Raw genomic sequence first — 144179 nt, forward strand, 5'->3', positions numbered from 1 at the left:
TCAGAGTTATATTAAATAATCTCCTGGTTCTTTACATTTATATATTGTATTTATATTTTTGCTTTATAATGGCTTTAATGATGGATGGATATACTTTTGAGCTTTGAAAAACATTGATCCCAGTCAAAGTAATCCATATATAACACAGTGGGTTCATAAATGTCTTCCAAAGCGAAACAATACGTTTGTGAGAAAAACTATTCATATTTATAGCTTTTTGTGATAGAGACAAGACATTTACAAAGTTAAAAAGACAATTAAATATGCCGGCACGTGTTTTTATCGCATTGGATGTTATGTATCTCATGACTAGTCGTAATATGAATTGTGATGAAACACAGTAGAGACACATGAGAAACAATGCGATTGAGTTGTTGTAGTCTGTTTACATTGCATATGCATCGTAACTCGCTTAACGCTTAAAATATAAAGCCTTTCTCACAAGCCTATCATTTCGCATCAGAAGACCCACTAGGCTATATATGGATCACCCCAACGATGGACGGATGCACCCCTGGAACTTCAAAACATTGATGCCCAGTCAATGCCATTATTAAGCATTGAAGAATCAGGACCAGTGGCGGACAATGACTTATCCTCCGAGGGCGCACAATGCAATGTGAAGCTTGGCCCAACATGTATGTAGCCCGTCAAGTGTGTGGTTCGTCATTTTCAAAATATGTGTTAGGCGTATCGCATAAACGCATGTGAATCACGTGTCATGCCAAAATAAGTGCCCGCTGCACACACGCCTGAAGGGTCCACGATAAAAGATACCTGCATCATCTCATGCGTAATCAGAGTTTACTGTTAAAGGAATGTGTTGCGTGTATTTTGTGAATGTGACAATTTGTGAATGTGTGAATGTAACTCTTTTATCATAAACGGCTTTGACGCGTGTGCAGCAGGCACTTCTTTTGACAAGACAAGTGATGCACATGGTTTACATGACGCAACAAACACATATTTTGTGAACACGAGCAACACACATGACACTCTGAACACTTATTTTGAATTTGCACCCCTCAGAAGAGCAGTCACGAGCCGCCACTGGCCAGGACAGTATTTAATATAACTCTAATTGTGTTTGGCTAAAGAAATAAAAACAAACATCTTGGATGACATGGGGTTGAGTAAATAATCCTTCAAAGCTAAAAGTTTATGTAAAAATTATAATTGTATCATTTACTCACCTTCATGTTGTTATAAACTTGCCAAAAATTCTTTAATCTGATAAATGATGTCAATCATACAGTTGATTGTACCCATTGACTTCCATAATAGGATTTTTTTTATTGAAGTAAATGAGCAGCTGTGTACTTAACATCATTTATCAAAATATCTTGTTTTGTGTATACCCCAATAAAGAAACTCGTGCTGGTTAATAACATAAACAGGGCCTGTGTGATCCCTAAAGCACAATGAAAGACATGTAAAGCTATCTTACCTTGAAATAAAATTTGACACGGACTACTGAAAATCTAATGAATGAAAAGACAAAAAATAATATATTACGCACAAATGTTCAGAACAACATTGCAGTATAGTGCTTAGTATAATGTGTTTTAAATAAGTAAATTCAACTTACATTATTTGTATAGTATATATATCAGTACAGTGACATGCACAAGTTTGGGCACCCCTGGTAAAAAAATTCTGTTAATGTAAACATTTAAGTGAGGGGAAGATATAATGATCTCCAAAAGGCATAAAGTTAAACATGAAACGCACATGATTACCACTGTATGTAGTCCAGTGCTGGCATCGTCTGAAGTCCTTGCAAGGGCCGATGTCATCTTTCCATTTGTGTTAGGTCATCTGACAGAGGCACGATCCAGACTGCAGCTCACATAATTGCTAGTAGAAATGGAAAAGCAAATTGAGAAAATTTGCATGACTGCTGTTCATAGCTTTTTAGGTTATTTATAACCTGAGGCAAAGGTTAGTGAATGCAATTATGTGTATGCTAGACTTAGAGCTGTTGCGTTTGGTCGATAGACTCGGTGGTGTCAATTTCATTGTCGATAATTAGTCAACATAAATATTGTGTCATCATGACAAAAATATAGCCTTTTCCCCTTTGACATGGCAGATTTAAATGCAGATTAACATTCACAATGAGAAATATCTGCAAACTGGACTGGAGAAGAAATCAGGGGGCTCGTCACTATCAGCTATGAACATTCACCAGCATAACAAAACAGCGTGTAATGCAGTGCTTCCCAATCCTGGTCCTCAAGCACCCCCTCCCAAAAACTTATTTAAAACACCTGACTCAAGTTATCAGCCTCCTTCCTAAATGTTAAACATGTCTCCCTAACAAGCTGATGAGTTAAATGAGGAGACATCTGAAACTTTTTGGGAGGGGGTGCTCGAGGACCAGGATTGGGAAGCACTAGTGTAACGCACTCCTTTATAATCTTATCATAAACAAAAAAATACACGTGTGGTTTCTCGAGAGAGAAATCACGAATAAGCAAACTACAGATGCTACAAAAAACCTACCAAGTGCAAGACTTTAAATATGTCATGTCTTTATGGCATGTGTGTGAAAGCACACACAAATTCAAAAAACTATTGGCAGCATGAATTAACCAAAATCAAATAATCCCAAACAACTCCCGGATGTGTACTCTGTATTTTTTCCGTAATATGTGTGTGAAAAGGGCTACAGACATTAACCATTCATTGAAAGCAAATTGTCCATTGAACCTTAAATGTCCTTGTCAGTATCGGGAAAGCGGTCCTGAAACAAATATCCTCGTCGTAAGAGATGTACGGCGTACTGTCTCGACTAAACATATGGAGTCCTTCTTTAGGATCTCTGACTGCCGCACTCTGATGTTGTTCACCTGGCGTGTAACACCACAACCCAAATTGTCTTCATTATCCCAGGCACCTGCACAGAAACATTGAGAACACAAGCTCCAGGGAAGCTTTGAGTGTGCGTCTTACCTACACCTGATGTAGCGTGTACATGCCGGGCGATGGAGGCCCCGGTGATCCCAACATAGCATCCGGTCTCATGAAAGGGGAGAAGCAGTTATAAGTGGAAATCTCAAAAGCCTGAGGCAATGTGGGGGGAGAAGTGCTGGCTCGTGTCTTCACTGTCGGTTTGCTGGCATTGGAGAGAATCTCATCTGGATAGATCGCATCCTAGATGTCCTTTCTCCGATAAAACTAATATAAGTATGCTGAGTAACAACCACATTTCTCAGCTCTACACAGGGTTGACATTGGATGCTTTATTATTATAAAATGCATTCATGTGCACTTTACCAATACTGTACATAGTCAACAGCTTCCAGCTATACACTTGGGATCAGCTCCTGATGCCTCTCATAATGCTGTGTTATAATTTATTGCAGGGTGATCTTGCTGAAAGGATATTTTTATAAACCTTTACAATGTGACCAGATGTTACCTGTTGTGAATAATTATTTTATAAACCTTTACAATCTCACCAGTTGTTACATGTTGTGCATAGTTATTTTATAATCCTTTACAATGTCACCAGATGTTACCTGTTGTGAATAGTTATTTTTATAAACCTTTACAATGTCACCAGATGTTACCTGTTGTGAATAGTTAGTTTTATAAACCTTTACAATGTCACCAGATGTTACCTGTTGTGAAAAGTTATTTTTTTATAAACCTTTACAATGTTACCTGTTGTGAATAGTATTTTTATAAACCTTTACAATATCACCAGATGTTATCTGTTAGCCATTTCTTATAAAACCATGTGAGCTCTGTAGATTCCTCTTAAAACTTAAAAAGAATTAAGTCTTTGCAAGTTTGCAAATTAATTTCATCTTGGTTTAATACATATTAAACTGTCTGAGGTGAACATTTACTTAAAAAAAAAGTCGCAAGATGGCGACTGTGTAACACTCATGTGGCGGAGCTCTGCTTTAATCTTATAGTTAACCTAAGACTGAACATGTAAAAGGGCATAAAACATTAACATCAACGCATTTATTGATCTGAGCAAGTTTTTCTAACTTTTCAATGATTGCAATGGAAGAAGATAAGAATACCACAGCTGCCATGCACTCTTACGCGAGGAAATCGCTGGATTCTGCGCTCAAAGGAAATTATGTGCCGAATACCTCAGGATTTAAGATTCCCTTACCCGAAACTCCTAAACCGCCTTCTAAAAAATCTAAAATGGGTGACAGAACGGCGTCGGATACCCAGATGGTTTCTAACTTGCACCTGATGGAAGTTTTGGAGAGAGTTGAAAAAATGCAGCTGGAGTTTTTGAATTGTATGGTGTCCATCGAGACTACCGTGAAGGAAAACACAGACTCGTTAAACAGTGTGACAGAAGCGATTGAGTTTATGAACAACCAAGTAGAAAAGTGACAACCAAGGTGAGCTCATTACAAAACAAAGTGGAATCGCTCGAAAAAGAGAACTGTGTGCTACGTGACAGATGCGAGGAAATGTACGCGTATAAACGGAGATGGAATCTGCAAGTGGCCGGCATTCAGGAGCAGAGAGGAGATGATGTCCGGAAAATCCTAATCGACCTGTTCAGCATAGTTTCACCAGAGATCAGCTGACCAGCTCTCATACGCGGTTGACATAGCACATAGACTGGGTCCACGCTCTGAAGGTTCTCGCTCAAACCGTCGCATTATCGTTCAATTTCTCTCACGCCTAGGGTTGCCACCTGTCCCGGTTTTACCGGGATTGTCCTTCTTTTTAATAACCTGTCCCGGGAAATTTATCAACTCTCCCGGGACCCTGAATGTCCCGGTTTTCGAAACGCTATGTGAATATGAAATTTAGCGCGCGCACGGCAGAGAGGGAGACCTTGCGTCTGTGTGTGTGTTTGCCTCATTTAGCGCATGTAAGACAGAGAGCATCCTGATTGGGCTGTGTCAGGACATAAACCAATCAATTGTCAGTGTGGGCGGGCTTTTATCTCTTCTCTCGAACCGAATTAATCAGTGTATCTAGAAACAGGACCGCCATGGCAGAGGGAGAGTGCCCCAAAAGCGAAAATATAAGACACATTTTACACCAGACTACACGAAAGTGTATCCCTTTCTTAAAAGAGTTAAAATCTTGCATGGTGTAGAGTTTGTAACAGTGACTTCAGCTTTTCCCATGGTGGGTTAAATGATTGTAAAATACATGTTGAGGTGAGTTCAACAAGTTTAATTTCATGTGCATATTTGCTAGTTGCTATTTAGACCTGTTTAAAGTTGCAATGGAATATAAATAAAAACAGTTTACATAAATAGTATTAGCAGCTTTAATAAATTGTAAAAATGATTTACATATTTTAACATAATGAACAAATAATTGGGTAAAACTTTACAATAGGGTTCATTAGTTAACACATGAACTAATAATAAACTGCACTTATAGCATAAAGCAATTTTTTTATCTTTGTTAATGTTAATAATACATTTATTTAAATCTTGTTAACATTAGTTAATGCACTTTGAACTAACATGAATAAACCATTAACAGTATTTTTATTTACTAACATTAGCAAAGATTAACAAATACAGTAACAAATGTACTGCTCACGGTTAGTTCATGTTAGTTAATACATTAAAGAATGTTAACAAATAAGAATTGAAAAAAAAGAGAATTGTAAAGTTTTGCCAATAATTGCATAGGCCTATAGAAATATTATGCTATTGGGGGGGGGGGCTTGTGAGCAAACCAATTGGCCGGGTCATATATGTCCAGGTTTTTTATCAGACATGGGTGGCAACCCTACTCACGCCACGTCCGAGACAAAATCTGGAGGGATGCCAGAACCGCGGCCGTTCTCAAAGAGAGAAAAATCAAAATCTTTGAAGACTTAACTCAAAGTACCAAAGACGCTAGGAACAAACTCTGGCCTCTCGTTGAACGTGCAAGGAAAGACGGGAAAAGAGCAGGATTTAGAGGTCCCTTCGCTTATATTGATGGCAAAAGGATTTCTGCAAAAGACCAATTAGACTGAACGTTGTTATTGCATCCTCACAGAAGGCTTATTAAAACTTACGACTTCGGTTACACTCACGGGTAGGCACGATTTGCCTTTGTCTTTATTTCTTTTCCAGAAAATAGGTTTTGTGCTGTTTGCACCCACTCATAGTGTGGTTTTGTTTTTCTTGCGGAATCTTGAACGCTTTTTTACATGCTTAATTTTTAATACAAGCAGTTATTTGATTTTGGGACTTATGGCTTTGACAGTGATCATAAATGTGGAATATTCACACGTGGAGCATCCTTTTACTGTCATAGAGACTGTTTGTTTCTTATGCAATAAGACATTAAAACCATTGACTAAAATATGAATATAAAGAAAGGACAAACATAAGAAACAAAGGAAATCTAAAACGAATAATAATTCATGCCCTTGTTATATTGTTCTATATTATGCAGCAGAGTCAGGCATTTTGGCACAGTTTCATTCTCATATAGTGTTCTAAGTATTTCTATTATCCTGTTCTATATCTAGTTCTTCAGGTTTTATATACACTTGTTTATTTTTTTATGTCTTTGTCTTTATTTTCTTTTAATGCCGGGGGTTAAAAAACAATGTTAAAAGGAAGGCTTTATTTTTGTTTTCTAAAAGGCACAAAGCTGATTTCTGTTTCTTCCAAGAAAGTCATTCCACTTCTGAAGTCACCAGGTTTTGGAGATCACAATGGGGCAATGAAATATGGCTATCACATGGGTCAGAACATTCTGCTGGAGTAGGGATTTTTAAGTATAACTTTAATGGTAATATTTTAGAAACTAGTACTGATCCCTCAGGGCACTTCCTGCTAATGGTACTTGCTATCAACCAATTCACTTTAGTTATTATCAACATTTATGGTTACAACTCTGTTGCAGAAAACAGTACTTCCCTTAACACATTAGATCAAAAACTTTCATATGTTTTAAGTAAATATCCTACTGCCCTCCTAATTTTAGGTGGTGACTTTAATATAGCAATAAATAACATGTTAGATAGGCACCCTCCAAGGAAATCAAACTCTTCAAACTCCAATCTTATAGCTTTTATGGACAAATTTGACTTAACTGACATCTGGAGAGAAAAGTATCCAAACTTAACACAGTACACCTGGTGTAACAAAGACTTTTCGAGGCAATCCAGAATTGATTATTGGCTAATTTCTAAAACATTATGCAAAAATGATATATCTGTTAATATTTTAAACAGTCCTTTATCTGACCATAAAGCTATCAGTATTCGTATTGATTTATCTCAAAAGGGTACAATTAATACTTCTAAAGCATTACTTTGGAAATTAAACTGCTCCCTTCTTAAATATGAAGAAGTTAAAAAACAAATTAGAAAATGTATCCAAACTTACTGGGAAAAGGCTGAATCACAAAAAGCTTATGGACGTAATTGGGAGCTTTTTAAGTTTGAATTAGGAAAATTTCTAAGAACATTTGGAAGCAATTTAGCAAAACAAAGCAGACTAAAGGAAGATGAAATTTTTTCACAACTGTCTTCTTTATCACTTAAGGAACCGTTGACAGATAACCAAAAACTTGAATATTCTAATTTGCAAAGTAAGTTATATGACCTATATAAAGCTAAAGGAGCCTATGTTAGAACCAGCAAGAAATGGCTCGAAGAAGGAGAGCAGAATTCAGCCTATTTTTTCAGACTAGAAAGATCCAACGTGGTGAATTCCTCTATTGATTGTCTTTGCATAAATGATAAAACTATTGATAATCCGAAAGAAATAGCATCCTATTGCTCCAATTTTTATAATAATTTATACACCTCAAGATATTGCGAAATCTCGGCCGAAGAAGCTTGTGATAATAACTTAACCCAATCAGATATTCTACAGGCTATTAAAGGCCTAAAAAATAATAAGAGCCCTGGATGTGATGGCTTAACATCCAAATTATACAAGATGTTTGCTGATGACTTATCTCCCTTTCTGCTAAAAGTATTTATGGAAAGTATTGAACAGGAGGAACATCCCCCAAGCATGACACAAGGTATCATCACCTTGATACCCAAACCCAACAAAGATAAAGAATGTCTAGACAATTGGAGACCAATTACCTTCCTAAATAACGACTATAAAATTTTAGCTTTAACTTTAGCCAAAAGAATTAAAGATGTTCTTAACTCTATTGTTGATGAATCGCAATCGGGCTTTATGGAAAACCGTCACATCACAAATAACGTAAGGCTAGTCCTAGATCTTTTAGATTATGAGGATCTCAGCCCAAATAACAGTTACATGCTCTTCTTGGACTTCTACAAAGCCTTCAATTCGCTTGAGCACAATTTCACGTTTCAAGCTCTTACCAAACTTGGTTTTGGAGATTCATTTTGCAGAGCTATTAGGACTTTATACAAAAATAACAATAGTGTGATTAAATTAAAATCTGGAACATCGCCTAGATTTAAATTGTCTCGTGGAGTCAGACAGGGCTGTCCCATATCTCCATATTTATTTTTAATTGCTTCTCAATTTTTAGCTTTACATATTACCAGCAGTAATTTAGAAGGGATTACGATTGACAATACACACATTATTATCAGCCAACTCGCTGATGACACTACCTTATTTTTGAATGATGCCTCTCAAGTTCCTTTAGCTTTAAAATGTATTGATTCTTTCTCTAGAGCTTCGGGTCTCTACCTAAATATTAACAAATGTGAATTAATGTCAATTAAAGGTTGTAATGTTCCCTCTATATGCAACATTCCTATAAAGAACAAAGTTAATTATTTAGGAATTGTAATCAGTAAAGACCAAAAAGAAAGATATAAACTAAACTTTGATCCCCTGATAACAAAAACTCAAAGAAAACTCAACTCTTGGCTACAGAGAGATTTGTCAATAAGAGGAAGAATTTTGCTCTCTAAAGCTGAAGGTCTATCTAGACTTATTTATGCAGTTCTTTCCTTAGAGGTTGATAAAGTAACGTTAAAAAAGGTTGATAGCATAATAAACAACTTTGTTTGGAAAAATAAAACCCACTTTATCAGAAAATCAGTACTGATGAATTCAATTAAACAGGGTGGTTTGGATTTTTTAGATTTCACTACTCTAAACAACACATTTAAGATTAATTGGATTAAACATTTCCTAAAAACCCATCTTCTCTCTGGAATACAATCCCTAACTTTATTTTCTCTAAACTTGGTGGCCTGGATTTTCTTCTACTTTGTAATTATGATGTCACAAAAATTCCCATCAAACTCTCTAATTTTCATAAGCAGATGCTCTTGTCCTGGGCTCTAATATGCAAACATAACTTTTCTCCACACAAATATTACTTATGGAACAATAAGAATATTCTCTACAAGAACAAATCACTTTTCTTTGACAACTGGTTCAAAAACAATCTTGTATTAGTTGGACAACTTTTCAACTCGCATGGCAGACTCTATAACTACTTTGATTTTTTACAGAAATACAAAATTAATATAACAGCTAATGAATATGCTATTGTTTCTAATGCTATTCCCTCTGGTGTATTTTTGTTAATGCAAGGATCTTCATTTCCATGGCCATGTACTTATTGTTTTGATTTAACTGACACAACAATTGGAGGTATATGCTTCTCAGTAGAGCAGCAAAAAAAGAATTATAAAGTAAGAGCTCTCTTTCAGAAAGAATTAACTACAATTCCTTATGTAATACCCTTTTGGAATAATGTTGTGGAAGATATACCATGGGAGAAAGTATGGTCTTTGCCTCACAAGTATCTGCTTACCAATAAAGTAAAAGAAGTAACATTTAAATTAGTTCACAAATGTTACCCGTCTAAATCCTTTCTTAGAAGATATAAGCCAGACATTGAAGTTTCCTGCTGTTTTTGTCACTCGTCCAAAGAAGATGTTATACATTTCTTTTGGCAATGTACATATACTGAGAAATTCTGGACAGAAGTCTTATTGTTTATTCAATCTTCTTTCATTAGTGATTTCTCCTTTTGTCTTAAAGATGTCTTTTTTGGATTATTTGATTGCTTGAAAGAAAATACAGGCAAATTTTATATAATTAATTTATGTTTCCTACTAGCCAAATTCTCCTCGACGCTCACGCTGTACATGATGCGCCGCTGCTCGCCGCCAGCTCTCATTGAAAATGAATGACTTCCAGCCACTTTGACGCTCTCGCCGGTGGCGGTCTGAATGCACAGTAATAGGTGTGTTCGACTTCATGTGGTGCTGCGCAGACCGATCGGCGGCTGACTTGAAGCAGTGCATTCTGGTTAGTACTTTTGTCCGACTTCAGCTCACGCTGCAGGCACGTGACTGTGTCATATGGTTTTTAAGTACCGCGAGAGTGATTCGAGATCAGCCGCCTGAGTTAGACAGCGCAGTTCGCGAAGAGGAGCTGCACGGGCTGTAATGACGACACAGCTGTTTCACCATTGGTCGGATTCACCACATGACAACAATCACGTGTTTCGTGCTTATTTTCACACCCTCAGTTCCACAAATGCTCACAAATCTGTATTTTTATAACAGTTAAAGCTCTTTTCATGTAGTCGCAATGTTATATTGTGTCATCTTCATCAAAATAAAATGGAAATACAAATGAAAAAACGTAGACCCCACTTCATTGGTATTTAAATAATTTATGCTTATTTTTAACTTTATTCTTGTAAAAACAGATGATGTCAGCCTCTTCAGTTCCACTCATGCTCATACACGGACATTCAAAACAGTATAATTCACTTTTTATATAGTTTACATCTTACAAATCATGTTTATTGCGATAAAGCAAGCAAACGGCACGTGATCAGCCATGCCTGACGTTAATGCCGCAAACTATGGGAGCCACAGCGCGTCCGACTTCACGTCTCCGTTTTCAGCTCCTCCTCACCTGCACGCTGCTAATCTCGCCGATCGGTTACATCCAGCCGCAGCCGATGTCGAACACACCTATTAGGCTTGTTTGAGATGAGCTAATTCTGGGCAGAATCGATCACCGGTGATATTTTTTATGAATTCATGTAAATTTTTGTATTGGTGTTGAATTATTTGTACTGTGAGCTGTTTATATTTCACACAACAGAAACAAATTTGTATAACCACTAGACTAAGATTTATTCATCCCAACATTTACTAAGTAACCTTTTCCAGTAACGAACAGTTCACCTTCGTTGATTCTCCTTATAAACATCTTTATGTAAATGCATTTATTGGTATTTAAGTTGCACTATTTAATCCGCGATAAAATCCGTGAACGTGATCTCTGCCTCTGCTGACGTTTGTAGTCGACCGGACGGCGAGATTGGTGAAGTGTCTGACTTAAAGGATTTCTTCATCCAATTGAATTTTGAATATATTTTTAAATTGTGTCACCTATGTAGTAGAACTGTGAAGTTATTTTAGAAATTGGTGCCTTCTAGGCCGAGAAAAGTCAGAAAATGTGGTTTTTGGCTCATGTGGATGAAAAACACCAAGTCCCAGAATGCATTGCTTCGCTGCTCTACCAGGCCACTCCCTAGTCACGCCTACCGGTTCGAGACGGCAGGAGGGAGGGATATTCAACTCGGCTAAATACAACTTTTACAGACACGTCTGCAACGATTTAGTTGATATATTATTATAAATTCTACCTTTTCCACATTGAAATGATGATACGTTGCGTTGTAACGGGATGTTCAACCAAAGTTCAACCAAAACCGGGAAAGGATAAGCAGTAAGTTTTCATAATTTGCCGCGGTGTAAACAATGGCTGCGGGCTATCAACCACGCAAAGTTCAGAGAAGACAACGATGCGGTAAAATTGAAAAACCTGAGGGTTTGCAGTCTCCATTTCAAGCTGGAAGATATCGAACCCAATGTACTCGGAATGAAGCGAAACACGCTAAAGGACACTGCAATTCCGTCCATATGTACCTTCACAGACACGACGAACAGCCGGAGCCATCTGGTATCAAACGCATTCGTCTACGTTAGAGGTAAGACTTTTGCTAATACTCGTTTCTGATCACACAGTAGCCTTTACATAGTGATACAGTTGTAAGCAGTAAAGTTAGATAGACAATGACATATAAGTTGTCTGTTCTCAACATAAAACAACTGTTAGCTACCGAGCTACTTCTAGAGTTTTACTTTACCACGCAAGCCTGTTGCTGTAAAGTTATTCGAGATAACTGCAGATACATTTGCGAGATGTACATTATTAATTAAATAATATTTATGCTTGCTACACGTACCATATTCTTATTCAGACTTTATTGATAAGGTGGTGTTGATAAATTCAAAAATTACATGCAAAGTCAAACATTCAGCTGTTATTTTGGTAAAAGTAATGCAAAAGTATTGTTCTGCATTTACTCACAGGTTTCCGGAAGAAGATGCAGAAGAAGGGGAAAAAAAGAACAATGAAATCCTCCTTGCATGGACCAGAACAGTGTTGGTTTGTAATGTGGGAGACTTTACATTGGTCTGCAAGGTTCAAAGTTACTAATTGTATTATCTTTCATAGGTCTGTCATAAATCATATGTGGTTTTCCTGTGCAACCAGTAAGGGGGAAGTCGAGGTAAGACATTTGATTCTAATTAGTTTCTTTTTTTAGGAAAAAAGATTTTTCTAGACTTATTGATAATAATCATATTTTCATGCAGGTACTGAAATGCCGGTGGAAGTCCATTCTACACCATATATTGAACATAATATTATTTTACTACTCTTATAATGTTAGTTCCGGCACTACAATGGTACCACACTGCCCATAGCTGTACATATCTTATCTATATGGTTCTTGCTGAATATGAATATTTATTGTGTTTTTCTTATAATATATTCTGTTTATACACTACATCAATATTATTTATACTACTATTAGGTTACTGCTACTAACTCATCCAGAAGGCCATTGACAAGACTCAATCCAAACATTGTGTTCAAAGTGCCAACGTCCTCAATTGCCCTGCCACAGCCTGCGCTGCCACCCAACATTGCACCAGTGCCTAAACCATCAAAGGAGGCTGCCACGACTTCTTTCAAAAGTCGCTTCTGAGACTGACACTTTCTAATAATAATAATAATCATCATCTCTTCCCTGAGTCCTATTGCTGTGTCTAATCAGATTCTGCCACCACTCTTTATATTTTTATTATTATATACTGTGTATATTTATACACTGTGTTTTTATATATATTTTTTGCTTTGTTTTTATTTTGTGCAGGACATTTTTAGATGTAAAATATGTCAATGTTTATTTTAATGTGTTCTTTTCACTGGTGACACAATATTTTTCCTTTGTGAATAATAAAAAATAAATTTCTTCATCTAACCCTGTCTTTTGTACACCAAATTTATACATTATAGACTTGTAGAGGCGCAATAATTACTGTTGCTGTGATTTAGCTGTCATTACTTACTTTACAAAATCATTTGGGTTAAAAATAAAGCCAAATATTATGTTTGTTACACAATTTAGACTTAAACTTTTAAAAAAATGCAAGAATGCTTTCCTCAAATTGCAGTCACTCTAATGTAGCAGCAATAAGGACTATAACACGAACCACAATCAATGTGAGTTTTAACTTTTTATTAAAAAACATAAACAATTCACACTTATAGCTCATCCAGAGCTTCATCCGTTTATTTATAGCCGCTATAATGTCCGTGAGGAGCTGGATATCTAGGTCTGATGTCCTGGACAACGAACACAGGCAGGTAAAAACAAGTCGATGTCCTTTCCCCAATCTTTCGCCTTGCAAAACTCATTCCAAGAAATGACGATAGGATGTAAGTCGATTGTCTAAAAACAGCAAGCACGACGTTAGCAATGCAAGCTATTTTCACATACAATAGGCTAACATAGGTGTAAATATAACAACCATAGCTCAGCTGACGGACGTGAAAAACAAAATACTCACTTTATACCCATGCCTCCGTTTCTCCTTGCAGGGTTCAAGAAGAAAATGCCATCACTGAAATTCGCGACAGCAATATGATTCTCTTTCGGTGTCTATAGGCGCACAGCGAGAGCGCTCACACCACCAGACCGGCACCACCTCGGCTACAGCAGCCGCGGTAGCAGCCTCTTGTTCCTCAATCATCCGTAACTGTTCCTCGTTGTATTGCGGCTCGTACAGGTACCACGACCATCAGATTCGAGCAACAGCGAGGCGCACAGCGAGAGCACGTAAAACCACCAGACCGGCCCCACCTCGGCTACAGCAGCCGCGGTGGCAGCCTCTTGTTCCTCGATCATCCGTTCTGCTCCTCGTTGTATTGCGGCTCGTACAGGTAACCACGACCATCAGATTCGAGCAACAGGTCATCCTGAGCAACAAAATCCCCTTCTGCCATCCGTTTTCAAAACTACACTCTGCCGTCGTGGTTTGTTTTTCTCTGCTTTCTCCACAAAGCAAGATCCAGGCTAGCTTAGCTTAGAGAAGATTAAAGATGGCTGACTCTTGTTTTGATTTGGGCTTTTCCGAATAGACTCGCAGTCCAACCCCTATGGGTGGGGAGAAAACATGCGGAAGTAGCTTCTAATACTGGCTGTAGTCTTTGCCTCTGGCCAAAATCTCCTCCGATGACGCAAAAATCGTCATTTTGCGTCATCGGAGGACTTTTTTGCACAACTAGAATACAGATATCTCTCCTCTCACAGGGACATGAGGTAGGGAAACACGGTCATTCAGAAATACTGCCAGGTTTCTACTGATACAAAGCTGAATGCTAAATTGGTGAAGTATTCCTTTAAAAGCTCTTTTTTCTAGGGATGCTCCGATCAGGATTTTTGCAGCCGATACCAATCACCGATTTGTAATCTTCGTGATCGGCCGATACCGATTCCGATACCGATTTTTTTAAAGCTGATATGCAAGCTCTTTGATGACTGTAACTGTTACAATCTTTCTAAATAAAATAATACCACGGATGTTGCCTTTGTTATATTACTTGCAGTAATTAGGTATATTATTGTTTTAATAGAGACTCAAATAAATAAGCACAACAAATATTTATTCTGCAAAGAGAAATTTAATATGGCTTTAAAAAGGCTTATGTCTCCTAAAAGTACTGAAAATAAAACACTTCACAGACTTTACTGTATTAATTAAATATACACGCATTCGTATGAAGTATAAAAATTCTTTAGTCAAGAGCAGAGTAATTTTATTGAGAGATGAATTAGGTTACTGCAGCTTTAAGACGTGAGAGAGAGATCGCTCTGTTCACGTGCACTGATGACAGGCTGCTGTGTGTGTGGGCGGCGGCTGAACGCAGACAAGCAGCTGTGAGGAAAATAAAAGTTTAAACGCTTAAAACTTTAAGACGCATGCAAATAAGAAACTTTTGGCATGAGGATGCAATTGTCCGTGATAGATATGTGTTGTATACGCTGTTTGATGGGGATGTGAAACGCCTCGCGCTGTTTACCGGAGCGCGTCCTCATAGAATATACGCATATCTCTGTAAAGGCAAAGAGAGACATCCAAATCTGCACGCTGCACATGAGCAACAGGTTGTAAAAATGCTCGCGCTACGTAAAAAATGTCTTTAATTGCAGCCGCATTCAGGATCCTTTTGATGACAAAAGTAAACAGAAAGATCGGTTTATGAGATCGGCAGATTTAGCGAGCACCGATCGAGTCATTTAATGCCATTATCCGCCGATACCGATCGGCGGCCGATCGATCGGAGCATCCCTACTTTTTTCACTCCTCCCCTCACTGCAGCCGTCTGTTCTCGTCTGAATTTCAGGCAAGGCAAGCTTCATCTCAAACAAGCCTATTGGCTGCACCGGCTAAGCTAGCCGGCTACTCTCGAAACGCTCTCGCGGTATTTAAAACTATATGACACAGTCACGTGCCTGCATCAGCGCCAGCTGAAGTCGGACAAAAATACTAACCGGAATGCACTGCTTCAAGTCAGCCGCCGATCGGTCTGCGCAGCGCCGCATGAAGTCGAACACACCTATCGCCTCAGTGATGTGAGGTGTGGCAGGCTTCACGGGATCCGCGGGTTGCCGCATGGCCGGTGCGCGGAAATATCTGTTTGTTTTTGAATCATGCATGGTAATGTTATGTCATACGCCGGTCTGTGTAGCTCAACACGACGTCAAACACGCATCTCCAGACCCAGTCTTTACTACTACAGGCACTTGTAACGCTAACCAGGGGCCTATTGCACAAAACTAGTATAAGGGATCAAGCCGGGATATCTTGGTGATCCTGGCTCAATTGATCCGTGATCCGGTTGCACTAAAGCTGGATAGGGGGCAGGAGGATATGTTATGGTATAAATTACCATGGTGATCTATTCTGTGGAGCTAGCCTGCTCCAGACCAGGCTAAATTCCAGGATCTATTTAATCTCATCCCTTATGTCAGCAGTCACCACAAATGGAAACCAATAATTATTTCACTGCCCAATATACATTGTTATCACATATAACTAGACCCACTGTCATTTTTTAAATGTTTGTGATCATTAATTTCAATAATTTTGAATAATTTTTATTTTGATGATGTTGCTATCATTAAATAATTTACAGTTTCCAATAGACTATAAGGCTATATAAAATGATAGAACATTAGGGCCACAGAGGAAAAAAAACAGACAGAGAATGAAGTCGTAATATTGTAACTTCTTGTTTTAGAGGAGGAGAGTTGTTACAATAACAGTTTTGTGGAATTGTACTTCAGTATGGTTTCAGAAACAAGGACATACTTCATCTTTTGGCACATCAGCATCAAATTGTTATAAGTATCAGGACTGTAAAAACAATACGCATCTTTACACAGAAAGAACCAGCCTCAAATGTATGACTTTCTCCTTTCCTCTGTGTGGCCCTTATACTCTGTCGTATAAAATACATATTCCATATAATTATAAAAGCACAAAGTGTAACATTATGTTTCTTTATTGAATAAGGACAAAACAAAGCAGGTAAACCATCAGCTCCTTTCGAAACTGAAGTCACACAGTGACTCTACAAGATGGAAAGCACAGAATAAAATCATATTATACAACCAAAGGATAAATACAAGTTCAAAGGTCTGTATATAACACACCCTGCATGTCTGCACACTGAAATAAATGCAGGACAAATCCATACACATTAACTGAACAGACAATTTCAGACAACTGAAAACAAGACAATTAATGGATGCAGTAGCCTCCCTGCAAGCTTGTATTACAAACAGTATACACACAGTATATATAGCACAAACATCAAAAGAGGCCAAATCAATAAAAAAAACAAAATTAAAGTACACATACTAACTAAAATAATTCAACACATATTGGTCCCTCCGACCACTGTTGTCATCAGGGAAGATTTCCGGATTGTCCCAGTCCATGGCTGGCGGCACTCCGGGGGCCCTCTCCTTCCTCAGGCAGGCAACATTGTGGAGGACAGCACAAGCCACAGTAATGTCACATGCCCTCACAGGGCTGACCCTTAATTTGTGAAGGCAGTGAGAGCGTGCCTTCAGGAGGCCAAAAGTCATTTCAACTCTGGCCCTGGTCCTGGCATGGGCATAGTTGTAGGCCTGCTGTGCTTCCTGGGGGTCTGTGAAAGGTGTCATGAAAGAAGGCTGGCAGCCATACCCCGTCTCCCAGCAACACACCAGAAAATTCACCTGTCAACACAAAATCTCATCATTACTACCTCATAAACACAGTGATATTCTTGACACAGCCATTATGTAAAAAGTTGTTATTAACAGGGGTTGTGTGGCTCACCTTATGATAGGAGCTGATAGATTTCAGAGGTCCCAAAGATTCTGGAGTAATGGACTGAGCCAGACCATTTTGCCAGTGTTCAATGGAAAAGATCAAAAAGTTATGTTCACCTGAACATTAATGCTGTGAAAAGATTTCATATTTACAAAATCTGCCTCATGTGCACCTGAGGGGGCTTTTATCCTTATGTGTGTGTGCAGTCCAGTGCACCAATGACACTGGGTCCTGTAAAAGAAATGAGATTTTGTGATGGCTCCAAATGATGACTCCTCACCATTGTAGACTGAATAGTACTTTCACAAGTTTGACATGATAACTTATACCTTCTGGAATCCAGAGAGATGGTCTCCTCATCGCCGTTATGTGCTGATAAAATGGGGCCTTGACCCTATCACATTTAATCGGATTCATATTGAAGCTAGTAGACAAGACCTGCCAGGCCTACAGTATGCCTTTGATGGAGAACTCACTGGATCAGCATCGTCTGGTGCTCGTGCTGGTGCACTGTAAAAAATTTCTGTAGAAATTACAGACTTATTGGGTGTTACTGGCAACTAGCTGCCAGTAACTTACTGTAGATTTTACATTTATGTTATTTACTGGCAACAGTTTGTTCAAAGTTAAATGAAAAGGAAACATTTTCAGTCTTTATCTTCTACAGTAAGTTACTGGCAACCAGCTGCATAATTACAGCAAATTTTTTACAGTGTGGCTTTAACAGTAACACAGTGCTGCCAGACACTGCAAGGCAATAGGCAAACCAAAGTCAGACAGTCCAAATAGATTCAATATGAATGTGATTGTGTCCCATGTAGAGATGAAAGAACATACCTTGTATGAAGCGGGTGGCATCTTGGGAGGGACCTATGCTTGTCTCTTTTCCCCCAGGGATCCCCTCCAACAGGCCTGCCTTTATTAGGCTCCAAAGCTGGCCTTTGCTGGGGTGAGGTCAGCTTTTGGTGACCCGCCACCCGTGCCTTGTCTCTGGGTATTCTTTACCACTTGGGTCCTTTGAAAGGCGCTTTATAAATTAAATTGATTATTATTAATAGCTCATCTATTTATTCAATTTTATTTATAAAGCGCTTTTCACAATTGTTTCATTGTTTCAAAGTAGCTTTACATTAATAAAAGCAGAAAAAAAAGAAAAAAAAAACGGTGGACAACATAAGAAGCAGAGTACATAATGAGCGTAGTAATAATGTAAGGCTTTCATAATAATTTATTGAAGCCTTATCCAGTGTGATGGAGTTACTTTACACAATTTCACTAATATTTGCAGTCCATTTCAATAAAAAAAATATTGTTTCATAATCAGAGTACAATTGCGTTTTTGGAGATGTGAATTAAATATTTTAATTGTAATTGTGATGTTTCAGCGGAACGGTGAGTGTGTAATTGTGCACTACTTACGCATTCAGGTGGTCTGCAATGCTTTCCGACGCCTTTTCTCTTTGTTTTATCACTGTGGCGGTGTTGCCATTCTTCTTAATTATGTCTTTTACCTCCTCGTATGGATTTGTGCCTCTGACGGGAAAAAGAACGCCGCTCTAGTTGCCATGGTGAATCGGTGAATCTGTGATCGGTGGCGGGTCTATTTGAGTGATCCGTGAGTGCCAGTAGCGGAGTGGCCATCGGGAGAGTCGGGACATTTCCCGGTGGGTCGGTAGTGTTTTGAGGCTGCGAGGGCCGGTCTGATAATAGTTATACATTGCAAGTTAACCCCGTCTGGTGGCCTGATGTGCGGCCGCTTCCCTCTGGTCAAACTGTGCAGCCTCTTTGCTCAACACAGTAGGCTATATAAAAGTGCTCAACCTGTTCGGCAGGGGGATTATTGAACGGCCCCTCTCCAAATTGCATAGCCTGTCGGCCTTTGATGTGAAAAGCCGCGTCGCCGAATACCTGTTTATTGCAGTACATATGCGGTCGGATTGATCCATCAAGCGGAGACTATTTGATAGAAAGTGTGGATTAAGGATGTTTAAAATCTCTAGCCTGGTGGTCAGTACTTGAATGGATAAAATCGGCACATTTGCAAAGGTTTATCTCCATATGGCTATATATCATAAATAAAATTTAGAAGGGTAACTTTGCAGTATCACATTTTATATTTCCTTCTATTAGATTTCTATTAGATTTCCATATTAATAGACGAGAGTATTCAACTTGAATATATAAATATCCTCACAACATTATTATTTCTTAAAACTTTGACAAAAATTATTTTCAAATGAACTGTATTCTTACAGTTATTCAAAGATGCACAAATTATTCCAGATATGATTTTAATATTAGACGAGATTATATAACGGCAATAAACGTCTCATATCCACATATAAATTAACATTACAGCATAATGAAATTAATAAAAAGACAAGGAAGCAGGATTGGCATGTAAATTGCAATATTATTAGTGGGAAAAAAGCAATATTACTGAAATAAACTCTGAGGTAATGCGCCAAACACGTTAAAATAAATAAGCAATAACCGTGGAAAAACATTATTAGGCTTTCTCTCAAAACTTTATATGACAAAAATGATATTTAAAGGAAATATTCTTACAGTTATTCAAAGATGCACAAATTATTCCATATTACTCACGTTGATGAGCACATTCATCTCTGGTCTCGCTCTGTTATGTAATAGCTGATTGAGGTGCGCATCTCCGTCTTTCAACCAGGTATCATTTTGTATAGTTACTCATTTAGGAAAATTAGCCATGATTTAATGATTTTATTATTATTATGAAAAAGTTTTTTTGGGGGGCAAATTGATTACGATTTGTATTAGCCTAACCTAGTTTTACTACAAATAGGCTACGAAAAAAATTTTTTACCACGGAGGGCCGGTGGTATACGACATTTCCCGGTAGATTTTTTGGTCCCACTCCGCCCTTGGTGAGTGCGCACCTATCCAGGATTGGTTTCACCTGGCTTAATTAATCCGTGTCTGCTCATTCTGGCTTGGTCTTGTGCAACCAATTAAGCCTGGACACACTTGTTTTGGCTTCATTGAGCTCAGCTCAGTCATTTATCCTGGATGTCTTAATTCTACTTTTGTGCAACAGGCCCCAGACACCCATATGCCGCCATAACCACAATAAATAAATAAATAAACCCACATGATCATCGTTTTCGTGATCGATCATCGATGCCACGTTCGAGTACTCGAGCAATCCAGTACTCGTGCCCATCCCTAGACCAGACATTTAAAAAGTTTTAAAAAAGGAAAAAAAGAAAATTAAATAAATAAACTCTGTCATCATTTTAAGGACAGTCTATATTTATTAAATATATATCATTATGGGATTATTGGGTCAAATTAAATGATTAAGGGGTCTGCAAAAGCAAGGGACAAGCATTTCCACCTTTTTTGTAGAATGACCCATATATAGGTGTATAGAATAAAAAAAATCAAACAAAAATGTGGAAATTAACAGTAGCTATACATTTGTATACAGAATACAAACATGCAAATATTTTATGACTTGCTTTTTTAAGTTAATTTTTTCTGTTGCAAAGTAGAAGGATACAGTGGGTCTATTTGTACAGTACCACAGTACCTATGCCAAATATTTCATCATCTACTGTGTTTAAAGCAGTAATTCTCAAAGTGTGGTCCGTGGACCACTAGTGGTCCGCCAAACCCCCCCCCAGTGGTCCGCCAAAAGATGACCTAAACTAGGCAAGTGTCACTTATTTTTGTCAAATTGTCACTTATTTAAGTAGATTTTTAATGCACTTGCAAAACTGTGATATCAGTTCTTGCCATTCTGTTTTAATAACGTAAAAATGGATCGGTGGCTAAACCAAAGAGGAGTCAAAAGAAGGATCAAGCGTCAACTGAAATCCACAGATCTATTAGTTTAGTAATGTACTAGTTTTTGTTTCATGTGTAAAATCCCTGTAATTTCAGTGATTTTGGACATTAAGGGGAAATTTTTTTTCAGCATTTTATTGTTACCATAGTTACAAGACTTCTTATACCCACCACCTCAGTTTTAAACTAAGGGCTCTTTGGAATGACATTAAGTGGGACCTAGGCTGTTATGGGGGTGGTTTCCCGGACAGGGATTATCTTAATCCAGGACTAGGCCTTAGTTTAATTAGGAAATATAACTAGTTTTAACAAACATGCCTTACTAAAAACATTACCTGTATGCATTTTGAGGCAAAACAAAGGGCCCTGATGTATTTTAAGATATGTCAGTGCAAGTTGTTTTCAGTTTGGACAGCTCTTAAAAATGTTTTAGTCTAGGACTAGTCTAACCCCTGTCCGGGAAACCGCCCCATAGTGTTTAATTGCAGTTTTTTCATATGTGCAGTTGTTGTTCATATTAAGCTGTAACTCATTTCACATTTACATGTTCTAATGAAATAAAATTCATATAGTAATTTCTGAGCATACTAGCATTGCATTCCCTATTTTGTTGTTTTTTGGGGGCGTGTTAGAGTGAGATTCTGTTAGGTGGTCCTCAGAAAGAAATTGGAAGATAAAGTGGTCCTTGGGCTGAAAAAGTTTGAGAAACACTGGTTTAAAGGGACAGTAAGTAGGATTTCCCCCATCTAGTGGTGAAATTGTATTTTGCATTCAAACGAATGGTGCTCTCTAGCGCCTCGCTTTTCCAAATGCGTGATGCAACTACGGTAGCCATTATGTACTCACTGATCTCCTTGTCTGTTTCCGCTGGTTCACGTGTTCTGAACGAAAATGCGTTGTGGAAACGTGCTGCGGTAGGCTAATGCTTTTTGTCCCTCTCTGCTATTATAGTTTCATAATATGGCAAAATGACAACGAAGCCTTCTTGGACTTTCAATGTAAATCTTGGACCCGTTTAATATAAATAAAGAGAAGAAATTCTAAGCTTACAAAGAAAAGTCAGATCATTGGCAGAGGTCATTTGACACCAATGAGTACATATTTATGAATAAAGACATTCATTTTGACTAATAAAATACTTCACATTGTCCCTTTAATAGTTAAAATAATTAGAGAAGCATGATGTGGTGATGGTCCTTAAACTTTTTTAAATTAAATTCCTTTAATTAAATCCCTCCACCAGTACTGCATGTAAATTTTATTTTAACCTCCTAAGACTCAAGCTTGTTTTTTTTCAGATTTCTTTCAGCTATTTGGCTAGTAAGAATCAGTAAGTATAATAACCAAATATTTTTTTTGAACATGAAGCCACAGGTTCCAGTTACACAAAATGAATTATTATGGTGCAAACAACAAAAAAATGTCTTAGGAGGTTAATATAAAAACACCTGGAAAATAATCAAACTATCAGGTTAAAATAGGATGGAAAAACAAATTTCCCACATTCAAGCAAATAGAATAATTTAGTCTTATTTCATTACATTCTTAAGAAAAATGGTAGTCAAGTATTATCCATATACATTTTTATGATACAATGAGACTAGTGTCATTTAATTAATGCAGAAAAGAACGTCTCAATGTCCATTAGTTTTAGGGTACATGCCCCATATGTGCATCTTCTCTTTTCTCTTCATCAACTGAATGATCTTCTGGGTCCCTCATTTGATTGCCTGCTCTGTAAGTGGGAAAAAACATCCATGATCTCTACATCTAGGCTACTAAAAAATAAATATTAGAAGACAAAAACAACAATACCCTAACAGACTATCGTACCAGCTCACAGATCATGGGTTCAATCCCAATGATCGCACATATACTTTAAAAATGGTGTGATGTTTTTAACCTCAGTGTTGGCTAAATATTGGATAGAACACATTGATAGGTTTAAAATTACCCAATGCTGGATTGTTTCAACCCCACGACTGGGTTATTATAACCCATGGTTGGGTAACAACCACCCAGCATTGGGTAAATTTTAACCCATCTTGGTGTTCAGTCTAGTTTTTACCCAATTCTGGGTTGAAAAAACAGCATTTTTTAGAGTGTACACTCTAAAAATGGCTGGGTTATTTTTTAACCCCAAATGCTGGGTTGAGTCTGTTGGGTTGTTTTGCTGGGTTATTTTTTTACATTTTAAACACTTTTTGGGTAGTTTCAGTTTTCTAGGTGTTGGGTTAAAACTGCTGGGTTATTATGTTGGGTTGTTTGAAGAGGCTCATGTGCTTCGCGCCTTTGATGTTTGAATGTGTCGTCGTGAAAGGACAGAGTCACTGGAAGCGGTTGTTTCAAGGTAAGTTTATATGTTTTTGTGAACATTTCATGAATATAAACAAGATTATAACATTTTGCGAGACAGCAACGTGTTAATTTATAGAGACTAAGACGACGGGTGTAATTTGGAGGAATGACGACTGTTACCTCAGATCGCCATTTACACAAATTGACTCGAATAATCGTTCTAAGATGTTTGATATGTATAATAAAATTAATAAAATAGATGTTACAAAATCCCCATCACACGGTTGATTACGTTCACTCATGACAATTTCTGTAAGCCTTTAACAAAGCGAGTCAAAACCAGTACCGAGTCGACCTCCGCAACCCCACTTCGGCTTCTTGTGTCACACACGCGCAGTTTTCCCTTACCCAGCTTAACAAGCGATAGCGACGCTGTTAAATTAAATTTAACGACAAACGAGTTGCTTTCTTGTCATTCAATATGTAAAGACAGACCGCGAGACGCGAGCACATGTTAACCGGCGGCGGAGGATCACGGAGCCGGCGTCTCTGTCACTGAGGCAGGGTCAGGACAAGCAGCAAATTTACTTCACCGTCGGTACGGCAGGTAATGCGTCGATAAATTAAAACGAAACAGCGTTTCCAAGAACCGGTGTCTTATATGTATTATTGTTCCTCTCTTTTAAAATGAAACAATAATTTAAGTGTTTGTACATGAACTTGAAAACATAAACGTATTTGTTACCAAGACGGAGGCTGCGTGGAAGTGACTATCAGTCAACAAACATGTATATACAGTGGGGCAAAAAAGTATCTAGTCAGCCACCAACTGTTCAAGCTCTCACACCCAAAAAGATGAGAGAGGCCTGCAACTTCCGTCAAAGGCACACGTCAACCACGAGAGACAAAATGAGAAAAAAAAAATCCAGAAAATCACACTGTCTGATTTTTTAAGAATTTATTTGTAAATTATGGTGAAAAATAAGCATTTGGTCAATAACAAAAGTTTATGTCAATACTTTGTTATATACCCTTTGTTGGCAATGACAGAGATCAAACGTTTTCTGTAAGTCTCCACAAGGTTTTTACATATTGTTGCTGGTAGTTTGGCCCATTCCTCCATGCAGATCTCCTCTAGAGCAGTGATGTTTTGGGGCTGTCGCTGGGCAACACGGAATTTCAACTCCCTCCAAAGATTTTCTATGGGGTTGAGATCTGGAGACTGGCTAGGCCACTCCAGGACCTTGAAATTATTCTTACGAAACCACTCCTTCTTTGCCCGGGCGGTATGTTTGGGATCACTGCCATACTGAAAGATCCAGCCACATTTCATCTTCAATGCCCTTGCTGACGAAAGGAGGTTTTGAGTCAAAATCTCACGATACATGGCCCCATTCATTCTTTCCTTAACTCGGATCAGTTGTCCTGGTCCCTTTGCAAAAAAACAGACCCAAAGCATGAGGTTTCCACCCCCATGCTTCACAGTAGGTATGGTGTTCTTTGAATGCAACTCAGCATCTTTCTCCTCCAAACACAAGAAGTTGAGTTTCTACCTAAAAGTTATGTTTTGGTTTCATCTGACCATATGACATTCTCCCACTCTTCTTCTGGATCATCCAAATGCTCTCTAGCAAACTTCAGACGGGTCCGAACATGTACTGGCTTAAGCAGGTGGACACATCTGGCACTGCAGGAATTGAGTCCCTGGCTGCGTAGTGTGTTACTGATGGTAGCCTTTGTTACTTTGGTCCCAGCTCTCTGCAGGTTATTCACTAGGTCCCCCCATGTGGTTCTGGGATTTTTGCACACCATTCTGGTGATAATTTTTACCCTACGGGATGAGATCTTGCGTGGAGCCCCAGATCGAGGGACATTATCAGTGTTCTTGTATGTCTTTCATTTTCTAATAATTGCTCTCACAGTTGATTTCTTCACACCAAGCTGCTTACCTATTGCAGATTCAGTCTTCCCAGCCTGGTGCAGGTCTACAATTTTGTTTCTGGTGTCCTTTGACAGCTCTTTGGTCTTGGCCATAGTTGAGTTTGCATTCTGACTGTTTTAGGTTGTGGACAGGTGTCTTTTATACTGCTAACAAGTTCAAACAGGTGCCATTAATACAGGTAACAAGTGGAGGACAGAGGATCCTCTTAAAGAAGAAGTTACAGGTCTGTTAGAGAAAGAAATCTTGCTTTTTGGTTATTGACCAAATACTTATTTTCCACCATAAATTGCAAATAAATTCTTAAAAAATCAGACAATGTGATTCTCTGGATTTTTTTCCTCATTTTGTCTCTCATAGTTGAAGTGTACCTATGATGAAAATTACAGGCCTCTCCCATCTCTCCAAGTGGGAGAACTTGCACAATTGGCGGCTGACCAAATACTTTTTTGCCCCACTGTATGTTATATGAATTTAGATGTGTTATTGAGTCGTATTTAGTTACTATTTTATATTAATTTAATAATATTTTTGGTTTGTCTCCTGTGATTTCAAATTTATATTGACCAACCCTCTGATCTGTGGCTGATACTGTATCAGAGATGTTATGTTTTTAGCAGAGATTAGATGTGATGTTGTTTTCCAATTCTTTTTTTAGAGTGTGCAGAGTTTTTACGTCCATCCATTGATGAGGCTAGCAAGACCTTCATACAACTTCAGCCAGTAAGTATAACATTTAATAATTCCTATTTAAAATATATTGAGAATGTCTTAATTATCTGCTACATTTTAGTTCTGCAGTACTTTATTCTGTATAGTCAGATCATCCTATTTGTCAGTCTGTGTGGTTTGTAGCCTTTGTTGTTGGCACATCAGTTAAAGGAGTGTAACACCAAAGTCTTATGCAAACCGACAACAGGCCATTGCATTTTTGGAAAAAAATCTCACACGTGGTGGTAATGCGGCCAGGGATGCAAAAGAAAGCCATATAATTTTTATAAAATGTATAATTCACTTGGCACACATGGTTTTCTGAATACTTAAATCTGATAATTAAGTTCAGACCACTAAAAGTTTTTTCCTCTTTTGTAGATTGCAACAAATGTGGTGGAATTTCTTCTCTGGACAGAATCCTCGAAACCCTTTCCTTTCGTCCTGGCCATGGGAAACATGCAGCAGATCTCTCAATCTTTTTTCTCAATCAGTCTCTCTGAATACGGAAGTGACTTAAACTGCAATTCGGCCAAGATGGCGATGGTACGCACCGCCTACTTTAAGCTTCAAAAATGCTCTTCACAAACCAATGGGTGACGTCACAGACACTACTTGCATATTTTTTACAGTCTCTGGTTTAAAGGCATTTTAAGTGCTTGAAAATAAATACCCCAGGCAATGTGCTTCTATGGGAATTCCTGTAGTCTGTCATTTTTCAAATGGATAAATCCTCTCCTGTTCGTTTCCTTTGTACATCTTTGTTCGCGACGAGTAACTTTAATAAATGAAGTATTTTTAGTCAAATACATTCCATTCTGTGAAACTTAAAACATTTGTTCTGTAAAAAACTTTACACATCTATGAATGATTTTACTTTTAATTTAACAATTACATTGTTTCTTTTCTTACACTGCTGTAGTTTTGTTTATGTACATTTCAGTATTTCATATACTGTAAAATTACAAATTCTGTCTTAAATTCAAACAAATTGATTCAACCCGTTACATTGTTACTTCAATGTGCATAATTTATGATATTTAATAAATATATTTATACTTGAGTCAGTAAGCAGTACTTTAAATGATTTTGCAACTTACAACTGTAAAAATGTAAGAGTTTGTAGTTATTTTGCAGTCAAATAAACATTTATTTGCTGTTAAAAATGGTCTTGATTTACAATAAAGCACATGATAAAAATAACCCGGCAAGAACAACCCAAAACCCAGAATATTAATCCCATAAATGGTTAAAATGACTACATGTTGGGTTTTCTCAACAACCCAACCTGCTGGGTTAAAATGTGTTACCCAACGTGTTGGGTTACTTTAACCCAGCATGTGTTCTGTCCAATATTTACCCAGCGCTGGGTTGCCAATTGGGTTGTTTTTAACCCAACCATTTTTAGAGTGTACTGATAAAATGTATAAAATAAGTCACTCTGAATAAAATCATCTGCTGGATACATAAAATGCAAAATGTAACTGCAGTATAAATTACAATAGTGATCTTTAACAGTACCTGACAGTTACTAAAACAGTTACTAATATAGATGCCTTACCTCAGCCTCACTTCAGGGTCCTAAAATTAAAACAGAGCAAATATAGGTGAAATCATTCAACATTTATTAAAATATTAAAAACATTTATTTAATATTTTGAATGATTGTGTTTGACGAGTGTTGCATTTTTATATGCACATTATCAGCAACTATTTAAGATAGACTTCCTACTGACCAAAACGCCATAGTACACGCACAAGCTGCGCATGAAATACAGAATCGCAGCCTTGCGATTCACAGGTCTTTTTAATGGGACACGCGATTTATTGTTACAGCCCTAGTTTTTGCAAATCAAGGGAACAGATAAAATACAATCCCATTTTATTTGTATGCATTTTCTACACTTTAGTGAGGTGTCCGGATTTGTGTATAAATGCAAGACGTCACTTTATGCTGTTCAATTTGTGTAGTTTTGTGGGATATGGAAATGTGCAGATGTGAACGTGTATTGTTTCTAAGGTTTGCATGAATTGTAACTGCTTGCACAAGAGCCCATATGACGAATAAAAAACGAATTACCATTAATAGTGTTCAAATAGGCATCACTGTGACACTTACCGTTACATATTTTTTCTGAGTTGGAGCTAGAATTCCTGTACACTGAGCTTTCAGTTCGTTTTGGTGCACACAGCTTGCATCGCATTATGAAACTATTCTTTTTGACACATATAAAATAGACCTAACTTTTCCTCTCCAAAGTCCAATACTCTCTTAAAATTTCTTAGTCTCTCTAAAAAAATTTTCACTAGAAATGTACTTGAGTAAAAGTATATTTATTTTATATATAAGCACTTCGTTTCACACTGTACATGTCTGGCAACGCAATGTGAGGTCAACCCCGCAAAAGCAGGGCTAACTCTGTTTCAGAGCACTAAATGATAACCTCGCTTTAAAATTACAAGTGTGTGAAGCGTTCCTTAACCCAGGGTTAAAAGCAGGTTTAGAATGAAGATAACCTGGGATTACGAGCAGTGTGACAAAGTCTGTACTGTTTTTATTGACCTGAATAACTGGGTTAAATGTTTTGCTGCAACAAAGCAATAGAAACATAAACAATGAAAAGCAAGCTTCCCAACCACTGAGGACACAATTAGACACAACCCATCATGTATTTAGTTAAAAGAACTTATTTTTTCACATAAATAAAAGACATCGTGCATAGTACTCATTAAGTTAACTCAAACTACAGTAGAGCTGTAATGAAATATTTAATATGACATTACCAGTCGTCCAGGCTCTATGACAGCACCAAGGGAAGGTGGTGTTCTGGCAGTCAGCAGTGGGCCCAGAGATTTGGGGGCAACTCCATCTTGCTCTACTTTATCCAACATGACTAGCTGCTGAGTGATAGAATCCATTTCTTCTTGAAGTTTTTCAGTGTGGACACTGATCTCAGAAATACTTTCAGCAGCCTGGGCAGTAAGGAATGCCTCCTTCAGATCCACCAGGTGCAGGACTCGCCACTCCTCTAGTCGAACAAGCCTGTGCAGTTCATCAAACTGCTGATTCACATACTGCTCCAGTTCTTCTGTACTCATCTGAAACATTGACAGCTCACTCTTAGATTGGCTGGTAAAAGCAAACACCAGAATATATACCTAGAGAAAACTGTAGCAAGAAACTCTGAAAGGTGTATTAGTGGAGAAAATAACTTCGCAAGAAACCAGACGGCCAGTTTTCTTCTTAGATTTACATATTACAGTCATATACACTGTGTGCACAATTATTAGGCAAGTTGTATTTTTGAGGATTACTTTTGTTATTGTACAAGTACAGTGCTCTTGATCAATTCAGGACATTATATTTCCGTACTTTTGTTATCTATTTATTTATTTTTTGGTTATATTGCACTGTCCATGGAGCGGACCTGTTTACATTTCACTGCCGGTTGTATATTCTGTATATAACTGTGTATGTGACAAATAAATAAAACTCTTGAATCTTGAATCTCTTGAATTCAAAATGTTAACAAACCTGAACCCTCAAAGCGTTGTCTTGCATTCTTGAAAGATGCAGACTTTTTGCTTTACCACTGTTTGAAGAAAGTGTCTTCTACACTACAGACAGACAGGCACAAACAGGTATTATTAAAGATAAGCTAGTTGGACTATTTTGAGTTGAAAATGGAAATAAAAAGCAACTCTCAGGCCTACTGGCAATTTTTATAAGACTTTAATCAGTCATACAGGAAAAAGTTTGCATCTTTCCAGAAGACTTTTTTTATGCAAGACAATGCTCCATCACATGCATCAAAGTACTCCACTGCGTGGCTGGCCAGTAAAGGCCCAAAAGATGAAAAACTAATGACATGGCCCCCTTCTTCACCTCACTTAAACCCTATTGAGAACTTTTGGCCTCTTCAGTAAATTTACATTTTTAAAAATTGATTTTCACCAACTTTTGTAAATTAAAACAAAAAAAAGTTACTTTAAAAATTTCACAGATGGCCCCAAGATGCGTTTATGACACAAATCTAAAGACTGGTGACAAAGAATCAAACATTTAACAAATGTACTGGGTTTTCATCCATCTGATTTAATTCCTGGCTGAGAAGATGCGGGGGTTGTCACAGCATCACACAGTAGACAAAGGATATTTTTGGGGGTGCTTCTTTCGGTTCTTGTGTCGTTATACTAGTCTTAAACATTTAAACAAAGAACATGAACAAACGTTGCATATCTTTAACTCTTTATATTATGGGTTAATGAAAGGTTTGCAAATCCTATTTATCAAAAAAGCTAGAACAAAGATAACGTTATTATAATATAGATTTTTAAAATTTATTTTCACAAACATTTGTAAACAAAAGTTACTTTAAATTTCCAAAATAGATAGGTTTACTTCAAAATACCAAAAAAAGACAAACTTACCATGAACACAAGGTTTACTTCAAAATACCAAAAAAGACAAACTTACCATGAACACAAGGTTTACTTCAAAATACCAAAAAAGACAAACTTACCATGAACACAGGTCGTGTTCCGAAAGTTTTTCATTTATTTCTAGTTTTACTTATCACACACATTTTTGCAAACAAACCATGTTCATCAATAATCGTATACTTTAACAAAAACTATAGCTTTAGGTATTTGTTTTCATGTATTGATATGTAAATGTCAACTATTTCTTTTTATCTTAAGATAAATGCTCATCATTTAATTGATTTACTGCCTCAACTCAATTTATCCAGAATATTTCCATAGTAATGTTGTTAAGATCAAGTTGTTCATGGTTTTCTCACTGAGTGTGCCCCAATGATTAAGTGTTTCCTGTATGTTTGCTCTGATCTCATAAAACACCTATTTACATCCAAAACCTCTGACTTTTTTGTCTTAATGTCATCAATTTATTTATTACTTATCTATCATTTACTATTGTGTATGTAATATTATTTTTTATAAAATGGGCAGTTGTGGTTCTTCATTCTGATTGGTTGAAACGCGTTCTAAGCCATGATAAAATACACCGGTAACCTCACGGTTCAGACCACATTACATAATTATCACTGCGCCACTGTTGCTGCGTACTGGTTTATGAAAATAAACACCATAGTCTTTAATCATATTTTTAATTTGTCTACAATTGCACAATTAATGGCGATATCCAGATAAATGTCAATAAATATTGTTGAGTCTTCTCGTCGATAAAGAGAAAACGTTGTCTGAGGAGTTTATAACTCAAGTTCATACGTGCGCTATTATCCACTGGGTGGCGATCTTACCCAATTTAAACACTGACGCATTCACTCAACACTGAAAACAGCATGTTTTCATCAGGCTCTGAATCTGATCTTCACAAAAATTGAATTATCTTTAATTGAATTAAATTTGAGAGGTGATAAGAGAACAAATGAAGGTAGGATGAACCTTTTTTTGTTTGTTTTTGTTTGAAAGCGGATGGTCTGTTCTTTCATTTGATATTTTATGTTTATTTAAAGAAGATATTTTTTTTGCAAGGCATTAAACTAAAACTGGGTGGCAACTTAAAAAAAAACGCTGACGGGGAAAGAGTTCAGCATACGGACTACCGGCACATCCGGGAACTGGACTGTAAATTTCGTCTCCGCCCCTTTTCGGGGGATAAAAAAGCAGCGCTTCCATTGGCTTCCATTCAAAATAGCGGACACAGCCGGCAGGCGTAATTAACTTAAGAAATCACTCAGATTAAACATGTCGAGTATTTATCTGTCCATCCTGCCTGCCATAGAGCGCGAAAGGTACATTAACACATTTAATTTGGTCAATATAAAAACATGCCCCTTTCATTCTCACAGCGTCAAATTTTGTGTAACAACGCCATCCAGTGATTGCTGGAAATATCGCTAAGCCAGTTAGTGGAATGGCTGGACGGAAAAGTGCACTCATTACTCTAAATATAAAGACATAATAAATAAATACGAAGTAACTTTCAAATACAAAGTAAAATCATTCACTTGCTTCCCTGTTGACTCGATGAGGTACGAGTAAATGTCCGGGTAAGACCCCTCTGGCCAATAGGGAGCGTTGTTACACAAATTTGATGCTGGGAGAATGAAAGAGACATGTTTTTATATTGACCATATTAAATATGTTAATTTATCTTTCGCGCTCTATGGCCGGCAGGGTGGACAGATAATTACTCAACATGTTTAATCTGAGTGATTTCATAAGTTATTTACGCCTGCCGGCTGTGTACGAAGGTTGCTTTGTTCCGCTATTTTGAATGGAAGCCAATGGAACGTCTAGTGCGATGTCCCCCAAAAGTGGGCGTGAACCTGTTCAGAGACATTCTATGATGTTGCGCCGGTTGTGCGTATGCTTCCAAGCATATTTGATCATCACTTCAAGAGTTGCACAATATAAATATTAATGTATAAATTAGATGACTGGTGATATATAAAATAAACACCACAGTCTTAAATCATATTTTCATTGTGTCTTTTTGCGGCATCTCTGTTGGTTGGGAACTGTGCTCTGTTTCAGTCACACTTGATTCTGAGGAACTACTTTGTTTGGCGGAAGAGTAATATTCGTACTAATATAATTACAACTTATTTGTGTTTTATTTTATAAAATCCCACTAACGTTATGCATATGAAGAAACCGTTTTATAAACCCCTTGAAGCGTTGGGTTACCAGTGCATTTTATAACAGCTAAGGGGGTTTTAGGGGGGTCTCCGCTTCGCGTCGTGCCTAACAACGCCCCTTAGCTGTTATAAAATGCACTGGTAACCCACTGCTTCTTGGGGTTTATTGCTTTAGTTTACATCATTGTCAAAACGTATCACTGTACATGTGTGCAACTGTTAAAGGTATGCACCAGTTTACTTTGATTTAAACATTGTTTTGATTGGGGCTAGATTTTTATAGAAAGTTTCAGAAACTTCTCAAAGTACTAACATTTACACAAATCATGAAACATTTTACTTTTAAGCAAGCAAGAGTAAGTGCTGGTATAACAAGCCTTTTTTACTGTTGGAGCCAACATGTATATTATGTTAGTACAAGAATTATGTCATGTCTATATTGCGTATGCTCTAAATTATGTTGCTGTGTGTTCTAAATTGGTATAAAATCGATATTGCAGAGAAACTTCTCAAAATAGAACCACCTTTAATATAAGGATTTATATTCTTTCTTTAAATCAGTAATTGTACCAGTGTTCCTGACACACAGTTCTAATCATACCATGATCCTAAAAGTTTATAAACAAAAAAAAAAAAAACGTTTTGAAGACCTCACATCATAGTGATTTTATCTAACAGGAAAACTTTTAAAATATGCACAAATGAGTTCAAATAGTAAAAACGGTACTAAGACATCCTAATAATGTTTAAATAGTACATTGTATAAACTGAAACTCTGTCATATGAAAGTTAATTTCAGAAACTAAAAAAGGGCGTATAATGTTTGATGATTTTTCTCATGTAAAGCTGCTTTGCAACAATTAACACTTGTGAAAAGCGCTATATAAATAAAATTGAATTGACTTGAATTCCCTGTCATCTTTTGTGTTCATGTCAGAAAATTAATGATCTTAACAACACTTCTTAGCAAACAAATGTATTTAAGTTTACCTTGTTTAGATACACTTAGGTTTAGCGTGGTGTGTACATGAAGCCAAAACACTGTATAGAAATGTAAAGTTGGTATAGAAATGAACATTGGTACATTTTAATTTATAAAGTTATTTTAGCGAAACTTCCAAAATATTTATATAGGAAATTCTTATCACTTCAAAGATGCCACAATCTCAGGTCACATAACTGGTTACAGTTTAAAGTGCCGGCTATCAAATCAGAGGCTGGAAGGTTAAAGGAATATTCTACTCATTTTCAATATTAAAATATGTTATTACCTTAACTAAGAATTGTTGATACATCCCTCTATCATCTGTGTGCGTGCACGTAAGCGCTGGAGCGCGCTGCAACGCTTCGATAGCATTTAGCTTAGCCCCATTGATTCAATGGTACCATTTAGAGATAAAGTTAGAAGTGACCAAACACATCAACGTTTTTCCTATTTAAGACGAGTAGTTATACGAGCAAGTTTGGTGGTACAAAATAAAACGTAGCGCTTTTCTAAGCGGATTTAAAAGAGGAACTATATTGTATGGCGTAATAGCACTTTTGGGAGTACTTCGACTCGCCTGAAATGTCCGCTCCCCTTCTTACTCTCATAATGGGAGAGGGAGGGTGTTACTGCGCCAAGTCGAAGTACTCCCAAAAGTGCTATTACGCCATAAAATATAGTTCCTCTTTTAAATCCGCTTAGAAAAGCGCTACGTTTTATTTTGTACCACCAAACTTGCTCGTATAACTACTCGTCTTAAATAGGAAAAACGTTGATGTGTTTGGTCACTTCTAACTTTATCTCTAAATGGTACCATTGAATGAATGGGGCTAAGCTAAATGCTATCGAAGCGTCGCAGCGTGCTCCAGCACTTACATGCACGCACACAGATGATAGAGGGATGTATCAACAATTCTTAGTTAAGGTAATAACATATTTTAATACTGAAAATGAGTAGACTATTCCTTTAAGCCTGTTCTATTATGGCCCCTGGTCATGGAATGACGTGCAGACTAAACTTAAGCTGCAGTCCCTCATCTCTCTAGGTGACCTTAAACACAGAATAAAAGAATTGGTCATTGTTAAGTGTAGGTGTTTTGAAAATTGCACTTGTCTTGCACTTAAATTCTTCGTTTCTGTGAACAGTATTGAGCTATATAGGATATTAGGTATTACCTAAATGTTTATGCTGCTGTATTCTTCGTTGTATTTATTTATGATGTTGGTTTTGTTTGTGGTTTGTTATTTTGTTTAATCCTGCTATCTGACCCTGTCTTGACTAGGTCACACTTGTAAAAGAGGTTTCAACCTCAATGTGACTTTCCTAGTTAAACAAAGGTTTGTATAAAGTCTGACATTTTTGGAAACTGCTAACGTTAATGTCAAGATCATTCCTGTTTTATAAATAAATGAATGTATGTTAAAGATGGAATACATAGAATTCTCCACTAGATGGCGCCAAAACGGCAATAACAACAAACGACTTTGATTAATGACCCTCTGAAGCAGCGTGGAATTATGGCATTTGTAGTCTTTAACTCAACCGCTGATGGCCATTAATCAGACGCGAACAAAAAATCATGTTGACGGATAAGGTAATTAAGTCTTATAAATGTTGCCTTTGATGACATCGTTTTATTTCAATTTAAATGTTATATTTGATGTTTAAAACAAAATTGTTAGTCATAGATGTTACGGTATGAGTCCAAACAGCACAGAATTAAGTGTTCAAACTTACAATCTAAAATTATTTTTCACATAATGTATTGACAGTACAAATCTTATTGTGAAGTTATTAAGTAAAATTATGATAGACTGAACAGTACCAAACTCTACTCCATTAGTAAGTGTCTTATTGCTGTACAATACTTGATGTGCAATATATCGTCCATGGGAAGACGCACTGATTACAGTCTACACACCAATGTTGTGATCGATATAATAGTATACGATTTTTAAAGAGTTACGAATCAAAACAACTCACCCATCGCGTAAAACACAAGCAAGATCAGCATCTCTGTCTAGTTAAATGTTGTCGTGAAGCTCGCTCTATCCAGATAATGCAACACCCATATTAATCCTCATTCTTTTTCCCGTCTTGTTCCAAACTCTTCTTGGGTCGTTTGATTGGCCCGTACGCTTACGGGAGCTGTCTCTGCTGACAAAACCAGCGGCAGACGGTAAAGAGTAATCTTAGTCCATAAACAAGCGCGCAGCCCGACATTTGTACACGACACTGTTGTCATGTGCTTTTTACGTCAGTAAAGGCGGTAACAAAGGGTCACGTGGATATTAACGTCATTGACACTAGACTGCACTGCCCCGTATCAATGTTTTGAATGCCAATTTTCTCATGATTTACAAGTAGTTGAAAACATTAGAGATATTGATAGTAATCAGTTGGACAAGATATTTAACACTGGCCTAGTGGTTTTTGGATATTTTACTGCAAATATCTTACAAATTACACCTTTAAAATGTTTTTAAAATCATATTGACTAGCTAAGGCTAATGTAATGTTTATTAATTATTAATTATATATATAATACATAATATATATATATTATTTGTTTTATGTTTCTCTGCGAGTAATTGAAAATAAAGATAAAAATATAGCTCCAAGCAGCAATGGCGGGCCTTGGCACGTTTTTTTTACCGCTACCACTGCCTCCGAGAAAACGATACACGGTGGGCAAGGGCATCAAGTGGGTAAATATCAGAGGACTATTTTATGTTGTTACTGACCCATTTGGGGACTGTAGGTAAAAGAAACCCCACATTTTAGACCAACGGGGCCACTTAAGAGACACGCCTATGTCTGACCTTTTTGTGCACACTTAAATAAGCCTGAAATCAAAGTAAAGTTTGACGTGTTGCCATGGGAACAGCGTTTGAGATATCAAAAATCCTTTCGCAATTTATCATCTACAATGTCTCAGCATCATGTTCACCACGTCTGGAGTCAAGCACATCAATCTCGAAAACTCTATACCCCGGAGTCACAATAGGCACATCGATGCGATCGGAATCTTCAGACGAACAAACACCCCGCATGGCATCCCAATAAGACATTTTTTGGCTTAGATATTAGACACTTCCTGTTTCTCTAAATTCGCCATGACTTTGTCGCCTCGCCATGGCAGAACCGTTCAAGATATCAAAAATCCCTTCGCAATTTAGCAAGTCCAATGTCTTGACATCATGATCACCACGTTTGGTGTCAATCCCATGAATCCCTAGGAGGAGTATTTAAAAGTTCACAGCATGCACTTTTCAAACATCCAAAATGGCTGACTTCCTGTTGGGCGGAGCTAAAATGTTAGAGGGCGAAAGTTGTTCGGGTCGATGAGATCTATATGCGTACCAACTCTCGTACATGTGCGTACATATTTGCCCGATCTGTGCACCAATGTTTTTTTTTTGCATTACAGGGGCGCTACAGAGCCCCTGTGCCACGCCCGCGTTCCAGCCTTTGCCCGTTCGCAATGACTGATGACTCTAACGTCTGTGCTAAATTTCAAGAGTTTTCGAGCTCCTCGGTGCTCGGGCCCTAAATAATAATAAATTCGAGCAAAACCATTAGGGCTTTGCACTTTTCGGTGCAGGCCATCCTGGCCTGCTCCTCGGTGCTCGGGCCCTAAAAATAAATTCGAGCAAAACCAATAGGGCTTCGCACCTTTCGGTGCAGGCCATTCTGACCTGCTCCTCAGTGCTCGGGCCCTAAATATGAACAGCGACACACTTTGTCTGAACAAGATGTCCAAATGACCTAATGACTCTAATGGTAACATTACACACAAGCATTAAACAAGGACTTTCTAAGAGCTTAAACCAGAACTAGTGATGCACCGATGTGAAAATTTTGGCCGATGCCGATAACCGATATGACCCTTGTCTGTTATGGCCGATACCGATATTTGCCGATGCCGATATCTCTGTATAAAAAACACATTTTAATGATAATCAAATAAAGAGCTATTTTCCAAAACATTTTTTTTACTTTTGTAATTTATTCCCAGAAATGACTGATTGGGCACCTTTACCCATGTGCAAAATGTCATCAATTAGCTGATTGATATGTAAGCTTATTCTTTGTAAGCTTCGGGATGCTTATTTTTTAAGTGGGTGATCAAATTGGTTGTGTTGAACAATTTGTCCCGAACTCCCCCTCGTATCACCCGGCCCTCACTCTCATTGCATACAGCAGCAGGGGTGTCCAGACTTTTTTTGTGTGGTGATCTACTTTTAAGATGATAAAGCCGACAAGATCTACATGCTAAAAAAACACTTTAAATGCGTGGACTATACTGCATATATCTCTACATTAGATTTAGGGCTGTCACCATTACTTACAGAAGTTAAAAAAATCCTGGAGTTCATGTCGAGTACTGTATAAAATAGCGGAGATACGGTTTAGTAAAACAAACTAGAAAGAAAATGACAATAGTATCAGAAGCATATAAATCAGCACAATGCAGCTCTCTCTCTCTCTCTCTCTTCCTCCCTCGTTCCCTCGGGCGCGTACACACACCGGGCGCGTGCATCAGCTGCATGAAGGCAAGAATGCGATTGCATCCTGGTAAATTTCGGAAGTTTACATGACTAAGCTGCAGCGGGCAGGCATAAGATTTATAAAAAACACATTTGAGAAGAAGAGCACAGCAACTCAAAAAGACTTTGTTTCACAATTACTCTAAGACAGTAGTGTCCAGACTTTTAGCCGACAAGTTCTACATGCTAAAAACACTTTAAATGCGTGGACTACTTGTATATCTCTACATTGGATTTAGGGCTGTCCAGAGCATGTGAGTGAAGCAGAGCGGTGTGACGCTCCGCTAAATATTCCGCTCTACTGTTCAAGCGCTCCACTCAGTCACTCGCCGCCCAAGCAAGCGCTCCGTTAACTTTCCGCTCACGCTCGCAAATAAACCAATTCCCGCTCAGATCCCGCTCCGATATAATTTTTTTTAGTAAGCCTAATTGTTTTCTTGGATAATTGCATTTAATTAAAGTATTAGCTGATAAATCGCAGTTATGTACAGTTGTGTGTTGGCTATTATAGTTTAACTGATACGGAGCTCCGGATATAATTAAAATTAACAAATTGATTCCACGACATTCACATGTTTTACTAATTTTAAGTAATAATAAATGTAATAAGTAATTACGAAATATTATAATAATTCGTTCCCCTTATGAGAAAGATTAACAAACTATTCTGTTATATAAATATATTATTTGAAAAAACTAAAATAAATTTAAGAACAATTTCTTAACAAGAAGGTTTTTAAAGTGCAAATTTACAGTGCATCAGTAAATACAGAACACAGCTCTGTCTTAAAGAAATTAAAATTAGACAGTATTTATGAACCTGTAAATGTACAAAACGAATGCAATACAGAAGGCCATGAGTATTTATTTATGGCATTTTCAATAGTATATTGGTAGATAAATTAACGTGTATCTATATAGTATGAAAACGAATAAATCATTATTTTGGCTAAATTCATCTGGATATATCATTTTAGTCAGACTGATTTGTCATCATTTCAGAAGCTTAAATGCTATCTAAAACAACTTACATTTTATCCCGAGTGTTACTTGGTCAAAAATATTTAGAAATATAGCAGCGAGAGCAAATTATAGCACAAACATGTTTAGCTCACACGGACCGAATGAAAAGCCGTTAATTAAGCGAACTCTCTGTAAAATAGAGGACGTGCTGAATCAGTCGAGTCGGCAGATTATCATCAATGTTTATAATGTTCCACGCATGCTGTTGATGAAAAAAATAATATCTAAATGTCCAGGGAAGAGTCCAGTGTTCAGTCAGTGAATATTAAATGCGTTTTTGGCTGAAGCTTTCTCATCCACGGAGCGGAGAACTATAAAGGTTCTTATTTTAAGTGGTTTTAATGCTGGTAAGCAATCAGTTAGCCTATATTATGGCGCTTTGTATTTGTGTTGATCAGTTAGATTAAAGTAGCCTAATTTTAATCTTTAAAACTGCATCTAGATGCAGACGACACTACAGTTATTCTGTCTTAGTTTTATTTCTTTCATTTCTATGTAAGGCTGGCAACTTCATTAAAACAATATTTGAACTCCATAACTTATTGCTAGCCATTTTTACAGATTCTCGAACTAGCAAATTACCAAAGGGCATTCTGGGATGAGCGAGCGGTGCTGAGCGTATTGAGCGAGCAGAGCGGAAATTTCGGAAATGCGCTCTGCGCTCCGATGGAAATATTACCGCACCGCTTACATGCTCTGGTGGGCAGGCATAAGATTTATAAAAACACATTTGAGAAGAAAGGCACAGCAACTCAAGACTTACGTGTGTCACAATTACTCTTGGAGGCATTGAGCAGCATAAGGATACACAGTTAACTTATGTGCAATCTATCGGCATTGCCTTTGCGATCGCGATCGACGTATTGGACACCCCTGTCACACAGCATAGCGAAGATCTTCTTCAGACACTTTGAAGAACGACCAGGCAAACGACAGAACCTGCTTCAGCACATGTGTAACTTATGCGCTTGTGCAAAAACAAATATACTCGCCCCCACACTCACGTCTCCTACACACACGTCAAATACACAGGTATGATTATCGGCCTGTTCACATCGGCCCTATTTTGACATCGGACCGATGCCGATGTGTAAAAAAAATGACCATATCGGCCGATATTATATCGGCGGCCGATATATCGTGCACCACTAACCAGAACGTATTAAATAAATAGCATGGGTGTAAAGTAGGGATGGGCATTTTCCAGTAATTTACTATTCGAATATTTACGCTCATAAAGAATGAATATTTGAATATTCGTTTATTTAAATTATGTTAATTAAGACATGCGTCTTTTGTATTTTTCATTTTGTCATAATTTCACAAGAAGGCTCATAATTAGGAAATATCCACAACAAGCTAAACTTATATTCTGTATGAATGTATATATATACAGTGTTGGGGAAAGTTACTTTTAAAAGTAATGCATTACAATATTAAGTTACTCCCCAAAAAAGTAACTAATTGCATTACTTAGTTACTTTTCATGGAAAGTAATGCTTACATTACTTTTTAGTTACTTTTGCGTTACTTTTTCTTGGCTAAAGTTTGATCTCTTTCAGGCCTTGCAGGTGTTTTTATGACTGAAAAGTTCTGCATTCAGAAATTGCATATTTCATCACAAAAATGTTTAGCTCTGGCTTGCCATCTCAGTTTCTGACTCAAACTGTTTCCACACAGGCACAGAGAGTGCATACGTTTAGTTTAATTCAGTACATATTTTTGAATCAAATTAATTAAACTAAAAAAGTAACTTGAGTTACTTTTTTGAAAAAGTAACTCAAATATTAATGTGTACATTTAAAAAGTAATGCGTTACTTTACTCGTTACTTCAGAAAAGTAATATTATTACGTAACTCAAGTTACTTGTAATGCGTTACCCCCAACACTGTATATATATATATATATATATATATATATATATATATATATATATATATATATATATATATATATATATATATATATATATATATATATATAAGTTGAAAACATTGTAAAAAATATATATTTTTTTAAAATCCTTTTTAAAAAATATCCTACAGAAAAAAAGGCATTAAAACCCCATGCAGAGCATAGTCTGAGTCAAACCCTTAGTTTCAAGTCGGTCATTAGTATGAATTCATTACTGTTTGATCTTACATACATTATATTATACCAAATATTATATACTAACCTACTTTTAACGTAGGTTTGAAAGGAACCTTAACTTGTCAATCATCATTAATCATGGTAAACGTGAGTCTCCGTGCCTCTGTGCCCAGTCGCAATTTTTCTGGCATCTCTCCTCCTTCACTGCATTTTTCTTCTCTTCTCTTCTGTTACTTGGAATTGGGTCTCGAGCCCGACCAAGATTCGAGCTGCCTTCGGGAACAGCAAGCCAAGTTCGTTTAGGTTCCATTAATTAATAAGACTAAATGGGCAGGCAAACTAGTAAAAACAATGAAAGTAAAAAACAATAGAAAATATACTATAGCCTAAATAAAGCAATTATTAATTTTCCTAATGCATGGTTGTTATCTTTACTTCCCTTTAAAACGTACATTTTGAAAAGGAGGATTTTCAGCACGTTTGAACAGCAACTCAGCGACCCCAACCATCCGGTCCGCAAATTTTTTTTAAAAGCTGAAACCAGTCCGTGATGGAAAAAAAGGTTGGGACCCCTGATTTAAAGGAGTCACTCATCATCAGCCGACCCTGCCTAAACCATGTCCATGTATCTAAGTGGTAAATTAAGAAAAAGGAAAGTAAAGTAATAAGTAGTGAAGTTACTTTTCAAATGCAGTAACTAGTAAAGTAATCTCATTACAATTTAAAGAAGTAACTAGTAACTAATTACATTTTTTGAGTAACTACCCCAACACGGCTAACCCCAAATCTAAGCGAAGTTTGAGGACTTGACAAAGTAGGCCATCATCATTTAAACAGACACAAAGCACCAAATAAGAGCCCGGAGCAAACGAAAAAACACATCTACATTATCGCCATATGAAATATCTTCTCAGTTTAGTTTGACATGTATTTGTGAATTAAGAAAACCCTATTTATCCTACCTGCTTCGTTGAAAGCCCGTTCTTCTGACTAGATACAATAATGCCGGTGCTGCGGAGAAAACTCTTCCTCGTGATGATGGTTATCCGATAAAAACATCAGACGGATTAAACAGGATTGAATATCTGTATTTAACATTATTTTACAAATAACATATGTTGGCTCATTACATTATTGTTGACTGTCCAAAGTTACTAACGTTAGCTTAATTTAACAACATTTCATAAAGACGGAGCTTTGCTTTTAAACTGCCATGTACAGTTATCCGGTTCATTTTCGAAAGAGCACCGCATATAATAAATGTTCTCCGTTTCATTTCGTTCTCTGTGTCTGTCTCGTTATTAACAAAATAAAGTAGACTTTATAACAGAAAGCTTACAAATCTCTCCTGATGTTTTGATGCGGGCGGCGGAGAAGCATGTTTAATAACACGTGAGCCCTCACTGAGCCAGTGGCCAAATGCGGCGCTGCGCGGACAAACCCGGAGATAAAAGGAAAAACTTAAATTCGTCTGCAATCTGCATTGTTAAACAATCAGAAATACATACAAATTAATGTTCATGTATATCTTACATTTAAGTCTGTAAAAGACAGTATAGATGAAGTGAAAAAGCATTAAATAAGTCGTAACCCTTTGGTGGCACACTAAAAACAAACAAACATTCGAATAGCATTTTTTAAATTCGAATTATTATTGCTGATCGAAAATTCGAATATCCGTGCCCATCCCTAGTGTGAAGAGGTAAAGAGAAAATTTAAAGTTTATGATTTAAAAACAAAGTTTTAGAGGACTGCTTTGAAAAAGTAAATGTGGCCTGGAGAAGTTAGCAGGAATAGATTATGCTACTTCTTGTTAAATGTTTTTGTTTTGTTTGTAATTATTAACACTTATAGAAGAGCACAATTATCTCGCTTGACTAACACGTTGTCTTAAAGGCAGAGTGCACAATGTTTGAAAGCCAATGTTGATATTTGAAATCACCTAAACAAACAGGCCCCTACCCAAATAGAATCTGGACCTTCTTTTAAAAGACCCGCCCCACACATACGCAACCCGGCAAGGATGTCGGTTAGTAGACACGCTCCTTACTGCTGATTGGCTATAAGTGTGTTTTGGTAGTTGGCCCGTCTCCTTTTCCAAAGTGTTTTTCAAGCATTGTGCACTCCGCTTTAAGATCTTATCTAGAGCAATGGGGTGGAACAGGTGAAGCTGTAGTTCAGAAAAGATACACAAGGCTCTCATTGTGTTAAAAAAAAGTTTTTTTAATAAAATAAAAAATTTAAAACGTAAAACACACTAAATAAATATATTTTTAGATTTTTTAAGCTTTTAAAAGACATACCTATAGTCCCTATTATCGCTGAGGCTCCGTGCTCAAATACCATACAGATATGACATGACCTGTGTTCATGGTAAGTCTGTCTGTTTTGGAATTTGGAATTTTAAAGTAACTTTTTGTTTAAATTTACAAAAGTTGGTGAAAAACTATTTTTAAAAATCTACATTATAATAACGTTATATTTGTTTTACCATTTTTGATAAACAGGATTTGCAAACCTTTCATTACCCCATAATATAAAGAGATAATAAAAAAATGTCATACAAAACACATTATTGAAAATAACACCCGTTTGTTCATGTTCTTTGTTAAATGTTTAAGACTAGTATAACTATTAACGTAGGAATCAAAATATTTGCCCAAACACATCCTTCGTCTTCTGCATGCTGCTGTCAAACATCTAGGTATGGGGACTGAATAAACACAGTCATTAATATCATTCGGACCTTTGGATAGGTAGACGATATACACTAGCACCCCTGAAATCAGATGACTGGAAACCCCATACATTTGTTAAATGTTGAAAGAAGTATTGTCGGACCAGTGCATGTGGCATAGTGTTTCTGGTTAAAGTTGTTGGTATTTTGATAAAAAAATAAACTGATAAAAAATACAAAAATGTAGTTGGTGTTTTGATAAAAAAGAATCTATTTAATCTCGTAAAGAAATATAATGACTAATAGAAACAGTATAACTTCACCTCATATGGGCATTCTGCACAGTCGCATGAAAGTCTGTGCGTCCATGACAAAATAAAAGTTTCATTATCATCAAGTGTTATTTTCTAGTTGTTCACCTCGCTTTCCGAGTCGTTGATACACCGTTTGTTGTAATTATATCCAAGCAGCACACGAAGGGCACTTTTCCCGTTGTCACCTCAACTTAGACCTGTGGCGTACTTTTAGCAAAGATGCCTATATTATGAAGATTTAACCCTTCTATTAGAAAACCTGCAACAGTGTTTAGCATGTAGCGCCTCAGCCAGTCAATAATTATGATCAATGATATATTGTGCGGGTGTTCAGAGTGTAACGACAGTCATTTACAGTTTACATTTTAGTTTCTTGCCAGAATATAAGATTACATTTTAATGTTTATTAAAAACAGCTTCTGGCCTCCTTCCCTGTGTATAGCAGCGTTGCTATGCTAATCTTGTAGGCTTGCCTAAAGAGGGTTTTTGCTTTCAGTATCCTAACCGTATTTGCATTTTCTGTATCGGACCCTCTCAGATCCACTGCGGATGTCGTTGCGTAAGCAGTCAGCCTCGTCTCGCATGATGTTAAAAAGCCCAGGTGTGTGTTTGGCATCGAGCATCAATGTGATCATGGCTAGGTTCACTTCTACAGCTTGTTTTTTACCTGGTGTATGTGCTTTGCGCAGGCACTGTGCACACGTGCTTGCTTTTTCGAGCAATCGTTAAGTTTTATCGATTTAATTCTTATCGTCAATTAATCGAATATCGATTGTTAACATCCCTACCTCAAGCTGAGGCGAACTTGGGTTCTGCAGCACGACAATAATCCACAACACACCAAGGCATTTTATGTTCAAAAACCACCCAATGTGGCCGAACTACAACAATTCTGCAAATATAAATGGGCCAAAATTACTCCACAGAGCTATATAGACTCATTGCAAGGTATCACAAACGCTTTATTGTAGTTGTTGCTGCGAAGGGTGGCCCAACCATTTATTAGGTTTAGGGAGCAAGCATGTTTTCACACAGGGCCATGTGGGTTTGCATTTTGTTTTCTCTTCATAATACAAACCTTCATTTAAAAACAACATGTTGTGTTTACTTTTGTTATCTTTGATTAATATTAAAATTTGTTTCATGATCTGAAACATTAAAGTGTGACAAACATGCAAAAAAAAAAAAAAAATTAGGAAGGGGACAACACTTTTTTACACCACTGTAGATGTTACAGTTTTTTTCGATTGCTAAACGACAGTGGGCACAACTGGAACTACATGTGCAAAACTCTAACTACAGTCTGCAATACCAAGTGTCACCTGAGCTAAACTGTACATATCACCTGCAAAACTCACTTCAAGCAACACAACTCTAAACACATGACTCAAAACAGCTCAGTGCAGCCAAACACTAAACACAACCCTCACTGAGATAACACACACTGTCACTCACAACACACTGAGAGGAAAAACACTAACATCAAACACCAATACACAAAATACTAACTTTTTATCTTTACAGTTTCAACAATTTCAGTGACTTCATACAAAGTAATGTTTTCTTCAAAGAATTAATTATTTATTGATTGATTTATCACATGATTTATTGAAATTTTTAGAACAGAACAATTCTTTAAGGTAAATAAAAATTAGCAGTTTGCTTCAATAGTCTGTAGTCATTTATGGAATTACAGTAATGAGAAAAAAGGTAGAAACTAAAAGTACATATTATTCAAACAAATAAATAAGGGACTAATCCTGCCTCTCTCTAGCATCACTCTCTACCAAACATATTTATATAAAAAGTAATATTTTATATATATATATATATATATATATATATCTCTATATATCTCTCTCTATATATATATATATATATATATATATATATATATATATATATATATATATATATATATATATATATATATCTATCTATCTATCTATCTATCTATCTATCTATCTATCTATCTATCTATCTATCTATCTATCTATCTATCTATCTATCTATCTATCTATCTATCTATCTATCTATCTATCTATCTATATATATATATATATATATATATATATCTATATCTATATATATATATATATATATATATATATATATATATATATATATATATATATATATATATATATATATCTATATCTATATATCTATATATCTATATATCTATATATCTATATATCTATATATATATATATATATGAAATTGGAATTTTATTTATATGAAATTGCAATCAGCAGTGTTTGAAAGGCACAAGGCTGAAATCAATTCTGTTTTGAATATGTGGTTCACTGTTTTGACAGCAGTGTGTTAGCATTTGAACAAAGTGCTGTAAATCCACAGTGTTGTGCAGGTTGTGGTTAAAGCAACACCAAAGAGTTTTTTTTTACCTTAAAATAACGTTTCCAAAAAAGTTTCAGTGGTTCATCCACTCAAAACAGGATGAATGGCACTTTCACATTCGCTTTGCAGCCCTCTATCGGCCAAAACCGCACTAAAGAAGTTTCCAACCGTCGGGTAGTGGTCCTGTAGTTCGAGTGAAAACTACAAAAACTTGCTTTACGGCAGACCTACAATCCAATCAGAGCCAGCTATGCTGCAGTATTTACGACAGTGGTAATGAACAATTACGCTTCTAACCTGTAGGGGGAGCAAAGAGCCATAAGTCTTTAGTGTTGCTTTAAAGTCATGGGATAAGTGTGTAGAGTTTTGAAAACTGTGTTCAAGCAATGAAAAATGAACTAGAGTTTGGTCCACATGAACTGCTGCTGTGCAGACTGTAGTTAGAGTTTTGCACATGTGACTCCAGTTGTGCCCACTGTCGTTTAGCAAATCGAAAAAAAACTGTAATCTCTTAGGGCCCTATCATAAACCCGGCGCAATGCAGTGCAAAGCGCACAACAAGTGTTTATTGCTAGTTTCAGCACAGCGCAGTTATCATTTTCACATCAAGTGTCACGTTGTTTAAATAACAAATGCATTTGCGCCCATTTGTACGCCCATGGGCGCGCTGGTCTGAAAACGAGGTGTGTTCAGCAACATTTAATTACATGAACTATGATTATTGAAATGTATAAATTGTTACTCATATCTGGACAGGTCCATTTGACTTTAATTTTCTCAGCCATTACTTGAGTTTGTTCCAAAAGGTCAATACCTTCTTTGCTCTGAAAAACAAAAGATACACGTTTAGAAAGTGAGATTATGCACACAGCAACATATTTTCCTCTTATATTCTTCTCACAAATTAAAATGTAACTCACCAGTCAACTTGGTTTACAAAAGTTCTGTTCTAGCAGCTTAAACAAAATCTCTAAAATAAGATCCTTTAAAGGTCACGTTCTTCCTGATACCATTTTTTACACCCTAGTTAGTGTGCAATGTTGCTATAATAGCATAAATAATACCTGTAAAATGATAAAGCTCAAAGTTCACTGCCAGGCGATATATTTTCTTCAATAAAATTTCTCTTTAAAAGCCTACAACGAACGGCCGCTTTCGAACTACAGCCCTCTATTTCCTGCTTTAATGAAGTCAGTAAAACAGTTAGTTGACTAAACTCCGCCCACATGAATACGTCCGTCACCAGCTTTGGCTCAAACGGCTCTGCTAAGCTAAGCTGCTATTGAATCACAACACACTAAACAAACTACACAATCAGAAGTTGTTACTTATTTCTGAAGGAGGTACTTCACAAAACAAGGAAGACATCAGCCTGTTTTGAGGACAGTGAAAACAGCGCTATACAGATAAGTAAATTGTGTGAAAAATACCGTGTTTTTTTACACATGAAACATGAACACATGTTATATTGCCCACTATAAACACAATCAAAGCTACAAAATCACAGACAGAACGGGAGCTTTAATATTAATTATCATGTGGCGGACATTAGGGATGCTCCGATCAAGATTTTTGCAGGCCGATACCGATCACCGATTTGTTGTCTTCGTGATCGGCCAATACCAATGCCGATACCGATTTTTCAAGCTGATATGCAAGCTCTTTGATGACTGTAACTTTTAACATTTTTTCTAGATAAAGTAATACCACAGATGTTGCCTTTGTTATATTACTTGCAGTAATTAGGTATATTATTGTTTTAATGGAGAATCAAATAAATTAGCACAACAAATATTTCTTCTGCAAAGAGAAATTTAATATGCCTTTAAAAAGGCTTATGTCTGTAAAAACTAATGAAAAATATAGCTGTAGACAGCGATACGGGGCCAAGCAACAATGGTCCTGCAACACGCAACGAAGCTGAAAGGACATGCAATTGAAGAATGCAATGTAGCAGATATGTATGGGAACTATCAGCACACAGGACTCAAAGATGAGAATGAACATAATGAAAAAATAAAAATTTTGAAGTATAATATTTATTTGCAAGCTGAAAGAAGGACCGATTAGTCCAATGCTGACCTAGAAAACAATTGAACCACCAAAGCATCATACATGTTACACATGAGACTTAAACCAAAAGAGCACAAACGAAATAATACCTGTAAAAATAATAAAGTAAAATACAAATAATGAATTGAAGCTTTTGACTCTTAAGTAAGAGACATCAATTGCTGCCCTAGCCAGGATTTGAACCCATGATCTCCAGGTTTCATGCCTGTCACTCATCTGGTTGAGCTACAGGGGAGACCTACATACAGACAACTGCTTAAGCTAGATTGCTGTAGTGACAATGTGTATGTTCAAGTTTGGAGAGATCTTTCTCAAGAACAGAATAATTTTTTTAAATCCCATGTAGGTAGTCAAACCTGTTCGAACATTTGACTTTACATGACACAAATTTGTCAACCATTTTAATTGCTGCCCTACGCTGGATTTGAACCCGCAACCTCTGGATTTCATGGCCATCACGCATTTGGTTGAGCTACTGGGAAGGCATAGACTACCCCATCAAATATACTCTGTAGAAGTTTAGTTGATTAAATGGTTTAAAAGTTATTCCTGTTGACAAATGTATTACTTTTGAACAAAGATAAAATTCAAAATTCTGTTTGGTCATTTCTATGTGGCTCGGTCCAAAGATTATCTGAGCCAAATTGTGTAACAATTCAACAAACACTGCAAAAGTAGTAGCAAAAAAACTGAATACTGTACTTTTCAAAATGGCCGCTACTGCATTTTTGAACTGGTGATGATGCTTGGCCACCAAATTGCAAGCCGTGCAGAACATGGAAAACAGACTTGGTTGAGAATAATAGGTGAGAATAAACTCAAAACAAATATTAATAGAAAATGAAAAAAGAAAATGAATATCAGACAAAGTTTTCAGAAGTTATGGGCTGTTTTATATAGTTTATGAACCCTAGGTGGTGCTGTCTTCAGATTTCCCAGGTACCTTCAGGACATCATACCAATGCTTCCTACCGATTTTTGTGCCGATACATTATATAGAATAGTAGTTATCCCAATTTAAAACAAAATTCAAAATAGTGGACAGGCGGTTTGGTCATTTCCGGCATAATATATATCTACAGATTGGTCATGAGCCAAGGAATCCATAGACACCAAGATCATAATTTTCTATCAAACATTTCAATAGTTATGGGCAAAAATAGCCATTTTTCATATCTCATGACCCATAGGTGGCGCTGTCCTCAAATTTGGCATGGTACCCCTGTTCATGGTCCTTATGAAGGGTACCAAGTTTCATTTCAATTGATCAAAGAATGACCGAGATAATGACTCAGAACGAATTTTGGGTCGACATCGATAAATGTACGCATTTATTACTTTTGAACAAAGATAAATATCAAAATTCTGTTTGGTCATTTCTATGTGGCTCAGTCCAAAGATAATCTGAGCCAAATTGTGTAACAATTCAACAAACACTGCAAAAGTAGTAGCAAAAAAACTGAATACTGTACTTTTTAAAATGGCCGCTACTGCATTTTTGAACTGGTGATGATGCTTGGCCACCAAATTGCAAGCCGTGCAGAACATGGAAAACAGACTGGTTGAGAATAATAGGTGAGAATAAACTCAAAACAAATATTAATAGAAAAACATAACAAATGCATCAGACGGGATTCGAACCCTTAACCTCTGAGTTTTGATGCATGCGATTTAGTAGACTGAGCTACACTGGCAGTGTAGCTAGCCAAGCTTTTTTCAGAGCTGCAACCATTCAAATGGAGGAAGGAAGGTGCAGACATGACATTGCAGAGCAGAAATAACAAAATTACAATTTATATGAGAATCAGATAGTTTAAGTGAGAAGAGTTAAAGTTTAAGTCAAGAAAAACATGTTGTATAGGAATGCACAACATGTTATAATATTATAGTCATAATAATTTAATATGACAAAGAGACAATGTCACAGGGACAGTCAACTTTGGACAGGTATTTCTCGGGAATGGCAGAGAATATCAAAAATGTGTTTGGTCATTTCTGTGCGGATTGCTCCAAAGGTTATGTGAGCACAGCCTGGCATAAAATAGACTTAATTTGCAAAAGTAGTAGCGAAAAAACTACTTCACATATGCTATGAAGTAAGATATGAACAGAATGTTGAAAACTGACAAATGAGATATCGTTGCAATTGACATAAACCAGTGAATAAAAATTCACAAAGAAAATGAATATCAGACAAAGTTTTCAGAAGTTATGGGCTGTTTTATATAGTATATGAACCCTAGGTGGCGCTGTCTTCAGATTTCCCAGGTACCTTCAGGACATCATACCGATGCTTCCTACCGATTTTTGTGCTGATACATTATATAGAATAGTAGTTATCCCAATTTAAAACAAAATTCAAAATAGTGGACAGGCGGTTTGGTCATTTCCGGCATAATATATATCTACAGATTGGTCATGAGCCAAGGAATCCATAGACACCAAGATCATAATTTTCTATCAAACATTTCAATAGTTATGGGCAAAAATAGCCATTTTTCATATCTCATGACCCATAGGTGGCGCTGTCCTCAAATTTGGCATGGTACCCCAGTTCATGGTCCTTATGAAGGGTACCAAGTTTCATTTCAATTGATCAAAGAATGGCCGAGATAATGACTCAGAACGAATTTTGGGTCCACATCGATAAATGTACGCATTTATTACTTTTGAACAAAGATAAAAATCAAAATTCTGTTTGGTCATTTCTCTGCGGCTCGGTTCAAAGATTATCTGTGCCAAATTGCGTAACAATGCAATGAACGCTGCAAAAGTAGTAGCGAAAAAACGAAATACTGTACTTTTCAAAATGGCTGCTACTGTAATGGGTGGAGTCTTAATGTAAGGTGGTCATTGTAATGAGCGTGAGGAGAGGAATCAGATGTACTAGGTAGAGTTTTTGTTGATCAAATGATTCTACAGTTATAACCATTTGAATATTGAATTTTTGAAGTGTTGGTGGCGCTATAGAGTTAATGCTAGAGACCCCATAGTGGGTCACATGACTATTTAGGACCACCACTACAAGTGTGCCAAATTTGTTTCATTTTCCTATGTACGGTTCATAGGGCTGCCATAGACTCCCATTGGGGAAGAAGAAATATAATAATAATAATAATAATAATAATAATAAGAAAACCATCAAACGCAATAGTGGCCTGCCGCCCTGCGGGCTTGGCCCCTAATAAAACAGTTAACAGTCTTTACTGTATGAATTAAATATACACTCATTCGTATGAAGTACAACAGTTCTTTAGTGAAGAGCAGAGAGTGATTTTATTGAGAGATGAATTAGGTTACTGTAGCTTTAAGACTTGACAGAGATCGCTCTGTTCACGTGCACTGATGACAGGCTGCTGTGTGTGCGCGCGGCGGGTGTATGCAGACGAGAGCAGCTGTGAGGAAAATTAAAGTTTAAACGCTCAAAACTTTAAAACGCATGCAAATAATACACTTTTGACATGAGGATGCAATTGTCCGCGATAGATATGTGTTGTATACGCTGTTTGATGGGGATGTGAAGACGGATCGCGGCGTCGCGCTGTTAGGACCGGACCGCGTCCTCATAGAAAATACACATATCTCTGTAAAGGCAAAGAGAGAAATGCAAATCTGCACGTCGCTCATGAGACACGGGTTATAAAAATGCTCTCACTGCGTAAAACTGGTCTCTAACTGCAGCCGCATTGAGGAGCCATATGATGACAAAAGTAAACAGAAAGATCGGTTCACGCGATCGGCAAATTTAACGAGGACCGATCGAGTCATTTAATGCCGTTATCGGCCGATACCGATCTCTGGCCGATCGATCGGAGCATCCCTAGCGGACATATTCCAAGTAGGAAGGTATCAAGGCATGTCCGAATGCAATGTTGCCCGTCTCTTAGAATCTTGAGGGCAGAATAGATGTATTCTTCACTGCCTTCAATATCCCATAATTCTGTCTGTGGAGAAGGTAATTCATTTAGATCAAGCAGGAAAATTTTATTTTTCTAAATTGATAAAAAAGGTTTTATTTTAACTTTCAACAAAAACTTTTAATGACATTTCTAGTGAAAACTTTTCCTTATCGCCAGAGCACTCAGAAACCAGATTACAGTCAGAAACCAGTCTCTGCTTATTTAAAGAGACAGTAACCTCAATTTACCTACTTAAGTCTGTCTCATTAATGTTAATCAAACAACCCAAGACAAAGAGAAAATCACTTCTGTAGCTCTAAAAATAATAATATATTTAATTTATACAATAAAGACAGTGTTATAACTCATTTCATTCGATTTCTGTACCTAATGCTAATGTTAGCCCTTATTAATGTGCAACTTTGTTTTTTTTTATAAATTTCTTTATTTGATGATTTTTTTTAAATTTCTATATTTCGTTATTTTTTTCAATTTCTTTATTTGTTATTAGATTTTCCCCACCCCCTTTTCGCTGATCTTAAAAATAATCCAATCCGTGCCTCAAAAACTGTAATGTGATCCGAACCGTGAGTTTTGTGATCCGTCACACACCCCTAGTAAAGTTAGTACACAGCAGTGTTGTATAAAGTACTAGAAAGCAATACTTGAGTAAAAGTACAAGTATTGTACTAGAAAAAGACTTTGGTAGAAGTGAAAGTTGTCTTTTAAAATATTACTCAAGTAAAAGTCTTAAAGTATCTGATATATACTGTACTTAAGTATCAAAAGTAATTTTCTGATATTTAATGTACTTAAGAATTTGAAGTAAAAGTAGTAGAAGTTTTTTTTTAAAGCAAGCGGTTAGAAATTTGATTGTGAACTTTATTGTGGCTTTCTTATAGTAAAGCATATTCAGGGTTCCCATTATCTTCTTAATCTCAATCATCAAATAAAAATCTGTCTTTTCCAGGACTTTTCAGGCACAATTCTATTAAGTTCAAAGAGCAAACAGCATATTTTTAGAGCTGACATCAAATAAAAAAGCAGAAATTTCACTTTTGTATGAACTACAGGTAAAAATGAAAAATAAATAATAACTTATTTATTTCAAAACATCAGCATATTTTTGAAAAAAGTGGAGTATCCCTTTAAGTTAGCTGCTCTACTAAGAAAAAGAATGCCAACTCGTTGTGTGGCAATGAAAGCACTGTGACTTTGATCAACAATGCAAGCGTACATTCACAATGTACAACATTAGCACAACATTATCCTATAACCACTGAGTTTTGAGTTAATTAACATAAAAGGAAATCTCAAGTTTGACAAAACGTATGATGCTTTTGAAATATGAAAACAGTCCTTAACACTTTCTTTCTAACCTGCCACTGATTAATAGCAGTTTTAAAAAAAACAATATTTCTCAATCTAACATTAGCCTACCGGAGGGAATATTCGGCCGGCAGTTATGCTATAATGTTACCATAAACAGTTAAGCGTGTTTCAGTTGAGAGTTTTCTGTGAATTAAATAAATCCATGGGAAAATCAGCGGTGCAACGTTAACGTTTATTACACGTGCGCCTGGCCATCACATTAGACAGATAATTATCCAATCCGGCTTATGATAACTAATGTTTAATCACATTGACATTGTGGCTTTACTTAATAACTATTATTTTAAAGTACCTTGATGTGATTCTTCAGGTTGGACGGGGAGTTTTTAAATGACAAAATGTAAGTGATTTTCGGTAGGCATAAGAGGCACTTTATTCAGTAATCGGGAATCTTTATTTCCAATGTACAAAAACATTTCTTACAAATACGGCCACGGATGTAGAACGTTAGCTTTCTCACCCTGTTCATCGTCGGGGTGGTCGATTACGATAACGGGAGGTCCTCCAGTAGGTGCTTTCATTGCAGTTCCTCATCCTTTGGCAACACTACGCTAAAATAGAGTGTGCGTGAAATAGAGTGTGCGGAGCGTGCGTAAATCAATCTAGAAGCACTGATTCGCAAAAAACCTCCCTTATTGAGTGTGCGGAGCATGCGTAAATCAATCTAGAAGCACTGATTCGCCAAAACCTCCTTTTTTGAGGTCACACACATTTCTTGATTTTATTTTGTAGTAAAGAGTAACAAATATGCTTAGTGGAAATATATCTGAGTAAAAGTATACATTTTATCTAGAAAATGTAGTGGAGTAAAAGTGAAAGTTGACATAAATTTAAATAGCGAAGTAAAGTACAGATACATGAAATTTCTACTTAAGTACAGTAACGAAGTATTATTTTTACTTTGTTACATTACAACACTGGTACACAGTGATAGCCATAAATGCATTTGTACTAATAATTGGCATAATCATTTATTTCGGTGTTTCGGTTTTTCGGCCTTGGTTTCCTCTTTTTCGGTTTTCAGTTTCGGCCAAGAATTCTAATTTCGGTGCATCCCTAGTAGCTATGCCATAGGCTACAAAAATGTGAGAGCGAGTACATTCTACACGAACTGCAAGCGCTGTGATTTGTCCACTAAAACCCCTCCCATCAGGTAAAAAAATCTGTTTTGCAGTTCCTCATACAGATTTCCACTTGTGACGGTAAAAACAAAGATGGGTGATATTTAACTCAAGCTGCAACAATAGCTGTCCATTTATCTTCAGGAAATTCCAGATTATACAGTAAATTCCGCTCTTATGACTAGATTACGCAATTCCATCAGAATTTTCTGCTCTGCAGAAATCATAGCCTACTTATGTAGAAAACAAGTATGATAAGCACATTGTGCGAGTAACAGGCGGGGACTTTGTTTATTTAATATAGCATGTGTCTTACCAGCTAGGTAACAACATAGAGTTAAATCATTTAACAGATTCAAGTCATCACGGTACTTCAGTCTACAGGACTGCAGAAATATATAAACTTTTCAATCTGTTACCGACTGTACTGACAAACTATGCTGATTTAGGAAATGTGATGTGACGGACATGATAGCATTTTTCACGTTGCGTTCTACCCTCAGATTTCATTTGATGTTTGAAATTGCTGCATATTTATTTATTCATTTTTTTACTCTAATTTATATATCCTAAATTTAATTAAATTTTTCATTTTTAAAGAAAAGACTGCTGTTTATATGCTATTTTAGATGTTATTTTATGTTGCACCTGACAGCTTTGCCTTAGAGATCTCATTTAAAGGTTCTGCATATTATAAATATTAATTATGAAAAATGCAGGAGAAGAGACTGATAAGACTTTAAAAGCTGAAAAGAAAGCTGCACAAGAAAAGCGGGGGACACATCTCTGTACAGTATGTGTCTGTTCCGTGTTGTATCATACAGCTTATATTAAAAAATATTGTGGTTGATATAGGACTGCTCAATTATGGGCAAAATCTTTTTTAACGGACTTTGATCTTGTCAGTACTACGTAAAACATAATAATTAGTGTTTTCCATACTGTACTGCAGGGCTATTCAATTAGTTTGTCGTGGGGCCCAGTTCATGAAAAGCATCTCAAATGAGGGGCCGGAAATATAACAGTGATGATGACTACATTTTCCTACATTTAAACATACTAATGTTTTATTTTGAAACTGCATAAAAACAAAATCAGTGCATTGTACAATAGGCTTTTCTACAAACATGTATTTTATAACTGCATTCAACAACATTAGTCCATTGTTAGATGTCAATCCAGACACGTTCAAATGTTGTATTTTAAAATTGCATAACAACATACAACCCGAATTCCAGAAAAGTTGGGACGTTTTTTAAACTTTAATAAAATGATAACTAAAAGACTTTCAAAATCACATGAGCCAATATTTTATTCACAACAGAACATAGAAAACATAGCAAATGTTTAAACTGAGAAATTTTACAATTGTTGCACAAAATGAGCTAATTTCAAATTTGATTTCTGCTACAGGTCTCAAAATAGTTGGGACAGGGCATGTTTACCATGGTGTAGCATCTCCTTTTATTTTCAAAACAGTTTGAAGACGTCTGGGCATTGAGGCTATGAGTGGCTGGAGTTTTGGTGTTGGAATTTGGTCCCATTCTTGCCTTATATTCTTGCCACGTTAAGTAGGTACCCAGTGAAATTCAGTACCTACACAGTAAGTATGCGATTTCGGATTCAGCCACTCTCTCTCCCCCTCTGAGTAATGACAACCTTTGTGACATTAGGAGTGAAACTTCCGGTTGGAGTCGACACACCTTGAGCATCGTGCATCAGAGCTCCGTCGAGTTCATCATCCAAATCCTATTTTCTGAATACCTTGTTCCTATTTATATAATATAACATATTAGTTTATCTCAAGAATACTTTACCGTGACGACTATTGAGCAGTACTACCACGTGAAACGATTCATCACTAATAAACACCCAGTGTTAGCATATAGCCCGCTAGCATCAACAAACGGGCTTTAGTTACCATTTGCCGATCTAATGGCGGACTCATCCAATGTATGCTATTGAGACCTGTCCTCACCTGAGCGGGAAGCTGTGGAGCAGTTGATACCCGGTTATCGCAGATCCTACGCGACGTACAGCGCCCAGTTCACCCAGGCTCCAGACGTCCACAAGCGACCGTGGCGTGCAAAAAGCGAAGACCCTACGCGGTGCAGCTTCACGGACCGCGCTCGAGGGAACGGAGATGCCATCGCCCAGAATGAAAGCGATCGGGAAGCCGTGGAGGAGCTGCTGCCCAGCCTTCACAGATTCAGCGTGCCTCACATCACCCTGGCTACAGACGTCCGCAGATGATTGGGGCGTGCTGCAAGTGAGCTTCCCTCGCGATGTAGCTTCACGGACCGTGTCCAGGTGACCGAAGACGCCATCACCCAACATGAAAGCGGTAAGACTCCGCTTGTTATTGTAACCTGCATTACTTGCCACATGTACAGTTTAGCTTCTTCCATCAGCATAGAGGGGTTTACTTGTGCTAAGTGTATTGAAGTAGTAAGGCTGACGGAGAAGATGGCATAACTAGAAGCGCGCATCCAAACGCTAGTTGATGACAGTAATACCGCTAATGCTACAAACGCCAATACCGCTAATGCTACAAACGCTAATACCGCTAATGCTACAAACGCTAATACCGCTAATGCTACAAACACTGTTTCGGGTGCGCCTAGTGTTAAACGTAATACACATAGCTTGGTTCCGGCATCTGAGTCAAGGCGGCCGACTAACTGGGTGACTGTCAGGCGGCAAAGTCGTATCCGGTGCCCACCCAAGACCCCCCTGGTAATTTCTAACAGGTTCGATATTCTAAGCAATACACTGACTGAGACGTCTGTTAAAAGTGCCTTGGTTATTGGAGATTCGATACTTAGGAACGTGAACATTGAGGCACCAGCCACCATAGTCGATTGTATACCCGGTATACTGGCTAATGCTAAGCGCAAGATTTCTAAAATTGTTATTCACGCCGGCACGAATGACACAAGACTCCGCCAGTCGGAGATCACCAAAGATAATATTAAAGAGATATGTGAAATTGCTAAAACAATGTCAGACAATGTAATATGCTCTGGTCCCCTCCCCGCCTACCGGGGGGATGAAACTTACAGTAGATTATTGTCTCTTCACGACTGGATGTCAAAATAGTGCCCTCAGCATAACGTAGGGTTTATAGACAATTGGAAGCATTTCCGGGGGAGACCTGACCTGCTTAAGAGAGATGGCCTCCATCCGTCTCAGGAAGGAAGGGCGATTCTCTCTATAAATCTGACCAATAGTCTTATAATACAGTCTGACTATCCAGGGTACAGGTCAGGAAACAGACGGATCGGCTTAACCGTCCGTCTGTTAGCTGCCGTGATATGTCAAGATCACTTATATCCCAGCACTTCGAGTCAATCTTACCAGAATATCAACACATTTCAACTGTATCTGTTCCCCGAACAAATAAATACAGAGCACCGCTTGCCACATCTGGTACAAATCTGATTAATATAAAATTAGAAAACAATACATTAACAGATGAACCACGAATGTTAAAATTCGGCCTTCTTAGCATTAGATCGCTTACCAATAAAGAACTTATTGTCAATGAAATAATTACAGACCAAAACTTAGATGCACTCTGTTTAACAGAAACCTGGCTTAAAGCAGATGACTACATTAGTTTAAACGAATCCACCCCACAAGACTATTATTATAAACACGAACATCGATTAAAGGGGAGAGGGGGTGGTGTAGCTACAATATACAACAAAATTTTTAAAGTAAACCAAAAATCTGAACTAAAATTTTAATAATTTGAACTAATGTTGTCAAATATGGAAATAACTGATCGTAACCACAAACAGCTCTCTTTTGCCTTAGCTACAATCTATAGACCTCCGGGCCACCATGCAGATTTCCTTAAAGAAATAGCAGATTTCCTGTCTAAGCTTGTAGTCACTGTAGATAAAGCTCTTATCGTTGGTGATTTTAATATTCATGTGGATAACCCAAAAGATGCATTAGGACGTGCGTTTATGGATGTTCTAAATTCTCTCAATATTAGACAAAACGTGACAGGGCCAACGCATACGCGTAAGCACATATTAGACTTAATTCTGTCACTCGGACTCAATATTAATGACATCAAAATATCACCTCAGAGTGATGCAGTTTCTGACCATTACCTTGTGTCATACACTGTACTTCTAGATAGGATCACTCAATCCACAACATGCTACAGATTAGCCAGAACAATAATTTCCACCACTAAAGATAGCTTTATTAGCACTCTTCCAGACCGGTCCCAAATTAAACATGTAGCAGATAACTGTGACGATCTAGATATTGTAATAGAAAACCTAAACAATGTCTGTTCTAACACATTGGATGCCGTTGCTCCCATTCGAAAAAAGAGAATCAAAGAAAAACCGCCAGCTCCATGGTATGACACATCACACCGCAGCCCTCAAAAAGGCAACTAGGAAAATGGAAAGAAATTATAGAAGCACAAAGTTAGAGGTATGGCGTGCAGCATGGAAAGAGAGTGTTCAACACTACAGACAGGCTATTAATACCGCCAGATCTACCTATCTTAGCAAGCTTATAAATGAGAATCATAATAACCCTCGTTTCCTCTTTAGCACAGTTGCCAAACTGACTAGAAACAAAGAACAAACAGAAACCAATAGTAAACTTCAACACAATAGTAACGACTTCATGAACTTCTTTTCTAACAAAATTACGGCTATTAGGGAAAACATCGTAGCTACCCAGGCAGCCACCACTCTACCCATTAGTTCACTTAACACTAGACTACCATACGAACATCTTGATTCATTTAAACCTACTACAATAGATGAGCTCTCTAGACTAGTTACATCATCCAAATCATCGTCCGGTATATTAGACCCCGTTCCCACAAAACTACTTAAAGAGGTATTCCCTGTAGTGTCAACGTCGGTTCTAAATATCTTTAACTCATCGCTAGAAATAGGATACGTTCCAACAGCTTTCAAACTAGCAGTTATTAAACCGCTGATTAAAAAAACACAGCTTGATCAGGGAGAGCTTAATAACTTTAGACCAATCTCAAATCTCCCTTTTCTTTCGAAAATATTAGAAAAGATAGTGGCAAGCCAGTTACGCACATTCTTGACAAATAATAGTACATATGAAAAGTTCCAATCAGGATTCAGGCCCCACCATAGCACAGAGACAGCGTTGCTTAGAGTTACAAATGACCTCCTCTTAACATCCGATCTTGGCGAAATCTCAAACGTATCTAACCAATCGCTATCACTTTGTTTATGTAAATGAGGAAGAGTCATATCACTCCCTGGTTAAATACGATGTACCGCAGGAATCAGTTTTAGGTCCTATCCTGTTCTCGTTATATATGTTACCCCTAGGAGACATTATCAGAAAACATAACGTTTTCACTGCTATGCGGATGATACCCAGCTTTACATCTCCTCACACCCAAGCGAAACACACACGTTTTCTAAGCTAACAGACTGCATTAGCAATGTTAGTGACTGGATGGCACATAACTTTCTTAAGCTAAACTCCAATAAGACTGAGATACTTATTATTGAACCGAATCGCTACAAACATAATATGTCAGATTACAAGTTGCACATAGATGGCTGCACTGTGGTGCCATCTTCCACGGTTAGGAACTTAGGTGTGATGTTCGACAGCAACTTATCCTTCGATAGTCATATCACCAACGTCTGCCGCACAGCATTCTTCCATCTTAGAAATATCTCAAAGATACGCCAAATACTGTCTACATCTGACGCAGAGAAGCTTATCCATGCTTTTATGACCTCAAGAATAGACTATTGTAATTCGTTACTCGGGGGATGCCATGCAAATCAGGTAAACAAGCTTCAGCTAGTTCAAAACGCTTCTGCAAGGGTACTTACTCGATCTAAGAAGTATGACCACATAAGCCCAATTCTGGCATCTTTACACTTGCTACCAGTTAAATATCGCATACAATTTAAAATATTACTAATCACCTACAAAGCCTTAAATGGCCTAGCACCCTCATATCTTAGAGAATTATAGGGCTGGGTATTGTTAGGAATGTCAAAATTCGATTCAATTTCGATTCTTGATGCTTCGATTCGATTCGATTCAATTCAATATTGATTTACTTGCTTCGATATCGATTCAATAATAAGTAAATACACAAGCAATTAAGTACCTGAGTATATTTTTAAATAATGTGTGTAGTATTACTAATGTTTGATCACGTTGATGGTGAAGGCTTGAAAGAAGTGCTGCTGTTTGCCATCTTTGATCTTTCTGTTTTGATAAAGCGCGTCTTGTACAACGCTGAACGCTCTCACTAGAGTGTTGCCCACAGCGGCGCCATTTGCCGGGGGGCTGAATCGATTCATAGGATTTGATGAATCGATATTGAATTGAGAAACAAATAATTGCAACGCATTGATGAATCAATATTTTTACCCAGCCCTAGAGAATTACTATCAGAATACAATCCATCACGCACACTATGGTCGCAAAATTCTGGTCACTTGATTATCCCTAGAATATCAAAAGGGTCTAAAGATCCTTTTCCTACTTAGCTCTGGAATGATTTACCAACCGATGTCTGAGAATCAGACACAGTCGATAACTTTAAATCTAGACTTAAAACTTTTTTTTTCAACAAAGCATTCACATAATTTGTCTAGTAAAACTAACTCGCAATAGTTATTTTTACGGAACAAAGCACTCACGGTCATAACACAGACCAACCTAATAAATAAATAAATAAATAAATAAATAAATAAATAAAAACCTTATCAGCATGAAAACTTCAAATGAATTGCATTAAATAGTTTGCCACCGTTTGCCACTGAACCTGCTTTAACAACGACAGTGGGGCCTCTGGCCTTAGTCAAACAGGTTGGCACGTATGGTCGGGTTTCGATTTTGGCGTTTTCTTGCGGTCTTGTGAATAGTATGCCATATAGACCCGTTTGCCACTGAACCTGCATTAACGACAACAGTGGGGCTTCAGGCTATCTGTCGTTTTTCTGTGCTTTTCACTGCTTCTATTAATGTAAAGCTGCTTTGAAACAATTAACTATTGTGAAAAGCGCTATATAAATAAAATTGAATTGACTTGAACTAGCAGCGGTTGATGTGCGGCCAAAAAGTGAACTAATGACTCAACGGAGCATCGCTGTGTAAATTACTTTAGATACTGTTAAACCGAAGTGTTAAGGTGTTATATAGGGAAAATACTGCCAAATCGTACCACTGTGATTGCAGTAACTTACTTTACTGACTGAATTTAAATCCACATTAAATTAATTCACATTCTAGTTGTACTGACGCATGTTTACTTAATATTTAAATAGACAGATCCATCTTTTCAATTCATTTTCCATTAAAATGTGATCTGATGAGTTTAAAGCACTGTTTTGCCCTGTTTGTTTCTTCAGCGAGTGCCGCAAGGCGCGAGCACATCGTCCGCTAGTGGGTCCTAAAGTACACCCAATTTCTCACAACATACAGACCATAGACACAGATAGATGACTTGTAGATTTCTTCTGTGTTTATATCAAAATCTGATTTATTCACTTGCATTTTATCTGCACTGGATAAACATTTATCTCATGACCCCCAAAGTGCCATGATTAATGTTAATTTTATTTATTTGACATTCATGCGAACAAAAGTGCACGTACATGCAAAATAATTTTTTTGATTAGTTAGCTAATGACTTAAGTTACTGGGATCTGTGAAAATTACTGACAATCTGTGGTAGTGTCAAAGTGATTTAAAATATTCATACCATTTTATCTCTAGTTTGTACTTTGTTTACATTTGACTCATGCTGTGTGATCATGTCACTACTATTGCACTTTAATGCTGCTTCTGCCACCTTATGACAATGGATTTACACTTCGAATAAGGTCGTTTGTCATCAATGATAGCTCATTGGATGAAAAATGCACTTCCTTTTCCATAATTTTTTATACCGTCTAGAGTTGTATAGTACTTAAGTATTTTTACTTTCTACATAAAAGTAAATTTTCAATTATTCATATTTTATTAGTGTTTTTCTTTGGACATACATTCCAAAACATATAATCATAATTTTTACTCCACTACATTTCATAATTTCAAGTTTTTGGTTTATATTTAATATTTAAGTACATTAAACATCTAGTCATTTTTTTGTACTTTTACTTGAGTAAAACTTATTTTCGTACTTTTACTCAAGAAAGTAAAAGTACACAATTTTTATGTAATTAGGCATTAAATCAATTTTAATATGCAATATATAATGAATACACAGTATGATTCTATGCTTTAGAATGTAGTGAACATTTTTTAGTAAAGAAAAGTAAATTTTTTTCCCAAGACAAACACTCTGATAAAGCACAGATGCTTGGAAAATGTAACTAAAATACTCAAGTATTATACACCTCTGCCGAAATTCTTAAAATATCATGATATAATTTTTGGGCTGTATTTCCCACCCCTAATTGATAGTCATGTTTAGCTTCTTCCATTTTCTAATGATTGCTCCAACAGTGGACCTTTTTTCACCAAGCTGCTTGGCAATTTCCCCATAGCCCTTTCCAGCCTTGTGGAGGTGTAAAATTTTGTCTCTAGTGTCTTTGGACAGCTCTTTGGTCTTGGCCATGTTAGTAGTTGGATTCTTACTAATTGTATGGGGTGGACAGGTGTCTTTATGCAGCTAATGACCTCAAACAGGTGCATCTAATTTAGGATAATAAATGGAGTGGAGGTGGACATTTTAAAGGTAGGATTTGAGGGTCAGAATTCTAGCTGATAGACAGGTGTTCAAATACGTATTTGCAGCTGTACCATACAAATAATTCGTTAAAAATCATACATTGTGATTTCTGGATTTTTTTTAGATGATGTCTCTCACAGTGGACATGCACCTACGATGACAAATTCAGACCCCTCCATGATTTCTAAGTGGGAGAACTTGCAAAATACTTATTTTCCTCACTATATAACAGTTACTTACGTAGTCCTATTCTTCTCTGTGGGTGCATCGTCAAAAACTCCCGAGTGTTTTCGTTTGAGATGCTCATGCATTGTCTTTGTGCTCCCGTGATAAGGCAGCGACGTTTGGCACAGTGTAACAGACCACTCTTTTATCATAACTTGGCTTAAAATACTTTTATACTTTGGAAGCTTTCGGACTCCTAATTCCATAGACTCACCTTCCACCTGGAGGTGAATTACATTAAGCCATTTGAGCCAGGAGACTTGAATTACAGTGGGTCCTGTGTCATGGATGGTCGGGGATTTTTTATGGTTGTGGCTTGTGTCTTCAGCTTTTAAAACTCTTGACACTTCACGTTTGGACGGAACAGAGTCACAGTTTGCACAAGACTCTTAACTTACCTAATCAACATCACTTTTCTCAAATCCGAAATATCCAAACAATGGAGTTTATGAACCTTTTTGGAAAGTAACATACGTATTTCTGCACTTTCTTCTTGTTGCTCTGCCATTATGTTTATTCAAGGTAAATGACTGTAAATCTTGTGATGCCAATATCCACTCCATATACTCTGACTCCGTCCATATCAAACAAACACATTGCTTGATTTTAGACCGTCTGCTTTCTGCTTGGTCTTTTCACATTAATCGCGACGATTGTCTTTAACTAATCGTGGGGCACACATATCATTTAGAGATCGACCGATACTGATTTTTTAAAAAACCAATACCGATAACAAATATTTGGCTGCTTATGTGCCCGATAACCGATATGCTGAACCGATTTTTATTTACTGTTATACTTCTGTTTTTGACAACTTACTGCAACACTACTGAACTGAACAAACCCTTATAATAATAATAATCACAATCACTCCCTCTTTGCATACAAAGTAATAGAGGGGTCTGAAAGAGTGAATAATGAATAATGTAGAAACTATATTCCCAATACATGGACTTTCCCAAACACCTCTATCATTTCGTCAGAAATGGACTGATCCAAAGCGATCTGATTTGATCGCGTTGGGGTTGCCAGGTACACTAAAAAAAAAAACGATTCCTGGCAATATTTACTTTTAAGTATTTGGATCATTTAGATTTTATTTAAATACTTGTTTTTCAAAATGTATGTAATCCGATTTATTAGAATATATATAAATCAGTTCAATGTAAAAACTATTAGATTTAATCAGTTAAAATGTATGAATATGGATTAAATAAAGCTAGCTGTGAAACAAACCGGATAAATTCTATGAGATTGGTTTACATACAAATTTCAGGAAACTGACTTTAGTAGAAGCAAAAATTATGCCTATTCACACTCCAGTCAGGAGGTGGCGCCAAAATAAAAAACAGACGCTACAGCACATGGACTTTGCCATTTTGCATTGGACTGGATCGTCATCTACGTAATAGTCTACGATCGCCAAATTGTGGGTGAGTAAAGTTAACAAGTTTGATGTGACTATCTAAAATATAATTGTCTGTTGTTTAATTACATGTGTGACGCGTTGCATGTTTCAGAGTAAAATACACCTCACTACACAGTCAGACATCAACAGACGGTCTGTTGGAATGTAAGTTACCATGTCAGTGTCTGTTGCTTTTATTCGTTATTTTTTTGTGGTTTAATGTTTGAAACCTAAGAAATAAATAAAGTCATAGGCTACTGTAGGCTAATCCTGTAAAAAATAAAATAATCATATAATCTCTGTGACTTTATTAACAAAAGAATGTTACAATTATACTACGTTGTTGAGTGCATTGTGTGTGTCTAATTAAAACTTTTTTGTTTACATATACAGCATCATATCATCGTCTATACCAGGGGTGGGCAACTCCTGGTCCTGAGGGCCGGTGTCCCTGCAGAGTTTAGCTCCAACCCTAATCAAACACAGCTGAAAAATCTAATTGAAGTCTTCAGGACTGTTTGGAAATGACATTCAGGTGTGTTCTAATAAGGTTGAAGCTAAACTCTGCAGGACTGTGGCCCTCGATGCCCATCCCTGGTCTATACGGTGGGACAACCTGCTAGACAGGGTATGTTAGTTATGCTACAAATAATTTTAATATGATGATTTATTGTCAATATTGGAAACAGGTGGGATTTTTTAAATAAATGCAGGCATGATAAGCATAAGAGACTTCTTTCCAAACATTTCACCGGTAGTGTACACACATCTGGGACACAATATTTCTGAAGCAGAAAAATACATACTCTTCGTCTCACAAAATCTTTATCTGTCTCTATAAAAACTATTATCTACATAAAATATTGTTAAAGAAAATCATTAAATCATGTGGGGTTTTTTGTCTTGTTCTAGTTTAAGAATGAAGGCATCTGTATCTACCTCAAAAAAGGCAAGGAGAAACACATTAAAGTATATGTGGTAAGTGTATGTCAACCTACTCTATTTTTATATTTATCTATTTACGTACGTGTACGTGCATGTGTACGTGTACGTGCGTGTACGTGTACGTGCGTGTATGTGTACGTGCGTGTATGTGTACGTGCGTGTATGTGTACGTGTGTGTATGTGTACGTGTACGTGCGTGTATGTGTACGTGCATATATATAAATATCTTCTGGATAACTAGATATTAAAACAAGGTGATTATCTGTTTTCAGGTCTTTTGATGGTTTTGTGACTAATGTTCTATTATTTTACGCGTTTGAATTAGTCTACATATTTTAAATATCAGAGTTTGTAAAACAATTTGCCTGAACATTTTTGAAAATTTCACTGTGACTACTATTGGGACTGATTTTTTGTTGTTGTTCTTCTCCAGAATTGTGAAATTTGTGAGTTGGGGATTGCACAGACAGTGGAAGTTCTGCAAAACCTACTTGGTGTCAGACATGGGTGTGAAATTGTTTTTTGGACTCATTTATGCACTTAAACTGAACTACCTGAAGAACCTCAAGTGCACCTTTGACGCGTTTCAAAAAATCCTAATGAAACTGGACTGGATACAACCAAGCAATCACTGAAAGATGCTTCAGTGAATATCTGACAGACACGCTGATACATCCCCCTCAAAGTGGGTACATTTTTGTACATTTATAAGTGAACTTTTTAACATTAAAGGAATATTGCACTTTCATTAAACAAAAATCCTGATAATTTACTGTCTGTCATCCAAGATGTTTGTCTTTTTTGTTCAGTCGAGAGGGAATTATGTTTTTTGAGAAAAACACTCCAGGATTTTTCTTAATTGAATGGACCTTATTGGGCCTCAACAGTTTAGTTTCAATGCAGTTTAAAATTGCAGTTTCAGGGCGGCTTTGGAGGGCTCTGGGCGATCCCAACCGGGGCGTGGGGGTTTTGTCTATCCAGAAGATTGTCATTTTCTGCAAGAAAACTTTTAAAACACAACTTCTTGTCTTGCATTATCCATGTGACACACCAGTGCGACATTGCGTACTACATAATAACGTCGAATGGTTACACATCACAAATGTGAAATGCACATTTGTGGACCATTTTAAATAATAAACAGACCCAAAGACATTAATAGTATCATTCCACATACAACAACATCTGAACGCTCCTCTTTCTCCTCACTTGTAAACACTGGAGCGCAGAGGTGGGTAGTAACGAATTACATTTACTTCGTTACATTTACTTGAGTACATTTTTCGGGTAACTAGTACTTTTAGAGTAAATTTAAGGATGGGTACTTTTACTCTTACTCAAGTACATTTCTAGTGAAAAAACTGTACTTTTACTTCGCTACATTCGGCGGCGTTACTGCGCTACTGTCACATGGTAATAATGAATGAATATATATATTTTTTTAAAGTTTATAGGGCGTGTTCGAAAGTTGCGCGAAAAAGGCTGCGTCACCCTTTAGCGCGCGACCCCGAGGTCACCCTTTTAGCGCGCGCGACCGCGTAAAGGATAGGAGAAGCAGATGAGGGCGCGTGTGCGTTGTGCGAGTTATCGGAGGCAGATCATGCGTGGCTTCAAGTTCGGTCTATGTTTTCACTCCAAGAGGTCAAAAAGAATAGTTTCATAATGTGATGCGTGCTTTGTTCAATAAACAAGCTGACATCTCAGCGAACAGGAATTCAAGATCCAGCCTGAAGTAAGTGTCACAGTATTGTCTATTTGAACAGTATTAATGGTCATTTCACACACTGTCGGAGTTTTTTTGCCATATGCACTCTTGTGCAAGCGATTACAAATCCTAATGTAAGTTAAACCATACAAACAGCACGTTCACATCTGCCAATTCCATATCATTTCCCCACAACTAAACTTAACAGCATAATGTAATGACTGCATTTATACACAAATCCGGACACCTCACTAATGTGTAGAAAATACATTCAAATAAAAACGGGATTGTATTTTATTTAAATCCTTCCTAAAGAATGAATGAATAAAAATAAAAGAATAAAGATTGATTTGAAAGAAACATGTATTATAAATTACAATAAATGTAGATATGATTTACAAAAACAGATACTGTAAGTTCCATATGAAATTCTAAAATGATCATTTTTATTAAACTCCTGTTTATGTTCAGTAATTGCACTTTAATGGCAATGAAAATAACCTATTCATATAAAAACATGATAACAAACAGACACACACGTTCTTATTTGTTTACTGTTTGCATGTTTAAAGGCAGACGCTGACAAGTTTGTGTTGTGAACATGAAAATAAATACAGAGTTAACCGTCAGAAAAACATCTGTGTGTGTGTGTTTGAAATTTTTTCTCAAACGACACATTATGTGATGTTAATGTACCCATTGCAGGACTGAGATAGGCTGCTTACTTGTATATAAGCAGAACAATGAGACTCTTAAGGTGAGGTTTGTGAAAACCCTCCAAGAAGTCTGAAATTCAGTGCTTTTGCGCTACTTCTCTATCAGATCAGAAGTAACGAGTAACTAACTACTTGAGTAGTTTTTTCATCTAATACTTTTTTACTCTTACTCAAGTAAATAATTAGATTGATACTTTTACTTTTACTTGAGTACATTTTTGTATAAGTACTTGTACTTTTACTTGAGTACAGATTTTGGGTACTCTACCCACCTCTGCTGGAGCGGTAGTTTCAATTATGTCATGCTAGCGTGTTACACAGCTAGTGCAAAATGTTGTGATTTAAAAGTCCTCTTTTATTTTTATTTTTGAAAATGACAATCATTTAGCTAGATAAGACCCTTATGCCTTATTTGGGATAATTTAGAGCCCTTTTAAATCTGCATTGAAACTGTAAACTTGAGGTCGAATTATGATTTACCTGATTTATGTCTACCTCGAGTTTTACAGGGTTTTTTTTTTGTATTTCTGCAGCCTGTTAAAATGTTTGCTCTTATTTGTGGAATGAGGTTAATTGTGGCTGAAATGTCTGAAACACACTTATTTATTTTTGCACACAATACGAGGTGTATAAGCCATAGTGTCATGCTAGTTGTTAGTTGCTCTTTTTTGCTGCCTTATGAGTAATGCCTTGAATTATTAAATAAATTGATAAAATGTAAAACCAAGTGGTCTGGCTATTCTTTTTTGTGTTATTTTGTTATAGCATATTGTGATTTAGGAGGGTGAATGTGGGAGTAATGTATACAAATGTATAAATGGTTTATTAGTAAGATACCTAAATGTAATGCATTTTAAGTGAATTGTGTTTATTAATAAAGAATACATAATCCATTTTTTAATGCATTTAAAACACATTGGATTAAGTAAAACTATTACATAAATTTTACTGGTTTCATTTACATATATCTAAAAAATATCTATCATATAAAGTTTATTTGTTTTTTTAGATTTAAAGTATGTAATCCAAATGGATGGAAATTCTACATGTAATCAAAATACATAAATCTTATGAATTAGGCCTAAATATTTTTTGAGTGTAATGGAGCGGCCGAGAAAATAGTATAGCAGAGTTGGCAGCATGTTGTACATAGTTTATAAAGTAAAACAGGTGGATTAAGTGCCTTTTTTGAGATATCTTTGTCTTGACCAGCAACCTGTAGCAATTTTTTGTTACACTGGATAAAACTGCAAATTTCACTGGATTCAAACAAGGAAATGTGGGATAATGCAAGTACGAACATTAACAAAATATATAAAACTGTGCTAGTGGTTTTTGGATATTTTGTGTCTCTGTGTATCTGTTTACTGACCTTCTGCCACAGGTATGCTTCTTTGAGAGTAATGATCTCATGTTCCTTGTGTTCTCCCTGCACAGCACACACCACGCAAATGATCCTCTCATCGTTTTTACAGTAAAGTGAGCCCTCTTGTCCATGCTCCTTACATTTTAGTCTCTCCACCGTCACTGTGTCTCTTTTGCCAACCCCATGCTGAAGCACCAGTTTATTCTCTTCACCTCCAGCAGCCTCTGCCCCCTCTGATCTGTTTTCAGATGCCTCTTGATCTCTCAGGGGTCTTTTCTCTAGCTGTAGGTCTAGAGGAAGGTACGGTTGGAGCAGGTGACCAGAGCGTTGTGAATGTTCATCTGCATGGCTGACGCAGAAGGCGAAGCAACATAGTGGGCATACCAGACAGGCTGGCTGAGGTTCGTCTGGCTCACAAGCATCACATGTACCATCCATCTGAGGCAGGTCCTCATCATTCAGGCAACTGTCCCAATATCCTCCTGATGCATCCATGTCAATGGGGAAAGTGGGTGGGCAAGAGAATAAACCTAATTGTGAACGAAAGACATATCAGCAAAATGTATGACTGCTAACATTACGCATTCAATTTCAAATCAACTTTATTTATTTCATTTTTTTACTGCATTGCATTACTATAACACCACAGTTTTACAAGCGCCCATGGTGGTAAAATGTACAGAATATAAACCAACATGTATATTGTCATTTTCATGATGTGATTCTTTTTTCCCTATATGTATAGCCTATTGCTTTTCTATTAGGGCTGTCAATGGATTAAAAAATTTAATCTAGATTAATCGCATGATTTCATGAGTTAACTCACGATGACTCGCAAATTAACTGCACATTTTAGCTGTTCTAAATTTACCTAAATATAACACTTTTCAAGTTTTTAATGCTCTAATCAGCATGGATTTGGTCAATATATATGCTATATGCAAATGTATGTCTACAACAACCTGTTTACATTTTCAACGGAACCATCAACCATAGTTTTATATATGATTTTCCCTTTAGAAGACCTTCTCCATTTCTGTTTGCTGCTGATCATTTGTGACCTGTGCTGGCAAATTTAGTTGGGATGAGCAAATTTTCAAAAATTAGTCATTTATATTTTAACATTCTCTATTAAAAAATTTCAATACAATTGGAACAATTGTTGGAATCTGACAAAGCATGACAGAACTACACCCGTTTACGAAGAGCAAAAACAATATCAATATATGTTACATATATGTTTTTCTTTTATTGTTTAATTTTGACATTGAGCCAGACCACTTTAAGATCCTGTAGGCTAATGCAAAGGTTTAATATAATGATCCAAACATTCACTTCAGAAATAACAGATTATAGGTCATACCTGCATGAATTCTTGTCAAAACATATATTTTTAAAACTGTAATTTTGTGTTAGATGTCTATATATATCGGGGTCACGCACTCGCGCGTTTGTATGCATGCGTTTCAGATGTCTGCGTCAGACATTGCTTTTGAGTCTTGTCACTCTTAATAACTCTTTTAACATCAAACGGGTCCTGAACTTTATCTCTCTTAATAATTATTTTAACATCAAGCAAGTCCTGCAGTCTATTTTTTCTATCATTTCTGAATGCTTTAAAAACGAAACCAAAAAGTGAATGATGACGCATCTTTGCTTTAGATTATGGATTTGGGACGGTACACCTCTCAGGAAACGTGCAGATAAAGATTATTTTAGATATTTAATGACCATTTACAGCATTGGATTAGCTAGACGAGAGCTTAAAGACCCACACAGATCCAAAATCGAAACTAACCTTTATTGCAGTGTGTCGTGTAGCTGTCCATCAATGTAAACAACGTGTAAAGTAGTTGAACCAAAAAGTGCACGATTAATAAAGTTATTGGCTTCTAAAGCAGGGAGTCGACTCTGAATCGCTGAAACGAGTCGTTATAGGGAGTGACTCTTCTTCCTGATATTATCCACGTCACACGAACTTATCCACGTCACATGAGATACTAATCTCCGCCTACAGCCTTGCCTGCAGGAGAAACAAAAACTATGACCCGCCCACAGCTAGCTAGTGTGTGAGTGTAAACATCAGCTCACGCTGTTTTCCGCTTTTGTTGTTTTCACTACCAAAGGAGACTTTTTCAAGTAGGGATATTCTAAACGTGTCTGGCTGTGAAGAATCAGTGGTTAAAATTAATTTTTAATGGAGGGATTTAGACGTTTGGCAATGAAAGATGGTTCAGTACCCACTTTATTTGGAACAACATGCGTCTCCTAACCACAACCTGTAAGTATGATTATAGCTACATACTTGCTTAAATGAGCGTAAAATGTCTATAGTCATTTTTATTGCTTGGATTAATGATGAATGATATCGTTGTTTAAACTCTTACTTATATACTGTCAGAGCCACGATAGCAAGCAGTTTTGCTATGACCCGGTTAGTTTAGATAAATGCTTAAATGAGTGTAAAATTGTTAGTTTCAATCGTCGTTTGTATTGTTTGGATTAATGATGAATGATGTTGTGTGTTAACTTTAAACTGTTAATTTACTGTCAGAGAGTCACGTTAGCAAACGGCTAATGCATGCTTGTGAGGCGCATTTTGCAAAGACTGAGTTTGGTCGATCAGCATTTTCTGTAACAATAGTTAATACCTGGAATAATTTACCAACTGACATTAGACAAAGCACCACGTTTGTGCAGTTTAAATCACATTTAAAAGGTTGGTTGAAGGCATGTCAGGCTTGTGATCATTAATTATATAATGAAGTGAACATGTTTTTATATTTCTCTGTATATTACTGTTTAAATTGTATTTTATTTTATTGTGATTAAATTGTATTGTACTTTACTGATGAATTGGTGTAATCCTGCCCAGGGACAGCAGATGAAATTTAGCTTTGTAGCTAATTCTGGGGTAGTATCATTACTGTCCATTGTCCCTGTCAAATAAAGAACTAATTAAAAAAAAAAAGCTTATTAGGGGTGGAACGGTACACAGAAGTCCCGGTTCTGTTCGTACCTCGGTTCAGGCGCCACGGTTCGATTCACTTTCGGTACAATGGAGGGAAAAGCAAAACAAAAATGAAGAAGGCATTTTTTTTAGTACTTAAGCTAATCTTAAAAACAGGTGTCCTTATCAGTGTTATTTTCAGATGTCATGAATATGAACTAAAATGCATTTAACATACTATCTCGTATTTCAAAAATGTATACCTCTTTAAGTAATCTTGTACTCATCTTTCATACAAATATGGGTTCAAATGTATTACAAATGTTACCTAAATACATTTTAAAATTACATTTTGGCCTTATTTCATATTAATGTACTAAAGAACAAAAAATAGGCTTGTAGGATGAATTAATAGGTGTGTACGACTTCACGAGGGGCTGCAAGAAACGACAAGTGGATGACGTCAGAGTAACGCGAGAGCGATTTGAAATCAGCCTCCTCCGCAAGATTTCTCGCGGTACTCTGACGCTGATGGTGCTGACTAAAGTTGAGCACGCTTAAAAAACTGAAAGCAGCTGAACTTGACAGAACTGCCCTGCGTATGCTTGTTGTATATAGCAGGACAATTTATCTCCTACTTCTCAGCGTGAGAAATACAAAGTGTGGCGTATGAACTGACTGAAATGCGTGTTTGTCAAGGTGAATGCATGAGACTTGAGAGCCCTGATTAGATGTATTTCCACTCACATTAGGGTTGTGCCGATAAACGATAGTATCGTGTATCGACGATCTTCAGACATATCGCCAATGGCAGGCTTTCATGGCGATAGTCACGACGATAGTTGGCGAATGGTTATTATTATTATCATCATAGTTTTATATTAACACAGACAATGCATGCTTTTCCTCACAGGAGGGTTTGTGGGCTTCACTTTACGCGGAGAGCTTGTAAAGAGAGTATTCCTTCTTGCACGTACCTGCACTTAATGCGCGCGTCTTGGTCTCCTTCTACCACTAAATCCAGCGTGCCGCGTCATGAGCAGCTGCGCTTCTCTCTGTCTCACGTGCACGCGCTCTCGCGTCTGTCCGCAGTCTAAACATAAACTAAAGTAGTAACCCTTATTTGTTCAGTTTAATGCGTTTCATGCGAGCTGAGGCAAACTTTACTTTTTGTTTAAAATATGACCCGCTGCATATTAGCGCCTCTCTCTCACTCTCGCGTACGTGCAGAGAGCTGCGCTCTGTCTAAAGTCAGATCACTAGGTATTAATCCTGTTAATGATATGCATTTCAATGAGTTGTAGCAACACGTCCCTCGTGTTTAATATATGATTGTGTTTAAAATATGATCGCGTTCCGCTGGACCGATGCGTTTAAAAAGGCACCTCATGAGAGCACCACTGCTTGACATGTGTAGTCTTCTGCAACAGCACTAAATAAATGCATTGAATAGTTTGTATGTGCGCGCACGTGTGTGTGCGTGCGCAGATGCATGTTTTTACAGTTATTAAGTAATCATGATAGGGTTTTAATGACGCACTCGCTTTAATGGCATCAGTTTTAAGAAGGTTGCGGTCATGACGGTGTTACGGTCTTGGTTTTTTTTTGTCCACCCATCAAGTGACTTGTTATAATGAGTAAAAATTAACAAATTAAAAAAGAGTAAACTACTGCCACGCCCCCCGATAATATCGTGTATCGCCGATCTCACAGGCTTACGATAGGACGATCTGAAAATAGGGCATATCGCCCAACACTAACTCACATACCTAACAACTGCTGAACAACGCCGACGCAAAGTCCTCGTCTTTTCCACCACTCTCTCGCCTGTACTACTGTAACTGACTGGAAAACTGAAGCTTTGCCAAACTTGCGATCTTAAAGAGGCTGGCGGAACGTCTAACTCTTGTGGAACACCACCACTTGCCATACTCGCTGTCGGCTGCTCATTCACTGACTGGACCGGTGTCATGAGCAATCCAGTCCCCCCGAGCAATTCGGTCTCCCCTAGGACCCCGATTGGTATCTACACTAATGCCTGCTCAAAAATGTGTCATTGCAATATCTCGTCTGCATACGCGGCTAGTAAGCTAATTATGTTGTACAAAATAGAAACATTACATTTTAAAAAAATAAAAGTTAACTAAAAAACAATACAATAAACTAATATTCATGTTGCAGAAACGTCAGTACTTTTGTGTCATCATCTGCTTTACAAAAACAATACTTTTATTTTTTGTAAATTATTAACATACCTTACGGAATATATATTTTTAATAGTAAAAGTGTAGTAATCATGGCTTATAATTATGATTTAAATGTGTGATTCAACTATGTAGTAATCATGTTTTGTATAAGTAATTAATGAGTAAGTAATTGTATGTAGACAGTCAAAAGTGGAAATGGTACAGTATAATAATCTAAATAATAAAATGACACAAGCAATGTGTAGATCAGATCTCCCACCTATAGGCTCATTTATATACTACTATATGAAACATATCATTTAAAAGACATCAATTGTCGGCGTCAACGTGACAAAAAAATGCAGAGTGCCAGAGAATGTAGACGGGCTTTGATAGAGCGCATACATAGGCGGAGCTCGGCTGCATTGGCGCCAATCAGAGCTTCAGAGCTAAAGCGGGGCAACAGATTAGCTGTCCATAAAGAACCCGCGTATCTAACAGTAGTTCCGCATTACATTCATTATTTTGCACGCAAGTTTTTTTATTTTCATACCGTGTATTCTCCGTTTAAATTCATGCACCGAACCGTGACCCCCGTACCGATTCGGTTCGAAACGAATACATGTATTGTTCCACCCCTAATGCTTATTTACGGTTTTGCTATGACCCGGTTAGTTTAGATAAATGCTTAAATGAGTGTAAAATGTTAGTTTCAATCGTCGTTTTTATTGCTTGGATTAATGATGAGTATTGATGTTGACAATGTCTTCTCAGCAAATCATGTTAGCACGAGGTCAATACATGTTGCACTGTTGTTGGTCTGTGCCACCGATCTGTGGTCTGTGAGACTGATCTGTGATCTGTGCATTGTGTGCAAAGACACTCTGTCAGTTGACCAATCAGAGCAGAGTAGGCTACTGAAAGGTGGGGTAGGCAGGCTGAGTCGTTGAATGGCTTCACACGAATCGTTTGGGGATCTCTGAGAAATGGGGTAATTTTAAATTTATATTTTGAGAAAATTACAGTGTTTTTTGACCTTGCATGCATTTAAACCTGTTGTCCGGGACTTATAAATAGTGACAGGATGCTTAAAATTGTCATCTTACTGGCTCTTTAATGTTCTCTTTTATGAAAACTGACTTATCTAGACAGGTCACTTGCTGCGCCTCAATTCATCCAGCTGTGGAAACAGAAATTATGTGTTGCGTTAATCGTGCGTTAATAAAATTAGTGCCGTTAAAATGAATTTGGGTTAACGCGTTAATTTTGACAGCCCTATTTTCTATATTTGTTCTAAAATCTATTTTCTAAAAATGTCTTCTTAGGCTACATACTGTAGCTTTGTTAGCATATTGAATAGTAGTTTTAATCTTATGTGCAAGTTTGTGCTCATGTTACAGTTCCCTGTTGCATAGTCATGCATAGTCCTGTTTGCGCCGCACACGCAGTGAACAGAACACCTGACCCGTTATCTGACGTCAGCATCAGGTTCCTCCATACATAAATAACAATTTATTGACATTAAGACTGTGACCCCACCACACCACAAATCACAGTAAGTAGAAACCTTTAAAGGGTCGGGTATACTTTATTTCCACGTCGGACTTCAAACAGAGCGTGAACAGAAATAAGCACAGGGCCATGGATGTCAGGGAAAGCCTTAAACTTGTGCTATAGCGTAATTATCATGCAATTCTTAGTATGCAGTGTAAAATATGCAGCTTTTTCTGTCAAATTAACATATATTTTTATGTTACTGTGTCTGCTCCTCGAACAAACGAATACAGAGCACAGTTTACCTCGTCTCGTACAAATCGTATTAATATAAAATTTGAAAAAAAAAATACATTAACAGATGAAACCAGGGCTGTCACTTTTGAGAAAAATCTAATTCGAACCGATATTGAATATCACGCAATGTATCCGAATATATTCGAATATCTAGGTCCCCCTGCGCGCATCAAAAAAACAAAAACGTAATGGAGATTCGATTTATTAACCGTGACAGTCATAAACATCGCTGTCTGGATTACTTTTTTGCTTAATGTTTAAAAAACAGCAGGTTATCAACTTATGAATAACAACGACTGAGAACAGGTGACAACTTAGCAGCAGGAGTAAGGCATATAGCCAAGCCCAAACGAAATCCGCGCCCGCAGATTTCGGCGTAAAACTCTGCGGAATTCCGCTGATTTTATGCCTGTCATTGACAAGCACACATATCACGCACTTGAGCGTGTTTGTGAGAAGAAATCTCATTGACAACAAGCACACTTACATAGGCTATCCCACGCATTTGTGAGCCGTCATTGACAATTACATTAACCCTGCACGTGCAGTGTGCTTGACCGTTTTTAATGATAGAGAGCACAAACCATTTGATATTTGAGATGAAATTAAACTTACCGCTATAGTTAAGCAGATCTCACTTGACTCTGTCGTCTATGTGACGCGTGACAGTCAGCACATGATCATTTAAAATCCATTTACAAGACAAATGCTGTTGTTGTTTAATATAAAGTTTACATTACGTTGTAAAAATAATAATTATCTTCATACATGCTAATTTCATAATGCGAACGTATTAACACAAGCTTTTTATTCTGCTATAATATTTAACACTATAAACATTAATGTGTCATTTTATATACAAACTATAATTCTATGCACATTAGGTTCATGTTTGTCCAATTTGATTCCCTCTCTTGCGCACAGTTGTTGTCGTTGGTCTCACTCTCAGCCTCCTTCCCATTACGAGGTGTTACTGTAAAAAAATGTGCTACACATGCCATTTTAAAAACCGGATGGTTTATTTATAGTTTGAATACGGATATTTCACGTCATGTTCGAATGCATATGCGAATATCGAATAAAAAGTGACAGCCTTAGATGAAACTCAAATGTTAAAATTCGGCTTTCTTAACATTAGATCGCTTACCAATAAAGAACCTATTATCAATGAGATAATTTTAGACCAAAACTTAGATGTGCTCTGCCTAACAGAAACCTGGCAGACATTACACTAGTTTAAATTCGAAAACTCGCTGTGTGCTTTCTATTTCTGCATCAGATCAGGATATGGACGTTTGTTTGGTGAATGTTTCCGGGCAAGAGAGCTACTTAGCCATGTTTGGGCATGTTTATTTCACAAATGTGTTTCGGCTTACAAGCACAAGCGCTTCGGTGGAGTATATGAGCTTGGACGGACTAGTAGTGCCTGTGCTCTCGCTGTGTGCTTTCAGTATAACATTTCTGCATCAGATCAGGATATGAATGTTTGTTTTGTGAATGTTTCCGGGAACTTTGCGCATGTTTATTTTAAAGACGTGTTTCGGCTTACGAGCACAAGCACTGAGCCAGCACGTCTGTGGAGATATTGTGCGGTGGACGCGTTTGTGTGCTGGATACAGGGATAAATGGACGTTAGGGCTGGGATAAACGATTATTTTTTAAACGATTAATCTAGCAATTATTTTTTCGATGCATCGATTAATCTAACGATTCATTTTATCAGTCCGATTCGACTTTGATTCTCGATTATCTCCCCATTAATTAACTAATAGCAATTTATACATGTTGATTTACATATCTGAATGGATACATTTCAATATGTGTTTATTGCTCTTAAAATTTCAAAATAAAAAGACATACAAGTGCAAAATAATCCATTCTTAATCAGAGGTAGCAATCTATAAAGCGCTTGCAGCGCATACTGTGCAGTTTAGTAACAGTATAAAAATCTCAAGTTCACATTACTTTATTTTACATGCATTTATGAGCAAAACCTCTTTAATGTGCCTTTTGATGGTCAGTGTAAATTCTATAACTTGATTTGTTTAATCCACATTGTTTTCGTGCTGTTCAAGTCCATGTAATGACAGATATAAACACAATTATAGACTTAAGAAGCACATACATTATTAAATCTGTTTCTCTTAAGTTTATTAAGATAGATGAGGACTTTACTGCTGGACAGAGAGTGAATGAATGCGCAGTCTTCTGGCAACAGTGTGTTTTAACAAATTTCATTGCTTTCTCTTAAATTGCTCAGAGTCATGACTGTTTAAAACACACTTTTTCGCATCAATCAACGAGCATTTAAACTATAAACAAAGCACTGTCACTTTAATTGAGCGTGAGCAGCGCAGCAAAAATAGAACCGATGCAGAAACGATCACATCAGTGTTGCTACAGCGCCGCAAGCTTGTGCTGCTCATGCGGCGCGGTGCATGCTTGTTAACATGGGCGCTGAAAAAACACGTGCCGCTTATGCACTGCTCACACTTGCTGTGTGTGTGAAACTGGCGTGGACTGGAGCCACGTTGCTGCTACGGCTCCGCCATTTCGGGTCTGACGAATCGATGCGCATATTTGACTTTGACGTATATTTTGCGTTGACGTTGTCGATGACGTCGCCGCGTTGTCCCAGCCCTAACGGATGTCTGACTATAAAGTGAGTGTTTCTATTTTCTTTGTTATACTAACGTGTAGGGATGGCTCCCGCGAAACTGACGTTTTGACACTGTGTCGAGATCCCGAAGCGTAAATGTTTCGAAACACTGCTCCGAAATGTGATTCGAAACACCCATGTCACATGATGAAGTGATTCGAAACACCAAGCGGTGCATTTCACAAGTATTTCGAAAGGTGGCGTACATGTCGAATCTGCGTCGAATCTTAAACTGACAGGGTAGGAAACAAATCTGACAATACCTCATAGATGCATTTTTGGCAAGATCAAATACTATAAATTACTGAAAAGAAGTAATTTTTTTTCATAGGTATGTACTTAGGCTACTTACAAAAAATGCATGCCAGCAACAAGTGTCCCTTGTGTGAGAATGTTTTCAAAGGCTGGAGAAATTATATGTAAAAAAGAAGCTGGTTGAGTTTATCAACACATAACAATTTATATATTTGAATAAAGTAAACAAAGTAGGGATGCACCGAATCCAGGATTCGGATTCAGCCGAATACTGGGCTTTTTGACGGGGTTCGGGTTCGGCCGAATCCTAGACTTTTTCTCCACCGAACCGAACCCTTGGCTTGCGCTACGCTGGTCGACGTCACGCGGCCGTTGTTTACACACATCGGGTGCTGACGTGGAGATGAGCTTTTTCTTTCGGTAAACCATAGGGGCTGGACACACCAAAACTTTTAAACACGGCCGAAAACGCCTTGAGGACGCCAAATGCCAGCTGTTTTTCAGCCGAGCGCTTGGTCGCAGTGATGCTTCAGCTGTGAGCCGGTTGGTTGCTGTGGTAATGTCCCGCCCCTCCTCCACTGTAATTGGACGGCCGTGTGAAGACTGTGACATTGACGAGCGGAGCTTCTAACTTAAAGTATATAGTTTTCAGCGCGGAGCTGCTTGCTTATTGGAAAAACGAGCGTGTCGCAACGCATCGCTTTCATTATGCATAGGCTTATGGTAATTGTCAAAATAGTTTTCCAACTTGTCATCCTGGCATAATGTACAGTTAAAATTAAATAGAATGAAAAATACACTGCTGTGGACGTTGTTTACTTCATTAATGTGCTTTACTGTGTTAATGGAATAAGGATGCAAGTAGGATTCGGTATTCGGAACCTAAAAAATCTGGATTCGGTGCATCCCTAAAACAAAGTGGCATATTATGGCTTTATATATTTTATGAATCTCTTATTATTTATTTGGTATATCTCTATTCAATTTTTTTATTATTAAATAGACCCGAATAGCCTATAGTTATCGACAATTGTGAGCCTAAAAGCTCATGTAAAACAATGTTAAAACAACAACAAAAAGCATTTTATTATGATGATGTAGCGCATCATTTCCCGGGTTCGATCCTAAGATCTACGCATGAGAGTGGAGAGCACTATCCACTCTCCCATTCTATCACTGGTGTGTCAAACAAACAACATGTGGGATACAATTTGTCAGCGCTCGTCTAAAATCTTGTCAAGGCTGCTTCATGTAAAGACATGCAAACGACCGCTAGGTGTCACTGTGGAGGCGGTTTCGGATTGATGTTTCGAAGCCTCGAAACATCCGGCACAATTGATTAAACTGTTTCAGTGTTTCACGAAGCCTCGCTCTGCCCACCACTACTAACGTGGCATTTATGTACACAATAGCATATATCTGAGTGATGTTTTATATGTCTATATTGTGAAAGCAATGAGGCTGATATAACACAGATGTAATTACAGTAAACAAGAGACAAAAAGAAAATTGGTAAAACTAAATAAACATTTAATATGCATACCCTTTTTTAAGTACTTGATAAGACATTTGTACTGCGGATCTGACACCTCCCTGCTGAAAAAAACAGCATCAAACCAGCATGGACCAGCATGGGAATTATGCTGCTCTATGCTGGTTTAGCTGGTGGTCACCAGCATACCAGCACCAAAACACAACATATGCTGGTATGACCAGCATGGGATACTGGTGCTAATGCTGGTTTAGCTGGTGCTAATGCTGGTTTGATGCTGGTGCTAATGCTGGTTGGATGCTGGTTTAGCTGGTGTTCACTAGCAAACCAGCACCAAAACACAACATATGCTGGTCTTGCTGGTATGCTGTTTTTTTCAGCAGGGACGTTACTGTTTGAATAAGACTTTGCTAAACACCAGACCAGAGTGTTATTGTGTTTAACACAACGTAACATAACGCTTAAAAGTAAGTCAAGATTGGTGTCTGTCAGAAACAGTGGAGGCCATTTTCTTTGTTTTACTTACGTGGCATTTATGTACACAATAGCATATCTGAGCGGTTTTCGATTAATGGAAGTGGCTTGCAGAGCTGTGCATAGTGGTACATTGGGAGATGTAGTTTTTCATACAAATGTGCCCTAAAGTCACGCTCTTTCTTTTCTCTGTCAAATAGGCACAAAATTCTAAATTTATGTTACATTTCGACTACAAATATGACCCACTTTCAATAAAGATTAATGTTTCTATCGATGAAATGGCCCTTTAAGCCCCGTTTAATGATGATACCTGCTGTTAACAACCAAATCACTGAATGAAAGATAGACAAGAACAACAAACAACAACAACAACAACAACAACTGACTAACAGCCGCAGACCTAAATGAACATCAAAAACAGCAAGTAACAGATTGACAAAATATTGCAACCAGGAAATAAACAAGGAAAATGTAGGCTACATGCATTTCAGACACAACAGAAAAATGATTATTGTTTCATATTTGAAAAACTAAAGCAGCACAAACGAACACTGTTACAGCAAACCAGCCAAAACGGAATACAAACGATAAGACTAGCTTAGCGACGTTTTGCGTTGGATGCCAACTTTACGCACATCTCCGATGTTCCTTTACAATATAGCTGGACTGGGTTTTCCCGTTTAAACACTTGAGTCCGAACTTGGCATTAAGAAACGGCTGATGTGCAATGCCACACATGAAGTCTCTTGACGTTTGAATGTATTATTCATGAATGACTTGGTTGTGTTGGTGAGAAACATACGTTACCATTATGTATTAAAACAATTGCACATTTTTACGTTGGAATTCGCGATTGAACAAAAACTTATGTCTGTAAACGAAATTACGACTTTAGATGCAATAAGGACTACACATTAATGTAGTGTACACATTACGCATTTTCCACATAAAATCTGTTTTAGCGCAGAAACGGGATAGATTAGTTTGGTTTTGTCAACTCAAAATATACTCTGCAAGTCTGTGTTTGTTCAACTGGACTCGCAAGTTTTTGATCTCCGAGTTATGAAAGAGCAACATAAATTATTCCAGATATTTAACAAACTTTTCGCGCTGAATGACGGTCGATGCAGGTACAGAGAAGTAAAAGAAGAGGATGACACCATTTGCTAAGCGGGGAGGTTTTCATTTTCTACCTTAACATATACATTTTAAACCACAAACTACGGAGTATGTTTTGGACATTATTTAACCTTGTCAAAGACGAACGAACATTTTAGATTAAATACATTTCTTGCTCCAAGTTTTAGGGGTGCTGAGCTCATATTTAGGGGTGCTGAAGCACCCCTAAAAAGGGGCTAGCCTCGCCCATGCAAACGACACATTCCATTGATCTTTGCCAGTTTATTTCTGATATTGCTGTAACTTTTCTTCTTTTCTGCCTCACAACACCAGAAAGCTCATGAATGTTTTCTGTTTCTTGTCTTTCTCCTCAGTCTTACCTTACTCGGGAAGTACACTGTTCGCCTCGGTCGTTCGATTACACTTCCGCAAGTTAAATGTAAAGAAATGTTGTCACTTCTTTTTACATTTCTGTCTAACTTTAGTTGTCCTGTTATCATACAGCTCTACGCCAGTTGATTATGTACTAACACTTTAGTTTCTTTGCACATTCACACCTACACTTCCTTGTTTTGTTTCGGAAACCAAATTATAGAGGATATGCATTGACGTCACCTTTCCACGTGACCCCGCCGGAGCTCGCCCTGTTGAGTGGCAAACGTTCAAAATTTGTGCTGAGTCCCAATTCGCATACTATCCGTCCTAAATAGTATTCGAAACTAGAATTAGTACGTCCCAAATCGTAGTATGTTGAAATAAGTATCCCAAAGATACCCGGATGGTCTACTATTTCCGGTTGGAATAGGGAATGATAAGCTGTGTCCCAATTCAAAGGCTGCGACCTTTTTTTTTATTTTTTATTTTTTTATTTATTTTTTTTTATTTGCAGTCAACAGTAGTACAATGAGAAATATACAATTAAACAAAAGTATACAATTTTTAAATAAACAAGCCAGAGTTATTTAAAATAAATACATTAACAAAGAGAGAGAGAAGGGAAAAAAAGAAAAATAATGTCATTCAACTAGCAATATCATATTTGCTTGTAATCATGTAAGCTCTGTCAGATTTTTTACTGTTACAGTTCTTTAGCATAGTACAGTAATTCTTAAGCTCATTTTTAAAGTGAATGAAGTTTGGTTTGGAGTCAGACCATTTTACCTTATGAATGTGAAATTTCCCCAGTAAAATCAACATCTGAATAAGATATTCCTTTTCTTTGTCAAGTGTTTGATCATTGAAGTATATTAATATGTCCAGTCCAGTTAGCTGTAAAACAATGTTCAGTTTTTTCATAATAAATCTTTCCAATTCAACCCAAAACATCTTTGTGTGTATACAATGAAAAAATAAATGAAAAATGGTTTCCTTTTCACCTTGACAAAAACAACATAAATAATCAATATCCAATTTAAACCTTTCTAACACATGCTTTACCGGGTATATCCTATGCATTATTTTAAAAGAGACTTCTTTTATTTTATTATTAATAAAAAATTTGTCCACTGTTCGCCAAGCTTTCCTCCAATTCACATTCCCAAAAACAGAAGTCCAAAAAAAACGAGCTGGAGGATAAACGATTCTATTTAATTTGTTTCTAATATAGTTATTTGTGATTCTGTTTTGCAATATATTTATGTCACCAATAAATATTTTGCTCTTTATGTCAATAAGGTTTGGATCTCCATCTTGTGATGCATTCTTAAAAAGAGTTAATACCTTTTGGGGAATCGCATCCATCACAACAGCAAATTCCTTGGGTTTAATTGGTATTTTAAATCTATCCAAAAATTCCTTATACGTTAATAAATGACCATCTTTATTTAATAACTGGCTAACTAGTACAATATTATTTTCATACCAATGGTCAAAGAAAAGTGTTTTGTTTTTATACAGCATATCTTTATTGTTCCAAATGTAGAATCTCCTAGGGGAAAAGTTGTATTCATAGGCCAGAGTCCAAGCCAAGAGAGCTTGTTTATGAAAATTAGCAAGTTTAACTGGTAGTTTTTCAATTGAATAATTACATTTTAATAAAAATGCAAGGTCACCCATTTGTTTAAACAAATAGTTTGGAAACGAATTCCATATACTATCTTTATTCTTTAGATATTGAATAATCCAATTTATTTTAAATACCTTGTTTAATGTGTCATAACTCAGTACTTCTAAGCCACCGTGATCTTTGGAATTACATAAGATTTCTTTTTTCAGATAGTGTGGTTTATTCCTCCAAATAAATTGAAAAAGCATTTGATCTAATTTTTTTGTGACTTTGGGAGGAACATCCAATGATAAAGATGTATACACTGACCTAGAAACCCCTTCGGCTTTTGACAATAATACCCGTCCCTGAATTGACAAGTCCCTTTGCAACCAAATATTAAACCTCTTACTAATTTTATCAATAATTGGGTTAAAATTTAAATTATTCCGTAAATGTTCATCTTTACAAATCACCACTCCAAGATACACTACTTGATTTTCAACTGGAATATTACATATTTGGTTAACCGAACATTCTTTCAAAGGAAACAAAACTGATTTATTCACATTCATTCTTAGCCCAGATGCAATGGAGAATTCTTTCATACAATTCACTGCCTTAATGATTTCATTTCTGTCTTTTAAAAACAAAGTGGTGTCGTCTGCAAACTGACACAACCGAAATTCTTTCCCTAAAGCTGTAATACCCTGAAAATTACCTTTTTTAATATGAAGAGACATTATCTGCATTGCCAACAAAAATAAAAAAGGAGAAATCGGACATCCTTGCCTTATTCCTCTACCCATTTCAAATCTTCCAGATGTCCCATTTGCTAATTTAACAGAACTGGTACAACCTTTGTATAAAGTTTTAATAGAATTTAAGAAATAGTTACCAAACCCAAAAAAATGTATTGCTTTAAACAAAAAATTGTGCTCTATTGTGTCAAATGCCTTGTGAAAATCGATTAATAAAATAAAACTATCATCTAAAATATATTCATTATAGTCCACCATATCCAGAACCAGTCTAATGTTATTACTAATGTGTCTTCCTTGTATAAATCCAGTTTGTTCCTCATCTATAATATCTTTTAATCCTTTTTTCATTCTCTTGGCAAATATTAAGGCGAACAATTTTGCATCATTATTTAATAAACTAATGGGTCTCCAGTTCTCTAAATGAAAATGATTTTTGTTTGGCTTTGGGATTAGGGTAATGACACCTTGTTTTAAAGAAGTGGGCAATTCTCCTTTTTCTATAGATTCTTTATATACATCCAACAAAAATGGGGCTAATTCATTTTGAAAGACCTTATAAAATTCAGAAATAAAACCGTCATTGCCTGGAGATCGATTGTCTTTCAGATTTCCGATACATTCTTTAATTTCATCCAGCACTATTTCTTCATCGCAAAAGTGCTTAAAATCATCACTAATAACTTTAGATTTATCTACCAAATTATTCAGAAAGCTATTTAGATCAGAAGGTACTACATGCGAAGTATATAGATCCTTATAAAACTGAGTAACAAACTGTGATATCTTTTTTGAATCTTCTTCCACTGCATTATTAATTAATAATTTACTAATTGAATTCATTTCACCATTTCTTTTCTCCAAATTAAAAAAATACTTAGTGTTTTTTTCCCCTTGTTCTATCCACTTATACCTTGATCTAATAAATGCACCTTCTGCTTTTTCTTCATATATTGTATCCAATTGAACTTGTAATGATGATAAATCTGTTAATTCATGAACATTTAAAGTACCTTTGCTAGATAAGTGCATTATTTCTTTAATAACTTCATTTTCTTTATATCTTTTAGTCAAGGCAATCGATTTCCCTAATGAAATAGCCAACTTTCTGATTTCATATTTCATTACCTCCCATTGTTCACCGTAAACCTTGTTTAATTTAGCCTGAGACCAGTGTTTGTCAATTAGCTTTGTTACCATTCTTTTAAAATGATCATCATCTAATAATTTTTTATTCAGTATCCAGTAACCTTTTTTGAATTTAGATTCAGCAGAATCACGTGAATTAATGGAAATGTTTATAGCCTTATGGTCAGTCAAAACAGATGGGTCTATAGAGATTAATTGGACAAACTTTTCTAAATCATCAGATATTAAGAAAAAATCAATGCGTGACTGTTGTGAATAATCCTTATTGTTCCATGTGTACATTCTTTTATCTGGATTTCTAAGTCGCCAAATATCAATTAAGCCTACTCGGGTACATACATCTTTAATTATACTGTGAGTGTCTCTGTTTCTTGATGGCCACCGATCTAAGTCCTCATCAAACACACTATTAAAGTCACCCCCCCATACTATCTTTGTCAATGGGAATTTGTTCTTAATATGTTTTAATTTAGTTTCAATATTTGTAAAAAATGTATAATTAAGCTGTTTATCATTGGTGGCATACGAGTTAACAAGAGTGTATTGAGTATGATCGATAATAATATGTAATATTACCATTCTTCCTGAACAATCACTCTCATGGCTGAGTATCTGACCCTTGAAATTACCTTTTAGTATTGCGACACCTGCAGATCTAGTACTACCATGTGAAAACCATACATCATTTCCCCACTGACTCCTCCAGAACCTTTCATCATCTTTACAAGCATGTGTTTCTTGTATAAAATAAAAATCAACACCCTTCCCTTTACAATACAAAAATAAAGATTTTCTCTTCAACAAATTACGTAAACCTCTGGCATTTATGGATACAACCGAAATAGACATTTAACTTAACCAATTTACAATGCAAGTTACTCTTTTAACGTATAAACCATTAACTTAGGTTCTTAGTATATTTTTTCTGTTGCAACCCTTCCATGTAACGTCTTTTTTAACAGTGCTATGCCATGTGGCGGAACCCAAACAAGTCTTTGCCATAACTACAACTTGTTACCTACACATCACACATATTGCTTGTGCAATAGTAACATAATTCAAGACATTAGGTCATTCGAACTTCCTTCTTGTCAACGTAAGCTTTGTTACCTACAAAATATGCTCGTTGCCCTTCCTTGCGTGCCTTTTCCACAAGAGGCCACAGCTTAATGCGTGCCTCTTTGTCTGCAGCAGTAAGATCTTCTTTGAAACGAAGATGTTTCCTCACCAAATATTCGTTGGCTTTGGCATTTCTCCACACTAAATCTCTGGCCGTCCTGGACAGAAACCTGATGATCACTGGTCGCGGTTTGACGTTCTTTCTCTGCTCCGGGACTTTTCCGATCCTATGGACCACGTCGATGCCACCCATCACCGAAATGCAGTCAGCCTCCGGGAGAATCTCTCTGCAGATTTCTTTTATTGTTGATTTAATGTCTTCATCAAATCTCTCTTGTACTCCGTAAAGACGTAAATTCCACCGCCTGTTATACCTCTCTGCATCATTAATTTTCTGTTCCATTTCTTCCATCTTCTTTTGAGATTCCATGCATTGTGTCTTAAGATTTGCATTTTCCTTCTTTAAATCAGCAATGTCTTGGTAACAGTAATCAAGTCCTTCGATTTGTAAAGTGTTTTGCTGGACTGCCAAGTCAGTTTGGTCAGCTCTTTGGTCAATTTTTTCAGTCAAAATGCGGATGATGTTCTCCTGCATTTCTTTCAATGACAACTCATTACCATCATCATTCTTAGCTTTTTTTGTTTGGTGTTTCGTTGGACTATTTGGATCACTTTTACAGACACCGCCTTCAGGAATTTTGCAAGAGTAAGAGTGGATATCTTTAATACCTCTCTTTTCCTTCACAGTCTGCGTCTCCATCGTAGAATCCTCCATGTCACTGACGCCGTCAAACACGTGCTTATCAAGAGTTGTTAAAATGCACAGCAAGTCACAAAAGTTTGAGGAAGGTCACTTTAAAACGTTCCGTTAACAAAATTAAGCAACATTAGAGTTTAAAGAGTTATTAAATTAGGTGGACCCTATTATTCTGTCTCAGCTCGAAAAACACAACCACTCACGTCGCCATCTTGAGCGCCCCCCAATCCCAAGGCTGCGACCTTCTAAGGACGTATTTTAAGACCGATTGCGTCACAGCAGCGCGACTTCAGGCTGGTAAGGCCGTCCCAATTCGAAGGATGCTTAGAATGAAACCTCAAAATGCGTCCTCATTTCTCCGCGCTATTAGAACGAATGGATCCTTAACAGCCGAGGATATCCCAAGATGCATTGCGCGCCTGCAACAGCGGCTGGATATTCTAAAATAAACAATTAAAACCTTCATTAAATAAAAGTGTGTATTTATCAAAAAAAGTTTGTCACTGTTTTAGTATTATAAGTTATGTTTTGTGTTAATAGTATTATTTTTATGATGCATATATTTCTAAGGTTGATTAATTTAATTTAATATACTGTTGAATAGTTTAATCTACATCAACGTGTCATATTTTCTAAACTAAATTAATATTTTTCTGATTTCATATTTATTTTAATAAGTCAGAACATTTCCGCTATGTCCTGCTGACAGACGCAGCAGGTGACGCCAATTATGGGTCGTCCGAAGGCTAGACCGTCTCATTTCAGGGCTGCGTTCAGCCCCGACAAAACGTTGTACAACGTTTATTAAACAGAAACGGTGATGCGTTGAACGCCCTGTTGTGATGACGTAAGCGTTGCAACTACGGTAGCTGAGAGGCCATTATTTGTGTTCTTTTTAAATGTTTCTAAGGACTGATGAAATCGTTATAAATGTGTGTTTAATACTGTAAAATACCCTCGATGTTACAGTCACTGACCTTGGTGTCCAGAATGAAAGACAACACTCCAACTTGAACCCATTGAGCGAGCTGTCTCTTTACTATCGCGTGGTTTTATACATCTTGCCGCTGATTGGGCTGACATTTCTGACACACCCACCAAACAAGAGAAAACGGTTCTAAAACCTGTTGCATTCCGTTGCACACCGTTTCCAGGAAACATGTCGTTCAGCCCCGAAACCATAACAAAACGTTGTGCACCGGTGTGACATTGAACGTGCCCCAGTTCTCTTCGCGAACTTCTGAGGCTGCCACCTTGAAAGACTCATATTTAAGTGCTCATATTTAAGGTCGCATGCTTAGAAGGTCGCAGCCCCTGAATTGGGACACAGCTCTAATGTCACCGCAGTGTTGCATTATGGGACGTGGGCGCCATGTTTAGAGGCACCGCCGACCGCTATGCCATTTAATTGTGGGTGTGTTAATCTAAAACTATGTAAAATTGAAGAAGAACGGAAGAAATCGAGAAGTTGAAAGAAAAAGAGAAGGGACCCTATCGGGAGAAACTAAATGCTACTGCCAAAAAACTTTATTTGGACAAATAAACAACATAGATCCATATGATTTAGTAGCCCAAGACTGGATTACGGATCCAGACGCACTACCTCCGCTTACATATCTGGTCAATTACCTTGTTTTTGCAGGACTTTATTTACACTTTGCAGGAGTTTAAGAGCTATAAATCCCTTCAAGCTTATAGTAAGATGACACTTCTTCTTTTTGAGTCTTATGACAGTTGGCAAACCAGCTATTTACTGACAATGTGTTAATACCTACGTATCTTAATGATTCTATAAAATAATTTCTCCGTTGTATTCTGTGCGATGAATCAATGCATGTTCATAAGATGGCACTTCTGTTTTGGCCAAGTTATTAAAACAAACAAAATGCTAAATATTTAGCTAACGTTATGTTATTTAAAGAGTCACAAGCAGTGGGTTTAAGAAGTTGCATTTAATAAAAAATGTGTTACAATCGTCAAAATTGTCTAAATATTTATTTTTATAACTCATGTGGTTAGGGTCATCAGAAATGAATGAATGAATCAATCAATAACTTATATTTACAAGTTAGTTTGACAGTGTTAGCATAAAAACAAGACAATTTAAGTGGTTCTGCTTTTATTAATCACAAATTACTGAATGACTGAAAATGCAGCGAACACACTCTTGCTGATGCAGGGATTTTTTTGAAAAGTAAACGTTTTTCTCCTGATTGCAGCAGGCAAACCACGCGATCCGGCGTCTTTTCGTCAGCTCCTGCACCGGCTTCCTTTGTTTTTTCCACAAATAAAAGCTGAAAAAACGTATTCCGTTGTTCAGTTTCCTCCCTGAACGATCGCGTGACCTGCTTGATCAAGCAGTACTGACCAAACATATCAAAGTTTATTAAAATCTCGACAGAAAATACAAGAACAACCTCCAACACATGAACTCAAATACAGCGAGATAGGACGCGATCCTGCAAATATGGCGGATTACCCATAATGCAACACCGCGTGACGTCAACTCCACATTCCCTATTCGAAGTGCAGATCGATCCACACTCTAATGGCTAATATTGCCCACAACCCATTGCGTGCGGGAGGGAGGAGCTTAACTACACTGACCCTCTTGCGTATTTGTAGTAATACTGTGGCTGTACAAATGTTAACTTTATTACTCCAACGAAACAAACATGGTTACTACACTTTTACTATTGTAAAAACATGGTTCATTTTCATCTGAGTGTTTTTGAGTCATATACATAAGTATAAAATTAACTATAAAATACGTAAAACAATAGTTATACTATAAACTTTAAATATTTTGACTTTAAAATAAGTAGTTTTCGTTACACACATTGCACATGAACGTCAGAACCAGCCGCCTCACAAACGACCTGCGTTTGGTATGACGCTCTGCTTCACTCCTCAACTTGGTAGAACACATTGTAAAATGTATTGTGAACAAAAACGATGAGAAAAAAAGATGGAAATAGTAAATAAAATAATATTTGACATAAGTTATAAGAATGAATGAAATATTGTTAACAGTCGTGGCGTGTGTAGCTAGGCAACCACGTTTTCGTTCACGTTGCATGACGTCATCGAAGTACGTCCCAGAACGTGCATACTCTTTTGCTACACACTCAAAAGCATAGATATGTACACTAGATGTCGCCTTGGCTATGGCAGTTCATTGTACCGAATGCGTCAAACAGAGCCGCCATCTTGAAACAGGGGAATCCCGCATCAGCGTCATTGTAGGCAATGGTGTAACAGAAATAAAATCACCATAAATCGGCATGAACGCGATTTTCTTGGTTTTCTTTTGGTTCGTTTTAACAGTCAGACATGTATTTAGCATTTAGTACAGGAAAAAATAAAAGTTTTGATTTTATGAAAATGTACTTTTTATAACTGTAATGCATAGTGCTAGTAGCCCTTTCATCCATGCGCAGCACAAAAGTCCGGCATCGTTCATGAATTCGAAGTACAGGCGGAGAGCTGCTTTACCTAGATACTTCCTATGACAAGACCCCTGTCCTAAGATGGCGGCAGTTTTGACGCATGCTCAGAGCCCCAAGGCGACATCTAGTGTATATATCTATGACTCAAAAGTATGTACATTTTCCTCACAAAAACAGTACATACTTTTAGGTCGTAGTATAAGTAGGCGAATTGGGACTCAGCTGGTGAGTCAACTTTTCTTCTTCTTCTTCTTTGGTGTTTATTGGCGGTTGGCAAACCAACTAGTAGGTGCATTACCGCCACTAACTAGACTGGAGTGTGAAACAGGATACATGCTTATGAGATACGTGAATTAATTAAAAAAGAAAAAGAACAAAAAACACGAAAATCTAAATTCTTTTGCTTAACTTTGTTTCTCTTATAAATTTAATGATGTAGTCATATATTTTCCTTTCCCTTAGAATACCTGCTATAGAAAAGTCTTGGTGATCCACATCCTTTAATGACTGAATAAACTGACATCTTTATTTATTATATTTCCTACAGTGAAGCAGAACATGTTCAACAGTTTCTTGTTGACTACAATCATTGCATTCCCCAGTTGGGTGTTTACCAATTTTAAATAAAGTATTATTAAGTCCTGTGTGACCTATTCTCCAACGAGTTATTATATTCCATTCCTTTCGATTCCTGCTTTCCTTCCTCCCAGCACCAACCTGTTTTTGTATATTATATAAATGTCTACCTTTTTCAGTGTCATCCCAATATTCCTGCCATAGTGATTGTGCATAATTCCTGATGTGTACTTTAGCTTCGGCTTTACTTAATGGAACTTGTAGATCTACCTGTTTTAATTTAAAAGTTTCTTTAGCCATTTTATCCACTTTCTCATTTCCTTTTACGCCAACATGAGCAGGAACCCAAATGAATTGAACTGATATGCCTATACTCTTTAAATTATATAACTTATGAAATATTTCATTGATTATATCCATCCTATAAGAAGATCTGCCAGATCTTATGCTTTCCAGTGCAGAGTAACTATTTGATGCAATGACTGCGTTATTTATTCCTTTCTCCTCTATCCACTGCAGGGCCATTAATATCGCCAATAGTTCTACAGCATATACAGAAATATGATTAGTAACTCTTTTTTTAATATAATGATCATATCTTGGAATATATACAGCTGCACCTGCAATTCCTGATTGTGGATCCTTTGACCCATCTGTATATAAAATTACTAAACCTTTGAAATTGATCTCAAAATAACTCTGCACTACATACCACACTGGAATTTTTTGAGATTTTCCCTTTATTTCCTGTTGTACATTGAGGTCAACATTTGGCAAGGGAAATAACCAGGGAGGAATTAAGGATATTGATACTGTATTGCTGTACTGTATTTGATGTAAACCTATATTCTTAGCCTCAGCATCACCAATCCATCCAAAACTTCTGATGTTAGTCTCAGTATGTTCCCAGCATTCTTTCAATATACTTTTGACAGGATGAGAAACCTTTTGTCCTCTGATATTTATCCAATATGCCAACATTAACTTCATTCTTCTGGGGCCTATACCATGAAGCTGGTTTAGTTGGTTAGCCAGCTTTGTTTAGGATTAGTTTGTGCAAATCCTGGGTTTTGGGTACCATGAAAATAGCTTTTACCAACAAGGCCTGCACATTGGCTTGGTTTTGTCAACCTGAAACTAATCCTGTAACCCTGAGTTTGTTTAACCATTTTCATGGTACGGGCCCCTGATGTCTAGAGGCATTTCTCCCATTTCCACCTGCAATGACGATACTGGTGAGGATGAGTCAACTTTTCAACCAAGAAGGTTTTCTTTTATCCTATGCTGAATTTTTGTTGAAATTTAAATTCCCAATCACTCCTAAAGAATAGGCTATGCTATAGTCATGGATGCTGTCCCCTCTGGGTTAAAAATGCTTTGTAAGAATACATCTCCCCAAACTTCTTTGCAATATTTGAATCCCGCTGACACTGCTATTGGTCGAATTTGTTTTCCTTCTTCCTCTGTTAAAGGCGCTCTAAGCGAATCTGCGAGACGTTAGTTATTGTTGACGTTTGAAACTGTTTTCAAACAGACGGAGCGTAGCTAACTTCTCCCCCTCCCTTCCGTGCTTTCATGAACGCGCCCAACCCCCACCCCCAAATCCTTTTTGTTGTTTATTGGCTGGAATACTTTGTTTTGTTTTGTGATGCTAGGTTTGGCCACTTGTTGATATTGCCGTTTGTGAAGCCTGGGCTGTCTACAGAGATCGCGTTTTTTTACAGTTTGATCAGCGGACAGGCAGCAAGCAGATAGTGAGGAGATGTTTCCGGTATTTATCAAAAAATTTTTTATGGTCTAAAATGCTTCAATTCGCTTAGAGCGCCTTTAAACATGATAATCGACAGGTTCGCGCTCTTTTTCAAAGGGATGTTGTATCTAGACCTCCTATAATAAGTTTTTGGAATAGCCGTGTTGATGGTTTGATATGGCATACAATTTGGAAATTGCCTCACAAATATTTATTAACAAATAAAGTAAAAGAAATCTATGGTGGCCGTCAGGGGTCACTGCCTTGCAATGAAAGAAAACATCATCAAATAGAAAAAACACCAGGAAATCAAGAAAACATCTTCATCAGTTTGACAACACATACGCTGCAGATATCGCAACACATCCAAATACAGAAACGTGTTGCAAATATCACAACACAAACAAAAACAGAAACACCTTCCAAATCTCACAACACGAACAATAACAGAAACGCGTTGCAAATATCACAACACGAACAAAAACAGAAACGCGCTGCATTAACAGAAACACACTGCAAGTAATCCAAACGACAACGGAAGTGTTTCGGGGGGTCACAAAAAGTGATGCACCGGTCTGAGAAGTGTTTTCGTTTACATTCAATTCGTCCGTGGAGCTTTTGTGAGTTTACTTCGATCAAATGTAAGTTTTTCTTGTTTATTTTAATATCCTAATCGCATATTTGTTTTAGCCTTTCCATTATTATTATCCTATAGACCTAAATAATTTGACGAAATACATAATAAAACGTTGTGTTAGCTGGCTTAGTTACACAAATGTCACTAGATAGTGTTTTAGGAGGACAATAAATACCACATTCGACACAATACCACAAAAATAACGCGCGCGTGTGTACACGTGTTTCTATGTGAGGTTTTTGTGCTAATAATAGCTTATAGAACGTCTAACCAAACGTTGTGTGTGTGTGTTTTTTATTTTCAGGCAGCAAACATACTGTTTATAACTATATACAATAGTGTTAATTCAAGTTGTTTTTCATATTTTATTAGGTTTATGTAATCTCTTTTATAAACTCTTTTATTATGTCTCAAACTTGTTTAATTTATATTGTGTGCTATGTGATTTTACAAATCGTTTTCAAAGTCTTTTATGTCACGGGACCATAATGTCATTAATTGTACATTCACTTTGCATGGTATAGGAACACTGAGAACGTTGCTGTTCAGATTATTCAGTAAATGTTGTGTTCATTTTTACGATTATTATGTCTCCAGCCTTCTGCTATAGGCCTATTCTCTGGGCTGGTAAATGAGATTTAACATTATTATTCTGTATTTTGTCTTTTTATTCTTCTAGGAAAGCTAAAGGACCTGTTATTACATTGAGAGCATCCTGACCAGATGCATAGTGTGATATGATAGCACCATAGAAATGAACTGCAAGAGCCTATAGAGAGGGATAAAGACTACTGAGAGGAACACAACTGCCTACCTTTACACATTTTACAAACTAACGCACCAAAATTAACCAGAGTTTTGTTAGGTAGCTTTAAATTTGAGCTTGGGGCTTGGGTCAGACTGGTCTATCATTGTATCTATTCCAGAGCAAGTTATGAAATTTTTACTGCAAACTAAAGATAAATTAAATTGTATTTAAAAAACAACAACATTTGTTTACTAGCTTAAAACAACATAACATATAACACATTTTCTAATTGTAACACAATTGTAAGTTAAAGTTAAGCATCAGGGCCATTATTTGTATTTTTCATTAGGAACAGCTTATGTTTTGTAGCTCAACTTCTGACAGTTTTGGATGCTGGTAGGTGATAATCTGGTCATACAGATTTATAATGTTAATGTTAATCTGAGAATGGTGATTATTTGTAATTATTTATCTTGTTTCTTTGTAGACCATTGCATTGTATTTCATATTATATCAGCGGCATATGAAGATGCATAAATTGGATTAACATTAAACATCTTGTTCAAAGACTCCTCTCCTGATTTTCTTACTGGAATCTGGTTCATATTTGGCCACCTCAACCAGCTAAACCTTAAATGTAGTGAAGTTTACTACAACCAAAACATCAATCTTATCACTTTGACATGTACTGTATGACTTTTATTTGAATGAATAATACAGTTACTATAACATCTTAAAATGTTGATACTTCTTTTTAGTTCCTGCTTAGAACTTCTCATAAAGGACAATGCTGTAAATAAACTTGCAGTAAAGCTGATTGATTGCCTATTTGTTTACTACAAATACCATGGCTATATGCAAATACAGTAACAAAACTGTTTCTTTTCTATCATCTTTGGTAGGTTGTTATTTTCTCTTTTTATCACATTACTTACATTTTAAGATTATAAATCTTGCTGTTTCCTTTTCTTCCCTAAAATGAAAGAGTGTTTTAAAAGGAATTAAAGAAATTATTTTAAATATTCTCTCTTGAATATGCAAATGAAAAATGCGTTTGAAGTTTAAAGCCATTATTTTCATATGTGTAGATACCTGTATAATGACATTCTTCCTTTTTTATTACCACATTACATTCAACTGTGATTGTCATTAAAATAATAAAGTATAAAGAAACCTGTTATACAATATAATGTTGTCTGTGCAGTGTAAGTGTGACATGCTTGCCAAGTATGCAATGCATACTCAAAATCTGACCTCTGCAATTAACCCATCCAAGTAAGTGGTGAAAACACACAGAGCTATGACTATGTGTATCAAAAACTGCAGTATTGAACTAATGTTTGTGTAGAGATTAAAATAATGACAGTGATATAGGGGTCAATTAATGTTTTTGACATATTGAACTTTTTGATGGCTGCTGGATAAAACTGTTCCTTAATCTTTACGTCCTATAGCTTACACTTCTGTATGTATTGCCAGAGGATGTAGGTGGAAACAGTTTGGTATAAGTGGGCATTTTAACAATGGAACCGGCTCCTTTCTGTACTGGTAGACTTGCAGGAAAGCAGTGGTGTTCCTCTCAGTAGTCTTTATTCCTCTCTACATGCTCTTGCAGTTTATTTCTATGGTGCTATCATATCACACTATGCATCTGGTCAGGATGCTCTCAATGTAATAACAGGTCCTTTAGCTTTCCTAGAAGAATAAAAAGACAAAATACAGAATAATGATGTTAAATCTCATTTACCAGCCCAGAGAATAGGCCTATAGCAGAAGGCTGGGGACATAATCATTGTAAAAATGAACACAACATTTACTGAATAATCTGAACAGTGACTTTCTCAGTGTTCCTATACCATGCAAAGTTAATGTACAATTAATGACATTATGGTCCCATGACATAAAAGACTTTGAAAACTATTTGTAAAATCACATAGCACACAATATAAATTAAACAAGTTTGAGACATAATAAGAGTTTATAAAAGAGATTATATAAAACTAACTAGATAGTAAAGTTTGAAGATAGGACCGCTCAGTCTACAACATGCTACAGATTAGCCAGAACAATAATTTCCACCACTAAAGATAGCTTTATTAGCACTCTTCCAGACCTGTCCCAAATTAAACATGTAGCAGATAACTGTGACGATCTAGATATTGTAATAGAAAACCTAAACAATGTCTGTTCAAACACATTGGATGCCGTTGCTCCCATTCGAAAAAAGAGAATCAAAGAAAAACCGCCAGCTCCATGGTATGACCATCAAACCGCAGCCCTCAAAAAGGCAACTAGGAAAATGGAAAGAAATTATAGAAGTACAAAGTTAGAGGTATGGCGTGCAGCATGGAAAAAGAGTGTTAAACACTACAGACAGGCTATTAAAACCACCAGATCTACCTATCTTAGCAAGCTTATAAATGAGAATCATAATAACCCTCGTTTCCTCATTAGCACAGTTGCAAAACTGACTAGAAACAAAGAACAAACAGAAACCAATAGTAAACTTCAACACAATAGTAACGACTTCATGAACTTCTTTTCTAACAAAATTATGGCTATTAGGGAAGACATCGTAGCTACCCAGGCAGCCACCACTCTACCCATTAGTTCACTTAACACTAGACTACCATACGAACAGCTTGATTCATTTAAACCTACAACAATAGATGAGCTCTCTAGACTAGTTACATCATCCAAATCATCGTCCTGTATATTAGACCCCGTTCCCACAAAACTACTTAAAGAGGTATTCCCTGTAGTGTCAACCCCGGTTCTAAATATCTTTAACTCATCGCTAGAAATAGGATACGTTCCAACAGCTTTCAAACTAGCAGTTATTAAACCGCTGATTAAAAAAAACACAGCTTGATCAGGGAGAGCTTAATAACTTTAGACCAATCTCAAATCTCCCTTTTCTTTCGAAAATATTAGAAAAGGTAGTGGCAAGCCAGTTACGCACATTCTTGACAAATAATAGCACATATGAATATAGCTGCAAAGCAGCGATGCGGGGGTCAAGCTAAAAAGGCCACAGAATGAAGTATCGGTGATGACCGTCATGATTTAAGATTTAAGAAGTTTTTAGTAGATTAAGGCAAAAATAGCCATTTTTCAAATCTTGAGTGCTGTGCAGAAACAATGGGTTTTGCCTCAGGTCATGTTTGTGATGACACCCACCAAATTTAATATACATATGATTAAGCAATGTTGAGATATAGCCTCAAATGACTTGACCACTAGGGGGCACTGCACCAAAACATTAGATGGTGCCTCAGGTCACGATTGTGATGACACCCACCAAATTTGATATACATACAATTAAGCAATGTTTAGATATAGCCTCAAATCACTTGACCACTAGGTGGCACTGCACCGAAACAATAGATGATGCCTCGGGTCATGATTGTGATGACACCCACCAAATTTGAAATACATATGATTAAGCAATGTTGAAATATAGCCTCAAATGACTTGACCACTGGGGGCACTGCACCGAAACAATAGATGGTGCCTCAGGTCATGATTGTGATGACAAATCCAAATTTGGTGTACATACGATAAAGCAATCTGGAGATAAAGCCTCAAAACTCTTAACCAGTAGGGGGCACTGAAAAGTTTACAAGGGATTTAAAAAAATGTCACTGATGAACTAGGTGGTGCTGTAACAAAACATTCCATACACCAGGGGTCTTCAACGTTTTTTGGGTCAGGGACCCCTTAGATGAGAAAGGCATGGAGCAGGGACCTCCTAATACTAAATGTGTAAAACAGAGACATTTAAGTAAGCAGTAAGGTACGAGAGGCTGCCTTTTCCTATTAGGCACAACGCAAAGTGGAGTAAAGTACAACTGATGACCAATCAGAATCAAGGACTGGAACTGTTTTATAAATATAAACAAACCATATTGTCACACAGCCATACTATATTAACATGCATATTTTTTTATTTGAAGTAGATTTTGTTTTTATATTAAAATAATAATAATAATATTAAAATATTATTTTAATGTATTTGCAGTGTAATAGATTTTTATTTTACTGTGATTTAGACAAGGGCTTTCAGTTTATAAAGATGACTGATCATGGTGAATGGCACAAAGACTGTCTATTCTGGTGGGGATGGAGGTTGTGCTACTTTATAATTTTGAGGTCTGCTGCCTTGCTCGTGTATCATCATTGTCACCGGTTTGAGTAACGCATTTCTGCATAGCTTCATATCAGACTCAGGAGAAGAACATGCAATGAGTCCGAGCGCATCTCTTTGGGGCAACTTTTTGAGAGGCGGATTTCAGCCTGACTATGAATCTTGCACAAAGCACCAACACAGCGCGCGTTTCATTCATTTTTAAATGCGAGCGATAGTTTTGTCACAGTTTAAAATTGCAGACGCGGTGTGGTGTCATTTGCCTGTTGAATTAGCGCTTTAAATCACAACCCGCGTGAAACAGCCGTCCAAGTTCAGAAATATAGATGAGACAACATGTCGCAATGATTCTAAAATTCTGAAAGAAAGACACACGTAAGATTTACCTGTTTTATGATGACTTTTCTGTCGCTACTGCTGCTTCCTGAGTGGACATTTATAATCTTTAGATATTTTATTTTGGTCCGCTGGCTAAACTGAACGTGCGCCTTCAAACCTATGCGGCCACGCACGTGCACAACTTAAAGGGGACATGTAACGTTTTGTACATATATTTTACGTTTTAACCAAAAAATAGCTTGTTGTTAAACATCATTTGGCAGACCCCCTGCAGTTCCGTCACGGACCCCCTGGGGGCCGCAGACCCCCGGTTGAAGACCCATGCCATACACCCTTACTTCATGACATTTACAAGTTGTGAAACTTTCACCTATTCATACAGTGTCAGCCACACAAGAGCCATCCAGCTCATCGGGAGCATTTGTGGTTAGATGTCTCACTCATGGACACCCCAACACTTGGTCAGGTGGAGCTGGGGTTTGAACCACCAACCTTCCGATTTGTAGACAACATTCACTAACCACTGAATCACTGCCAATACACAAATCAATGTGCAAAACCTTTGCGAATATATAGCCTCAAATCCATTTTCGTGCTCGCCATTATATTTGTTGATGTGCTATACAACAACTGACAATAACTTTTTGTCTAGAGCCCATCAAACGAACGCCGTAGGAGGAGTTTTGAAAAAGTTGGTATGCTTTGTTATTGAAAATGGCCGTCAGAAAACATTTTGATATCGTTTGACTCGGCATGTGTCAAGGAATCTAACAATAGCACTTTTATAATTTTAGACTCAAGTTTGCAGTAGTTATAAGCAAAAATAGCCATCTTTCAAATCTCATGAACACTAGGTGGCGCTGTCCCGAAACTGTGCACGCACCCTCAGGTCATGACTGCCATCAAAACTACCAAATCTCGAGTGAATACGTTTAACTTTGGTGAAGATACAGCCTCAAATCCGTTTGTTCGCACTCTACGTAAAATTCGTTGGTGCGGTATACGGAAACGGATTGGCAAATCAACACGAATTCCATAACTTTTTGCCATGAGTGTCTCTAGATGCTACACACCCATTCTTTACGCAAATTGGACAAAAGCTCTAGGACGAGTTAGAAAAAGTAGGTTTTACAAACAATTCAAAATATCGAAATAATTAGCATAACGGAAATGACATCATATGGTGTAATCGAATCGCCATGAGCCAAGGAATCAGAAGAAACAAGAATTGCGTTTCTATGACGTACGGATCCCCAGTTATAACCAAAAATGTAAGTGAAAATTTTGACTGTTGGTGGCGCTATTGGGTTTCACATAGACACTCCAAATTTGGTGTGTTGACTATTTGGAATGTCCTCTTTGAGTGTGCCAAATTTCATAACTTCCTACGTACGGTTCTATGGGCTGCCATAGACGCAATGGCGGAAGAAGAAGAAAAATAGATAATAAGAAGAAGAAGAAGAAGAAGAAGAAGAAAACTAACAATCCCAATAGGGGTCTCGCCCATTCTGGGCTTGACCCCTAAAAAGTTCCAATCAGGATTCAGGCCTCACCATAGCACAGAGACAGCGTTGCTTAGAGTTACAAATGACCTCCTATTAACATCCGATCGTGGTGAAATCTCAATTCTTATATTACTAGACCTTAGTGCAGCCTTTGACACAATAGATCACACAATCTTACTCAATAGACTAGAAAACTATGTTGGTATCAGTGGTCAGGTGCTAGCCTGGTTTAGGTCGTATCTAACCAATTGCTATCACTTTGTTTATGTAAACGAGGAAGAGTCATATCACTCCCTGGTTAAATTCGTTGTACTGCAGGGATCGGTTTTAGGTCCTATCCTGTTCTCGTTATATATGTTACCCCTAGGAGACATTATCAGGAAACATAACATAAGTTTTCACTGCTATGCGAATGATACCCAGCTTTACATCTCCTCACATCCCAGCGAAACACACACGTTTTCTAAGCTAACAGACTGCATTAGCGATGTTAGTGACTGGATGGCACATAACTTTCTTAAGCTCAACTCCAATAAGACAGAGATACTTATTATTGAACCGAATCGCTACAAACATAATATGTCAGATTACAAGTTGCACATAGATGGCTGCACTGTGGTGCCATCTTCCACGATTAGGAACTTAGGTGTGATGTTCTTAAGCAACTTATCCTTCGATAGTCATATCGCCAACGTCTGCCGCACAGCATTCTTCCATCTTAGAAATATATCGAAAATACGCCATATACTGTCTACATCTGACGCAGAGAAGCTTATCCATGCTTTTATGACCTCTAGAATAGACTATTGTAACTCGCTACTCGGGGGATGCCATGCAAATCAAGTAAACAAGCTTCAGCTAGTTCAAAACGCTTCCGCAAGGGTACTTACTCGATCTAAAAAGTATGACCACATAAGCCCAATTCTGGCATCTTTACACTGGCTACCAGTTAAATATCGCATACAATTTAAAATATCACTAATCACCTACAAAGCTTTAAACACCTAGCACCCTCATATCTTAGAGAATTACTATCAGAATACAATCCATCACGCACACTACGGTCGCAAAATTCTGGTCTCTTGATTATCCCTAGACTATCAAAAGTGTCTAAAAGTGGAAGATCCTTTTCCTACTTAGCCCCTAAGCTCTGGAATGATTTACCAACCGATGTCCGAGAATCAGACACAGTCGATCATTTTAAATCTAGACTTAAAACTTTTCTCTTCAACAAAGCATTCGCATAATTTGTCTAGTAAAGGTACCTAACTCGAAATAGTTATTTGTACGGAATAAAGCACTCGCGGTCATAACACAGACCAACCAAATAAATAAATAAAAACCTTATCTTATCGTATGGTCGGGTTGCGATTTTGGAACTTGCGTGTGTCTTGTGAATAGGATGCCATAGAGACCCGTTTGCCACTGAACCTTCATTAACGACGACAGTGGGGCTCCCGGCCTTAGTCAAACGGGTTGGCACGTATGGTCGGGTTGTGATTTTGGCGCTTTCTTTGTCTTGCGAATAGTATGCCATACAGACCCGTTTGCCACTGAACCTGCATTAACGACTACAGTGGGGCCTCCAGCCTTAGTCAAACGGGTTGGCACGTATGGTCGGGTTGCGATTTGGCGCTTTCATGTGTCTTGTGAATAGTATTCCATACAGACCCGTTTGCCACTGAACCTGCATTAACGGCAACAGTGGGGCCTCCAGCCTTAGTCAAACGGGTTGACACGTATGGTCAGGTTGCGATGTTGGGGTTTGCTCGTGGTCTTGTAAATAGTATGCAATATAGACCCATTTGCCACTGAACCTGCATTAACGACGACAGTGGGGTTACAGGCCTTAGTCAAACGGGTTGACAGGTTTCATTTTCTCTTAAAGACCGGAAGGTGACCCTTAGTTACCATATATACCGACGCAGTGGGCCCCCAATTTGCAAAATCCTCAACTGTGGATAATATAATTATGCCGCAATAGTTAGTCTGTCTGAAACTAAGCTGATTAAACCACATCACTGTGTGACACTTGCATTACATGTGAACGGCCCCTACACTAATATGATTTTGTTTTTCTCTCCGTGTCTCGTCCTCGACCCCGAGGACAATGGGACAAACAGACCCAGTTCCGGTAGATGTGAAAGTCGGCACACCTCTGATTTACTGGTCGTCCTTCAACGTGATGCCCAGCTGATGCCTGACCAACGATCACAGACAGAACCAGCTTAATCTCCGCTTAATCTCCTTATCCGTTTATATGTGTGTATATACATATACATCTCCCAAGGGTTTTTCCCTCCTAGAACTTTTTTTTTATTTCCTCGGCTAAACAGCCCGGGGTTTTTTTCTCCTAGGGGGTTTTTTACCCCGGGGAGGCAGCCTTCTTGGGCTTAACTTAGCTTCCTCTTCTAGACTAGGGTTTAATATTTTTCCCGAAAATTAGATCAAATCAAATCCCGGGAAAAGACGACCCATTTCCCGGGAATCCCGGGAAATAGCTGTTTTTTGCACAAGTAATGTATCAATATCATTCAAATATGCGTTCCCAACATGTTTTATATTATTTGTATCATTATTAGGGCAAGAAACACAGTTTATGTCCATATCAACAACGTTTTTTGCAATGATCAATTCTGCTGCGGATCAAGTGAGCTGCGTGCGTGACCGCCTGCCGGAGCGAAATGCAAGGTGGATTGTCTGTGACTTCTGAAAATCTTTAAAATTATAAAACTATAATTAAGAATAACTGAGGAATAATCACTCGAAGTTAAGCAACAATTTCTTTATTAGGGCAGGTATATTTCTCTTTTAAATAAATATAGGCTACAAGTTTTGACTACCTTAAATAAAAGCCAACGACCCACAGAAAAATGCAACTGTGCACGGCAATAATTAAAGACAGGGCCATGCCTATGTAGACTAAAACTGAATTTAAATAATATTTTAAAAACTAAAACAAAAGCATTAACACAAACAGTAACACTGCCGCAATAGGGCAATTTCGCGCAAAACTGCCACTTACAAGTTAAGCAACAATTTCTTTATTAGGGCAGGTATATTTTTATTTTAAACATAAAACAATTTTAACTGAATAAAAGCAAACGACCCACAGAAAAATGCAACTGTACACGGCAATAATTAAAGACAGAGCCATGCCTAGGGTAAAACAGAATTGAAATAATAATTTAAAAACTAAAACAAACGCATAAACAGTAACACTGCCGCAATAGGGCAATTTCGCGCAAAACTGTCACTTACAAGTTAAGCAACAATTTCTTTATTAGGGCAGGTATATTTTTCTTTTAAACATTAAACAATTTTAACTGAATAAAAGCAAACGACCCTCAGAAATGTGTAAATGTGCACAGAAAGATTTAAGACAGGGCCATGCCTAGGGTAAAACAGAATTGAAATAATAATTTAAAAACTAAAACAAACGCATAAACAGTAACACTGCTGCAATAGGGCAATTACAAGCGAAAGTGTCTATCACAACATCAGCATTGCATTTCAAACCATTTTTATTTCTCACCTTGCCCTTCATTTATTTTATTTTTTTGGAAATGTGCTTTTAAAAAGCAGAGAGCGTCGATGGACTCAGGCGGTTTCGTATTTTTGTAACAAATTGGCCGCAAATAGAGAACGCTCTCTCCGCCTCCACAGATATAGTGCTAAGAGCATCAAACAGCTGTTGCAGGTGGGGTGGTCTCCTTTTGGTGGCTTTGAAGAGGGAAAACTCTTTGTTTAGAATGCTCATGAAGTCACCGTCTTTCATTTTCTCTGAGGCTGGCTTAGTCGTCATTGAAAAAGCCAGCTGCAAATCTAATCTAGCGCACGTTTATATAAAAATATATATATACATTTCCCGTTTCCCGTCATAACTTTTCCCGGGAATCGGGAAATAGTCTTGATAAGATTTCCCGGGAATCCCGTTTCTCGGGATTAAACCCTATTCTAGACGTTACATTAGTAATACGCTCGCTTATAATGTTGAGTCATAGCCGCAGCAAATTTGACTGCTTATGCTATCGTGTATTATGCTGTGCTATCCGTCATTTTTCTGTGCTTTTACTGTTTCTATTAATGTAAAGCTGCTTTGAAACAATTAAGTATTGTGAAAAGCGCTATATAAATAAAATTGAATTGAATTGAAATTGAATTGATGCTAACATGATTAGCATGAAGCTAGCATGATGCTAACATGATTAGCATGAAGTTAGCATGATGCTAGCATGATTAGCATGATGCTAGCATGATTAGCATGAAGATAGCATGATGCTAGCATGATTAGCATGAAGCTAACATGATGTTAACATGATTAGCATAAAGCTAGCATGAAGTTAGCATAAAGCTAACATGATGCTAACATGAATTAGCATGAAGCTAGCATGATGCTAACATGAATTAGCATAAAATTAACATGAGGATAACATGACATAACGAAGCTAACATGATGCTAACATGAATTAGCATGAAGCTAGCATGATGTTAACATGAATTAGCATGAAGGTAGCATGATGCTAACATGAATTAGCATGAAGGTAGCATGATGCTAACATGAATTAACATGATGATAGCATGATGCTAACATGAATTAGCATGAAGCTAGTATGATGCTAACATGAATTAGCATGAAGGTAGCATGATGCTAACATGAATTAGCATGAAGCCAGCATAATGTTTACATGAATTAGCATGAAGTTAGCATGATGCTAACATGAATTAGCATGAAGCTAGCACGATGTTAACATGAATTAGCATGATGATAGCATGATGCTAACATGAATTAGCATGAAGCTAGCATGATGCTAACATAAATAAGAATGAAGCTAACATGATGCTAACATGAATTAGCATGAAGCTAGCATAATGCTTACATGAATTAGCATGAAGCTAGCATGATGCTAACATGAATTAGCATGAAGCTAACATAATGCTAACATGAATTAACATGAAACTAGCATGATGTTAACATGAATTAGCATGAAGCTAGCATGATGTTAACATGAATTAGCATGAAGCTAGCATGATGTTAACATGAATTAGCATTAAGCTTGAAGCCAGCATAATACCCCGGGGAGGTAGTCTGCTTTGAAGCTAACATGATGCTAACATGAATTAGCATGAAGCTAGCATAATGCTTACATGAATTAGCATGAAGCTAGCATGATGCTAACATGAATTTGCATGAAGCTAACATAATGCTAACATGAATTAACATGAAACTAGCATGATGTTAACATGAATTAGCATGAAGCTAGCATGATGTTAACATGAATTAGCATTAAGCTTGAAGCCAGCATAATACCCCGGGGAGGTAGCCAGCATAATACCCCGGGGAGGTAGCCTGCTTTGGCTTAACTTAGCTTCTTCTTCTAGACGTTACATTAGTAATATGCTCGCTCATAATGTCGCGTCATAGCTGCAGCAAATTTGACTGCTTATGCTATTGTGTTATGCTTTCTGTCGTTTTTCTGTGCTTTTACTGCTTCTATTAATGTAAAGCTGCTTTGAAACAATTGAGTATTGTGAAAAGCGCTATATAAATACAATTGAATTGAATTGAATTAAGCTAGCATGATGCTAACATGAATTAGCATGAAGCTAGCATGATGTTAACATGAATTAGCATGAAGCTAGCATGATGCTAACATGAAGTTACCAAGATTTATTATGAAATTAGCATAAAGCTAGCATGAAACTAGCATGAAACAAGTATGACTTAGCATGAAGCTAGCATGAGGCTAACATGACCCAAAAACCCAACCCCCATGTCTCTATGATGTTCAGATCCAGAGATATAAGGCTTTGTTTATTATGTTGCTAGGGTGCTCATATTTGGTTGCTAGGGGCGTGGCTTAATACCTCAATAAGAATCCTAAGAGACTGATTGGATGCCTGAGTAAAATGAGCCCACCCCTATGTCTCTATGACACTCTGGTGCAAAGATATCCATCTTGGCTTTTTATAATGGTAGTCTATGGGAGATGTTGCTAGGGTACCCAAAATTGTTAATAGGGGCGTGGCTTAATAGCTCTGAGACAATCCTGAGAGACTGATTGGATGACTGAGTAAAATGAGCCCACCCCCATGTCTCTACGACACTCTAAAGTAAAGATATTCCATCTGGGACGCTTTTATTCCCTTATATGGGCATGTTTCCTGCCCCATTATAAGTCAATGGGAAATTTTGGGGGCCCCTTACACCCCAGGGGTACAGCTTACACCCCATTGTGATGTATGTTCTTACACAGCCTGTCACGACGCGGGAGTGGAGGGAGGACACAAACGCAGAGTTCAGACAAATAAATAACATTTAATAATAAAACTGGGAATCTTCGACAAATACAAACACAATCAAACATACAACAGGTGTGGTGTGTTGGCGTAATGAGTCCATGAGATTCCAGGTGAAACGGATAAGTGCAACACACAAAACATGTCACGGACTAGCCGTGACACAGCCTGTCAGACTCCTTAGATGTGGTAAGTCACAAGTTTTTACAAGTTTCTCACTCGCAGCTATGACCCGTCAAAGTTTGTCTCAATGTTAAGTCAATGGGAATTTTGGGGTGTTTGAGCGCCCCGTTTAGGAATTCGGAAGGTCCCATCAGTTAGAAAAGATATAGCAACTCAAGTCAGATCAGACTGAGGAGCTGTCCACACGGAGACGCGTATCACTGCATACGTATAAATTTGTTATCGTATTGGCGTTTCATCCACACGGATCCGGCGTTTTGGGAGACTGAATCCGCTATTTTTTGAAACCGGGTCCTAAAGTGGATAAATCTGAAACCGACAACCTTGCGGTTTCGTCTGTACAGCCAATCCGTATATTTTGTGAAGCGAAAACGTCATCACATCACGTGTCGGAAGCGTCACACGTAACAGCCACAACAATAACGGCAGACTACGTGATTGTGTTCGTACTACAGAAGCTACTAAAGCCTACTAGCTTAATTACAGCAAAATCTATTGCTTCTATGCAATTGTGGTGAGCAACAAGCGATAATGGACAACACCATACGTTGATTATGCGCATGCTCAAAGTCTTCTTCTCCGTGTATAGTGTATATCTGTGGCAGAATTACAGCGCCCCATACTGGTCCGGCATATATACTACACCGCTTTCAGTCGGTTTCAGTGGTTTCGTGTTTACGGATTATTTTTTTAGAGCAAGGAAAAAAAATGATCGGATAGGGAATGCACCGGCTTCGTGTGGACATAGCCTAAAGGTCTGACCTGAGTTTGGAGTATGTAGAGATAAAGCTCTAGGAGGAGTTAGATTTAGAAAATTTTGGATCAGAAGAATAATAATAAGTTTAAATAGCATTTCAGTAAGTTGGCTTTCTCAAGCCAACTTAATAAAATATGAAAAACAACTTGAATTAACACTATTGTATATAGTTATAAACAGTATGTTTGCTGCCTGAAAATAAAAAAACACACACACACGACGTTTGGTTAGACGTTCTATTAGCTATTATTAGCACAAAAACCTCACATAGAAACACGTGTACACACGTGCGCGTTATTTTTACTTGTTTTAATGAAGAATGTGGTATTTATTGTCCTCCTAGAACACTATCTAGTGACATTTATGTAACTAAGCCAGCTAACACAACGTTTTATTATGTATTTCGTCAAATTATTTAGGTCTATAGGCTAATAATAATGGAAAGGCTAAAACAAATATGCGATTAGGATATTAAAATAAACAAGAAAAACTTAAATTTCTTCTTCTTTGAGATTTTACAGCAGCCGGCATCCAAAAAAGTTGCATTGCTGCCATCTACTGGACTAACACTTACTGCACTATATTCGGTAGTATAACCCAGTGTCTATCAAAAATTTGAAAAAATAATGTTTTCCCCTCCCGCTTGATCCTACTTCTAAAATACTTTTCAGTGATATTTCTTCCAAACCAACTTCAGACAACTCTCTTATAAGCCCTTGTATTTGGTGATCATAATTTCTGCAATACATCAAGACATGTTGAACCGTCTCAAGTTCCTGACATGAACACATGCCACTCTGATGCTTTCCTAAAATCAATAAAGTGCTGTTCAGAAATGTGTGCCCAATCCTCATTCTAGACTAGGGTTTAATCCCGAGAAACGGGATTCCCGGGAAATCTTATCAAGACTATTTCCCGATTCCCGGGAAAAGTTATGACGGGAAACGGGAAATGTATATATATATTTTTATATAAACGTGCGCTAGATTAGATTTGCAGCTGGCTTTTTCAATGACCACTAAGCCAGCCTCAGAGAAAATGAAAGACGGTGACTTCATGAGCATTCTAAACAAAGAGTTTTCCCTCTTCAAAGCCACCAAAAGGAGACCACCCCACCTGCAACAGCTGTTTGATGCTCTTAGCACTATATCTGTGGAGGCGGAGAGAGCGTTCTCTATTTGCGGCCAATTTGTTACAAAAATACGAAACCGCCTGAGTCCATCGACGCTCTCTGCTTTTTAAAAGCACATTTCCAAAAAAATAAAATAAATGAAGGGCAAGGTGAGAAATAAAAATGGTTTGAAATGCAATGCTGATGTTGTGATAGACACTTTCGCTTGTAATTGCCCTATTGCAGCAGTGTTACTGTTTATGCGTTTGTTTTAGTTTTTAAATTATTATTTCAATTCTGTTTTACCCTAGGCATGGCCCTGTCTTTAATTATTGCCGTGCACAGTTGCATTTTTCTGTGGGTCGTTTGCTTTTATTTAGGGTAGTCAAAACTTGTAGCCTATATTTATTTAAAAGAGAAATATACCTGCCCTAATAAAGAAATTGTTGCTTAACTTCGAGTGATTATTCCTCAGTTATTCTTAATTATAGTTTTATAATTTTAAAGATTTTCAGAAGTCACAGACAATCCACCTGGCATTTCGCTACGGCAGGCTGTCACGCACGCAGCTCACTTGATCCGCAGCAGAATTGATCATTGCAAAAAACGTTGTTGATATGGACATAAACTGTGTTTCTTGCCCTAATAATGATACAAATAATATAAAACATGTTGGGAACGCACATTTGAATGATATTGATACATTACTTGTGCAAAAAAAAAGGTTTATGATGACATCTATATTTTCCTTTTGGACAGCTTCCTTGGCCAACTTATCAACCTTTTCATTTGATACAATACCTACATGAGCTGGCACCCATATCAATGATATTTCTACCCCTCTTATTTTCACATCTCTAATTGCCAAAATAATTTCCTATATAATATCTTGTCGACTCCTTGATGACCCTTTCTCAATACTCTTAATAGCTGACACAGAGTCACTGCATATCAACACTTTATGATTTTTAATTTGCTCCGTCCATTGCACTGCCATTAAAATTGCATACAACTCAACTGTGAATACACTTAAAAAATTTGAGGTTCTCTTAGATGCTTGGGCATTCCACCTCTGAACCACAAAAGCTGCTCCTGTAGCACCTGTTTCTTGATCCTTTGATCCATCAGTGAAAATTAATACATGTTCCTGATATCTTTCTTTTACCCGACACTGGAACTCATGCACCAAATTTGACTCTGGATTTACTAATTTAATCTCAAGTATCTCTAGATCAGTTTTTGGTGCCTCCAACTGCCATATAGGAATTAATGGCCACATTACTCCTGGACAAAATCTCTTATCATATACAGCCATTTCCTGTGCCACTGACTCACACGTCCATCCAAAACTTGGAAGACTTGCCACCTCTCTCTCCCAACTTGACTGGATTGCTATTTTAACTGGATGATCATCCCTTTGACTCATCAAGTTGACCCAATAATTAGCCTGCAGCTGCTTCCTTCGTAAATGGAGAGGCATTTCTCCTACTTCTACCTGTAGAGAACATACTGGAGACGATCTCACAGCTCCTATACATATTCTCAGTGCCTTAGCTTGAACTATATCCAATTCAGCTAAAACTGATCTGGCTGCAGATCCATATACCAAACACCCATATTCAATTCTTGCTCTGATTAAATAAATATAGATTTGTTTTAAGGAACCTACATCTGCTCCCCATTCTGTTCCACCCAAATATCTCATTAAATTCATTACCCTTTTGCATTTATCTACTAATTTTGAGATATGCTCTCTCCATGTCATTCTAATGTCAAAAATCACACCAAGAAATTTAAAACTTTTAACTCTTTCCAAATTCCTACCATACAGTTTCAATTGAATATTTTCATAAACTTTCTTCCTTGTAAAAAACATCACCTTAGTTTTCTCAGTAGAGAATCTAAAACCCCATTTCTTTCCCCAATCCTCCACTAGGGTTAATGCTTCCTGTACCTTCTTCACAGTATACTTCACATTTTCCCCCCTTTTCCATAAACTACCATCATCAGCAAATCGGGACTTTCCAATTTCTGGCTGAATTTTAGAAAAACATTGTTAATCATTATATTGAACAGCAGTGGACTAATAACACTGCCTTGTGGCGTCCCATTCTCTACCAAACATCTTCTTGATGTTTCTGCCCCTATTTTAACCGGAATACTTCTATTATTTAAAAAGTGTCACAACTGGGAAACAAAGGAGACGAGGAAAACCCAAACGCAGACTAAAATAAAGAATACTTTAATATGTACAAACACACAGAACCAAAACACCCACGAGGGGGTAAAACATACAATAAACAGACACGAGAACTAACTAACTACATAAACACTGAGAACGCTAAACTACATAAACTTACACAGGATATCAGGAACAGGAAACAATCAGGGAAACTTGCAGGAAACACAGAAGAATACCAACGCACGGAGGACAGGACAGAAGGGTATTAAATAGGGAATACTAACAACATACACCTGTAGCTAAATCAAACATAAGGGAGCGGGAAACAATTCACGAACCCTGAGAGAAACGTGGACCGCGGAAGGGCCTGTCACACAACTCTCTCAGGGCAGACACGTACTGTCACAACCTAATCTCTCTCAAACTCGGATAAGACAAGAAACCGAGAGATCAGGTCATGACAAAAAGTCCATTACCCAGTTAAACATATTTCCCCTAACTCCTAGCATATGCATTTTGATTAAAAGACCCTCCACCCATAGCATATCATATGCTTTTTCCACGTCTAAAAATACTGCTACAACAGCCTCTTTTTTTATCTGTGCTTTTCTTATTTCATCCTCAAGACATATAATAGAATCAATAGTGTTTCTCCCCTTTCTAAAACCACTCTGATAACTTGCCATCAGTCCCCTTTCTTCAATAAAATGCATTAACCTACCATTTACCAACCTTTCCATTAACTTACCTAACTGGGAGGTTAACGCTATTGGTCTATAGCTTGTTGGATTACTAGGGTCGTTTCCCGGTTTTCTTATTGGAATAACAACTGCCTCCTTCCATCCTGTAGGGATCTTTCCTTCCTCCCAAACTTTATTAAATACATTTAAAACCTTTTGAATTCCCTTATCACTCAACTTTCTTACATGCTATAACAGATTTCATCTTTACCAGGAGCTGAAGTCTTACACTTATCCAATGAATTTCTTAATTCTCTCATTGTTAATGGAACATGATATCTATCCTCTATTTTCCCCTTCTTTTGAATAACATCAGCATATAGAGTCCTCATTTCTTCCCTACCTATTCTTTCTTCTTCTGAAAGATTACAAGAGCTATTAACTTTACTCAGCGTCTTCACCATCATTTCTGCTTTCTCTAGATTCATTATAGCCACCTGATCACCCTCTGAAAGGATTGGGTAACTCCACTCTCTTCTATAAAAAACTACCTACCTACCTACCTATTGCCCTCCATTTTCTTGATCATTTGCCACACATAATTTAAATCAGTACTATTTCCAATTGAGTTACAAAACTCCCTCCAATATGATCTTTTCCTTTGCCTTATAGTCCTTCTCACTTTTGCTTGCTTATACTCAATCAAATGCTGGAAATTATGAGTTCTTTTTAACCATCTAAAAGCTCTATTCCTTTCCCTAACTACATCATCACACTCACTATTCCACCATGGAACCATTTTTTTAACTAATTTTCTCGAAAAACTTACATTTGATCGAAGTAAACTCACAAAAGCTCCACGGACGAATTGAATGTAAACCGAAAACACTTCTCAGACCGGTGCATCACTTTTTGTGTCCCCCCTGAAACACTTCCGTTGTCGTTTGAATTACTTGCAGTGTGTTTCTGTTAATGCAGCGCGTTTCTGTTTTTGTTCGTGTTGTGATATTTGCAACGCGTTTCTGTTATTGTTCGTGTTGTAAGATTTGGAAGGCGTTTCTGTTTTTGTTCTTGTTGTGATATTTGCAACGCGTTTCTGTTATTGTTCGTGTTGTGAGATTTGGAAGGCTTTTCTGTTTTTGTTTGTGTTGTGATATTTGCAACGCATTTCTGTATTTGGATGTGTTGCCATATCTGCAGCGTATGTGTTGTCAAACTGATGAAGATGTTTTCTTGATTTGCTGGTGTTTTTTCTATTTGCTGGTGTTTTCTTTCATTGCAAGGCAGTGACCCCTGACGGCCACCGTAGTAATCTCTTATAAACTCATTTATAAATGTTACCCCAGTAAATATTTCCTTGTAAATAGATTTAAATGTGAAATTGACATGTTTTGTACTTTTTGTGGTAAAGATACAGAAACATTTTTTCATTTGTTTTGGAGTTGTCCTTATTCAAAACATTTTTGGTTAGATTTGTGCTCTTTTGTTAGACTTCATATTTTGCCCAGCTTTAAACTTTGTTTTGAAAATATTTTATTTGGCTTTTTCTCTTATGATATCTCCTTACATAAGGAATATTATTTGATTAATATGTTACTTTTGTTGGCAAAGTTTAATATACATAAGTGTAAATATGGAGATTATAAACCATTATTCCGTATTTTTTATTAGAAATTAAGCAATAGCTCAATTCTATTTATAATCTGATAAACAAGAACGCTGCTAAATGTATTAATGTATGTAAGTATTTCCATGTTTTTATTTAATTCTTTTTTCTCTTTCATCCCCTGGCTAATGTAAAAACTGTGTTGAATATGTTTGTGTCACGGAGTGACTGCAGGGCGGAACTTAAGGTAAGAAGGAAAAGTTCCGCCCAGACCGAATTCTACAAACACCTGTCACTTCCGGGTAACCCCGGGCAACCCAAATGAAGCAAAATCGGTAGCAGGTGTGTGCAATGATGTGGCGATCACTGACGGGGCAGTTCACACGCTGGAAGGAGTATAAAGAAGGCGTGTAAGATACAGGAAGTGCGCTATTGTTTGGAAAGCAATACGACGGACAGATCGGTGACTTTGGATGTAGGGGCAAGGCGAACAGGCCGAGGCATTTGGGAGGATTTATTAAGCAGATGAAGCGGAGGGAGATCAACGATCAAACCAGGTTTGAAGTGAGTAAAGTTGAATGAGATATGCACTTACCTATGGTGTGTGTGCTAAAAGCTGACTGGAAAGACGATCACAGGACGGAAATATAAACACTACTGCCGGGCGTTCGGTGAGTTTTCTAGGGAGAACCAGAGACGAAGAAGAAAGGAGATCAATAAACAGGAAGTAGTGAGTACAGCGCTTTGTTTACATTGTTGTTTCATCTGGAGAACGGACATAATTACCTGTGTTGGAGTGTTTACTCTTGAGTAGCGGCCTCACCGTGGATGACGAGACGGGTGGGTGAGCCGAAGAGTTGAAAGGCAACGGAGATTATATTGTGGACTTTACGGACGGCAGCTGAATACCGGCTCTGCCAGCAACCTTGAACTTCCGCTACGGTGAACCACGCAGCTCTACGTGAACCCCCCCACTACGACGACATTGGCCGTAGTCTGCCCAACGAGCAGTAACGCGGAGCTGGTAGGACCCCCTGCCCCTAAAACAGAGTTAAGAGGTGATGTATGGGTTTCCCTGTGTATATTCACCTTGAGGTCCTGTAGAGTCAGAGCTAAAAGTTATACTTACCATGTAAGCCCTGCAAGCCCCGAATAGCCGATCCGGCGACGATAGAGAGCCTTGCCTACAACAAGCCCAAAAGCCATACCTACCTCATAAGCCTCGTAAGTCACGAACAGACAATCTAATGATGAAAGGGAGTATCACCTGTAAGAAGTCAAAGTTACATTCGCCTTGCAAACCCCGTGCCCCCGAACGTCAAAATTCAGGGGTACTGATTCTGAAAAGCTTAAAGTTGAGAGATGTGATGTGTTTGAAAAAATTGCCTTGTCCTATATGTGTTTCTCTCCCCTCCCTTGGTTTCTCATTATCCCTGGCAGTGTCGCGTGATTGGAAGCATCTGCAACTAATGAGTGAGAACGGGATAAAGCACGAGAGAAGACCGTGTACGGGAGCTTCCGTAGAGCGAGTTGCGGAGCTCATGTTTGGTCGTTCTACCCTCCAGCTCCTGTCTCATCTTTAAGGGTCTATTGTGACTCATGTGTGGACTAATAATTGTAGGTTATTAGCTTCAAGAGTTGGTTCTCTTTATAGAGTCTTTAAGATCGGCTCCTGATAAAATATCAGCGTTTTGTAAAGACTTTTCTATTCGTTTCTAATTCTTATTAATTGTTTGTATGTGTCATTTCATTCAGTTATTGTTTCCTCTGTTAAATTTATTACTTTACGAGCTGTAGGTCTGGGATGGCCGTTTTAGTTTGTATTACTTCTTTTCTCCTGGTTTTGCTTAGTTAGGGAGTGAGGGAAGAAGAGTGTTATTCTTTTGTATTTTTTTTGTAGGTAAGTTAATAATCTAAAATTAAGTTAGATTCCTGTTATGTTTGTTATTTTGGCCTTTATCCCTTTCCGAAGAGATGCATCACACAGAGTAAATAAAACTCTTGAACGTATTCTTGTGTTTGTGGTTAAATGGGACAGGAGCGGGAGGGGGAAAACTTAAATTTAGCTTCTTAATATTTTGTCATCGGACCTTTCCCACCCTAGACGTGATGGGTTTGTGACAATTGGGGGCTCGTCCATCTGTTTTGCGATCATTTTTGCTTGGCTGTTTTGAATTTTGGCAAGGGAGGAAATATACAGGGTTTAATATGGAATTTGACTTGGTAAAGTTTAGTCTTTCGCCAACAGTGGAAGAATTCGATCGTTGCCGAAAGAAGGATTTGATCATGATAGCTGAGTTTTTTAATGTAGCTATTTCTAAAGAGCAAAAGAAGCAAGTTATTAGAGATAAGCTATATAGTAAGTTGGTAGAGATGAGCATTTTTCCTGAGTGCGCTGCAATGGAAGATTTTGAGGCAGGGGCTGAAGAAGAAATGGCTGATGATGTGGAGTCAGTAAGTGAGACTAGGGATGCACCAAAATGAAAATTCTTGGCTGAAACCGAAAACCGAAAAAAGGAAACCAAGGCAGAAAAACCGAAACCGAAACACCGAAAGAAATTATTATGCCAAATATTAGTACAATTGCATTTATGGCTATCACTGTGTACTAACTTTACTAGGGGTGTTTGACGGATAAAAAAACTCACAGTTCGGATCACATTACAGTTTTTGAGGCATAGATCAGATTATTTTTCGGATCAGCAAAAAGCATGTGGGAAAAATCTAATAAACAATAAAGAAATTGCAAACATTTACAAAAAGAACAAAGTTGTACATTAATAAGGTCTGAAATTAGCATTAGGTACAGAAATCAAATTAAATGAATCATAACACAATAAATTAAATATATTATTATTTTTAGAGCTATTTGTCTCTTTGTCATGGGTTGTTTGATTAACATTAATGACACAGACTTAAGTAGGTTAATCTGACTGTAATCTATACATACACTTAAGACATAAACAAATGTTTTTATTAGAAAAAGAATACTGTGGAGATAATTTTGTTTATATGTGCCCTGTCAATAACAGAAAGAGTTTACGTTTGCTTGTTTTTTTTAAACGTGTTTCTCTCGTATGTGCACTATTGAGGGCACTTAAACGCTCGCACACACAGAGACCGAGGGTGATCCCAAACAGCGCGACAGTCGCTCCACATAAAAACGTTTCGTTGTGTTTCGTTGCTTTATTCGCCAAATGTATGTTAATGGATTACAGTATGAGACACTAATGTGTCTAATGCGCTAATGCGCGACTCTCTTAAAAGTTTACACATCAAGACATGCTTAATCTTTGCAGACGCATGCAAACAGCTCGACCGTGAGTGAAACCTGCTTGAGCACGAAGGGGAGGGGTGGGAGACGACTGATCACAGCGAGTGAAACCCAAGCGCTAGCGCACGGATGGGAAGGTGCGGTTGACATTCATCTTCGGTTGACTTTTTCGGCTGGATTTTTTATTTCGGGCCGAAACCGATAATGCCATTTTCGGCCGAAATTTTCCGCGACCGAAATTTCGGTGCACCCCTAAGTGAGACGAAGCCCATTCCGTTAGTAGATCCATTGGTTACTGTTCGTTTAAAGGAATTAGATCTAGAGATGAAAAACAGGAGCACGAAACACAGCTACTTCGATTAAAAGAGCTGGAGATAACCGCGGAACGGGATATTAAGTTACAGCAACTGGAGCTGGAAGCCCAGCGGCTGCGTTACAGTCCAGCTCCAGAGCTGCCTGCCGGGTTCCCTTCTGGTCGTTCCGATCCTGATCCTCCTGTTTTTGATGTAAGTACGTACGTTAGACTTGTACCTCCCTTTCGTGAAACAGAGGTGGATTCGTACTTTGTGGCCTTCGAACGGGTAGCGGCTAAGTTAAGATGGCCCAAGGATATGTGGGCATTATTGTTGCAGTGTAATCTCGTTGGCAAAGCCCAAGAGGTTTGTCTGGCTTTGCCAATTGAGGATTCATTAGACTGTAACACTGACACTGTAAAATTGGCCGTCCTGCGAGCATATGAATTAGTGCCAGAGGCGTATCGGCAAAAGTTCAGGGCTTGTTCAAAAACAGCCAAGCAAACGTTCGTGGAGTTTGCGCGAGAAAAGAGCGCTTTGTTTGAGAAATGGTGTCTTTCAACTAAAATCACTTCTCTTGAGGAGTTACAGGAGTTGATCTTACTTGAAGATTTTAAGACATGTGTGCCTGAGAGTATTGTAGTACATTTAAACGAGCAAAAAGCTTCTAAATGATTTGATGCTGCAATTTTAGCCGACGAATTTGTGCTTACACACAAAACCGTCTTTTCTCCCGTGCGCGCTCCTAAACCTGCATCCGTTGTGGATATAGGTAGAGATCATAAAGCACATAATCCATCGAGGTCTTATAGTGAGTCAAAAACTGTGTTGAAACGACCTGATAAAAAAAGGGTACGTTTTTACTGCCTTGACTCTGATCATTTGATTTCAAATTTAATAAACCTAAAGGGGTAGCATTTATTTCTAATTCTGAAGGTGTTAATTTACCATCAAATTCTTCCGGCTTTGAGAAGTTTATACAAAAATGTACTGTATCGTTGGAGGGTTCCAAACCTAAATCTATAGTGATGTTGCGAGATACAGGGTCCGCGCAGTCACTGATACTGGAAAGCGCGTTACCGTTTTCATACTTATCCGTGGTGTTGAGATGGGTTGTGTTTCAGTATCATTTCATACAGTTTGTTTGCGATCTGACCTTATGTCGGGCACCGTGAGTGTCGGGGTTTCCTCACAACTACCCGTGGATGGTGTGAGTTTAATCCTGGGTAATGATTTGGCTGGGGCAAAGGTTTTCCTGTATCCGATTGTGTCTGAAAAGCCTGATGTTAGCGACCGAATAGCGGCTTCACAGTCCTCCTTTGTTTTTCCGTCATGCGCCGTGACGCGGACACAAGCAAAAAAATTCAGTGACGTGATTGATCTGTCCACCTCTTTTTTGTGTTCATCTCCAAATAGTGTAAAATGTGAATTGTCTGTCCCACTACCACCACTACTGGATGGTGAACACCTTGGACATAACTTGCCTCCTTTAAAAGCAACTAGGGAACAGTTAATTGAGGCTCAAAAATCTGACGAAACATTGAGTAAATGTGTTAGTGCTGCTGGTGATAATGCACAAGTTACAGATACGCCAGTAGGATATTTTTGGGATGACGTCGTTTTGATGCGTTGGTGGAAGTCATCCGGTGCTGTGCGTGAGTGTGTTCGTCAGATCGTTCTTCCCTCCGGTTAACGTACTCAAATCATGAAGCTGGCCCATGAACACGTTTGTTCTGGACATCTTGGTGTTACAAAGACACATGATCAGATTGTTAAACATTTTTTCTGGCCAAACATTAAGTCTTCTGTGTCTGCTTTTGTTCGTGCATGCCCTGTTTGCCAACTTGCGGGTAAACCAAATCAGGTGATCCCTCCAGCGCCACTTCAACCAATTCCGGTGATGGGAGAGCCTTTTGAAAGGCTCATCCTTGATTGTGTAGGTCCTTTACCTAAATCTAAATCTGGCCATCAATATCTCCTCACGATAATGTGTGCATCCACTCGTTATCCAGAGGCTGTTCCTCTACGTTCAATTACTACGAAAACTGTTGTTAAAGAGTTGGTTAAGTTTTGTTCAATGTTCATGTTACCTAAAGTAATTCAAACAGATCGTGGAACAAACTTTACATCGCATTTGTTTGAACAGTTAGCGAAAGAGTTGCAAGTTGAACACCAAATGTCAAGTGCGTACCACCCGGAGTCACAGGGTGCACTCGAGCGTTTCCACCAGACTTTAAACTCAATGTTACGAACATGTCACGGTGTGAACCTTTTTCGGGGGCGGAACCTAAATTCGAGAAGGTTGGTTCCGCCCGGAGACAGTTTCCGCCCGGACGACTTACCAGAAACCCCAGAACTTCCTGTAGTTTTTCCAACCACAAATCAAGCTAAATGGGACACATGTGTGTAGAGTTGACACAGGTGTGTAGAGTTAACACAGCGGTTAGCGATTGGCTGAAGAGAAGAAGGGGAGGAATATAAAAGGGACTTTGAAATTGCAGACGGTGTGCTTTTTTTTGCTGTTTGATTGTGCTGTGTTCTGTCGGCGGTGTCATGTTGTGCTAGTTGCTGTGGTTGCCACGGAGGGATTGGAAGGTAAAGAACTGAGTGAAGGAAGATCGTTAAAGTGAGTGGTTTAGCCAACGAAGCGAAGATAGTTGCTGTTTTGAAAACGGATAACTGGGAAACGTCAACAAGTGTGAGTAAACGAACTTGATCATTTGAAAGTTGCTAGTACAAAGTATCGCCTGATCTTGTGCTGTGTATTACTACGGCCCCACCGAAGAGGAAGAGAGAGAGGCGTGGGTGAGCCGAGGAACCATCCCGAAAGTAGAGGCTTATACGTGAGTAGTATTTCAGCCTGTGTGGTGTATTGTGGATGTTACAGTATTACCTGACTCTGTGGTGTAAGCAACCACGTAGCATTTCGGCCCCACTGGATCGAGAGAGCAGCGTGGGCGAGCCGAGGGACCATCCTGGAAGTCAAGGCTTATATGTGAGTAGTATTTCAGCCTGTGTGGTGTATTGTGGATGTTAAAGTATTACCTGACTCTGTGTTGTAAGCAACCACGTAGCATTTCGGCCCCACGGGATCGAGAGAGCAGCGTGGGCGAGCCGAGGGACCATCCTGGAAGTCAAGGCTTATATGTGAGTAGTATTTCAGCCAGTGTTGTGTATGGTGGATGTTAAAGTATTACCTGACTCTGTGTTGTAAGCAACCACGTAGCATTTCGGCCCCACCGGAGAGAGGAAGAGGAGTGGGTGAGCCGAGGGACCATCCCGGGAGTAAAAGCCTATAAGTGAGTAGTACTTCCGCCTGGATGTATATGGTGGATATTAAAGCATTACCTAATTTTGTGTTGTGAGGGTCACACATCGGAATCGCCACCGGGGGGCCCCGTGTTCCTTTTCTATCCATCGCATCCCCTCTACCAAGAAAGACCACTCAGCCGACCACACAGCGGGCCCGGGTCGAGCTTGGCTTTGTCCGTAACTCACGAAGTGTGTTTGCAGTGCGGTGGGTGAGTCCTTGTTTTCATTTGTGTGTGTACACTTGATAGTTTGCAGTGTCGTGCTGTGTCCGAAGAGAGAGAAGCCATTTTTGAGACCAGAGGAGTCGTTTGGAGAGCCTAACGGTTGAGAACCGTGGAGTGTGGAACAGAGAGACCTATAGAGTGGGTCCCCCTGGGGCGTGTGTGAGCGAGTCTTCTTCCCCTGACTAGTGGATGGGCAGTGGTGAAGCACTTGGACGGTTGGAGTGAGTAATTGACGACGAAGACTCATGCCAAGGGGCTGTGGGGTTGACGGCCGTGGGAAACAAGTACCCTGGTGTGGAGCCTCTCCAAAGGTTCGCACCTGTTCGATACATCTGACGCCATGGGTGGAGGAAGAACCAGGGAAGCGTTCAGCTCTACACTGCTGATCTCGGCATCTTGTCCCCCGACCCGGGAGGCCATAAGTTGAAGCACATGGTGCAAACCTCCTTGTTGTTAAGTCCACTATCCCCGAGTAGAACAAAAGCGGAAGTCTTGACTTGTGTAGCACTTACCTGTACCACTTACCTTTGCTCGCAGCACGAACCTTGAAGAGGAGAAAGTCCAGCATTGTGTAATAATTACCTGTACCATTTACCTTTGCTTGCAGCATGAACCTCGAAGAGGAGAGAAGTCCAGACTTATGTACTACGTACCTGTACTATTCACCTTTGCTTGCAGCACGAACCTCGAAGAGGAGAAAAGTCCAGACTTGTGTACCACTTACCTGTACCATTTACCTTTGCTTGCAGCACGAACCTCGAAGAGGAGAAAAGTCCAGACTTGTGTACTACTTACCTGTACCATTTACCTTTGCTCACAGCATGAACCTAGAAGAGGAAAAAGTCCAGACTTGTGTACCACTTACCTGTACTACTTACCTGCTACCACACGAACCTAGAAGAGGAGAAAAGCCCAGTCGTGTACCACTTACCTTTGCCCGCAGCACGAACCTAGGAGAGGAGAAAGCCTAGTCTTGTGTGACACTTACCCTTGCGTACAGCACGAATTCAGAGGAGAAGGGAGTCCAGACTTGTACACGTGCCCCCACTTGCAAAGCGGGCCTGCGGAAGGAAAAAGAAGGCCGAGGTTAGTAACCAGTAGGGTTGGGTATCGTTTGAATTTGAACGATTCCGATTCCTTGTTTCGATTCCGGTTCCTAACGATTCTCGATTCCGATTCTTTTAAGAGGCAGGGTCAAAAAAAGTTTAAGATATTTTAAATGAGCTAGTTATCGAATGGTCTTTCTGAAGGAAATAAATATAATAAATTATGAATATATTTTCACAGGGGTACACTTTCCTCAAGAATTTTTATTTTTGAAAACCTCATGAAACACATTAACACATGAGTTTATGATGCTGCTGGTACTTGAACATGTTACTGTGCTCCCACTGATGGGCTAACCTGGTCAGAATATCAAATAAACAATAAGAAACAACTGGTAAAACCCAGTCCAGATTAGCAGCAGGTACAGTATAAAATCAAAAACAGTTTTTGTTTAGGAAAATGATCATATCTGCCTTCTCAGGCAAAATGCGTGAGCGTTCTGGACATATAGTATCTCCTGCTGTGGAGAAAACGTGTTCACTGGGTGTAGAAGAAGCTTGTCCTCAGACATAAGGACCGGTGGAACTTCCTGGTATATCTGCAGCTCTCTCTCCACTTGTTGCTTGATGGACATGGAGCTCTGCTGTGACACTATGTTCTGTGCCTCTTCCTCAGCGAACAGCTCCTCCAGTGGAGTCTTCCTGGGCAGTTTGCAGGGAGGCTGTTGCTAAAAAACAACACAAAAGCTTCATCAGCACAAAGTATTATCACAAAAAAAAGGGAAAACCTCCATTAAAGGAATGATCAGTATTTAAACTATATATAACCTATATAATATCAGCTATCGTACACTTACACTCTCCTGCTCATCCTCATTCTCAGACTGCATGGTGTCCCCATCAGCTCCACCGTCTTCCTCTGTTGACTACAAAGAAAATAATTACCATTTAGATCATAGATTGTAATAACTGAAAAGAACAGTTGTGCATGAATGACATTTCACCTGTTCAATTAGATTTCTCTGGATCTGGTCCCAGGTGGTGTCAGCCGTGTCATCATCCAGTTTATGTTTAAAGCGTGGATCCAACGCAGTGGCCACTTGGAGAAAGTTCCTGATCTCATCAGTCTGCAAAACACATTTAAATGTTTTAACAAGCCACAGTATATTTCTATTCTTGAACAATTCCTTTCCAGGTGCCCTGCCTCTGTCACTTACCTGGTAACGCTTTGATAGGTTTGCCCAAACCTGTTTTTTAAGGTTTGAAACAAAGTCTGTGTCTTCCTCTTTTACTGCCAGGTGTGCCTCAAGCTTTTTGAGGATAGGCAGAATCTGTCCACATGTGGGACTCTTTTCGGAAGACACGCAGAGTGTAGAGGTGTAGAGCATCTTCATCACATTGATGAAGTCTTCAGCTTTCCTAAAATCCTCCTCAGTTAGCCGAGCAAGTCTGTATGTAAAATAATTAAAAACACATGGATTTAGAAATATTATATTTTTTTCTTAAAAAAAGCACCTAACATATGCACTCCCTAAATTAGCAGATTAATCAGATTCACTCTAATACTGTATCTTTGAATTTGTATTTTGTGTGTACTGGTGTTTTTGTCTAAACTTGTCTATCTATCTCTACCTGTCCCTATCCATATTTTTTCTCAGACGTTGATCCAAGCTGGCTGCTTGAATCGCAGGGTACTGCTCTGTGAATCTCTACAGCATTAGGTACAGAGACTTCCACCGTGTTCTCACATCGGGGAGCTCTGACAAAAACAATAACATCAATTTTTATTTTTAAGTCATATAACAGATGCTTTTTATCCCAGGAGACAAAAATACTTTTGTAAAGTTGGATTTAAATACTGTAGTACTACTCTGCTGCAGAGCTCATAAATAAGATAGATAAGACATGTAAAGTCATTACGTGTCAATGTACAACAGTTAAAGAAAGTGAACTTCTTACGTAGAAGTTGTTGCTTCTCTCCAAGAACCACCTTGGCCATTGAGCTCCTCTTCATCCACACAACAATGGTTCGGACTTTGGCCACCCACTGACTCACTGAATTTAGGGAGTATAGACTTTGTGCTGCTAAATTAAGTGTGTGGGCAAAACAACACAGTTTCACAAATTGCAGGCGCTTAATAGCCACATTCATATTGGCAGCATTATCTACAGTGACTGCTGCAATTTTATCAGATATGCCAAACTCGGACAGAACATCACTAATTTCCTCTGCAACAACACAACCGGTCTGTGATTGGTAAACAGCCTTTGTTTTTAGCACTTTTTGCTGCATTTTTCCCTCTTTTATGTAGTGTGCTGTGAAGGTGAGGTAGTGGTCCTGTGTGATGCTACTCCAGCCATCACATGTGAGTGCAACAGCGCTGACTTCACTGAGCTCTGTAATAATGTTTGACTTCTCAACCTTGTACCAGCAGGTTGTTCTTACGGTCGGCGCCGGCGGACTGAATCGAAACTAGGAATCGAAACTAGGAATTGAAATATAAACTTTTGAACGATTCCGGGAAAATCGGAAAGCTAGTCCCGGTTCCAATCGATACTCGATACCCAAGCCTAGTAACCAGTACACTAATCCTTTTCTCTGATCTGCCTCCAGGAGAAGGGGAGCGCGCCACGGGTTCAAGACCACCTACCCCCTGTGGAAGCCCCGCCTAGAGGCGCGAAGAACCTATTATTTTAAACTGCCCTTCCCCATTTCCCCATTATTTTAAATAATTTAATAAAGATTGTTTTAATTATAATTCTTCACTTGTGTGTCTATTCATTGATGTGGCTTTGGGACCTCCTCGAGGTGGGAACTAGGAAGGGGTCTGCCCTGACCTGTGACAAACATACTGTGTGGAAACTGGTAGAGAGTGGGTGGATGGCTTACCTTTGTTAATGTTGGCTGTGCGGAGTACAATGCAGGAGTCATTAGGTTTTAGTCCTGCCGAACTAGTGTTCGGGCACACAGTTCGGGGTCCGCTTAAGTTACTCAGTGAACAATTCCTTTCTAAAAATATTCACGGTAAACCAGTTCTGGAGTACTTAAGTACGTTTCATGAGCATCTTCATAAAGCGTGGGAAATTGCTAGGGGTGACCCCGAATAGTCAAAGATTCGATGCATCGATAGGAGAAGCCTGATTCGACTACCAATCTCACAGTCGAATCGTCGCAGATGTGTTATGAAATGAGGATCCTTTAATTTTGGCCGTATATGGGTGCACTGTGCACAAATCTGATTTCATATATAACAGCTTTCTCCCAATATATTAATATACAGCATATTATTATAATTCTGCAAATAATATGTGAAGTATCAGCTTTCAATAAATATTTTTAAAATGCGTTAATAAATCCAGCAACCCCTGTGACCGGGCTACACGTCCATAAGAGGTTCCTATGTTAATAAACCATTGCCTCTTTGTTTCTACATTTAAAAGAAAAAGCTGGCAATTCTGGCTATACTTTCATTCTTTTAATAATTTCTTTATTTTATTTATAAATCACTTTGGGTTATCAAATTTATCTATTTTGCTTGTGTTTTGTTTTCGTGCACTTGAGGCATTTTGCACATTTGTTCTGCACTTTGTTACTTCTGACCTTATTTTATTAAAAAAAATGTATTTATTATAAACGTAAATTCTGATCTAATTTAAGTCTGTACATTTTTGATTGCTTTTCGTTGTATAAATTTTGCACTATTGCGTGCTGGCCATGCTTGCGCATGCAATTTAGCCGAACGGGCTAGGTGCTCTTCGTCTCATATTTAGAAGTTCATCAAACTAAACATTAAAAAACTGATGTTTTCGACGGGTATACGTTTTTAAAATGTATTTCAAACATAGTGATTATCTTGTCAAAAGTTAAACTACAAAACAGGTAAGCCGTTTCTTTAAATTTCGGTGATGAAACGAAAAATATCTGCACCGAACCTATAGTTATGCCTGACACGACTGTCTTTCTTGTGATTTAATAATATGGTCGGTGTTCACTTTCAAATGATAGAAAAGAGATTCCTGAAATAAATAATATCATCAGTTGTATCTAAAGTGAATGGAGATGATCAAAGTGAAAGCAAGCAGGTATTTATGTGCTAAATAATAACGCGTAGTGTCTATAAAATCATTAATTTAAGTGTTTTTATGAATTGTATATAAAGCTTAGTTTTTATAATTTGCAGTAACAATCACAAATTATTTGTCATTTCTCATTTGTCGTTTTTTTGGTCATGACTGCTTTGACGCGCTTAATCTCCAAAATAAATAAAAACACTGAATTAGCCAAGGTTTCCAAGGCAGGATCACCTTTGTTATATTTTTAGGTTTAGTTATCAAAATGTTTTTTTGTGTGATGTTCTGTAGATCGTGGCTTTAAAATGTTATAAGGAATAATTAAACAAATGTTGCCTTACATTTTACCTTAAAAATATATAAATGCATCGTCAGTTTTGTCTTCGTTCATCACTTGAAAGACAGTTTTTGGTCACTTTATCAGAAAGTTATTTATGTGTGCTGCTTGTGAAAGAAAATAAAAGTTATCAATTTGTACCTGGTCTGACCCCCTCCCAACCTATGCACACACACATAGATGATTTGACTATCGGTCGACTATGAAAAGATTCAACAATTCTGATTCGAATATGTAAATCCTTAGTCGAGGACAGCCCTAATAAATATATATTAATCTCTCTCAGGGGTTTTTGTCCTTCTAGGAGTTTTCACACAGGGTTTTTCTCCTAGGGTTTTTTTCATCCCTGGGAGAGTCAGCCAACATTGGGTTAACTTAGCACTTTACTGTATACGTTACATTATTACTACGCTCGCTTGTACGGTTTATTTTTAGCCGCTGTATTCTACTTCTTATATTATCTATTGATTATTCTGTGTTTTCACCTACATCTACTCATGTAAAGCTGCTTTGAAACAATTAACAATTGTGAAAAGCGCTATATAAATAAAATTGAATTGAATTAATTGAACTAAATCAAATAAACTGTAAAGCAGTTCTGAACAATGACCATACCAAATGTCTTTAAAGTCCAGTTTTTTGGCCAACTGAGTAGGCTTCAAATGGTTGCTAAAATATCTTTTATTGTCACAATACCTTTAATTTTAAAGTGTAGGCTAAGTACAAAATAATTGATGATTATTTGTCTGTTTAAAATAAATGCGGACTATAGAATCACAGGGTACACCAACCGCCAAACTAGACATTCAGTCTTTGAATTACGTTTTAAAATAAGTCATTCAATCATTAAGATGTGCAATAAACTGAGAACAATCCTGTACTTAATGTAAGAGCATGCACAAGCTAATTTGCATAACAATGCTGTAAAATAGGCGCTAACAATCTATCTTTTTGCGGGTGTTAGATTTTGACAATGGAGGAAATAAACAGTGTTTTCATGTAAACTTGTGACTCTGTGGAGAACTGCAGCAGAAGAGGAGACAAGCTGCGCAGCTGCGCACTTTGTTATTTACCCAGAAACATTGTTTGCTCGCTATTGAAGGGTGTGATACTATAAAGTATTGGTATAGTATTCAAATAGAGTACGAACATAAATGTATGCTATTCTACCTGGAGTAGATATTTATGTAAAAACAATGTCAATGCTCGATGAGGCATTTGGAGCTTACCTTTCTTTTCAAAAAACTGAGTGAGCAACTGCTTGCCCTCATTTGCCTTTCTCTCATTAATCTTCTTTTTAGTTTTTGAGCCCCTGGTATTCCTTTCTTAAGTCCTTTCCTGTCTTCCTAGTTCCTATCACGGCTCACTCCAGCTCCTGTCTCTTCAACAACTAATTCACCGCAGGTCCGCAGCAGAAGTATCTACCTGACCTGCGGGTCGTACCATTTACATAGATTCGAGAGGGGTGTTCAATTCAATTCAATTCAATTTTATTTATATAGCGCTTTTCACAATTTGGTAATTGTATCAAAGCAGCTTTACATAATAGATGCAGTGAAGAGCACAGAAAATCGACAGATAGCACAACATAATAAACGATGGCACAAGCAGTTAAATATGCTACGGCTATAAATCAACATTATAAGCAAACGTGTTACTAATGTAACGTATAGAAGTTAAGCCCAAAAAGGCTGCCTCCCCGGGTTGAAAAACCCCCTAGGAGAAAAAACCCCCGGAATTTTAGCCGGGGAAGTAAAAAAAGTCATAGGAGGAAAAAACCCTTGGGAGGTATATATATATATCTACACATTGAAACGGAAGTGTAACGTCCATACCGCCACGCCGCCAGAGGGAGCCCTCGCCGGAGTACTGACGGGGCGCCGCCTCTGCTTCTCTTCCTGTTTCCTGTTTGTCCCTACTTAAGACTCAAGCTAGCCTAGGGCTAGCGTGAAGTATTGCCAGCTTACCCCTGCATACCGTGCGTTTATTGAGTGATTATTCTGACTGCCTGATATTGACCATCTGCCTGTTTATCTGTTTCTCTGCCTTTGGATTTGCCCTTTGTATTGGTTGCCTGGTTTGGACTGCCTATCTGTGTTTGATCTGCCTGCCTGTATATTGATTACTCTTCTGCCTACGTCTTGGATTTGTTTGCCAGATTGGTTTGTTTTAATAAACACCGCAAAATGGATCCCAGTATTCCTGAGCATTCCTTACAGGAAGGAGATTAAGCGGAGATTAAGCGGAGATTAAGCGGGTTCTGCCGGTGGTCTTTGGTCAGGCATCAGCTGGACATCACGTTGAAGAACAGCTAGTAGATCAGTTGTGTGCCGGAACATGTACCGGAACTGGATCTGTTTGTCTCGTCCTCGGGATCAAGGACGAGACAGGGAGAGAGACACAAAATCTTATTAGCGTAGGGGCCGTTCACATAGAAAACAAGTGTCACACAGTAATGTGGTTTTAGTCAGCTCGGTTCCGGACAGGCTAACTATTGCTGGTTAAGTGTATTACATATAGTTAATGATTTTAGAAACGGAAACAGAACTCGTTTGACTAAGGCCAGAGGCCCCACTGCCGTCGTTAATGCTAACGTACAGTGGCAAACGGTTCTATATGGCATACTATTTTAAGGTCATGGGAAAAGGCCAAAATTGCAAGCCGGCCATATTTGGCAGTTAAGACTCAATCGAAAACCAATTCAAAGTTTCAGCATATTACTAAAGAGTATTAATGAGATTTACCATGCTTTGGAGTGTTGACGAAAAAAAAAAAAGGTTTTAATTTATTCATTATAGGGTTGTGCCGATAGACGATATCATCGTCCATCGTGATGGTTGACTGACATCACGATGGAGAGACACCATCGTGATGCCACGCCCCCTCCCCACTCCGCTGCGAGTCGACATACACTTACTCTCTTCTATATAGACTATAGTTAACCTAATATCTTTGCGTGAATTGCTCTATAAATTAAATAGAAAATATAACTAATGCTATTTTAAATACTGTAGTCTATGCCTGAGACGTGACGTGTGTTAGTCTGTGAAAATATCCTGTCAGGCATTTGATCTTGACTAGGGATGGGCACGGATATTCGAATATTCGAATGGCAATAATAATTCGAATTTAAAAAATGCTATTCGAATGTTTGTTTGTTTTTAATGTGCCACCAAAGGGTAACAACTTATTTAATGCTTTTTCACTTCATCTATACTGTCTTTTACAGACTTAAATGTAAAATATACATGAACATTAATTTGTATGTATTTCTGATTGTTTGGCAATGCAGATTGCAGACGAATTTAAGTTTTTCCTTTTATCTCCGGGTTTGTCCGCGCCGCGCCGTATTTGGCCACTGGCTCAGTGAGGGCTCACGTGTTATTAAACGTGCTTCTCCGCCGCCCGAATCAACACATCATGAGAGATTTGTAAGCTTTTGTTATAAAGTCTACTTTATTTTGTTAATAAGGAGACAGACACGGAGAACGAAATGAAACGGAGAACATTTATTATATGCGGTGCTCTTTTGAAAATGAACCGGATAACTGCACATGGCAGTTTAAAGCAAAGCATTATTGTATCTAGTCAGAAGAACGGGCTTTCACCGAAGCAGGTAGGATAAATACGGTTTTCTTTATTCACATATACATGTCAAACTAAACTGAGAAGATATTTATATGGCGACTGAGCAGTCGGTTATGTAGATGTGTTTTTTCATTTGCTCCGGGCTCTTGGTGTTTTGAGTCTGTTTAAATGATGATAGCCTACTTTGTCAAGTCCTCAAACTTTAAACTTCGCAAGTCCTCAAACTTCGCTTAGATTTGGGGTTAGTGTATAATATTTGGTATAATATAATGTATGTAAGATCAAACAGTAATGAATTAATACTAACGACCGACTTGAAACTAAGGATTTGACTAGACTTCGCTCCGCATTAAGTTTTAACGCATTTTTTTCTGTAGGATATTTTTTTTAATGAATTTAAAATATATATAAATAAAATATATTTTTTTACAATGTTTTCAACTTAAAAATACATACATATATATATATATATATATATATATATATATATATATATATATATATATATATATATATATATATATATATATATATACACATACAGAATATAAGTTTAGCTTGTTGTGGATATTTCCTAATTAAGCCTTCTGTGAAATTATGACAAAATGAAAAATACAAAACACGCATGTCTTAATAAACATAATTTAAATAAACGAATATTCGTTCTTTAAGAGCTTAAATATTCGAAAAATTAAATATTAAAAGTAATAGTAAATTACTGGTAAGTGTAAGTTACTGGAAAATGCCCATCCCTAATCTTGACATTGCTAGAATCTTGTCTTTTTACATGTTGTACATTTATCTTAAAATAATTAATTTTGTACAAGAAAACAGCCCATATTAATCATTTATTAGTAGCCTATTGTAGTGTCTCGGGAGATCGTGCTCATTGTTACATTGAGGCTATACTGCACTGAAGCGGCAGATTAGGATATAAACCCAGAATTCAGCGAACGTCAAGAACAATAAAACGGGAACAACACTCCGACCGAAACGCGGGATTTACATACACAGACCATGTTTAAATTTCGATGTGTCTGGCCCTGTTCACTTTGTCTAGTTTTAATAAGCTGCGGATTGAAGTGCTGGCTGCTCCCCGCGGTGCTGAAGACCCGCTCTCTGACGGAGTACTGGTGGCACATATGCAAAATTTGGAAAGCGCGGAGGAGTCGTTGGGTTAGTAAAATAACGAAATTATAGCTTTTAAATAGAAAAAAATATTTATGTAAAGAGATTAAAAAGTGCTTAAAAGTGCACAACTCTTCTTCAGTGGATTAAAGCTACTTTTTCCCCTTATGTGCAACCTATAGGAAAGAGACATTAGTTGGGATAGTAAAATAACAAAATTATAGATTTTAAGTACAGAATAGTATTTATGTAAAATAATAAATAAAAATAAAAAGTGCACAACTCTTCTTAAGTGGAAGTAATAAAGTAAAATAACGAATAATAATTATATAATAACGAATAATAACGAAAAATTTAAATACCCCCCCACCTAACGATATCATCGTCCATCGCGATGGTTTACGTAACCATCGTCAACTGCCAATTTATGGGGACATCGCCCAACCCTAATTCATTAATTTATTTATTTATTAGGTTGTACAAGCTAGCTATTAGGAGATAAGTACCATTGTTAAAACAACTATTTGAAAGCCTTTGTAAAGAGAAAAGTTTTAAGTCTAGATTTAAAGTTATCTACTGTCTCTGATTTTCGGACGTCGGTTGGTAAATCATTCCATAGCTTAGGGGCTAAGTAGGAAAAGGATCTGCCACCTTTAGACACTTTTGATATTTTAGGGATAATTAAGAGGCCAGAATTTTGTGACCGCAATGCACGTGATGGATTGTATTCTGATAATAATTCTCTAAGATATGAGGGTGCTAGGCCATTTAAGGCTTTGTAGGTGATTAGTAATATTTTAAATTGTATACGATATTTAACTGGTAGCCAGTGTAAAGATGCCAGAATTGGGCTTATGCGGTCATACTTCTTAGTTCGAGTAAGAACTCTTGCAGAAGCGTTTTGAACTAGTTGAAGCTTGTTGACCTGTTTTGCATGGCATCCTCCGAGTAACGAGTTACAATAGTCTATTCTAGAGGTCATAAAAGCATGGATAAGCTTTTCTGCATCTGATGCAGACAGCATATGGCGTATTTTTGAGATATTTCAAAGATAGAAGAATGCTGTGCGGCAGACATTGGAGATATGGCTATCGAAAGATAGATTGCTGTCGAACATTACGCCTAAATTCTTAACCGTGGAAGATGGCACCACCGTGCAGCCATCTATGGACAACTTGTAATCTGACATATTATGTTTGTAGAGATTTGGTTCAATAATAAGTATGTCAGTCTTATTGGAATTTAGCATAAGAAAGTTATGTGCCATCCAGTCCCTAATATCACTAATGCAGTCTGTTAGCTTAGCAAACTGGTGGGTTTCACTAGGATGTGGCGAGATGTAAAGCTGGGTATCATCCGCATAGCAGTGAAAACGTATGTTATGTTTCCTGATAATGTCTCCTAGAGGTAACATATATAACGAGAATAGGATAGGGCCTAAAACTGATCCCTGTGGTATGCCATATTTAACCGGGGAGTTATATGACTCTTCCTCATTTACATAAACAAAGTGATAGCGATTGGTTAGATACGATTTAAACCAGGCTAACGCCTGACCACTGATGCCAACATAGTTTTCTAGTCTATTGAGTAAGATTCTGGGATCTATTGTGTCAAAGGCTGCACTAAGGTCTAGTAATATAAGGATTGAGATTTCACCACGATCGGATGTTAATAGGAGGTCATTTGTAACTCTAAGCAGCGCTGTCTCTGTGCTATGGTGGGGCCTGAATCCTGATTGGAACTTTTCATATGTATTATGATTCGCTATGAATGTGCGTAGCTTGCTTGCCACTACTTTTTCTAATATTTTAGAAAGAAAATGTAGATTTGAGGTCTAAAGTTATTAAGATATCCCTGGTAAAGGTTTGGTTTTTTAATGAGCGGTCTAATAACTGCTAGTTTCAAAGCTGTTGGAACGTATCCTAATTCTAGAGATGAGCTAAAGATATTTAGTACCGTGTCTGACACTACATGAAATACCTCTTTTATTTTAATTTTGTGGGAACGGGGTCTAGTATACAGGATGATGATTTGGATGACGTTACTAATTTAGAGAGCTCTTCTATTGTAGTAAGTTTAAATGATTCAAGATGTTCATATGGTAATCTAGTGGTAACTGTACTATTGGGTATAGTGGTGGCTGCTTGCGTAGTTTCTATGTTTTCCCTAATAAACATAATTTTGTTAGTAAAGAAGTTCATGAAGTCGTTACTATTGTGTCGGAGTTTACTAATGGTTTCTGTTTGTTCTTTGTTTCTAGTCAGTTTCGCAACTGTGCTAAAGAGGAAACAAGGGTTGTTATGATTTTCTTTAATAAGCGTACTGAGATAGGTAGATCTTTCGGTTTTAATAGCCTGTCTGTAGTGTTGAACACTCTCTTTCCATGCTGAACGCCATACCTCTAACTTTGTGCTTCGGTAGTTTCTTTCCATTTTTCTAGCTACTTTTTTAAGGGCTGCAGTATGATGGTCATACCATGGAGCTGGCGTTTTTTCTTTGATTCTCATTTTTCGAATGGGAGCAACGGCATCCAATGTGCTAGTGCAAACGTTGTTCAGGTTATCTATTATAATATCCAGATCTTCACGGTTATCTGCTACATGTTTCATTTGAGACAGGTCTGGAAGAGTGCTAATAAAGCTATCTTTAGTGGTGAAGATTATTGTTCTGGCTAATTTGTAGCATGTTATAGACTGAGCGGTCCTATCTAGAAGCATTGTGTATGACACAAGGCAATGGTCTGAAACGGCATCACTCTGGGGTGATATTTCGATGTCATTAATATTGAGTCCGAGTGACAGAATTAAGTCTAATATGTGCTTACGAGTATGCGTGGGCCCTGACACGTTTTGCTTAATACCGAGAGAATTTAGAACATCCATAAACGCACGTCCTAATGCATCTTTTGGGTTATCCACATGGATATTAAAATCACCAACGATAAGAGCTTTATCTACAGTGACTATGAGCTCAGATAGGAAGTCTGCTATTTCTTTAAGAAAATCTGTGTGGTGGCCCGGAGGTCTATATATGGTAGCTAAAATGAACGAAAGCTGTTTGTTGTTACGATCAGTTATTTCCATATTTAACAGTATTATTTCAAACAAATTACATGTTATTTTGGATTTATGGTTTACTTTAAATATTTTGTTGTATATTGTAGCTACACCACCCCCACACCCCTTCGTTTAAACTGATATAATCGTCTGCTTTAAGCCAGGTCTCTGTTAAACAGAGTGCCTCTAAGTTTTGGTCAGTAATTATTTCATTGATACTAGGTTCTTTATTGGTAAGCAATCTAATGTTAAGAAGGCCGAATTTTAACATTTGAGTTTCATCTGTTAATGTATTGTGTTCTAATTTTATGTTAATAAGATTTGTACTAGACGAGGTAAACGATGCTCTGTATTTATTTGTTCGAGGAACAGACACAGTCGAGATGTGTTGGTACTCTGGTAAAAAAGGCTCTATGTGCTGGGATATATGTGATCTTGACATGTCAAGGCAGCTAACAGAATGATGGGTAAGCCGATCTGTCTGTTTCCTGACCTGGCCCTGGATAGTCAGACAATATCAAAAGTAAGACTATTGGTCAGATTTCTAGAAAGTATAGCACTTCCTTCCGGAGACGGATGGAGGCCATCTCTCTTTAGCAGGTCAGGTCTTCCCCGGAAATGCTTCCAATTGTCTATAAACCCTACGTTATGCTGAGGGCACCACTTTGACATCCAGCCATGAAGGGACACTAATCTACTGTAAGTTTCATCCCCCCGGTAGGCGGGGAGGGGACCAGAGCAAATTACATTGTCTGACATTGTTTTTGCAATTTCACACACCTCTTTAATAGTATCTTTGGTGATCTCCGACTGGCGGAGTCTGGTGTCATTCATGCCGGCGTGAATAACAATCTTAGAAAACGTACGTTTAGCATTAGCCAGCACTTTAAGTTTGGATCTAATGTCAGACGCTCTGGCTCCCGGTATACAATCGACTATGGTGGCTGGTGCCTTAATGTCAACGTTCCTGAGTATAGAATCTCCAATAACCAGGGCACCTGTAACAGATGTCTCAGCCGGTGTATTGCTGAGTGGAGAAAATCTGTTTGATATTAAAACAGGAACGTGATTTGGATGCCGAATGTGACTATGCCGCCTGACAGTCACCCAGTTAGTCTGCCGCCTTGACTCTGAAGTCGGAACCGCCCCATGTGTATTACGCTTAACACTAGGCGCACCCGAAACAGTGTTTGTAACATTAACATCAGTGGTCTTACTGTCCTCAACTAGCGTTCGGATGCGCGCTTCTAGTTCTGCAACCTTCTCCGTCAGCCTTACTACTTCAATACACTTAGCACATGTAAACCCCTCTATGCTGACGGAAGAAGCTAAACTGTGCATGTGGCAAGTAGTGCAGGTTACAATGACAAGCGGAATCTTACCGTTTTCATGCTGGGCGATGGCGTCTCCGTTCGGCCGAACGCTGTCCGTGAAGCTGCATCGAGACGGGTGCTCGCAGCACACCTTGGCCGTTGTGGGCTGTATATCTTGCTCTTGTCCGCTTCAGCAGTGAGTTGCGAGGCAAAGATGTATTAGTTTGCACCGACAAAACAGCGACTGTTGTGTATATCAATTGCCAAAGCAGTTTGCGCTCTCATCACCTGTCGCATCTCGCCCGTCATCTCTTTTGGAGTCAGAAGAATCTGAGGTCCCTTTGTGCCATTCACATTCCCGGGTCGCTCAGCACAGCAGCAGACGCGCTTTCACGAGCAGCGCACCCCGGCGAGTGGCGACTCCACCCCCAGTCGGTTCAGCTGATTTGGAAACGTTTCGGCAAAGCACAGATAGATCTGTTTGCATCTCCAGAGACAACCCGTTGTGGCCTGTTTATTCACTAACCAAGGGCACACTCGGTGTGGATGCACTGGCACACAGCTGGCCACGGGGTCTGCACAAATAAGTCAGGGAGGACGAGGAGAGCATTCTTTTAGTTGTTCCTTATTGGACCACCAGGAGTTGGTTTCCGGAGCTCGTGCTCCTCGTGACAGCCCCTACCTAGTGGATTCCCCTGAAGAAGAACCTTCTTGCTCAAGAAGGGGGCACATTATGGCACTACACCAGAGGTTCTAGGTGATTTACCCCAAGCGGTATCTAACACCATTGCTGCAGCTCGAGCACCGTCTGCGAAACAGGCGTATACACTGAAATGGAACCTGTTTGTTGACTGATGTACTTCTCAATGAAAAGACCCCCGAGAATGCCGGATCAGAGTTGTGCTTTTATATCTCTAGCAGGAGAGGAGACTTTCACCATTTACTATTAAGGTAGATATTGTGGCGATATACGCACACCACGCACCGATAGACCTTAGAACAGTGGGTCAGCACGACCTGGTCGTTAGGTTTTTAAAGGTGCTCTAAGCGAATTCACACATTTTAGACCATAAAACATTTTTTGTTACATACAGCAAACATCTCCTCACTATCTGCTTGGTGCCTGTCCACTGATCAAACTGTAAAAAAACGCGGTCTCTGTAGACAGCCCAGGCTCACAAACTGCAATAAAAACAAAGTGGTCAAACCTGCATACAGAACCCATAACAAAGTGTTCCAGCCAATAAACGACAAGAAGGATTTGAGGGTGGGGGTTGGCCGCGTTCATGAAAGCACGGAAGGAAGGGGGAGGAGTTTGCTACGCTCTCTATTCCTCTTTGGGACCTGTCCATGGTGCTAAAAGCCCTGCAGAACTCTCCCCTTGAGCCTCTGCAGACTGTAAGTATTACGTTTCTCACTATGAAAACTTTAACGCTCCTTGCATTGGCTTCTGTTAAGAGGATAGGGGACCTTCATGCCTGGCCATGTGCCTAAAGTTTCAACCACTCTTTCATAGATCAGGTGGTAAACTTGCAAGCGCTGCCTTTGGAGGAAGCAGACCCAGCTCTGGCTTTGTTATGTCCTGTACGTGCACTATGTGTGTATGTGGATTGAAGCTTTCAGACGTCAGGACAGCTCTTTGTCTGTTACGGTGGTCAGCAGAAAGGGAAAGCTGTCAACAAGCAGAGGATGTCTCATTGGGTTGTAGACACAATCGCCCTGGCTTACGAGAGACAGGGTATTCCTTGCCCCTTTGGGTTAAGAGCCCATTCGACCAGAAGCGTTTGGGCTCTGGCTCGTGGTTCCTCGCTGACAGACATTTGTAGAGCTGCTGTCTGGGCGACACCTAATACGTTTGTCACAAGCCCGGGGCTGGCTGCTAATGGTTAGGCCACGCCCCTTTTCAATTTCCACCTCGAGGAGGTCCCCAAAACCAACCCAATGACCAAACAACAACGAGGAACAGGTAAGTATAAAAATATTCTTTATTTATTTAAATATTTAAAAAGTACTGGGGATTGGGGAAAGGGAAATTAAAACTAATGTCCGGCTCTGCCCTCCAGGGGGGCCACGAGCAAGTGAGTGACAGGGGGTAGGGGGGTTTCGTCGGGGAACAGGCTCCCGCCTCTGGTTCCCTCTGCCCGTGGCGCGCTCCTCTTCCTTCCTGGAGGCAGAATAAATCAAAATCAGTGTTGGTATAGACTTGTTCGTATCCGTGTACCTGTAGCTCGCTCGAGGCGGTTCACCGCCTATCTCGTCGACTCACTCTCCTTCCCTGTTCTCTCTTTCTCCACAGACTACAGCCGGGGCACAAGGACACGATGGATCGACCTCAAAGGGTACTCTCACCTCTTCACCGACTACGGTTGTTGGTAAGTATGGGCTTTCCTTCCTTGCTCGTTCCTTCAACACTCACACTGGTTCTCTCTACTCTTCCACAGATGACTGCTGGGACACAAAGGCACAGTGAATCGGTTTCCAATGGTTTCTCTCACCTCGTCGCTGACTACAGCTTCTGGTACGTATGGCTCTCTGATCGGCTTGATATCTCAGCGGTCACGCTGGCTTTCTCTCTCTCTCCACAGATGACTGCTGGGACACAAAGGCACAGTGAATCGGTTTCCAATGGTTTCTCTCACCTCGTCGCTGACTACAGCTTCTGGTACGTATGGCTCTCTGAACGGCTTGATATCTCAGCGGTCACGCTGGCTTTCTCTCTCTCTCCACAGATGAACTGCTCGTCGCTGACTACAGCTTCTGGTACGTATGGCTCTCTGAACGGCTTGATATCTCAGCGGTCACGCTGGCTTTCTCTCTCTCTCCACAGATGACTGCAGGGACACAAAGGCACAGTGAATCAGTTTCCAATGGTTTCTCTCACCTCATCGCTGGCTACAGCTTCTGGTACGTATGGCTCTCTTCACAGTTCGTTATCTTGACATTCACGCTGTCTCTCTCTCTCTCCACAGATGTCTGCTGGCTTCCTGTTGATTTAGCAATTTTAACAGGTTATGTTTCATTCAACAGGGTGGCGGACTTACGATGGCTGGCTACGCGATGCGTCAACTGGACAGTGGTTTCCTAGGTGGCGCCGGGGGCCAAAACCCTCTCGGCGAGCTCGTTGGTCTACAGAGGGGCGAGATCGTCACGCCGGCACACCGGGTCGAGCGCTGCCCTTTCCTCGAGACCCGTTGGTCGATCGAAAACTGGACCGGGGCGCCCTTTCGTCGAGACCTCGGGGCGGCGGATCTCCTTCGCCTCAAGCTCTGTGATGATCAAAAGACACAGGTAAGGTAGCAATATTATAGGTAATACTCACACACCGTCAATAGCACAGTTCTTCACCGCCACTCCTAAACTCAAGCCCGCCGAGCGTTTGGCTGGGAAAATACTTCGAGATGCCACTCCGTGATTTTAAGACTGAAACACACTCACAGCATAATCATGTACAGGTCTTACTCTAGGACCGTTCTTTCCTCTTCGTCGTCTCGGGAGCGAGTGACTGGAGGCAGGGGTACGTCAGACAAGACAACAGCAATCCCACTGCAATACACAGCATTACACAGCACCACTTCAAGTGAAAATTTCTACATCCAAGACTCACCCACCACTCGGTGCACACAATAGCCGCCCGTCTTCCTTTACTTCGCTCTGGACGAGAATATGGAGATGGCAACACGGCCTAGTATTTGTTTTCGTCACTGGAGTTGTTTCCACACAAAGACCCTTCGGCTCACCTACCGCGCTGGCTCAAGGATAGGGCCGTCTACTCTCTCTCGGAACACTCAGAGAGACATACAGGTCAGATCCATGCACAACACTTTCATAAGAAGGTTCTGTTACTCACAACTGCTGTACTTTCTTCGTCCTAGGTTGCCTTCACGCTGTAGTAATTCCAGATGCACAGACAGGGCGTTTTCCAGCCACCACAACACTTCTCCACAGACGTATACTCACAACGGTGCGTCTTGCCTTCGTTTCTTTCATCCAAGGTCAGTATTCGTTTAATCCTCCTACCTATAAGGTCTTCGGTATCTTCCTCAATGTAAGTCTATAATCCAAACGAGAGAGAGAGCAAATACAGCAATCCAGACTAGCGTACCCGGTGAGCCCAACTCAGCGCTCGATACACACCAACAACAGGGATAATAAGCACCCAGACTGTGGTTCAAACTGCTCTAAAATACTCTCCTGAGTGTTGTCCTCCTCCAATCACCCGGCGCTCCTCCTAATAACTCCCAGCTGTATGTAATTCGGCTGATTACAGCGTTCGCGGCGCTACCGGATGTCCGGTGTTTGCTCTTACCGGCCCGGGCGGAAACATCCGGGCGGAACCAAACTTGCCCGATTTTTGGTTCCGCCTAAAAGATCGTCACTCCTGTGACATCCTCCCCCGCCAATGCATTCTAGTCCCTGGAATGCCTCGGCGTTGTCCACTCACCGTACCGGGCAGGGGGGCGTCCTCGGCTCTCCCGTTGGGAGCGTCTCACGGGTGACTCGGGTTCGACTGGCTCGGGTACTACCTCTGGCTGCCTCTGGGCGGCCGGGGGTAGCGCCGCCACAGGTCGACCTGGTACCACAGCCCATCCTTCCATCCAGGGGGCCGCCGGTACTGGCTCCGTGGGCCCCTCTATCACAGCCTCGGGGTAATTCGGACAGGGGCGGAGCATGTTCCGATGTACTACGCGTTCGGGGCCAGGTTTTCCCTCAGGCCGGATGGTGTACACCGGCTGTCCCGGTCTCTGCTGCTTGCAAACCACATACGGGATAGCCTCCCAGCGGTCGCTTAGCTTTCCCTTTCCTTGCCGCCGGTTATTCAATTCAATTCAATTCAATTTTATTTATATAGCGCTTTTCACAATACTCAATTGTTTCAAAGCAGCTTTACATTAATAGAAGCAGTAAAAGCACAGAAAAATGACAGATAGCACAACATAATACACAATAGCATAAGCTGTCAAATTTGCTGAGGCTATGACTCGACATTATGAACGAGCGTATTACTAATGTAACGTCTAGGAGAAGATGCTAAATTAAGCCCAAGCAGGCTACCTCCCCGGGGTAAAAAACCCCCTAGGAGAAAAAAAACAAAAACCCCGGGTTGTTGAGCCGAGGAAAAAAAAATAAAAAGTCCTAGGAGGGAAAAACCCTTGGGAGATATATATGTATATAAACACATATAAACGGATAAGGAGATTAAGCGGGGATTAAGCGGGGTTTAAGCGGGTTCTGCCGGTGGTCGTTGGTCAGGCATCAGCTGGGCATCACAGTGATGGACGACCAGTAGATCAGAGGTGAGTCGACTTTCACATCTACCGGAACTGGGTCTGTTTATCCCATTGTCCTCAGGGTCGAGGACAGGACAGGGAGAGAAAAACAAAATCATATTAGCGTAGGGGCCGTTCACATGTAATGCAAGTGTCACACAGTGATGTGGTTTAATAAGCTTAGTTTCAGACAGACTAACTATTGCGGCATAATTATATTATCCACAGTTGAGGATTTTGCAAATTGGGGGCCCACTGCGACGGTATATATGGTAACTAAGGGTCACCTTTTGATTTTTAAGAGAAAGAGAAAATGAAACCTGTCGACCCGTTTGACTAAGGCCTGTAACCCCACTGTCGTCGTTAATGCAGGTTCAGTGGCAAACGGGTCTATATTGCATGCTATTTACAAGATCATGAGAAAACGCCAACATCGCAACCTGACCATACGTGCCAACCCGTTTGACTAAGGCTGGAGGCCCCACTGTCGTCGTTAAAGCAGGTTCAGTGGCAAACGGGTCTGTATGGCATACTATTCACAAGACACAAAAAAGCGCCAAAATCGCAACCCGACCATACGTGCCAACCCGTTTGACTAAGGCTGGAAGCCCCACTGTCGTCATTAATGCAGGTTCAGTGGCAAACGGGTCTGTATGGCATAGTATTCGCAATATAAAGAAAGCGCCAAAAGCCCAACCCAACCATACGTGCCAACCCGTTTGACTAAGGCTGGATGCCCCACTGACGCCGTTAATGCACGATCAGTGGCAAACGGGTTTGTATGGCATACTATTCACAAGAACACGAAAGTTCCAAAATCGCAATCCGACTATACGTTAAGATAAGGTTTTTTATTTATTTATTTGGTTGGTCTGTTTTATGACCGCGAGTGCTTTGTTCGGTACAAATAACTATTTCGAGTTAAGTACTTTTACTAGACAAATTATGCGAATGCTTTGTTGAAGAGAAAAGTTTTAAGTCTAGATTTAAAATTATCGACTGTGTCTGATTCTCGGACATTGGTTGGTAAATCATTCCAGAGCTTAGGGGCTAAGTAGGAAAATGACCTTCCACTTTTAGACACTTTTGATAGTCTAGGGATAATCAAGAGACCAGAATTTTGTGACCGTAGTGTGCGTGATGGATTGTATTCTGATAGTAATTCTCTAAGGTATGAGGGTGCTAGGCCATTTAAAGCTTTGTAGGTGAGTAGTGATATTTTAAATTGTATGCGATATTTAACTGGTAGCCAGTGTAAAGATGCCAGAATTGGGCTTATGTGGTCGTACTTTTTAGATCGAGTAAGTACCCTTGCGGAAGCGTTTTGAACTAGCTGAAGCTTGTTTACTTGATTTGCAGGGCATCCCCCGAGTATCGAGTTACAATAGTCTATTCTAGAGGTCATAAAAGCATGGATAAGCTTCTCTGCGTCAGATGTAGACAGTATATGGCGTATTTTCGAGATATTTCTAAGGTGGAAGAAAGCTGTACGGCAGACGTTGGCGATATGACTGTCGAAGGATAAGTTGCTGTCGAACATCACACCTAAGTTCCTTACCGTGGAAGATGGCACCACAGTGCAGCCATCTATGTGCAACGTGTAATCTGACATATTATGTTTGTAGCGATTCGGTTCAATAATAAGTATCTCTGTCTTATTGGAGTTCAGCTTAAGAAAGTTATGTGCCATCCAGTCACTAACATCGCTAAGGCAGTCTGTTAGCTTAGAAAACGTGTGTGTTTCGCTGGGATGTGAGGAGATGTAAAGCTGGGTATCATCCGCATAGCAGTGAAAACTTATGTTATGTTTCCTGATAATGTCTCCTAGAGGTAACATGTATAACGAGAACAGGATAGGACCTAAAACCGATCCCTGCGGTACACCGTATTTAACCAGGGAGTGATATGACTCTTCCTCGTTTACATAAACAAAGTGATAGCGATTGGTTAGATACGAC

The 144179-nt window shown here is 38.2% G+C and overlaps 2 protein-coding genes and 2 long non-coding RNA genes across 8 annotated transcripts in view; 1 reads left to right on the forward strand and 3 right to left on the reverse strand.

The window, feature by feature from the left end:
• LOC129434363 (uncharacterized) overlaps window positions 1-3670 on the reverse strand; it is a 5048-nt gene extending 1378 nt beyond the window's left edge. The window contains exons 1-4 of one of the 4 annotated variants that reach the window (XR_012369850.1): window positions 2960-3670; window positions 2713-2852; window positions 1732-1857; window positions 1448-1481 (exon numbers count right to left, since the gene is read on the reverse strand). This is a non-coding gene — a long non-coding RNA (uncharacterized lncRNA). Of the gene's footprint in view, window positions 1-1447; window positions 1482-1731; window positions 1858-2712; window positions 2932-2955 lie in introns of those variants that run through there. The other 3 variants (XR_012369849.1, XR_012369851.1, XR_012369848.1) reach the window with 3 other exon arrangements.
• An 18956-nt stretch (window positions 3671-22626) lies between these two features.
• trim44 (tripartite motif containing 44) lies at window positions 22627-84179 on the reverse strand. The gene is made up of 6 exons (XM_073868327.1): window positions 83950-84179; window positions 70647-71170; window positions 47805-47889; window positions 29223-29530; window positions 28000-28019; window positions 22627-23225 (listed from the first exon to the last, which is right to left on the reverse strand). Exons 2-6 carry the CDS (start codon window positions 71133-71135, stop codon window positions 23141-23143), a joined length of 987 nt encoding a protein of 328 aa, XP_073724428.1. The 5' UTR covers window positions 71136-71170; window positions 83950-84179; the 3' UTR covers window positions 22627-23140.
• On the forward strand, window positions 23234-27815 carry LOC141364222 (uncharacterized). 2 transcript variants are annotated; one of them, XR_012369852.1, is made up of 3 exons: window positions 23234-24395; window positions 26386-26450; window positions 26820-27815. It is a non-coding gene; the product is annotated as an uncharacterized lncRNA (long non-coding RNA). The 2 variants fall into 2 exon arrangements; XR_012369853.1 differs by having other exon boundaries at window positions 23234-23840.
• A 39361-nt stretch (window positions 84180-123540) lies between the features above and the next one.
• On the reverse strand, window positions 123541-126060 carry LOC129424297 (uncharacterized). The gene is made up of 5 exons (XM_073868328.1): window positions 125091-126060; window positions 124676-124907; window positions 124463-124585; window positions 124316-124384; window positions 123541-124186 (listed from the first exon to the last, which is right to left on the reverse strand). The coding sequence occupies exons 1-5, from the start codon at window positions 125102-125104 to the stop codon at window positions 123923-123925; spliced, it is 702 nt and encodes a 233-aa protein (XP_073724429.1). The 5' UTR covers window positions 125105-126060; the 3' UTR covers window positions 123541-123922.
• Between the last annotated feature and the right edge of the window lie 18119 nt (window positions 126061-144179).

The sequence above is a fragment of the Misgurnus anguillicaudatus genome, chromosome 6 (assembly GCF_027580225.2).
Source record: "Misgurnus anguillicaudatus chromosome 6, ASM2758022v2, whole genome shotgun sequence".
In the NCBI taxonomy this organism is placed as follows: Eukaryota; Metazoa; Chordata; class Actinopteri; order Cypriniformes; family Cobitidae; genus Misgurnus; species Misgurnus anguillicaudatus.

Bases quoted from the DNA above. Each gene is read 5' to 3' on its own strand.
- trim44 (XM_073868327.1), bottom strand. From the start codon at position 71,135: ATGGATGCATCAGGAGGATATTGGGACAGTTGCCTGAATGATGAGGAC. The intron at 47,890-70,646 runs GTCAGTAAACAG...TTTGTTTTTCAG, and splicing joins AAGCATACCTGTGGCAGAAG to AGCAAAGAAGGTATTGACCT. The intron at 29,531-47,804 runs ACAATTTATACA...TTCAGATGAGTA, and splicing joins GACCTGTCCAGATATGAGTA to CAGAAGAACTGGAGCAGTAT.
- LOC129424297 (XM_073868328.1), bottom strand. The intron at 124,586-124,675 runs GTAAGTGACAGA...TGTGTTTTGCAG, and splicing joins ACCTATCAAAGCGTTACCAG to ACTGATGAGATCAGGAACTT. The intron at 124,385-124,462 runs GTGAAATGTCAT...TTTTCTTTGTAG, and splicing joins AGAGAAATCTAATTGAACAG to TCAACAGAGGAAGACGGTGG.